Here is a 144,179-nt window from a genome sequence, read left to right as displayed (position 1 = left end):
GTTGGTGTTGTGTTTGGCCTTACAGTCGTGGGTATAGAGGGAGTAGAGCAATGGACTAAGCACACACCCCTGGGGGACCCCAGTGTTCAGAGTTAGTGTGCCGGAGGTGTGGTTTCCAAGCCTGACAGCCTGACAGCCTAGGAGACTGGGGTTCAAAACTATATATTTAACTATATATAACATTTGTTAGGAAATAGAATTTACTATCATTTCTTTCAACAAAGCAGGCAAATAATGACAAATCAGTGTGACATTTAAGTCAGGTCTAGATTTAGTCTTAGGTCTATGAATTGAGCAGAATTTCTGTAGATTGGCAGTTTAATAATTAAACGATGGTGCATAAAATTACAAGTTTTGCATTCTAATTATCATCAGGAGAGGTAACATCCTACACTTCAATATATGTATATGCAAACGGAATCTAAATTAAGTTGGATCTAAATTAAATATCAATGACATGTGTTTTCTTCTTTTTTCAGTATAGAAATAACAAGCTTAGTTTGTTCCTCCTTGCATTTTGTGTTATAGTCCTTTCCAAAAAAGCTAAAAATGTACAAGGTACTGAATTTTAACACGGATGATATTAATATGTATTGTAGTCGTGGAACTTATTTTTTCAATTTATAGGAACTAAATTCTTTCTTGAATTGAAATGAAATCATCAAATTGAACACCATGAAGCTCTTATGACACCTAGTGCTTGAAAAGGGTTTTTAAAATGAGAAAAAGAAAAGCATAAAAACCAAACTAGATATTTGTTTGAAATTGAAATGTGTAGCATTTGTAGTCTTTAAATTATTTTCCTTCATACCAGAAGCATTGGTTACACCTTCACCTCTGCACGACATCAGTTAAAGAGCCATAGGATGAGCAAAGTGTATATTTGTGAATTTGTTTCTTATACAGTAGTTTGATACATAATACTATTAAGTCTTATTAGTGCCACAGGTACAAAAATTACCTGACAATATTACATTTCTTTTATTATGCTTATTGTTTCAATCTTATAAAATTGTGATACTTCATAAATTAATAGTGTATCATTAAGACTGGGTTAAATCTAATTTATGGCCCATACACTAATTGGAAATTAAAAAGAAACAGTACTTGATGGTAGTTTTTGGCTAGATAGAAGGAAAGAAGATTTTGTAATTATAAAGCTGCAATCAAGTATTGTCAAGTATTATTTGAATATACTTGATATGCTTTTTCATTTATTAAGCTATTATGCAATATTTACATTTTAAAGGACAGACTTTAGAAAATAATGAAGACCAGATATAACTACATTTAAGCTTAACACTCAAATACTTATAAATGTGTTTGTTATGAATTAGATTGCAGTGTATGGTAAACATATTCCATGTGAACTGTATGGATTTTAGGTACTTTAGAACTTAGGATCTAAATATAATCAACATAATAATCAATGCAAATTAGAACCAACCAATTTGTTCATCTTGCTCGTTTGGCAGCTTGTAGCAAAATGATTGAAGAGATTTATCAACCGTTACTAGAATCAGCTTCATTAACATGACTAAGGAGTTTGTTCTAATGATTGTGCATTTCCTATGTTAATGTTCTATGTGTGTACTTCATATGAGCTGCATTTCATCTGCATACCAATGATGGATAAAACAGGATTGTTCTTACTACCTACAAAACAACCAACAGATATTCCTGTACAAGAGCAGCATCCAACCAATCCATCAACAGACCTCGAAAGAGTGCTACACATGACTGCCAGGGACATACAATTATACTGGAGATGGCCAAGAAGCCAGCCAAGAGCCACATGGCCTTGGGCCATAGAAGTTGGCATCTCCAGCTGTACTCCGTCTAAATACAACCAATTAGATGCATAGTACTAAGTTACTGATGGCAGCTTACTGAAACGGCTACACTCTACATAAGTGCTCAGTGCTTACAAATATGGTGATGTAAACCTCAGCCAAAGCTGATAGTTTCAAGCATGATTATTGCTTCTAAAAACACTTTAAAAATATTGAATATCCTGAAGGCTGCTTATGGAATTTCTAAGTATGGGACAATGTCTTCACACGAAATGTATACAGTACATGTCTCCAATATTGGAATAATTTAGTAAGGCATATTTGTATTAAAGTAACATTGTTAATATAGTTGGTTTACTTTGTAAACAAGTCAGGTTAGTAAGGACATAATGTAGCCTGGTAGATTACCATTGCAAGACACAGAAAAAATCCCTTAAGCTCCACAATATATGTGTTTGCTCTTCTCCACACTGATTTCAGAGAAGCAATATCGTTTCTAGAACATGATGATCGTACTTGTACACTAGATTCTAAATATTAAAGGCCTTAATAGTACATTATACGATTCAGGTGTGACTGAAGAAGGCTCCACGGCTGAAATGTTGTGTTTCCTTTCTTTTCTTTTCTTTTCTTTTCAACATGGAATAAACTTGTTACCTGTTCCTATACTAACATTCGTTTACCTTTCAATTCCTTCCTCACATTGTCTAGAATATGTAAATGATGTGTCTGCATAAAACACCTACGGTATGAGTTTTTCATAAGTAGCTTTATCTAGCTGTGTTTCTCATTTTGTATTTATATTTGTTCTTTCTTCCTGCCTGCAAAACACTACACTTCTCTACATCAAATATAATTTATTATCATCTGCCAGATTTTTTCCAGTCTTGAATTTTGTCAATATCTTCTTAAATTGAATTTGTTGTTTCTACAGTGTTTGCTAATCCTTCTATTTTAGTATCATGTGCAAACGTGAGTATATTACTAACTATACCAGAATCTAGACATTGATATAAATTAGGAAGGTCCTAATATAGATCCTTGTGGTACTCCAGTGATTACAAAACCCAGGTTGGTTATTCACCCCTTATGTCTAATTTCCGTTTTCTATTTTCTAACCAATTCTACATGCAAACACTCATATTTCCTTAAATATCACCAGGAGTTTGAGTATACAATGAATGTACTGTACACTCACATTACCTTTCCAAACTCTCTTATGCCTGCCACTCTTGCTTGTAACTGCATTGCCATTTTCTCTGTTTTATTTTTTATTTTAAATCCCTAAACAAATAACTGATACTTGCTCATTTGCTTTCAAATACAGTAAGGTAGTTCTGAAGACTTGTAAAATCTTTCAATTCAAACTGCTTTTGCAGTTTGGTGTCAATGCAATGTCCTTTGTGCAAGCTCTAATATGGAGGTGTATTGCATTTTTGAGTGATGATGTAATTAGTGTCATTATTTTGTTTACTAAAGGAAGACAACATACATTAATTGTCTTTGGTGTCTGTAATGTACTGTATGTCAATAATAAACTGTGTTTATCATCTAAGACTTCTAATTAAATTGTATTTTAATAATAAATAATACATTACATACTTTACTTGCCACTAATAAATATGATCAAAAGTATAAATAAAAAGGTCATTATTTAAGTCTAAATGGAATCACCACTACTAGAAGTAATAGTTACTACATTGAAATGTTTAAGAACAAGCTAAAGTTTACAGTATGTCCTACCTTGTATATATTTACACATATCTGCAAAATATTTGCAATAAAAAACTTCTGCAGACTACTAAAACTAATCAATTATTTTATCAGTCATGACAGGAGAAATCTAAAAAATCTGGAGCAATAGCAGATTGAATTGCATAGATTAACTGGTTCTGGTTAAAAGGCAGACCTAATTCTTTATCTAATACAAACCCATCCTTAATTATTCACATCTTGAACATTTTAAAGACAGAAGTGAAAAGACCACAAAGCCACAGTTATTTAATCTCAGGTTTACTGTCATTATCAACAATGACTACCAAACCACAATTCAGTTGGAATTTGATACTTTTATAATATGTTTTATACAGTTTATATAATACATTCCAAGATAGCATTCATGGATAGCTTCTCAGTAATAAGAACAGAGACACAGGGAACGAAAGCACTAATATGGTATTTTAGCATTTTCTGCCCTTAGCAGCTTTTTTTTTCCCTGGGAACAATGCATTTCAGGAATTGGGCATCTGTCAACTCTTGCACTTTCATCTCAAGGAAAAGCAAAAATGTAATAGCTGGCCCCACAGGCAATGGAAGCAGAGCAGACCTCCGCCATACCAATTATATCATTTCTCAGAGGAATTTATTACAGGCACTTAACCTCCTACTATTCAGCATCGTAAAGGCGGCCTATGTCAAAAGTTTAAAGCTACCAGTTGAATTCTGAGTTGGAATTTTCAAAGTTCAGACTGCGGCTGGCAAGGACCTTGTTGCTGTTGTTTTACATATTGATGAGGAAACCTCCTTTGAAGTTGTAGACTCTCTTCAGTATGCTTTGCCCCCACTGTCACAATAGTGTACATAATTTATGTGTTTCATGGAGGCTGCAGAAAGGGAAGACAAAGACACAACCTTTTCTTCTGTTAAGCAATTTTTAAAAATATTTGCACTATAGTTTGCTTTAAGGCAATATTTGAATAATGTACATGTCAGTGTTTTATGTTTACCAGTTGTTTTTCAGCAGAAAACACAAATATGAGGAGGAAGACTGTAATCCAAATTCAATGTTTTCATTTTGTGTAATTCTCTCTATTATCAGACAGGAAGAATTCAATATTAATTGCACTCTCACAATTGAAATAGTCTTAGACAAGCATTAATGTTGTTCATGGCTGAACAGATCAGTTTCCATGAACTTATACAACTTTTCTATAATTTTGTTTACCACTTTCATATAAAAGACATTTTTCTCTTTTTTAATGAGAGCTAGTATACAGTAATTGATGTTTTCTATCAATTTGCTTACAGAGCTGCAAGATGTGCCATTATAAACAACTGAGAAGTATACAATAGGAGTATGAAAGTTGCATGTACTGGAAGCCCAAGCATGATTTAATATGCATTTCTACTCATTAGCAAGCATAATCTGTGTTTATTATTCTCATTTGGGGGACGCCTGCTAAAAATGCTAAATAAAACAGAAATCCCAAAGGGAAATGCTTCCAAACTGACAATCAAAAATAAGTGGCAAAATGACACCAGGCATGATGAACATCGAATCTCATACACATGGCTAATGGATTTTATTAATAATAAATACTTATTTTGAATTTTTATTTTTATGTAAAAGTTTTATGCAAACTCTATGCCAAAATCTAAAACAGTAAAAGCAAGTGACACTGCAGTTAATTGATTGGAGCCCATAAGATTATATTTAGAAAACATTTTCAAGTATAAAAAACAAGGGAAATGATATCTCCCATGAAGGTTGTTCTATTTCAGGGTTCATTTGACAGATTTGAAGAGATCATGTACTGCCATGATACCATGGAAACAACACTTTTTTTCCATCAGATCTACCACAGCTGACGTACACCACACTAGTAATGAGAGAATCCACACAGAATCATGGTTAACAATTTTGTGCCACTGCAGTGTCCTGCTCAATTTGTTTTTTTTCAAGCTAACTTTCAAGTCTTCTTCTAATGCATCCAGAAAGATGATCTGTAAATATCTGATCAAAAATAGTTGGAATGCTATTTGTTTTATTTCCTATTCATGTCATCCTGAGTCTTTAAGAATCCTTTAATAACCAATTAAATATATTTCCCTATTTTAAACTCTGGATTTAAAAAAAAACAAGTGGGGGTAATATATTCAAGGTTGGTGTCTATAGGGTTAATTAACCTTGAGGCAAAGACAAACCTGTCGGAACCCACCCCCCTCATTTTGAGGAATGAGCCAGGGAGCTGCTGCAAGGGTGAATAGGATGGAAGAAGGGGTGTAACTGATTATGTGCAAGTGGATGCACAACAGTAGGAAAGAACAAGATCGGGTTTTGACCTTTTTAATTTTTAAATAACACATTTCAAACAATTTAAATTTTATTCCTGCACATAATAAAATCACTCTTTCTTCTAGTCCCCATACTGTGTATATATATATATCAAAAACTTCCAACTTAAGCTCTAGCGGAGGATACTTTATCGAAATATATTAATGGCTTTGCTCTGTGACAACCCAATGTTCAGTCAATCTGTCCAACAAAAATCAGTAAGAGCAAAACAGCTTATATTTGAACATTTTTAAAAAGATTTGTTTTGATTCAAATGTAACAGCAGACCTATCCAGTCTATTTAAGGAAATACCTTCTATACTGTATATATAAACCATAATAACATCTACAGATGCAGCCATTCAAAGTGCGCGTTACAGACACGTACCGCAGGTGACGTCGCTCAGTATGACGCAAGATGATGCGTGGCACCGCAGTAAGTGATTGGTTGACCGACAGGGGCACTCGTGGTCCGTTGGTCTGTCGTAGAAAGACAGTAAACGTCTTTGCTGTGCCCGTTGTAGGTATTGAATTTTACCACTGAAGGGAAATCTTAGTAGCTGAGCATAAAAAGAATAGGAGCATACTGTAACGCGTGTGAAGGCCATAAACGATATTAATTTTGGAACATAAACATACAGTGTATAGCTGGTCTTGGTACTTTAAAGAAAAAAATACACACCAGTATTCCATTTCTCCCTAAACATTTTAAGCTTCGAAGTCTTTAACTAACGCGATACCGGAGTCAACAAGCATACTTTTAGAATTTGATTAAAAGGGAATATAATATGGAATCGCGTATCTAAAGAATTTAATAACGGTATTCGTGTGCTGCGACAGGGCTGTGTAGGGCTGTTTCGCCTGCCTGTTCATGTGAGCTGTCTTGTAGACGTGACTACCAGCTGACAGGTTGTGTTTTCGAATCCAGCTGGTGCTGGACTTTTCTTTTAACAAACATTTCTTCGAAAAAATAGAATAGCGATATTATGGACAATCAATTGACTTTTATATTTCAAAATATCGCAACATGATCGATATTTGCGATATTTTGAACATATCTTCCCTTCTGACAGCGGTGCCTGCTTCTATTGTGTGTGTGTGTGCAACAGAGTAAATTTTTAATAGCGTTTTAAGCGAATAGGTAATTAGATTGCTCGTAAACCTAATCGCTTTTTCTACATAAACACAGCATGATTACTCTCTGAAAATGCTTTTCCTTTATTTTTAAAGTAGGCTCAGATTTCAACTATAGATCGTATTATTATAAACTTTCTTGGAAAAATGTATTTTATGTAAACCATGTTTGCTATTAATTCATTTAGGGCTAAAATACGTTCATTGTCTTCCAATCGAGTCGAGTTGACATTGGAAGCCTGCCACACCCGGACTGTTAAACCAACGCATTAGCACGTCAAAGCCCATTGAGGGTATTGAGCCAGTATTGGCTTTAGTATTCCCCCCCTCTCCCCTCAATTCAATTCAATTCAAGGTGTTTTATTTGCATGACAGATGGGTACAAGCAGTGTTGGGTATGTATATTGTAACGCTTACGGCAGACAGGCACTGTGTAACAGCCGGCGCACCAGAGCAGCGCACCGAGGGAGCGTCTGCATTTATAACTTGGTTTTTAAAATTAGTCAAGCAATATGAAGCATCTTCTTTTACTTTTGAGTCCCTTAAATACATTGAACACAGCTTTCTCACCACTTAAGATTGCTCTTGATACCATCCTTACACAAAGCAGAAGGGAGATTTTAGTGCCTGAGCATAAAAAGAATAGGAGCATACTGCAACGCGTGTGAAGTCCATAAACGATATTAATTTTGGAACTTAAACATTCAGCATATGGCTGGTCTCGGTACTTTAAAGAAAACATACACACCAGTATTCCATTTCTCCCTAAACATTTTAAGCATCGAAGTCTTTAACTAACGCGATACCGGAGTCAACAAGCATACTTTTAGAATTTGATTAAAAGGGAATATAATATGGAATCGCGTATCTCAAGAAATTAATATGCAATAACTGAGTCAAGGGACTCAGAGGATCCAAGGCTAGACTGAGTATAATAGGCTTCGGGCTTCTATTGTGACATCTACTGTAAATTACAGAAATGTTAAAAGTAAACAAAATAAAGTAACTAAAATGTGGTCTGAAGTCACCCCTTTAGACACCCCTTTTACTTCACTGGTGTCGGATATGAAAGGCAATAGTCTCCCGTTCTGTCTGCTGTGTGTTGCAGCAGAGGGACTCCCTGCAACTGAAAGGGGCAGAGTAACTTGCATGCCCTCTAGTACAGTTTACACATGCACGACTTTAAAAGCTAGCAAGACAGGTTTCGATTCACATTAGCTGGCTAGCCTTGTTAAAAAAACGAATGATAATGTAACATGCCACTGTTCATGAACAAAGTTATACTGAGATTTCCTAAGATACGCGATTAAAAAATAAATAAATAAAAATTTGAATCTCCTGCGGAACACATTCCATAAGAATCAGTGGTTTTACAGTATATATCGCCTTTAAAGGTGGCTTCTCAAAACGCTTTACGGGATAAAAACAACCAGAACAGCAGCAACAACAATATTGTATTTCGTTGCACTTTGAAAACCAAGTAATAACTTAACTATACAGTACGTGCAAACGTTTCGTATGTTGCTGTCGTGAATGCCTGCGTACCCATAAGTATCTTATTTGCCTTGAGTCTGTCTACAGTATCTCTGTCCCACTACCCCCATCTCTCCCTCAATTCAATTCAAGGTGTTTTATTTACATGACAGATGGGTACAATTCTTGTTGGGAATGTATACTTTGATATTTACACCCGGCGCGGCACCGAGGGAGCGTCTGCATTTATAACTTGGTTTTTAAAATTAGTCAAGCAATATGAAGCATCTTCTTTTACTTTTGAGTCCCTTAAATACATTGAACACAGCTTTCTCACCATCCTTACACAAAGCAGAAACTGTCCGATGACTCACAGTACAAGTGGAAAGATTACAGATTTTAATCGTCTTTAATTTTGTCTTTAATTTTGCCTGTGGAGTGTATCTTATTAAGCTCTAAATTGCATTTTGAGCGCGGTTTTTTACTTTTTTTTAATTGCATTTTGGGCGCGGACAGCACATACAAGGGTTAATGAACTGCGCCAAGAAATTTAAAATAGTATTCTTTAGGTGTGAGGGTAGGAGTGGACCGCAGCAGGCATAATCAGCAAACCAGGAAAACAAAGAACAGGACAGGTGAGATGTGTATCCAGAAAGCGAGTGATCAGAAAAAGGAAATGGAAAACGCAGAAAAAGAAAACGCTTTACAGGATAAAAACAGTAACAACAGTAGTGGCTGGGCAAACGATTTTTTTTTATCGAAATACAAATTGAGATACTGTACTGTATAATGATGTGCATGAACAAAGGTATACTGCAATTTTCCTTAGATACGCGATTAATGCTTCGTAGGAGGAGGCGGTCTTTTCCTCTTGTCTAACAGTCTGTCCACAAACAAAACATTCCTGTTAGACAAAAGGAATTGAAAAAAAACAATTTTGTCAATGAAAACCGGTGTGTGTGTCTCTCCCTGCTGGATGTTCCTCTCACAAACTGCTGAATGAATAAAATAATTTTATTGAAAATGCGTTTGCGATTGTCTGGTATTTAATTTGGTCCCTTTTAACTGTTTTTCGATCTACTGTATTGCTTTGAGATGCCACTTTTAAAGGCGATATGTAAAATAAAGGTTTTTTTTATTATTGTTATAGAGAAACATGATCAGATTTTCCCTGGTTCAGAAAAAAGATCTAAAGTGCTACACATAACTTTCTTAATTCGATGTATTTAAAGCAGTGAACTACTGTAGGTGTCACATAACATTCAGAAATACAATCACGTATTTGACAAATAAAAACGATTATAATCTAATCCTTCCACGTTTGATCCCAAAATCCCAAGAAATATAAATCTTGACGGGTAGAAAGCTATGCTGAAAGTTTATTAAGATGCTTAGAAGACAAAGATACTGTATCAATTTATGTTGCATTAGCCTGATTATGATTAAAAAACACATATAATTAAACACGCGTTTGCGATTTAAATCAGAACACGATTTAAATCAATATCGATTCCATATTATATTAGCAGAAAAGCTTAAAACTACCACTTTTTCACACGCTATTTCACATGCTAGTTAAATACTTCGATGCTTAAAATCGTTAGGGAGAAATGGAATACCGGTGTGTATTTTTCCTTTAAAGTGCCGAATCCTGGAATCTGACTGGCTGACACCCCTCTGAAGTGGTTCCATAAAATCTGGTATACGGAAAAGAAAGCGTTGATAAATACAAGTGTCTTTTAATACACTCTTTGCTGTGCTCTTGAGGATCCTTGTGATATTTTAAGCTCTAGTTGAATGATAAGTGTCGCATTTTAAATCATTTTCGTAGTTAGAAATTATGAAACGCCCTGTTAAAAGCAAGGAAGTTTTTATGCCCGTTGAAGTAAAACAAAATGCCTGACAAAGTATGGCTTGGACAGATTCCAAGTGCTTGTACAAATGTGCTAAAGAAATTATACTTTGAGTATACAGCTTGTCTAAAGTCATCCATTATTAATACTATTAGTAATATCTTCAGTAAAGGCTTTGATGCATAAATATTTCTGATAAAGGTAGGTTGTGTACTTTTGTCCAACTGAGCAATCTTGCTTTCATAAAATATACCAACATTTTAATGACTGATGATTAACATGCTGTAATACACAGTTCAAAATTAAAGGCTCAAATGCTGTACATGAGAGGTTAAGCTCCCCCTGGCGGTTTTACAAGGCGACGCCGGATAGTTAACCACGTGACACCACGTTAACTGCGTCATACCGCGTGATACTGTGACACGCCCACCGGGGTATGCCGCGAAATACCTCACGCATTTTGAATGGCTGCATCTGTAAGTCAAAAATGTTCTTTCCATTTTTATCTGGTAAAATAAACTGCCAAATGCCATTGATGGAATAACATCAGTAAGAGTAAGAGTGCTATTAAGAAACTTTTCTGTGTACCAGTATTGAATTATGTTATGCAAACATACAACAGGAGAACCATATATTGCATATAAAAGCACAAATGTTTCCCCTAGAATAAAATAATAATAATATGCAAAGAGTGGAATCACATCTTAAAGGCTAATAGATAAATGTCTGGTCTGGTTCTTCCGAGTATTCTCTATGTCCGTTTTAACGTCTTATCACTAAGACATCCAGAATTTTCCATTTTTTTGTTCCACCTAAGCCCTACTTTGATTAAATGATTCCTTAATTGATCTTAATTAATTAAATTTAAAAAATGTCAAATTTTTAAGAATGGCAATATACCAAATAACCCCATACAGTAAGCGTTTTGTCTATATGTAACCTCAGCCTCAATGAGGGGAGGTCCTGGACTCAGAAACTGATAAAGGAATAAATCTTCATTTAAATTTTAAATAACTAAATTCAAATTTAAAAACCTGACTGAAAAAGAAAATTGATATAGATAACCTTGTGATTACAAACATAAAAAAAACAAACAAATGACACCAATGTCCCCCTCTATAGCACTCAATGTCACTGTTCTGTTTCAATGTGTAAATTAAGAGAGTTAGGTTAGATCCCCTTTTCAGGCCATAAAGGTCTTTTAAGGTTTCTCAACCATGCAACACTGGAGGTCAGCATTACACTCCAGCCAGCCTATTACCCCCCAGAAGGATTAACCCCTGGTACTCATTTGGAAAGGAGGCTGAGTGGACCTGGGATTCATCTAGAAGGAATTAGAGCAAGCTACATCGCTTGCCCCTACCTGGGATTGAACCAGGGACTTTCCAGTCAGGAGCTAGATGCCCTTGCACGGCTCCAAATTAAGAGAGTAGTGCTGCTGAATATCAAATTGCTTAAATGTTTTTGGTGGGCTCCACAATAACCATAATTATCCAAATTTCAAATGAAGTTTCAAGGGAAGAAGCAGGGGTTGAGAATGAAGAGAAAGCTGCTTGAGAAGGAAGTGAAAGAAGTCCCCTGACTCGCTGAGAGTCGCTTTTGAGGCGGTGTCTCACAACTGGGCTAGGCCCTCAGGGAACAGTGAGCTTCACTTACCCCCCAAAGATGGACCCGCAGCCCTACACTTTGTCTCCCAACACCCATGATGACAAACAAATTGAGTGCTGATGCATAAAGAAACAAGAGAAAAGAACAGGAGAGGAAGGTGTAGAGGCTATGTGTGAGCCTGACTACACAGTGAAGAGGGAAAAAACCCCTTCGTGCCAATTCAGGGGAAAACCTCCGGTGGCCCCGGCAGAATACATGCCCCAAATCCGAGCATGCTAGCAATGGATAAATGCTATGGATAAATGGAGGAATTGATTAAAAAAAATTAAGAGGATGTCAGAGGAGACAAACGATTGGAGGTGCTCTCTTTGGATTCCACTAAGCTTGAGGCGGATTACTGGAATAGAAAGTACAGTAGGGTAGGACAGTGAATACACTGGAGACTGAGGTGGAACTGAATCCCTGAGAGGTAAGATTTTATAGCACATGGAGAGAGATGAAGAGTGTTTCTAGCATCAGCAATTAGAGCAGCAGACAACGTGCCGATTGAAGCTGGGCGGAGAGAGTCGATTCTAGTCAAACAGAAGATAGTGGGAGTCTGGAACTTGAAGAGGAGAAAGAGCTGCATTGGGCATCAGGTTGTGGCATTTGGGTGTCTGTAAGCGAGAAGATCATCGGCTGTGGCATTAGAAAGTCCAGGGATGTGCTCAGCTCTGACAAAGAACTTATGAGTGAGAGAAATCCAGCTGAGACAGCAAAGGAGGCTTGAAAGTAGGGGGGGGGGGGAGGATCTTGCTTTACTGATGATGAAAACAGTGGATTTTTTATCCCGATGAAATAAAATTGGTTTCCCATCCACTGGCGTCCCTGAAGGGCAGGAATATACTGTAGATGGGTGTATGGACTTGGAAGAGAGAGGGTAGAGAATCATTTTAGAGCAGCGAGACAGATGAGTCTAGAGTTGGCGACACCTCTAAGTGTACGAATAGGGGCACAGAAAGTACAGGAAGAATGGTTAAAATTGTTACAGATCCGTTTAGACTGAAAATTAATTGGACATAAAACAAAGAACCACCATAACCAACAGAAAGGTCATCAATATGAGATGTAGAAGTCCACTCCTGGTGCCTGAGAGGAAGGACAGAACAGACTATTTCCCTGAAAATAGAGAAAGCCAAAATAAATTATCTAAGGGTTAAATTTGAGAAAACATGGAACCCAGGATTTTAGATTAACAGCAAGATCTCCACAATCCACTGCTCGGTAATCAAATTAAGGGCTGTCCAATAGGAGAGAAACGAGATCAACATCTTTACCTTCGAGAAACTGGTTGCGCAAATGAGGAGCAAGAATATGAGGATGGACTGCAGCTGCAGCCAGGGAGCTTGAGGTGAAAATCTGACATGTGGACGAGTAGAGGGAGACCGGAGATGGGCAGGGCTGAAGCAGGAGGCGGAGCTGAAAGGAGGAAATTTTGAAGTTAAGCAGACAGAAATTAATGGCGGCTACAGAGCCAGAAAGGGGTTCGGGATTCTGAGTAACCTGCTGGGAAATTTGAAGAGAAATGTTAACTACTAGAGGTCGGTGAGGAGAAGGTAAAATCGGAGATCTGAGAAAAGGAGAAGGAGCTATCCATTTTGCAGTAGGCGGAAACTACAGTGGAGAGAGAAGGAGGAAGAATTGGTTCAGCTGAGACTGAATCACATAAAAAAGGATGGAAATGGTCAGACTGAGGTGGAATAGATCTGTCAAACAGTGAGTAGAGGAGCATGAAAGTGGCCAGTCCTTATAAAAAGACCAGTCGGCGTATCCATGGTGGCACAGCTTTTAGGGCGCGGTAATGGGAGAAGGAAAAATGTTGGCCACCGGCGAGAGAGGAGGATTAATTTGAATCGCAGGAGGTTGATGGGAAGAAACAAGAGCAAACAAACTGTGGAGGATCTTCAAGGTGCTGAAGAAGAAGGCCATTTGAGGAAGGCAGAGAATTAGGCATAACTTTAAACGTGTGTGTTAGCATGGTTAGGGTTTAAATAAGAAAGAGAAAATTGAATGATAAAGGAAGGAGCAGAGCACCCCCAGCTTATCCCCTATCGGTTTCCATGTAAAAAATATCACTTCTTTTTTGTTTGTTTTGTTTTTGTTTGTTTGTAATTCCAAAATATAGTTATAACATTAAAAAAGTGAAAAATTGAGTATTTCTAACCCTAACCCTAGCACGGGCTTAGAGTACTCTACAAAAGTAAGCATTACTGCAATAATGATTAATTAAGTATTTCTGCAATAACAATTAAAATTAAATACTAACATTCTATTAAACACTAACTGTAATACTCAACTGATGGTATTCTTTTATATACATTTTAGGCACTTTGACACAAGTCAAAGTGTACATAGTGTAAAGATGCAGTATTGAAGGAGGTAAAATTTAATGTTAGAATAAGTTAACTGCTTGACATTCAAACTAGGTAGTTTGACATGTTTTATCTACTGTATATGGCTACAATTCATAGGGATAAAATACAAGAGCTGGATTGGCAAATTTGCTTTTTTTGAAGGGATACTCTTACCTTCCACCTATTGCATGAGCCAAGATTCACTTGTTTAGCGAATTCGGGCTCTTCGGGGGTTTCTGCGCTTGCCACTCCTGCCACTGTTCGTTCCCTGCCTCAGAATCGAACCTGGGTCTCTGGCGTCGCTCAACAGGGATATTGCCGGCTAAGCTAAAGAAGACCTTCTTCAGCCTGGCCTGCTAACATCCCAGTTATGCGCAGGTAGTCCCATCACCGCGCTGAAACAGGCTCATAACAACCTGCATGTTGGCCATTCGTTACACTCTCCCCCGCTTAATTTTTGCCGTCCTCGGCAAAGGGCTATCCTGTTCCACTCCTGACACCAATGTAGCGAATTCAGGTTCTTGGGGTTTCTGTCCTTGCCGCTGCTCCCCCAGTTTGTCTCCCGCCTCAGGATCGAACCTGGGTTTCTGGCGTCGCTTAACAGGGGTATTGCCAGTTGAGCTAAAGAAGGCCTTCTTCAGCCTGGGGAGCCAACATCTTTGTTTTCTAATCCTAACCCTGAGGCTCTAACTGAGGCTTAGAGTATGGTATAAAATTAAACATGTAATAGCAATAACAATTCATTGCAAGCAGTCGACAAACTAAAACTGGTTATTTATATAAAATTTATATTTTCTCCTGTGATGTGAAGTTTGGTAGTACACTGCTATGTCTATTTTAGACTAGTTTGTGACTAAAGGTGCACAGTACATAGTGTTCTGATGTAGTAACAAAGGAGCTAATTTCTTATGTCAGCTAGGTTTAGGGATATAATAACTGTGAAATTTTGACTTAATTTATCAATATGACTGTTCTTTAAATGTCTAGATTATGATTGTCAGAATGCTATATATTGTATGGTATTTTTTCATCTTTTTAACAGGATACTCTTAGGTTTCACCTGATGCAAGACTCCACATTCTTTTTTTATTCAAAATTCTTTATAGAAAAAATACTAAATGTAATACTTTAATCAACTTTTGCTATTGTTATCGTTTCTAAGAATTGTATTGTAGTGCACACAATTACATAGCATTGCAGTCTCAGTCATGAACGTTTGACATTCATTTGGCATAATTAAAATGATAATTTAATCCTAGGTAATATTAGTTGCTTCTAGTGCTTTTTTTTACTACATTTAACAATTCATTTTGGTTAGGGTGATAAAAATACATATTTCCTAGCCTGGAGTGTCTTAAAATGTGTTGTTTAATATGGTTATTGTCATGATCGCTACTCCTCCTCTTAAGGGCACTCCAGCCCTTCCTTGTTCTGCCCCATTCTGCACCTGTTTTGTATTTCCGTTCCACCTTAAAAGCCAGACACAGACGTCACTCCTGGTTCCTCATTGAATTCCGCTTCGTGAGAGCCCAGGGTCCTGCTGCGTCTGGCTCCGTCATGGTTTTAACCTTCGGTTCCTGATTCCCCGCCCCGCCGGTCCCGACCCGGTTCATGGTTTTATTCCCTGGGTGGATCCCCTGGCCTTGGACTCTACCTTCTGTCTTGGATTACCCGTTTGGATTTTCTCATGGATTGTTCGCCCCGGATTCACTCTCCCTGGACACCTGCACCCCTTGGACACCCCCTGTCTCCATACCCTCTCCTGCATGACTTTTTCCCCAGTGTTTCTTCACAATTCCGGATCGTGTCGTCTGCATAGGGCCCGGAAAGAACTGTTTGTGACAGTTATGTGACATAAATATCTGAGATATCACTTCATTATCTTCCAACACGTCTTTTTGAATGCATGTCGAATAAAGTTTTTCCAAAACAAACAAGCAAATCTGACATACCGTTAAATAATTAAATTCAATGGAATACTTTTAAAAACAATGGAAAAATAATTTTATTTTTAAATTAGAAAAACAATGTTAACATTGAGATAAACATACCAGGGGATAACAATATATTAATGTTTATAATTAATGTTTAAACTTCATTTTTTTTACATCAAAATTTTCATTAACTTCAATAAAATTAATATGAGAATTACAACTTTTTACCATTATACCTGGAACAGCATCAATGGAGTCCAAGTCAACGGTCCATAACCAGTGTAAAAAGAGTATCATTCATTGATTTAAAAACTAAAGAATAATTAATTATTGTAGCTATGAAATCAAAGCCTCTAATGTTTATTTCTTAGATGGTAATGGAAGTTTAAAGTAAAAAATAGAACATTTAGGAAAGCATTTATACACATATAGTTTAGTTTGTTCATTGTTGTGCTTTTGGTATGAATTTATACAGTACTTTCTGATCAAAACTAAAAAATAGATATATTTATGTTTATTATTTTAGAAAACTCTAGCATCATAACCGGTACAAACATTTTAAACAAATTTTACCACACATTTGAAGCTTGTTTTGTATTTCAATGGTCTTCTAATGTAGTAATGCTAAGGAATTCTCTCAAGTCTGTTCAGTATGTACTGTATGTCAGCAGTGAAGAATGTCATATGTTTTGTCCAACAGAGAGATCTAAGTGGTATCCCACAGTGTTAATATTTTCCTATCCATCTTTATATATGTTCATAAATTAATTAATTAGAACTTGATATCAAGCAGCTGGCTACACTGAAAACTCCTTATCATTAATAACATGTCCTGATAGATGCAACATATTTAATGGTTTTCCTACTCACCAAAAGCAAACACGTTTGACAAAATGGGTTTTTGGCTTCGACTGGCTCATTTTAAAAGGAAAGTTGTACCATCATCCATATACAATACAACTAAACAAAACTGGGGAGAGAATAAAAATAGCCAATGTTTATCAAACAATATCAATACAAAACCAAGCAATTCAGGACACACATAAAATGTATAGTTGTAATGTCCTATTTGAAGTTCAAAGCAATTGTGATTCCCTCTTCACAAATAAAAATATTCTTCTGCATTATTGTGAAGAATATTTTGGTTTACTTTTTTGTGGACCCTGGCTTTAATAATTCAGTATTCTCAGGGACAAGATTGTATTCTTTCATCTTTCATGTTATGCAAAGTGAAAAAAAAATCAGTTGCTTCATTTTATTCTAGCCATACCACTGTGTTAATCTCCTTCATGCTTAAACCTTGTCTCTCTTTAAATCTTTGTGTGGACAATTTACACAGATTTAGATGCGAGAAAAATGAAGAAAAACAGATAGTCCCAGAATGCAGCAGGTAATACTAGCCTCTGAGAAGTAATTTTGTTTGTAAGAGGGGAGGGGGGAGTGTAAATCTAACAAATCTTAAAGAACAGCAAACTGTCTCAGCCCTGAGGATCAAATCCAATTCTAGCAAGATACACATTAAGCCCTGTCAATCATTGCTATGCCCTTGAAAATAAGAATACTGATGAGATTCACTATCTCCTGGGAACAAAGATGAAGTATTCAGAGGTTTCCCTCTTCAGCAGTGCAGTGTTATTTTCTGCTAATGATAAACAGAGATGAAAAAGGCAACACAAAATATTTCAGACCTCTTAAGTAGGACTAGAGCATAAACAGCTCTTCTGTAAATGAAATAGTTTGAAATGTTTTATGCACTTTGTAAAAAATACTGGTAGCTGTCAATTTATTTAAATAAAATTAGACATGCTTTTACAGGAATCTCCATTCAATAAAGGCTTCCATCTCATTGCATGGTTCTGATTTGAGACATTTGAGTAAACCCAGTGCTGTCTAATGCAAATGTAAGAAAAACTCAGAATAATGTCTCATTTTTGTGTAAAACAAAAATATGATCTACAACAGATTTTACCATAATATTTTAAGTTCAGATTTATTTGCTAATGATATCTAAAACATTTCATTGTAATATCATTTGAAAACAAAAGAAAATGATGTTTTTTTCTAATTTTTCAACATTTACATTGTGACTCCTGGAACCTAAACCATGACTGAGATAGGAGGACTATGAATTGGATGCCATCATTTGAGTTGTACCACCACACCTACCCATGAGTCTTTGGTTGGTCAAAATAACTCTGCATCTTACCTCTTGGGGCCCTGCTGATAGCTTTTCTGGCACATGCATGCAAGATGATTTTCTTCTTTTAAGTCTACAAGAATACAAAACCTGTTTAGCAGCAAGGTGCAATGCAGAGAACAGTTGCCTTTTGTGTCTCATAAACAGGTTTTCCAAAGAATGTTTTCTTTGTCTCTTTGCTTCCTCTAATATTATATTGCATTCTAACTGCTGTGCATCACACTATGTATCACATAGCAGTTTTTAATGCAGTTTTACCAATTTACTAAAACAAAAACCTTGTCAACCTGTAAACAAGCTTCTTCAAAGATTCTTCTTTCCTTTTTATTCAAGTGTGGCATTTGAAAATAATGGTTATTTGCTCAACTGATTTTTTTTTTAATTCCATAAACCATAAACAGGGTATTGAGTCATAAAACACACTCCTATATAACTTAAAGCCCAACAGTACAGAGTACAGCTGGAGCATACCCACTGTAGCCAAATAAGTTTTGATGGATAAGGTCAAATGTTCTGAGCAAATAAATGGATACGAATGTCATGTACATGATACAATTTTAAATCAACAAAGTTATATATTAAAAATTATGTATGTGTCAAATGTTCAGAACTGAAGAAAAATTTAAATACCAAACAATTAATATCTATATCCTGATTTGTATAATAGATATATGTGCATGTAACTAAAATACAAAACCAATGCAGCAATACAGTAATTACTATTTGTGTTACACAGCTACAGTATGTGCTTTTATTTAAAACTATGCAATGTAATTAATCAAGAAAGAAAGATGGAAAAAGTCACTGTACAGGACACAAAAGTGATTTAAACAATTGCCCACAATCATTATTATTATCAGTAGAAAAATCCATTTTAGTTACTTGGGAACATATTGATACAATAGTTTTACAAAAGTATTCAATATTTTATTTAAAAACTCCACAGAGGGATACCTACTTGCAAATAAAAGTAACTTTATTAAAGCACTCTGTACAATGGAAAGGTAGAATCTAACTTGCAGGAAAACTAAAGAGTGAATACATTTTAAAAGGATTTTGAGAGACTGGTTTTAAATGGTATATGCAGTGTTGAGACTGGTTCAAATGTGAGGAAATTGTGAAAAAGTGTTTTTCATTTCTTCTTCTCCTTCTTAAGATACCATTACCATAATAAAGATATGGTATTGTCTTATCTATTGTCACTACACCTATTGCTACTATTTTTTTATTTATTTTCTATTGGGTTAAGCCATTATAAAAAATCTATATTGTATTGTATTATTAAAGAATTTTGCTACATTGAACAATTTAAATTGCTTAATTTGAGAATTAGTTCTTTGAGAATATGAATTCTAAATGCCGTTTTCAGAGTATACTCACATTGGAATTTGTCTTTTGGTTTGCAGACTGTTAAAGGTCCTTTTTGATATGCATATGTAATGCAAAATGTCCCAATTTACAGACTGGACATATAGTAGCTAATTATCTCTCATTTCAAAGGCTTTCCAGAGTAAATAGTTTTCTCCATTTCCTTTGGTGAAAAATTGACTCATGGCTTTCTGAAAATATGTTTTTTTCTTTAATTGCGTACTAATGGCAGGGATTTGCGGTGGGTAGACACTACAGGCTAAGTTCATTCCATAGTTCAGTTATCTGCAATTACACTGCTGCTAGGATCTTTAAAGCAGATTACTAAAAAAACACAGTTGTTTGGGCTATTGGTTCTTTACCAAGTTGCTATACCATGAGATATGTTTTGTACAAGTATAAATATTGTAGGAATTAGTAAATATTTATTTCAAATTCTTCCAATTTTCCAGCTATTGATTTAAATCTAAAAAAGGCAAAACATTTTTTTTAAAAAGTAATAGTAAATAAGATCAAATAATCACAGACTATAAATGCAGTTTAAAATAACTGAATGTGCTATTTTCCTACTCCAAGGTAATACTGCATATAAATAAAATGTACCTAATCTTTTGAAATCCTTAAAAGAGCCCTTAACAGAACCAATTGCTCTAACAAGTACCCATGAAGCTGTTTTTTGTATTGTGTCAATTTTTTCTGTTGATTGCCATTTCTAACATTTTGAAGTATTCTAACCAGTGAATCCCAGACAGGCAGGAAGAGAATATTTGCACAGAACCCCTTCTTCTACTACATATTAAGGGAAACAATAGATTTAATAATTAATGCCAATATGTCCATCCAATAAACAATTATTGCTCAAATTCTATATTATGAAGACTAAAGGCATTAATGCTTTCAGTTTATTTTCTAGATTTTCTCTCACTTTTCTGATTGGATTTTTCATCTTTTGGATGATTGGATATTTCTGGAAAAATGTAATTTGGACATTTGCTACCATACTTAAAAAAATCATATTTACACAGTCCTCCTAAACAGCATCTAGGGAATACTGTACATTTATTTTATTCTAAATAAATCCAAACTTGGAACATTATTTGGAGCTAATAATGAAGGTGAGTGTTTTCGACAACAAGCAATTTATCAACAATAAGCAATAAATGAATGAATGATTAACACAAGAACCGTTTTAGATCAACAGCTGAAGGTCTTTTAGAGCTCCAATAATGGCAGAACAGTGCCATCTGGTGGATCTCAGCCAGACGTCTTCGGTACTCTTTTCAAGTTCTTTGAATATTTCTACACATAGCAGACAGGGAACATCTGGAGAACGAAAGCTGATTATGCAGTACCAAAGACCTTGTTCACTTCTGGGCACCTGCTATCATGCATCCATTTTATCCAAGAGATAAAAGCCAAATGAATATTGTTTCATGTTTCTCAAGCTCTTCCAGCAGTCAGAGCTCTCTTTGTTGCCTCAGAGCTCACAGCCTAATGCCAGCCCTCAAAAACTTGCCACTGAAACAGAATGTCAATAGGTTTCTGAGTGAAAACACTTGACACAGATTGACTTACCCTGAGAGGAGACTTGAGAATGTGAACTTATCTACATTGCTTTCACTTTTTTATGCTTTGCAGGTAAGTACTGTCATACTGTATTACCACTATACCGTAGCTCTGCCTACAGAGCCTGAATGCTCAACAAAGATCAAACAATGAAGGATGATCTTATGGCCTTTCATAATTGGTAATATGTACACTCAATAAATATAGATATTTAAATATGCATATAGTGGGCAGCAGTGGATAGCATTGCCTTGTGCTAGGACACAAGTTCAATTCCTGGGGTTCTATCTATGTGGAGTTTGTATGTTCCCCCTTTATTTTTATATTTATGTTTCCTCTGGGTACTCCAGTTTTCTCTGGTAGTCCAAGTCCAAGGTGCTTGGAGGGTTAATTGGCTTCTGTAAAAAAATGGCCTTGTTGTGAGTGTGTGCATGCTTGTGTCTGTGTGTCCTGTGAGGGACTGGCATCCCATCCAGGGTGTTTCCCGCCCTGTGCCCAGTTCTTCCTGGGATAGGCAGTGAGTCACCATGGCCCTGAATTGGATAAGACGTTATTGAAATTGTGATTTTCAATATATACATACATGTATATTGCACTGTATATTATATCAAAATGAACCACTCTGTGTATGTACTGCACGTTGCTTCAAAAAAAGAATACAGATTTTTTTTTTTAGGTATTCTTTTAATTAAATATCTAAAGACATTTTTCTATATTTTAGTATTTTCTGTGCCCCATAATCTAAACTTACATTATTTTTTATTTAGTTTTGAGGATTTTTTAAGGTGATAAAACCCTTCGATAGCGGCTAACTGAATGATTGATTTGAGTGTGGTTGTGCAGCTCTCTGTTATAAACTATAATGGCACTATGAACAAAAAAAGGCATTTGTATGCTCCTTTTTTGTTTTTATATTCTTTTTCCATTTTTATTTGAATATATAACTATGAATATAAAAACATTTTTACCACATGCATACCATGACCTCTGTCTTTAAGAGTTAAAACATGGTGGGAGATTTGTCTGACAGGATCAATAAGAGAATTTGTTTTCTGCAGGCTCCTAGACATTGGCTGTTCCAGGCCATTCTGAATCTTGTACAGTCTGAGCGTTGTAACATGGTGCCTTATGATCCATTTCTGTAGAGCTGTGAGACCTTAAAATGAAATTCCATATCTGTGTTTTCATGTGTGGTGATTGGCTTGTGGGAGGATCCTGTAGCAGAACATGATTATAGCTGCAATGTCTTAAATGCAGTGCATATACTAAACTGTGGACCCACCTACAGTATGTGGCCATTGATTTGTGAGTGATAACATTGGATCAGTTCAGTACAATGCACTACTAATTTGAAAAAGCTTGTCTCTACACTTTTAATAGTATACTGTAGATTTATTTTTTTATTAGTATGTCTAAATAATTAATTACAAAAATCAGTGTGCTGTGTTGTATTTGATTTGTGGAAATATGCTTGAAGCCTGCTGGGGCAGCTAGACAGGAACAAAATTGGTTCTTGTTTGTAAAAATCTTGTTAACAACAATATCTATAATATTGTAGTAGAATGTACTGACATTAATGAGGAAAGTTTTCTTTCTGAATACTTGTTAACTCTATCCTAATCCTCTACAGATTTTTTATATTTGTATTTAAGAAGCTAATCATCAATCAGAATGATGTGTTCAAATCCCTAAAAGCCTATTCTGCTAATTTGCTGCTATCATATGATTAATGCTAGGTGCTTCTATCTTTCAAAACCCTGAAAGGTATGGATATTTCCTCTTCCCTCCTGTTTTCACACTCATGTGGGATTTACCAGGTTTTACAGTCGAGCTTTTCAAATGTTTTCATTCTGTGTAAAAAATATTTTTTCTCCCAATTAAACATTTTATTTTATCAAAATATATTATGTGCACCAGCATTGTCTTTGATGAATCAGTTTTGAAAGGTTTAAGAAAGGCTAAGAGAATGATAAATAACATTTCAATTGAAGCTAAAATTTAATTTAGGAAACATTATTTTCTCTCCTACATCAGCATAAGAACACTAAACGATGAAGTGATGTGTCTCAGAGATAATAATGGAAAACATTTAGATGATGAAAGAAGAATGACTGACATATTAAATGATCCTTAGTTCTTTTACTCAGGTGTTTACTGGACACATTCTTGACAGATTCTCTAGGATACTGGACTGGGAAGCATTGGTTCAGGATTTGCTTGTGACAAGAGGGCTCAAAGGCTGGTGGGGTCTTTCTCTCACCAGTCTCTCTTAGAGGTTATTATCCAGGCTAGTTACATAACCTGCTTGACACTGTCCCCAGCATGTCTGCTGTTGTTTCAAAAGCCCACGTCTCTAGATGGCAAGTCCTTTGTAGTTCTGGAAGATGTTTGTGCTATGGGTTTAGCTGCTGCAGCAGGCAGATTGGGCACAGAGTCTCTTTCTTATCCAGGGTGCAGACTAGAGATGGGCATTAAGTCTGGGTGGGGTGGATGTGTAACATGTTGGAGTGCACCTGGACAGGAGCCGGGAGGATGCTGCTCTGATGGAACTAGGTACATCGGGGGCTGATGTGCTGCATCTCTGGATAACAGTCAGAGAGATGGAGGCGGGTTTTTCTTGGTTTTCCACTCAGGGAATGTGGAGGTTAATGGTTTTGGAATTGGTAAGATGCGGACAAGACTGGTTTCTCAAGAGGTTGGGAATGGTTGAGTAAGGAGATTTTGCTAAAATCCTCGAATTATCTGTAGAACATCCTTTGTGGTATTGTGCTGAATGCACCAATCATTCTATTTCTGTGTTTTTGGGTATTGGAATTGTATATACATTTTGATGATCTTAAGTTTGTGAGGTCTAATACATTTATTATATGTCTCTTGGGTTCTATAAATATTGATGTCCATTGATTTTGTCATGGATTGTATGTTAAATGTTATTAATAGTTTATAAACATTGCCTTATAAGAAAACGTTTTCTAATAAACTGATAATATCTGATAGTTGCATAAAGATAGTCAACTCGAATTATAAGCTATGATACTCTGAACACACACAGCAGAATGATTGTCACACTGCATAAAGTATGGGGACTCAACAAAAAATGCACCATATATGAATGTTTCTGGCATATTTACCATATTCATGAAGTTAGGCAAAGAATTATTTTAAAACAATAAGGGCATATTTCTTAGTTTGAGGCACTTGACAATGTATCATGATTCCTCTTCCATGTCATTGAGCTCCCCTTCAGCAAATGACATTTCCTTCAGAATTCAGGTAATGCTTTTATGTACAGAATAATGCATTCAGGCTCTACATTTGTCACTGGGGCTCACCTGCTGACTTTTATCAAGCAATTTCACAGGAAATGCCATTTGAAGGAAGAAGCAATTGAGAATTCAACTAATTAGGGTGCCTCAGTCAAAGTTATTTGATGAAACTGATCTGGGAGATTGATCTTCATGCTTCACTTGCTTTCCAACTGTGCCTTGTGTTTACTTCCCCTAGTAATTATCATCTGATTGAGGAAAAAAAGATAACAGTGAAAAGGTGATTATTTCATATTCAATGGCACATTACTATATGCAGATTTTTGCAAAACTTTACAATTTATTCCATGAATAATGAAATTACTTAATGTAAGTTAAAACAATGAGAGAAAAAGATTCGTTGTGCACTCATTTGACAAACCTATTAGCATAATAAATTTTATTTAATTTTAAACAGATGTCATCACTCTACATTCAATTTAACACTCTAAAAGTAGAAATTGTTAACAGTATTTGACAATGGGATTCCTAATGCTAACTATGAAACATTTTAAATTAATGTTTGCATAGAAAAATATTCTCCATGCATTATTGAAATACCTAATATGTTACACAAAAAACACAGTTAAGATGCATTAGCATCAGCTCTATATTTAATTATTATAACAGGGTGAGTGATATTGTTGTAGCCTGTTACCATATCACCTCCAGTTTGCAGAGATAGCTAAGAGGAAACTACTGGTTTCACAGACATCAGAGGTTACCTAACCTGAACATCTGGGGCATCCATCAACAGCACTGTATAAATCAGGATGTCAGTCCTACCCGAGTAACTGATTTTATCAGTAGTTCTACCTGATCTCCTGTGTATGGATTAATGCTTTGTCAAAACCTGTACAATCTTGTCAATCCAATAAAGATCATATGATTTGTTTTATTTTAATTTAAAAAAAAGTCCATCTCTATCTTACAGATGGAGAATGCCAAACATGTGACTGATGACAGAAGTTCACACTGAAGGGACTGAGAAGGTCTGGTCTCTACTACATGTTTTGAGACAGTTAATATCTAAAAAGTAATTGCACGTTATTGGTTCACCACTTTGAACACTATGGTTTTTGTGCTGCACTCACACTTTCTTTATGTTTTTATTGTTTTATTAGTCAATTCAACTTAAAGTATTAAAGATACAACCCTTTAATGTATCTCATCTTCAGCAAAAGCATGTTTCTCTGATTGTGTTTCAATAAAGAAAATGTAGAAATAATTTGTTTCATAGGAGTTTTGGCCATGAATTTACATTACAAATATAACTATTGAGAAAAGAATATCACTGGATGTACTGTAATAGAGACCAATTTCCCAGCAACACACCTAGACAACCTCATCATCAACCTCACATCATGTGTTTAGTGCTAGTCTCGAAGTAATATTCCTGCAATTGCATTAGTTCTCGCTGCCCTCTGGAGATACAGTAGCTGTGAAAAATGTTAAATTTTCTTAAGTAAACACAGGTGTTAAAAACATGGCTTAAATTCCACAGTTACAGCCTGTAGCACCACAGACAGAGCTGTCCCTAGCTAAGAAGTCCAAAGGAGTGTACTAGCAGTAGACTAGCAGTCTACGAGAAGAACAGGCCATGCAGAAAAACATTTCTTTAATGTAATAGCAATAATAATTCCTACATTATCACTCAATGAACATCTCTTATGACTGCACACTGCTGTACACAGGCATTTCAGATGAAACGTGCCTGCTTCACTAATTTTTCTTGTAATTGTTATAGTTGCTACTGCATTTGAATTAATTATTTTGTATACATACATTGTTAATTTTGTAAGTTGTCCTGGATAACTGCAAAGCAAATTAATCATAATATTCCAACCATAATGTCAGTTCTTGTTGGACAAGCAGTCATCATATTGTCTGCCTTGTTCTCCAATGTTGCCATGTTGCCTTGAAACCTCTACCTATAGTACTTTACTCATTTAAGAGCCTTTCACAGTAGCACACACTTAACCAAAGCAGAGATCGAATCATCCTTTCTGGATATGTTTCCAGTTATTGTGTATTCCCTGTTTTCTAATTTTAACAGGATATTAAGTTCAGGATAATTTAATATCCATGTAAGTTTTTAACATTGTCCATTTTCAGAAGAATTGTGCTATCATGTATAATAAGGGCCACCTATCACATCTTGTTTTCACCTCAAGCTTTTCAGTTTGTAAGATGAAGGCTTGTGGATGGAACACCTCAGATTGCCAGACCTGTTGTTTTCTTATTAGAAGGATGATTACAAATGGAAGGAGGCCATTCAACCCATATAGCACATTTGGTATTAAGTTAATTGATACAAAGCTTTTATCCAGCTGTTTTTGGAAAACATCAGGTTTTTAGCTTCAAAAACATGGCTAGGTACAGTAGTTTGTTCTGTACTCCCTAAACACTTGTGTAAACTGCCCTCAGTTTTAAATGCACTTCCACTTAGTTTTGATTTTTGTCTTTTCAATCACTGTCAATTCTGAAGAGGTCTAAGGGTTGACTTTGACAAAGCCATTGAGGATCTTTATGATTGTATCTGGTCCTTTTCATAGTCTTATCTGTTAAAGCTTAACAGAACTTAAATTTTCTTAACCTGTCTGTATAAAGCATTTAATCCCAGGAATGTATCTATGTGCTCTTTGATGGACTCATTCAACATTTGCAATATCTTTTTGTATTATGGTGACCACAAAGAACCCATTTAAAATATGGGTTGGGATGGAGTGGTGGATCTGTGGCTAAGAATCTGTGCCTGTGACTGGAAGGTTGCTGGTTCAAATCCTGTGGCTGGCAGAGGAATCCTACTCCATTAGGCCCCTGAGCAAGGCCCTTAACCCCAACTGCTCCAGGGGTGCTGTACAATGGCTGACCCTGTGCTCTGACCCCAAGCTTCTCTCTCTGTCTGTGTCTCATGGAGGAAAAAAAAGCTGGGCTATGCAAAAAGATGAATTCCTAATGCAAGAAATTATATAGGGCTAATAAAGAAACATTATTATTAAAATATTCCTGTAGCACTCTTTGGTAAAAATGAGCACATATGCTTAATGAAATAAATAGGGTACAAGATGGAGAGATACTGGCTGATAAGCAATATCCAGAAGATGTCTTCTGTTAGCATTGTTTCAGTTTAATGTACTGGTCTATGTAACATAATGAGTTATGTATTTGTGTTCTTCAATGTCATTTTCAAATAGCATGTCAGGTATTTTTTCATGAGTGCTTTATTTTGAGGGACTCCTCTCAAGTACTCAGAATGTCTGGAAGTTAAACCAAAACTGTTGTTTACAATTTGTAAGAAAATATAAACTGAAAGCACTTGCCAATCTTTTGAATCATATCTCCACTTTTGTTTTGAAAAGAAAATTTGGCTAAAATGTCAGAGAAACTGATTGAAAAAGCTATAACAGCTGTACCTGGTCAGCATGTTCAAGACCTAGGATATGGCTCTGTGGGGGTTTTTGAAGGCTTAATGTAATGAAAGGAATTTTTAAATATTGTATTATTGTAGAATACCTTTAATTATTTATCACTTTTTAATGAACATTGACAAAGGGGGGTTGTGCTCCCAGGAGTGGAGGAGATGGCTAGATAGATTACAGTTAATTAGTTAGAAACATGCAGCCATGTATGATTCAGAGAGGTTTCAGGAATATTATTTTTGTCATTTACAACAAAGTTGACTTCAACAAATGAAAAGAAAATGGTCAAACAAACCTCATATAAAACAACTGACATTCTCTGACAAAATATACATTTCTGTTTTGTCTTTTCATTTATTTCCCAGATTTATTATTTAATATTTGGGATTTTACAATTATTACACAATTGGAATTTCAATTACTTTGATCATTGCTGTGAGCACAAAAAAAAAATAAAGATTAAAAACTGCAATAGTAAAACCTTAAAAAATCAAGGTTTTAAATGTTCCTAAAGTAACAAAATAAACAAACATACACTACTCATCTGCTAGGTATATGTAAAATCTCCCACAATACTATTAATTAAAATGGTTGATACTACATTTTATTGTCAGATAAAGATTGCCATATCACATGCAAGTACTTTATCAGCAGACCATATAAGAGCATGTGTGTAGCAGGCACTTAATTTACACGTGTATTTCACGCACCCTTACAAGATGGTTTATCGCTAATTACCAAGATTGTCATTCAGTGGCAACTCTAGATAGCTACTCTATCAAACCACTGCTGATTAACCAAGCAACACTGTGTTGTTCAATAATGTCTTATACAGTACCGGAAGAAAGTCTGCAAACCCTTTCCAAAGTAACACGTTTTGTAGCTAACAGCCACATTAAATCAGAATTTATTTGAGCTTTGTAACATACATTGTATAACACAATCTCTAAGTGATAAGCAAATGCTCAAACATTCTGAAAAGTATTTACAAATGAAAAAATAAAAAAAAATGGGTTGGGTAAGTTTATGCCTTTGCCATATCAATTTGTAAATTAGCTCAGGTGTAACCATTTGCCTTCCAAATCACACAACAAGCTAATTAGCTTCTATCTGTGTTCATGTTTAATGATTCTGATGATTTCAGAATAAAACCAGCTGTTTCTTTAGGTCTCCTCTGTTCGGTTGTGCATCTCAAAATAGTGAACTATGGGCAATACAGAGCTATCAGGAGACCTTCTGGATAAAGTTAAAGGCACAGAGCAGGAGATGGATATGAAAAGATTTCAAATTCCTTAAATATGCTTTGGAACACAATCAAGCCCATCATTAAGAAGTGGAATGCATATGGCACCACCAAGACCTTGCCTTGATCAGGTCATTCCTCCAAAAGGGACGATCACACACAGAGGATACTGACGGACATACAGGATTTATTCCAAAGACTGGTCAGTGTGTACATCTCACAAAATGTCCCTAGCACTTCACAAATCTAGGCTGTGTGGGAGGCTGGCAAGAAAAAAGCCCATACTGATTCTTGTATGAAGTATGCAAAACAACATTGGGGATTCTAAAGCCATGAGGAAAAAAGATTTAGAAACATCTTGTAAAACTTTCTGGCTTGTGCATGGCCAAAACCCAATACAGCCAGACCCACAGAACACCATCCCTACTGTAAAGCATGGTGGAGGCAGCATTCTGTCGTGGAGGTGGTTGTCTACAGCAGGGACTGGAACACTCGCCAGGACTGAAGGGAAATTGGGTGAAGAAAAATAGTTTCCTGAAGAAAACCTGCTAGTCTCTGCAAGGAAGCTGAAATTGGGAAGGACGTTTATCTTTCAACATGACAACGATCTTATGCACACAGCCATAGCAACAATGGATTTGCTACAGAACAAAAGGTAAACATCCTTGAGTGGACCGTCAGAGCCCAGACCTCAATCCAACAGCAAATCTGTGGAATGACTTGAAGGTTGTGGTTTCTCAATGGTCCCCTTGTAATTTGACTGAGCTTTAACAGTTCTGTGAGGAGGAATAGGCAAACATTGCCAAATCTAGGTGAGTTGTTTGTACAAACATATCCAAGCAGAACTATGTCTCTACAACAAGGAAAAGGTGCTTCTACCAAGTACTATCTCAGAGGTTCTACACTTATCTAACCCATTTTTCTTAAGTTTTCATTTGTACTTTTCAGAATGTTTGAGCATTTGTTTTTCACTTGGAGGTTGTGTGTTACAATGTATAATTAAAGAAAGAATTTTCTAATTCAACCTCTTACTAGGGGGAATAGCTATATTGATCTTTTCACATAGGATAGTAAGGAAAACAGAGGTGAGAGAACCATTAAGGAACTAATGTGCTAAAGTACAGAATATTTATACATGTACAGGTAGGGTCTAATATACAGATTTATAAATTTGGGGAAGCAGGCTGTAGGAATGAGACTGAGTTCATGTGAAATAGAACAGGACAGACAATCAGTAGAGACAGCAACATTTTATTCTATTCTACTAGAAGAACAGATTCATCCCACAAATGAATTAAGTCAAGTCAAGAAAGTGGTGGTCCAGATGGTTTAATCAATTAAGCAAAAATATAAAGGGAAAGATTCTAGGGTATAGATGACATGGATTTAGGACAGGTATGTTTTGCTTAACTACAGTAGTTAGTTAACCAACAACAGTAATTGATATATATCAATGACATATTAGAAGACAGAAACGTTACCCACAAATAATTAAATGTAGGTAATGTGGTTGACTATACATTGCACAGTAATTTGCTTTAATTTCCCTAAAAATATCAACCTTTTAGTTTGAGACCATAACCTATCATTGATATTATGCAAGTGCACTTCAAAAATGAACATTTTGCAACAAAAATCTTAGTAACAGTCAAGGAATTAGAGAACTGTCTTCTATAAATAGAAAATTACATTTACTTCTTTAATCCTTTGTATTATCTTATTAAAACTGATGCAGTTTAAAACAAAATATTCTCATCATAATGCTGCATTTTTACACAAAATACAGATTTCATCAAATCATTTACTTGAGAAGAAAGCTGTTTTATAAAAACAAGCCACAAAAGCCTATATTATTATATACTATATATTGTCCAGAGCCTGTCACAATACTATGCATTTAAAAGGCATGCTTGAACTCCATGTCAGAAAATAGTTTAGAACCTCTTTATCACACTAAAACAGAGAGGCAGATAATTTACATTTAAAGAACCTGGAGGGACCACAGGCCTTACCGGACAAGCAGAGTAAAAAATTGATAGATACACCCTGGAGTGAAGAGCTTGTAGTTAAATTATATTTTTTTCACGAAAAGTTGCCCTTTCTATAAAAAAAACATTGTGTTCATAACCTCTTAGAAGTACTTCAAAATTTAGTCTGTGTATTGTCGGTACGACTAATTAGTGCATTTAAGTCATGATCAAATTAACAATCTAATGTAACTGCATTATTCAGTTTGTCATCCTTGGATCACATTCAGTAATCTTTATTCGTTGAAAGAGTGAAGAAAAGTTCCATTGTCCAAAACCATAAACAGATCATTTTGATGCAGGATATCCAAGTCAGTGTGAATGTGACTTAGGTGGAGTTATTACTATAACTGAAATGGCTTTGAAAATATTTTAAATTGAAGTCATTTTTTCCCCAGTTTCAATACTTGTTACATCTTTGACTTTTTAATGTAAATGTAACCAGCTGACCTGTTTTTTCTAGTTTGTTTTGAAGTTTTAGGTTTCTGTATTAGCAATACTTGTAATTATAAGCCTACTACAAACTATGAATTTTGTGATCAAAACTAGAATTATCTTTAATTGATCATAGCATTTTCAATAACTACACAGTCAAATATAGAATTGACGTGGGCCTAAACAGGCAGAGAATAGTTGCAAGGAAGGATATATCCTGGTTGGGACAACAACCCATTGCTTAACCCATTAGGTCAAAAACTGTCTAGTGCAAAAACATTAAGTCTCAATTGGACAATTTTAAAAAAACTGACAGTATTGTTCAGTAATTTGGGAATAGATGATTATATTGCAGGTAAAATAATCAATTTTTTTCACTTTGACATTATGGAATGTTGTGTCAATCAATAGGAAAAAGTGCAATCAAATACATTGTGATTCATTATTGTAAAAAGTGAAAAGTCCAAACCAGTCAGCTACTGTTCTCAGTATTCACTTTCCATATTCTTTTTTTACAATTGTACACACAATTAACTGTATTGTTTTAGAAGTAATTGCATGAAATAATGTATATTTCCACAAGAATTCACCCATTAACTTCTGTTTTGTTATACAGTTATACCAACAAGCTCAATTAAGTGTGCAGTATAATAGTGCCATCTGGGGGTTGCATTTGATATCGCCAAGCAAATCACAGAACCAGATCATTTTAATCTTTGACTCTGCTGAGATAGCTATATGCAGTAAAAGTTTTCTGCACTTAATAAAGGAAATGTTGAGAGATCAATGTCAAAAGTAAGATAAGAGCAATCACAAATAAAAAATATACAAAGGCAGAGAGCTCTCTGTAATGTTTGGATTCTAAGCTATAAAACAACACTGGAGAAGTGCACAGGGCTCTGAGACCTTCAAGACTCATAGATTAAACATTCCAGATGGGGCATAACTGTTGTGCCTTCACTCAGATTACTTCAGTAAAATGTCCAGCTGAAGTACAAAATATGGAGACAAATGTATGCAGCTTTGAATGAATGTGTCAGCCTAGTAATTATTAATGTAGAACACTTTTTTCCACCTGAACACATTATATGACTTTAGACAGTCACCTCTTCAGAATATTAAGTTTTAAGAATAAAATAGAAAAAAAGCCTTACCTAGTCTGGTACTTTTACCACTTCAAAGTAGGGATCATATTAGAAAATACACAGAACATTATACAGAAAAAAACACCAGAAATAGAAAAAAGACTGCATTAGAAGTGAATCAAATCAGTTTTTATTTTTAAAGTAAAAAAATGCAGTACTGGAAACCCTCCCATAACATCTTTACCTAATGCTTTTTTGTCCCCAGAATAAAAATATGATACTAATTCTATGTACATAACATATACCATACAAAATGTATTCCAAAGGTCTATCGCTACCCAGTTTCCTAATAAATGAACACATATCACAAATTCTACAGATCAACTGTCAAAAACCACTGGATATGAAAATCTTATTAACACAGTGATGCATACATGAAAATCCCAACATTTCACCTAAACTACCTCATAATGTGCCTACAACATTTTAACACTTCCAATTGCTCAGTTTTCATATAAAGTAATGCATATACTTTTACAATAAATAAAACCATCAGGCACACCCCAAACTCTAAAATACAGGTCCCAGTAGCGCACACACAAATAAAACAAGTTGTATAAAAAAGGAAGCAAAACAGTTTCTGAAATACTTTACAGAAAGCATATCAGTAAAAAAAATCTGGGCAGCAAACTTTTTGGTGTCATGAAAACGATGCACTTCAGGTTTCCATATCTACTAAAGCTTTCCCAGTTAAGCATGTGAATTTTACAGATATATAGATTTGTATAAATATGTACACAACAAAAAATACTAAAATTCTCATAAAAAACATTCTACTTTATATATAAAAAAACATTAATGCTAGGTGGGGAAGCTTATGTAGATAAACTTCAATAACTTAAATAGAAGATTAAAACAAGTTACTGAAATCACACTGTGTTATAGCCCTATTTCAGTCCTTAACTTATAAACTAGGGTTTTACAACATATATAGCACCAGTAAAGACCACATAATAGTGCTACTGTACAATATGTGAAGTTATAAATATTAGGAAAAGCAAGGTACTGTACCATTTAAAAAAATCTACATAATAAGTTAAAGCTTCAAGCAATATACATATTTACATTTTTAAATATATAATATCCAGAAATCAAGCAAAAGGCTTTTTGCTACAGAGTGATGGGAAATGTTACCGTTATGTATAGCAGTGAGTATCTGAATCAACTGCTCATGACAGAGCAGTTATTGAATACAATAATTGAGAAATACCAGTATATACTCTAGCACATTCGTCAAGTAAACAGCATTCAGCTCAATAAAGCAGAAGACCAAATGAGGCAGGTTTAATATTAGGTTAGCACCACTTTAATCAACATCACTAAAATCACTAACTGGTTCCCCCTGCACTCTACTCAGATGATTCATAGCTCGATCAAAGGCAGTCCTTACAGCTTTTCGAATACTTGAGGTTCGGCCCTCCATCATTTTGATCTTGTCGATGGTCTTGTCAATTCCAAGAGGGACCATTTTTGATTTAGGAAGCCATTGCCTGGTAAAATAAAATTATTAGTTAAGAACTACTATTTCAAGGTACAGTAATTTCTCACTGGGAAACACAGCAGAATGATGTTTTGACACATTTAGAAACCTGGCCAAAGCTGGCCATTTTGTTTTTTCCCCTTTTATAAAGAAATGGCTAGTTATTGGTTATGAAATGGACTTGAAAATATTTTATCAAATTTAATTGTAAATAATTAGTCCAGTAAAGACCGCTACATATAAAAAGTTTACAATCGCAAAACTTTACACTGAAAACTAAAAAATGAATTTGAAATCAACTGGAAAGCTAAAGCTAATGTGAAAAAGAACTCTGATACACTGCTATTTTGTTCGAGGGTCAGAGGAAATGTTATTCACCAATACACTTCAATCTGAGGAAAATTACTGACATAGGCCCCTTGCACACGAAGACAGTTATGACACTTTCACAAGATTATGGATGCCCTCATTTATAAAATGTTGGCCCCCAGTGTTTTTCCTAAACTATTTTACCCTCCTTGTCACTGAAGTTCCAACCACTGGCCATTTCCTTAGTAAAATCATAGATTAACATCCACTTTTGTGAGATATGGTCATGTATACATAGATGCATGAACATAAATGTGTGTTCAAACAAGACTATTATCTTTCCTGAAATAAGAATAAAAAAGTGTTCAGATAGTAAATTTTAATTTATATAAATTGTATTTTCCCAAATCATCATATGTAATCTTAACCTAACCTTAACCTTGAACACACCCTTCAATATGATATATTTTATATAAAAATGTAATACTGTATGCTTTGTAAAAATGTACTATACATGAAAAAACTACCTATTGGAAAAGTTATGTTATTCTCATTAAAAAAGGGAAACGATGCTGTTCTTGATGGAGTAAATTAGAACAGCACCCTGTGTCAATTATTTGGGTGATCTTATATGAAGCAGTTTATTCTACTGTTTCCAAAAATTCTTTTTCAAAACCAACTATCTTCCAGTTTAACAAACAGAGGAACAGTACTCATTTTACATGCTGAAAACCTATGGCTCCTGCATTTATGAAGACACATAAAACAGCACATTCAAATGTTTCTGTTTTTGCAGAATTATTTTTCAAGATGTAGAATCCTGGAATATTATTTCAAGTACACTACTTAATATGTGATTTAGTTAGAGGCTACAAATTACAAAGATAAGGTGCATAGAAATCATTTTGCACTTTTCGGTTTCCAAATTGGGGAAAACTTTGATTATGGGATGATCTTAGTAACTGTGATGTCTGGTAATCCTTCTGTCAGGTCAGTATTTAATGTTTTTTTTCAACTAAAAAATGATATTTATCTTCGATTCAGAGAATCTTTTTCTTCTCAGTTTTAAGCTTGAAACAAAATCTGAGTGCCTGGAGTCAACTTCTGTGGTACTTTAGCAGCTTAGAGCAGCTTCTGAGTTCTCTGCTAAATTAAGTAGAGCACTCAAGGATACCAAAATAAGTGAATTACTTAGTGGAGAATTACTTTAAGTAGACAAACAGTAAAAGACTTACAAATACTGCACCCGGACTCTAAGGTGGGTAAGGTAACAGTTCAAAACCAAGCTCATTAAAGTACCGTAGCCCTTGCAAAATTTGTGGGCACACACCATTATGCTGCATAATGACACAGTGAGTGCAATGTAGCAGGATCACAGACATATGTGAATATGCCATTTTCTCCACAATACAAAGCAGAGAGCAGTTTTGTTGCCATCACCACCTTGAAACAGTAACAAAAGCAACATACACTACACTTCTGCAGATGACGCTGAAGCTCAGCAATATGTATGAATGGCTAGAGAGCACTCAAAAGTGCTGACATATTGCAACAAGATCAATGCACATCTATAAAAAGTGAGGGCTACAGGGTACTGTGGAACTCAGTTTTTGAAATGCTACCCCACTTACCTTACAGTCTCAATTTCACACCACTATATATTCATCTGTTTGGCCAAATGAGAGGATCTTGAAGGTTGGAACTCTGGTGATGACAACAATGTTCAAGTGGAGGTGCAGGCTGAAGGACCAACCACTTTTTTACCAGGGAGTCCATAACCTCGTGATACGGAGGCAAAATTAGGTAGATGTATTAGGGGACTATGATGAATAATAAGTCCTCCCCACCTGCGATGCATAATTGGTGCATAATTCACAAATGTAACTCACCATTGTACACCTCCACCACTTTTTGTAAATCAAACCTTGTTTAGAGCTTGTGTGAACTTAAGGTCAGAATAAGTTTCATATCCAGATTACCTACACTGACTTTGTTAATATTTTGTAGTTTAGATAAATCAGCATCATTATTATTTGAAAGCTACATAAACTTTTTGGAAACTTGCTCACAGCTGACATTGACAAAAGAGAAAGTCAGCATTTATTTTGCAGTACAGGATGAAATTAATCTACCATCAAAACAGTTTTAAGACAACCCCATTTTGTAAAGAATGTATGTGAACTGGACAAACATTTAATTTAACGTGTATAATTATATGTGTAAGTGAATTAAAAAAATGTTCTTATGGAATATTTAGATATACATACATATTAAAATTACTACACTACATTAAGACAATGTTTCTTACCAGCTCCTTTTGTTGTCAAAAAAGAGAACAAGAAAAAGTTTCTCTCCAGACTTAAACTGCATTTGTTCGCCTATTTTAAGGACATCCATAGGCGGTATTGGTATTGATACCCCATTATGATGACAACCAACTCTTGGCATTTTGGGGTCTATTATCTACAACAGAAAGAAGAAAGATGTACACATATATCTCGGCAATATACAAGATTCTCAATTGATGCCCATTTACTACTAATAAGGTGCACCAAAAGGAGGCAATTTTGTTTCACTGTAAACCCCTACACCATGAAGTCATAGGTTTAACATCTGGGCACCACTAAAACAGCTGGATACACAGGAGATCAAAAAAGACCTAATATTAAAATACACTGATCAAAGGTTGATTATAGGCTACAGTGATTTCAGTTTAAAAAGAAAATAAACTATGTTTAAGCTTCCTTGTTAACAATTAGAGAAAAGCTCTTAAAAATACTGTATTTTACCAGGTACTGTGAGCTGTTACTGTGTGGTTACAATGGAAATAAGCTTCCACCAGTGAAGCTCCAATTATTGCCATATCAATAACTATTGTGACCACTATACAAGTTATGAGGCAACACAGAAGGCTGGTATTTGCCACTTATAAGGTTTCTCACCCTATATTACTACTTGGAATAAACAACTTCAATAAAGGCCTAAATTCTTTTGATGTTTTCCATTAAGCTAATTTTGTGACTTACTATTCCAAATGACATAAAATATGTTGTAATGTTTTAAAGTTACAAAATGCTTGTTGAAAGACATGGTAGGACAGCACTAATGCATTATGTTTGGGGGGAGAGTCCTTCATTTTAAAACGTATCCTTGTGGCATTATTCAAAACATGTGAATTTGGTAAGGCACCTTATTACAACTGTCACTGAATAGTAATAAAGGCATACCTTTCCGTGATCACAAGATTTTGATTAACACATGAACCTGACATAAATGTTGATTTAGTCGTGTCGTTCACCTTCAATCAAATTGTGACCAAAAAACAGCCCTTATTGATTCTAGTATAAATTTTCAACAATTTTCCAAAAGTTCATTTTCAAAGCATATCAGAATTAAAATATAACAGCAGATTGTTTGGTATTGGATTTCAAAAGCAAATACAATAATTAAGAAACAGTTCTCAGTATTTCCCCTTGACTACAGCCTTCAGTGCAGTACTCCTGATGATTAGCTAAAACAATTATGCTCTATTTTGTAGCCTCTTTAAAAAAAAAATAGAAATCACTGTACCCTTGTCCAAGAGGTGTCTTGAATTTACCATTTTTAAATGGCTATTAACAGCTACTACTATCATGCAGAAAAAGAACTGCTTAGAAAAAGACCAACGAATACATAAAAACATTGGGCATTTTGTCAACAATATTTTAGAATTAAAACATCTAGCTCATTGTCCTTAGTAAATGCTATGCATATATACAAATTCTTGCTATAATGCTAAAACACTAAATTATTAAATGCTGTAATTAATGGTAGTTATAGAACTACCGAGTTTCAAGTAAGATTTAGATTCACTAAAAGTAAAACAAGTGAATCTAAATTTGATACATTTTGTTTGATTTTATCCAATTAACAGTAAGTATAAAAACCTAAAGGATAAAGACCTCATTCGATATCATACAATGAGAGTTAAGTTACACAGACAAAAAAAATGAAAAACATGATTATATGGACCTTGCATATATAATAAAGCTTTAATTCATATCTACAGTAGTAGCAATAAAAGATACTCTTAACAGAAAGTAGAAAAATGCAAGTTAACTTACCAGGGCAGGATACGATGGATATCCACTACACTTTGCCCAAACTAGTTTTAATGGTTCCAGAACAACTGATGCAGCATTAGCAGGCATCCATATATTGCTGTTGCCAACTTCTATGAGAGCAGGAATAACGATAATCAAATTATGAGGAGTTCACTGAAATACAGAGCAAAGTTCTTCCAAGCTATGCTTATAAAGACAGAACAGTAATAACACTTCATTTACACAAGTAGAAACCTCAGCGATTCACAACACTTTGCTTGATGCACGGAAAATGTCAAAACTAATAACCTATAAACCAAATGACTATCAATGTAGCAACACTATTTTGTAAAAACCATCCACGTTCAACACAATCAGTGTTATTTTACAGTCCAGACTTTGTCATGGGTGAGCAAATGTTGCCTTCAAGTCATTTCAGGTCCTGCAATGTGCAGGGAAGAACTTGCAATATCAACTGGCACCTTGGTAATATAATGTAAGGAACATCTTTAATAATATCGGTGTAAGAATATTACTATGATGAATTATTAACAGCATAATGTCAACCTGAAAAAACATCCTGTACAGAATAAATTCATTTCTTCCCTAGACACTGCAAAACACTAAATTTGTTGATTTCAAATGATAAAACTCCCAGAGGAAAAAAATAGGACCAACATGAATATCTATCAAATGATACGAAAGCAAACAATACTTAAAAAAATTGTACTATCAAATTTTTAAACCAAAGTTTTTTTTGAAGATTCCTTACCAACGATGCGATCTGATCAAAGGTTTTGGGTAAAAATCTGAAAGCAAATATTTAACCTACCCGCTGCAATTCTTGCAGCTTTGGCAAAGTTTCCAGTTTCAATACAAGCGATCAGCTCATTTTTGTCTTCAATAGTATTTCTCCGCACAAGGGCAGGTTTTCCTTTGCCACACTTGGGAAGGCTGAAACTTGACATTAATAGAATTTATTTTAGTGTCTGAATTTTCCATAAAAAATAACCATTTAAGCATTCTGCATTAAAAGAAAAACTCCCACACATTCTTAAGACTTTAATTACTCAAGTAAACCTGATTATTTGTATTAACATGAAATACTGGTCTTATCATTGTTTACTAATTAAAAAAACAAATCAAACAGGATATTTTTGCAGCATTCAGATGGCATTTTTAAAACAATTATCAACCCATACACATTCTGAAGTCTGAACACATTTACTGAGAGTAGGAACGAGATGAAACACCAGTATAATAGCTGTACATGTACGCCTTTTATAGGTTACTTAAATAGATTCACCTTTTCAGGTTTTTTTAGCAGTTTCAAGAATGGTCCATTGATTGTGACAACCATTGTACATAATATTATGGCTTAAGTTACGCAACTCCAAGCTCAGCTAGAACAAACCAGGACTGCTACCCCTTAACTTCTGGGTCAAATAATTATACATGCTTGTTAAAGCCTTAATCAGAACTCATAAGATTAAAACTGTGAGTAGCAAAATCTTTTTTCCTTGAAAGGTCTTCAATGCCTGAATAGAATGTGTAACAAATTATATTAAGTTTCATACAATAAGGAGTATACTGCCACGGCAGCAGCACCACACCACAGGTTTAGGTCCTGGGGTCCTAGTGGAGAGTTGTGGATTCAAATCCTGAATAGGTATCCTTAAGATATTTCACGTGGAATAATCCTTCTGTAAATGGGTATAAGTAGGTACTCTTCAGGCAATTTGTTCTAATTAGACCTATTTAGTTAAAAATGATCCTATAAGGCCATTACTAAGGAATACCAACATATAAATTGAGAAAGAGAAAAACAAGCAACAGCACAGTATTCTAGAAGAACTTTCTAACCACAAGAGCAAATACAATACCTTGTATTGCATAACAGACTCCCACTTGAAGATATGCTGGATTCGGAAGCACATCTACGCCGAGGTTCAAGTTTTCTGGCTGGAGTGAGTTCTTTGAGTTCCTCATTCCCAAAACCATTTGAAAGCCCTAAAAAAATAGAACATTTTTTTCTTAGGTTGTGTTTAAGTATCTAAAATCTGACAACAATGACACTGGAGATGGTTTTAAGTGGGCAAAAAAACTAAAGGAAAACCACTTTTTTATTACAACAAATTCATAAGTTGTTTGAATAATCTGAGACACCAATATACTAACAACTAAGCTGTAAATGGAATCACACACCATACCCATTTAACAGTTTACATTAATTCTAAATAAATATCTCAACAAATAACTAAGATGGGATTTTCAGCTAATAAATTCTGAACATTATTTGGTGTCTAGATACTAGGTTTTTATAAGTTGCTTAGAACGCAAAAATTGAACTTTGAGTAGGTTTACCTGTATCAAAGCGCTTCACAGGTGACTCTTCTTCTTCACTTTCTCCACATGCACTTCTGGACCTCTTCCTTGGCTGGAGAAGAGTCTCCAATCTTGGAATAACCACAGACAAAAACGTTTTGGTTCCTAGCTGTGGAGAACTAGGCTGTGCGTCACTGATTTTTCCAGGTTTTTGTGGACTTACACTTTTAGATTTTCGAAAAAGTATGGATGTTCGCCTGTTGACGTCACTTGAGGATTCTGCTAATGTAGATGTTGCCACCACACTGACATCACTCTCTGCAAGCAAGTGTTCAGGAGTATGTCCATTTAATATTTCTTTTGGTGGAGAAATACCACACATTTCATTGTCAAACTTAACACGTTTATGCAATTTATTGTTCTCAGGGCTAGGCTCAATTGGTTTGAGTGTGGGTGGTTCTGAATTACTGTCGGAATTTAGAGGAGGTGGCAAAGAGTCAGATGGTTCAAGCTTTGGTGGTAATGACTTGTCTCCTGTAAAACAAAATGACAATACCTGCAAATTATGAAAAGTTGTAACATGGAATAATTACCAATGAACCGTTAAGTATTTTCTGGTACACAAGCAAACATTTAACTTGATTGGATGTATATAAATAAATTCCTTGATTCTATTGTTCAAAATCTTCAAATTTGAATCAGTTCCTAAAAAAAGGTTTGTAAATTTCTCAAGATAATATTCTGAAGAGCTACAAAGTATTACTGGGAAAACAAATGGAAATTCCCCAAACAATTGTTACATTGTTAAAGGTCATTTAAATTAAAGATTTATGCACATTTGTGTTTGAAAGCAACACACCACTTTAAGTTCAAGCAGAATTTACAGCTAAAGTTCAGTAGAACAACAGATACCAGTATTACATTCTTTTCATATTTGTTTCTCTGGAAATAAATGCAAGGTCACATATTGGCACAGTCTTAAAAAACGAAAGCGCACCAGTTGAAAAGTTACTTATAATTTGCAACCGGTCTGTTTTATGAAAAAAATATTGGTTCTAACACCAGTTACAAGGGGATCCTTAAAATGTTTTGGCAAAAGATTAAGAGAGGTTTTGAGATAAACAGACGTCATGCACCATTATAATTGTAGCTTATGATTTTTGCAATTTACATATTTTTTAAAAATTTTAGCAATACTGGAAAATGTATACATACCGTCTTCTTCTGTGTTTTGTCCTGTAGATGGAATTTCTTCAACAGATAATTTACTCAGTTCTAACTGAGCAGACTGAGTCTTCCTTAGGCTGATTTCATATCGAATGTTACCAATTTCCTTTTTTAATAACTTGGTTCGTTTGTTCCGAGATGCACTTGACTTCATAGCACATGTCAAGTCGAGTTTCTCAAGGAGTTCCTTAAGCTGTTCTTCTAGAGACATGTGCTCACGGTTTACCGGATTTAGCAGCCGATCCACTATGAAACAAAGCAAAGAAACAGTTCACCAAAGATGCTCCCCACTTTTATCACGCACGTGATTAAGCATAAATTATATCGATGCTTAAAGAAAATATATTATAACATTTTATATCAACAGCTAATTGAGCACTTACAAAATGTTATTTACATTTCAGCAGGCAGATAGTATACCAAAACTATATTGATCCCTGGGATAAAACAATGCTAAACTCAATATTGGCATTTGAGCTATGAACCCATTTAAACAACCACAGCTTAAAAATCTTTTCATCCACTGTTTTAAGAACAGTCTAACTGTTCACAACACTCAACCACGTGGTGCTGGAAAACTGAATGTGTCCTGTCTCTGAAAAGTTGCCTGGAGAATGAGATGTGTTACTTCAACAGCCAGAATAGTTCAGAGAAACATTGTAAAGGACATGACATGTTCCAGTAAGAAGAAGGCCACATCCGAGGACCACTGCATGTCTGACACATCTATGCAATTGCTTTCAGACTGCACTCAGGACAGCATAAGAAATTTCAGAAAAATTATCCCATGCATCAATAGAAAGACTGCAGTTCTGCTGTCAGGATGAAAAAGCTCTACTACTTGGAAGCTGTCGGGGGCAAAGCTAACAGCCAAAATCAACATCTTTCAAGGGGGCTGAGAGTGGTGGAGTGCTTTACTCACAGATGAATGCTGTTTTGCCCTTGACAGACCTGGTAGAATAAACTTTGTGTGGAGAGGTCATCTTGAGCATCATGCTGAGTACCACTTTGTTTGAGTCAAGTGGTAGAAGTGTTATATAGGGAGCAATTTCAAAATTTCACAGAGAAGAAAGTACATTGGCACAAATTACAGAGCACCATGTCAAGATCTTGCCGTAGCCAGCCTGTTCTCCTGACATGAGTTAAAAAGAAAATCTATGGGACCAACTCAATATCATTTTCATAATGGACCAACCTTCATAGGCTGGTTAAATGCTATGCAAAGAGTGTCAGAACTCTCATGAACTCTAAAACTCTCATTTTTCTACTTCAATTCTGCCAGGACTGTCTTAAGGACATTTTTATGATGTCAAATTTCATACTGAAAACTTATGATTGTGACATTTTTTTCCACATTATCTGTGTTTGATTAAATATTTGATCAAATCCATAAGACCCAAGTGTAGGTTTGTGTGCATCAATGTAACCATAACATTCTAGGGCAAAAACTGTATAGAACAGGCTGCAAGAAAAACTTTTCCCCTCACAAACAATCCGTTACACTACCACAGAAGTAAGGCAGGTATGAACCTGCCCATGAACCTGGATGTGAGACTTTCTAGGAAAAGCTAAGGTTGCTACTGAATAAGATGTTAGTGGGACCAGTTGTTAGTGGGACCACGGTCTGTGTGGGTCCTAATGCCCCAGTATAGCGAGTAGAAGTTGCCATCCTTCAGATGAGACAAAACTGAGGTCCTGACTCTCCTTGGTCATTAAAAATCCAAAGTTGTTTCTCAAAAAGATTAGGGGTATTAACCCTGCTGTCCTGACCCAATCCCCCTCCCTCCATCCTTTACCAAGCCTCCTAATAATCCCCATTATCAATTGGCCGTATTACTCTGTTCTCTTCCCTGCTGATAGTTGATGTGTGGTGAGTGTACAGGCACACTTTGGCTGCTGTTGTATCATCTGGGTGGGGGCTGCTCACTGATGGTGGGGGACAGGAGTTGCCCATTGCCTGTAAATCACTTTGAGTGGAGTGTCCAGAAAAGCGCTACATGAATGTAAGGAGCTATAATTATTAAAATGAGCACATATGAAAACCATAAAAAGACCAAACACCCATTAAAATTGGTAAAAAGATAAGTAAACATTACCTTCTTCCCATGAAAATGGTGGTAGTGGTTCGATCTTTGGTGGTTCAGGCAAGTGCATTCCTGTTTCATAATCAAACCCTATACAATCAGCATCACGACGGCTTTGCCTCAGAACAGCACCTCCTTGGTCTCTTAAACGTACAGCTGCTCTGTAAAATATTGTGTCCTTTGCATTGTATTTCATGCAGTTTTCAATGATAAGGTTAAAATCCTCCTCAAATTCATCAAGGTTTTTATATCCTTGAGCTTCAATTCTTTTTCTCATAGTTGAGAAGTCCATTGGGTGTTTAATATGGTCCAAGTAATCAGGCACCTAGAAGGCAACAGTAAATGAAATCAGTCAGCAAGCTACATACAAATGTATCGCAAATTAAAAATGAAAACGGAACAAATATAAAAGTGGAAACTAAGTGGAAGTGAATTTTAAAGTGAAAATAGGAGACTATTTATTAAAAGGGCTGTGGGAGCATGCAACTGGTTGCCCAGCCAGTTGATGACACTGACAGACGAGCTTTTTGGGCTAATTAGCTTCCTCCGATCTGTAACTGTTTTTATGTTTTAACTAACATACCATTTGCATCGTAAATGTATACACTGAATTTATTAATATCATTTAAACAAACCCTCCATTCATTAAGGATTCACTACTTGTAAGTAATGTAAAATGTTCATTTTCTTACTCCCACTTATCAGCTGTAAAGGTTTATGCATCTGTTTAATTTAAACCCTAAGAAAGCCTGCAAACAACAGGAGCCCATTTGGCCAATCTTAGCTGTTTGTCAGTGAAGCAAAACTAATTTTTCTAAACTAAAAAACTAAAATCACCTTATACTTGTTTGGATTGCAGTGATTTTAAATATGTTGTACATAACATTTAGTCTTTTTCTGAGCAAATCCAGTAAAAGGTCAAAGAAATAGGCAACAATTTATAAATACATTTGTAACTAATTTAATTGCAGCATCAGGGCTCCAGACTGTAACTGAAATGGCTGCAAATGTGGCAATAAATTAAAATCGTCGCCATTAGCAACAGACACCAAAACTTCGTTTTCTGTCGATGTGTGTCAAATTTCATCAGGTTATGAGGTGTTACTTAATTCCATCTTTAGAGCGCATGCCTTTTCATCCCTTCATCACAGCACACAGCAGTGACTGTTGGCTAAAAGGCAGCAAGCTAAGATGCTAGGCACTAGAACGCAGGCTACTGCAAACGTTCCACACGCTAGCTAATCTGCTAACAATGATGAAGCGTAAAATTACAGACTTTATAAAGAGTTTGATGCATCTTCCAGTGGATCTTCAACCACTGCAATGGATCCTCAAAATTCATCCAGCAAACTTAATGTGAGCATGGACGACAGTGCATCTGAACAACCGTCAAAATCTAGCATTTTAAACTAATGATGTATTGGGACTTTTGTTCTAAAGCCAGTCAGGAAGTTGCAGGGAAAACTGCAAATCATTTCAAAAGAAACGGTAAAAAACATGGAGAGTCAGAAGCATACAAATACTCGTGATTGTGTAATTGGGAAGTGTGCCCCAAGGCAGACACCTTTAGCCTGGGCTATGTCTCGCGCCTGTGAAAAAACGTCCAAGAAAGACTAAAGAACTGAAAATGAAATTTAATGCAGCCTACATGATCACACGCGAGGAATTACAGTTCACAAAATATGCCTCCCAAATCTTGCTAATAAAAAAGAACAGAATAGATGTATTGAAGACATAGGATTACGACACCGCATGTGTCGAGTTTATTGGGTGCATTGCAGACAAACTTAAAGCGCAAACACTAATTGGGGCTGCGAAGACAGTGGAGATTGCTCATCAAAGGTCAGTTTGCAGACATGTCCTACAATAGTTTGTGGGAGGTCATCTTAACAAAAGAGCCTTACTGTACAGCTTTCAATAATGTTTTGCATTTAGTTCAGATCATAGTTGTGCTAACCATATCAGCAGCACAGTGTGAACGAGGCATTTCTGCTCAAAACAGAATAAAATCAAAAGCACACAATTCACTTAATATCTCAACATTGGAGGATTTAATCAGGATAAGCTCAGAAGGCCCTTCACTTGAGCAGTTTGATCCTGAGCCCTGTGTGAAGCGCTGGCTCAGCTCAAACAAGAGGAAGAGGAGGCCTCAGTATACAGGATGGCCAAGAGACACTGGCTCAGAATCTGATGCATAGACACTCCATTTGTGACTGTATATGGTTTTAAAGTTCTAACAAAGAGTACATAGTTTGAACAAAAGGCCAATCAGCCATCAGAGGTCAGGGACAATAGAGGAGGGCAAGAATCAGGCAATAAAAGAGGAGGACAGACCTACAGGCACAGAACAGAGGACGCAGTAAGTCTTTTTTATGTTAATATGAACTATTTTCATTCTGTAATTTGGTGACTAAAAAAAAGGTAATTTGGCACCTAAATATTTCATTTTAGGAGCCAGCAGCTCCCAAGAAATGTTTTTAGTCTGGAGCCCCGAGCATGAAACCAGATAATAAAATGGTTTCATATACTTTATTAACTAAGGATTAAAAGAACATAGCCTTTAAAGTTGACCCCTTTTAAATTTAATTTTGAAAAAATTAAATTAATCCCTTATCAAAATAATTTTACGGTTTTATACTTTAAAGCATTTTTCTTATCTCAAAATATGGTAGTATGAACAAAATTCAACTGTGAAAAGAATCTCAAGTCTTGCAAAGTGATATGTAATGTGATCTGTTTATACCTACTTAAAAAACACTTTTTAATTAAGCTATGACATAAAAGTAAAATAACACACCTCTTTAAGGCTTACTGGCTGCGCAAAAATTTTAGCAGGGTCCTTTTCCTGAAGCTGGTCAAGAACTGAACGCAGGAGGACTGTAAAAGGCGTCAGTTGTAGCTCCATAGCAACCTGTTGCACTTTAACCTGTTTAACAACAAAACAGTACATGAAATCAAAAGTTAACATAAAAAATAGTAAACTACTGCAGAAGGAACTTCCCATTTTACTCCACTGTACACCACAAGAAACAAAAACTAAACTTCCCACAAAGTACAGAATTGGATCAACTGTGTTAAATATCTACTGGAGGCATTCATATTGTTCAGCAAAAGCCTTGTTAAATACTAAGTCTAGCATAACAACTATAACATTTACAGTGCCTTGCAAGTATTCAGACCCTTTCCTTCCAACAATATTCAATTTTTTTAAATCACAAAATGATGCACATTTTTTAAAATGTATTTTATTCAAAACCTAAATACGTAAACTGAAGACATCTAAGTGTAAAATAACGTACAGTAAATGTAACAATTTTTTCCTATTCTTCCTCTTGGCATGATGCTGTCACCAAGATGTTTGACTGCAGGGATGGTGTCAAGTAGGAGCTGTGTTGTGATCACTCAGGTGTTTTGTTCCAAACTCCAAGCAAGATACAAAATGGGTTTTCCACTCTGCAAAGGCCAGCTATATGGGATATTGTTGAATGGAGCACATTTTCTCCCATCTCACCCCATAGATCTTTCAAAGTCACTTGTGACTTCACAGCAACACCACTCACCAGCTTCTTCCTTGCCCAGCTACTTAGTTTGGAAGGATAGTCTGATCTGATGGTATACTGTCTGGGTGGTATGATACGCATTCCATTTCTCTATGACTGAGTAAACTGTGTTCACAGTGATATTCAAAGACTTTTTTGATTTTTTGTATCCCTCTCCCGATCTGTTTTCTGAATTACTTTTTCCCCATAGAGCTCCTTAAGCTTAATTGTTGAGTCTTGAAATGCACTACATGACCAAGGAACCTGACAGAGACAAGCATTGTTATTCTGAAATGATGGGAACCACTATTAATGCACAGACAGAGGCAACTCAACTATTTGTGTGGCTTATTAAGCTAATTTTCTGCACCTAAATTTAGGTATGCTACATCAAAGAGTTTTAATACTTATGCAATCATAAGTAACCTTCCCATTTCTTTCGTATTACTTAACTATTTACATTTTTATATTCCTAGCTCTGAATGTGTGAAGTAAGTTTTGTATATAAAAAATACTTAGGACTAACACAAAGTTTCATGATTGCAAACTTTATACAAAACAATGTGAATGTGAAAACTGCAAGGGTCACATTATTTTGCCAAGGCGCTGTAAGTGTTCTTTGCTTCTACCTTCCACCTCCCAAAAAATGCATCTTTAATTTGGTAAATGCAAAGAAATAGATGCAATAAATATTACTTATTACATAATACTTAACAATTATGTTAAGACTGTTAGAGAACAGTAAACAGATGCTCCAAATTTGCAGTTTAATTTCTGAAATACCTCTTCTCTTTTTAATTTTTCTCGCTTGCGAATCAATTCCACCAACAATCGAGCTCTCTCTAGGTCATGACGAAGCCTGTGCCAGTATTTTAATTGTTCCTTCAAAACACGGTTTTCTTCGTCATTTTCCCTCTGTGAAATAAAACAATGACAAGGAAACTTTATACTGAGAAACTAAAAAGTTTACTTTAATAAATAGCATTTTACATATCAAAATCATTATTGAACACTTTTTAAACGTACTGAACAACAAATTTTATGTGCTAACATATGCAAATATCAGTATAAAGAGACTACCAATTGTTTTATTTACCTGATTTGCTTAAACGTAAAACAATGGTGCAAAATTGGAATAAAAAAATTATCAAACATCTATACACAGCATAATATGTTTCAGTAAACATTTCTGCATGCCCAACAAACAATACAATATTTCAGAATTAAGAAAAAATGATTCTAATGATTCTATAAGTCACTTTATAAGTAAAGAATAGTTCCTACTCTTGTAACTTGAATAGTACCTTCAAGTAGTGTAATTTTATATTAAAATTAAGTAATCCAGAATAAAGACTGTTATACACGAGATCAGCAAAAACTCCCTGTAATGTTTTTAAGGTTCATCAAAATAAATTCTAACACTAATCACAGTATTTACTGCTATGCTTTTAAACTCTCCCTTAAGTACAGTCTGCATCTGAGGTCTATTATGTCACATAATTAATCAGTTCTTTATTCATAATAAATGGACAATGGACAACATTCTAAGCATAGTACTTTTTTTATACCTAAGCTTTTTATATTTTACTGAATACAATCACATAACTCATTGAGGGGTTGAAATAAAAAGTAATTTCTGAGCTTACCTGCTGAGTATGTCTCTGTGACTGCAGGTTTGATTGTAAACGTCGTAGTAGGGGAACACCATTTCTGGACTGCCTCTTCAAGGTCCAGTAATTCAATATGCGTTCAATAAAAATCTTTTTTCTCTGAACAGCAACTTGATTGAGAATTTTGTTTAACCTAAAAACAAAGCAGGATAAGTAGTTGTATATTATAAAAACGTATGCGTTACTGTTGCGAGATGTTTTGGAAGTGCTTAGAACGATCTACAGCCATGCATAGCCAAAAGCTTTCCCATTTGTATTGACAGAAGATTCACGGATATGCACGTCTTTAAAATGTTACTTTAGCACTACAAGCACAAGACCTGTTTCATTTCCTGGGAGTGACAATGCAGATGATCAAGTGCATTATTTTCTAAGTCATCAGTTTTTCTTCCTTGCTCTCCATTTTCTGAAACTGAAAAAATATAAAGGAACTGAACACAAGAGAACAGAGCTCACTTGCTGCCACTCTTCTCAGTAGCTGTTGGAAAGTACAATTATAGTGGACCACAAAGCACATGGAAGTTAAACCTGGACTACTATCAGCAAGATCATGTCTATATCATACTTCATCCAGACTTCAGATCCAACATGCTGATAAGTAGGAAATCTTATCAGTCTGAATTTTTATTTCACCGTTAGCACAACTAACCGGTTAATTTACAGGTTATACTTATAATTAATTGCATCTGCAATATCAACAAAGCGTTAACTTGTCAGAGCTTTGTTGGTACAGAATTGATTTTTTTCTTGCCAATTAACACAAATGAACCCTGCCTCCTTAAGGCATGCAATATAGAAGTCAGTTTGATTCCAACAGGGATTTAGCCTTCAGCCTTTTGATATTCAGTATTAACATACATTAAGAAATAACCAACCTTAAGTATTTTTGGAAAACAAAAGTTCCATTATAATGATGCTACATATATACAGATAAAGAAACATGGAATTTTATCACATACCTTCGTTCTCAATATTACCTGGTAATATTGTAATTATATGACATTGTAATGATATGAAAGCATTTCAACTAAACTTAGTGATTTGCACAGCTGTAAGATTTATGCAATCACTGCACTTTTTGAAATATCTTTAAATCTTTAAGAACCTATAAGAACGTCTGATAAACTTACCTTTGAGGAGGAATACTTGGCACAGATACTGCTGGAACAGCTGCCAAAGGTTCAACTAGAGCTTTTTTACTCTTTTTATTTTTTTGCCTGCCTTTCAATCTCGTCCTTCCAGTTTTCTTCTCTCCTTTCTGACAAAGTCCATTCTTTGTACTGGTTTCTTCATAGATTGTTAAAGGTCTTCTAACACAGCCTGGAGGAGTGTGGGCATCACAGTAGGCAGTTTTTTTCACTGAAAACGTTGTTCCTGTATCTGTTACTTCTTTAACAGGCTCCATTTTCATGTAAAGGCCAGCTTTTTGAGCACAACTTACATGAAATGCTGTGTAACAATTTGCTTTATGGCACTGAATGCAAGCCCCGACTCCTTTCTGCTTACAGAGGTAGCAAGTCAATTTCCACCTGGCTGGAGGAATGTTCTTTACACCATCAATGGGCTCTATGAAAACCGTGTTGGCAAAGCCAACTTCAGGAACCCAAAGAGCACAGACAACATGTCCCCATCGATCATCATCAGTCTTTTTGAAAGCACCGCCCTTGTTTGGGCATAGCACACAATCTACAGGCTGGGAAGGAGACTGTAAGCAATGACGACAAAGCCACTGCCCTTCAGGGATGTATGGCACTCCGTAACACTCCTGGTGAACAGCTAGATTGCACATGTCACAAAATAAAATGACATTACTGTTCTGGCATTCACCATCCATACATATGCAGCAAACAGCATCCTCATCAATGAGAGACTGAGGATCACCTTGGTTCTGGCTCTCAAAGAAAGATTCCTTCTCAAATCTATCCATGAGGAATTCAAACACATTCTGCGACACAACACTCAACCCCTCGTTTCTACGCTTTTCATTCACCAGCTCTAACCATGCATAGTCTTCTTCATCCATATCGTACTCTACCTCCTTATCTAGTTCCTCTGGTGATTTTTCAATAAATTTATAATATGATGGGGGTCTGCGAGGGGCTGGAGGTGGATTATACTCAACAATGCGAATTTTGGGCTCCGGGAGAGTGCTTCCTGATGCTTGTACCCCATGAGCATTTACCAGAACAGCACTCTTCTTTTTTAGATTGTTTTTAAGTCTTTTTGATCTTACCAGTATTTGTGGTCTTTCACTGTTCTCTTTATTGCTATTACATTCACTTAGCTCCTGAGCGGTGAGGTCATCTTCTGATATAATCTCCAGGGCATCAAAAATACTTATTCTGTGCACACGACCTTCAATCTCCAGTTCCACCATTCGCTGTGCTTGAGCATACGTCAGTGTTTCCCGCGTAGGAGAATGTTTGATGTTGCAGGGCGAAGTGGACCGTCTTGTTGTAGACACGCGGTGATGCCGCCCTTTCCTCCTCATTTTGAAAAGGGGAAATCTTAAAAAAAAAAACAGACACATAAATTAGATTCCATACAACAGATTTTATTACATGTTTCTTACTTTCTTTAAGACCCAAAACCCAACAAACCTCTATTACACAGAAGTCCCCCTTTATTCTGGCCACATACATAAAAATACTATTTAATACTATGTGAATTTTTTATAATGTAGTTACAATATTTACCACAAGATAAGCCAAATGTTTCATAATGTTCAAAACTATTTTTGACAATTTTACAAATACCTTCAAATAAGTAATATCTACTATTTGTTAGCAGAATTTTTAAAAGAAAATACTTAAATACGGATACATAATTTCTGCACTTTCTAAATATAAGAACTTTCTATATTAAACATGTTCCACAAAATATCAGAAAATGTATAAAAGATGCTAAATATCCTGTTGTTCTGCGCTGTACTGTTTTTTAGTATAAAAATACAAAGAGTAATTAAATTATACAAAATACAAATGTATTTTAAGCTTCACTTTATCCAAAGTTAAGAGCACTGTTTTAATAAAGAAATTAACATTGTCAATAAATCCGAAAAAAATGGAGTGTGCACCACTGATTTTCCCTTTAGAAAGACTGCTCTGTAACCACTTAAAATTACAGAAGTATAGGTCTAGATTTAGAATTGAAAATATACTACTTAACACAAGAGAACCAAGCTAAAATAATTAATGGACAAAAACTGTGACTTCAGATTAAAGAACTTGCTGCTTTTGTTATAAAAAAAAACTAAAACTCAGGACCACCACTGAAAGAGCATTTATTTAACTGTGCTGTAAAGCAAATGCATTGCAAGAGAACTTGTACTTAATACATCTACAAATATAAGACTTCAAATTTCTCTAAAACCATAAGCATGTAATATCACTGAACCATCAGCAACATCTGTGGCACATGCACAACTGCAGGAGCATAACTACCAACTATCCTGTCCTTTTCATTACATCTTCCGGTTCTTGTCATGTTTGGCAGCCAGATATGTCACTTAAAAGAAAAACCAACAAATCCTTACATGCTACAACCTGTGCATCTATGCTGTTTTTCCCCTCTGGAAAATATTTGGCAAGATACACACTGCATAGTACCTGACAGAAGAAAAAGTACTGACACTTCAAGGATTTATGCTTAAATGTATCAACTTCACTGAGTTTGCCTACATAGAATTCTCTTATTTTGAGCAGTGTACTCTTGATATGCTCTATGAATATTTTAACATACCTTTTTTTAAAACAAAATCTTAAATTGTAACTGGTATAAGATCTAACTGAAACTGGAAGAGTGGATCTCTTAAAAAAACAATTATAATCTAAACAGGAAAATATAAAAATCTTTACATCAACTAAGCTTATATTTTAACAAGCTGCATGTAAGAGGGTCTCTCAGACCCTCTTTTTAATTGCAAATATAAAATTTAATGATTGTAGAACTTAAATGGACAAAGATTATAAAGATTGTCCTATGGTTGCAACTGAGAAAAAGAATTGTTCTACATCGATTGACCTGGAAAAATGAAGAAAAAAACAACACTAAGCAATGTAAGTAAACCAATACTAGAAATTTTCACGGACCATTGCTCCAGCTTGTTACTCCAATGTACCAACCGCAAGTTACACAGTGTTTAAAATGACTTCTGTTTTCAAACCACAGTTTCACAAATTCAAATGTCACAAACTGTTCTTCTAATGATAACCCTGACTGAGTACACATCTCAGAAATGATATTAGGGTGATATCTCCCTAAGGAGATATGACTTAGTCAAAACTGTCTGGAAAACCAGTTAAAAGCAAATAGACGCAGAACACGGGTCTTGCGCCAGGAATTCTTTAAGCAGTGTACATTCCAATGGTCTGCTGATTTTATAAAATACCAGTTTCGTTATACTGAACTCATTTAATCTATCGATTAATCTAAAAACTGGACCCTTAATTATATACATCTAAACAACGTAAACTGCGGCCCAGCTGGAACATCCTCCAAGACTATGGTCTCGGTTTCAGTCTCGGTTGTTTTCTCTGATTTTTGTCGTAGAAAACAAAACTTGCACTTAACTTTATCCGTTCCCTACTTTCACTAAACCAGCGTAAACAGGATCTATTGACGGAAGGAGAACTGAATTTCGTGAAAACCCTACGTCTGCAGAAGAGGGGGGCTGTTGCAGTGGGGTTAAAGGCTTCACTTCACACAATGCTAAGTCGGCAACCTTTCAAAGGACAGACATTTCCCCTAAAAATAAAGCACAACTACATTCGTCTACGTAGAAGCTAGAGTACGTGAAACCAACCTTCGAACCATCGCATTTTACCTTCAAAACAAGACTACCATTCATTACAAATTAGTCAGGTTAAATAAATAGGACTTCAATAATCATTAAACGTTCTTTTCAAAATTGCACACACAAGACAACTGCTCTTTTCGCTATTATAAAACCACATATTTGTAACGCTCTGTTATAAAAAGCCCGGTAACGTGAAGAGTTGCCAGGAGTAATACATTAGGATTTGCACCGTTATGAGAAACATTAATCGCATTTTGACATAACACCTTTCAGACGTGCAATTACAGACCACATAAAAGACACACACACGCCATTTGTGTCGTCAAGACAACATCTTAAAAACAGAGTAAAAAAGTTTCTCAACACAACAGAAGCATACTTACAATAGGTGCAATTAGCTTACTGAACTTCCTTTGTTACCTAACTGCCAAAACCAGGAACTTGTATAAAAGAAATATTGTAGCACTGGAACACTGCCCGGGCCCGTGACGTCACTGCACCAAACACTTTCCCGGGCCTGTTTGAATCAATGGGAATTCAACACCCTGGAGTTAACTATTTTAATCCGTCTCCGCTAGGACCTCACCCGCAACGAACCACATACGCTGGCTTTGACTGGGTGTGCAGTTGGAGGCTATTGTTGAAACCAAGACGCTCCAGCGGAGCCTCCCAGCGGCCTGGGGTGCTGGGATAGTTCACAATAATAAAACTAGAAAACGCAAATATGGCGTCCAACAAAACAAGAAACCGAAGTACTCGCACGAAAAGTTCGTTTTTGGCCAGACGCAAACCGATCCTCATCCTCCCAGGGTGGATTTCACCTCCGCGAAAGACGGATTTCTACGTGTAACAATGTGAGAAGCCCATACCTCGCCGCTCTGAAGGTTTTGTTATCCAGACAGCAGCGGAGCTAAAAGCAATGGCGATGTGGCCTGCGGAGCGGCTGTGATTCCGCACAATCACATCCAACGGCCGCCGCTCGAGCACAGATTCCAGCTGTTAGTTTGAAGAATACGGACTGGTCTCCGCGACAACTGTCCGGAATTGGAACGTAGTTCTGTCCTTAGCGCGCCGTTCTTACTAAAAAGGACCATTCGTGAAGCGAAGTGTCCGCTTTCTAATATCGAACAGCAGCTGCCCCGAGCCTCTCTCCTCAACAACAATGCGGTTCCAGTGGAGGGCCCACCCGCCACGCACGACGCAGTCACGCCTCTCAAGACTGTACGTCTGTGTGGGGTCAGGAAGTTGCTTTGTGTATCTCAGATGCGAAAAGACGCTGGAGTAGTAGTGGTAGTATGAGTAATATCAGAAACACCAAGTACTAATATATCCTGCTTTCTAAAAACGAAAACGCTTGGTTAATTTAATAACGCATTTGTATCTGTCGCTGGTAGAGTCGTGCACTCTTGTTTTCAGCGTTGTATATAAAACCACAAACTAAGTGAAAGAAAATTCGGAGAAGTCTGTATTACATACTAATCAAATGTTCGTTTTTTTCCGTCTTTATGCATTCTGTAAAAAATAAATCTCACCAGAATGCAGTATTTGAAGCGTAATACCGAAGTGGACTAGAACTGACCAATGTGTTTATATGCTTTAACAATAATATCAGGCATTTCATTTTCATTTACTAACAATAGACATCCTTCTAGCTCTTTTGACCTGGTAAGTTAAACCGGTCTTTATCATCTTTACAACATCAAATTGAAATTATTCAGATGTGATATTTCACATAGTTGTAGTAAGACTCCTACATGACAAAACATTAAAACACGACAATTAAATGCAAATTCAAAGCTTTTCTTTGCCCCACCTAATGGCGCATCCCTACCCCTGGAAGTGACCCTCTAGGTCAAGAAACCCCGTGTAACAGGGCTGTGTTCTCATTTTGCCCGAGCTTTCCGCTTGTGGATCCTATATACTTGACGTCAAAGGTAACTACTAAACTACAGAAACAACCTATTCCAAACTTAACGGCACCGCTGCACAGCGGAAGACGACACGAAACGCAAATAAATGCAACTGCCGGTAGTTTTGCTCGAGAGCGATTAAAATGCCGGTCATTCTTGACCTCTGCGTTATCCTATTGGTTCACTGGCGCAGAGAGTCTCTTGCAGGAACTTCTCAGCTCTGCGCAAAATCTGCACAGATTTCTCCAGGTGGAACTAAGTGACGTTACGCAGGAGCCCTCCTAGAACGCACGTCTCTGCAGGCTGCGCAAATCTGGCCTATAAAAACATGACCTAAGTTTAGTGCCGAGTGAGACAGGAAAAACAAAACATACTCAACTGTATCAATCTTAAGTTTATATCGAATATAAATATCTATTTCACTAGACATATGGGTGATAGCAAGTGGCCATTCGGCTAAAGGGCATTAGATCATTGTGAAACAAAAACGCAAAACGTAATATCAAAGAATGGGTAATTATACAGATCAGACGCCGCGCATTCAGGAAAAGGGTTTGTTTTCCTTTTTTTACTACAACGGCGCCATTTTGGAAACCCTTCAACCCTATGACGTCATAAAAGCACGTTCCTTCCGTCCTACGCTGTAGAGCTGCTGCTGTTAACTGCAGGGGAGACAAAGCGACGAACTAATTGACTCTTCACTTCAATTAAACACTTTTTAATTTAACTATTTGGTTACCGAAACTGATTGTACTCCATCTCAGGGCATCAAGGTAGGTATGTGCGTAGCGCTTTCGGCGGCTCTGCTCTGAAAGGCTGGCTTGCAGTGGAGATGTGTGAGGGTGTTGGGCTGATCCGGTTCTCCGGCTGGTTCTTCCAGTGTTCTGCTGCCAGGATCTGGTTCTGCCTCACCAGGTTGAGTTCCTGTTTGGCCTAACATGGCCGGGCCTGTACTGGGATAGGAAAGCAAGTAACCCCATCTGGTCGTCTCGCTTAGGAAATAGAAATGTCATACAGTGAAGTTTACTAGACTTTGGATTTCTTTTTCTTTTTTTTGGATCACTGTCACAGCAAGGTAAATTTCAATGCGTGTTTTCGCCAGTGTTTTTGTTGTTGTCTGTGGTGTGACGGAGGTAGGCCTTGTGTTCTTTTGTTCGGGTAACTGGTAGCTGACAGTATTAATGCATTGGGCAGAGCAGAAAATTGATTCATGTCTTATTCAAAGGATGTTCTCTTTCGTATAAAGGTGAGCTGTGGGGAAGGTAACGACAATCGCGGATTAAAACAACCTTGATCCAAGTCGTTTTTGCTTTTGTCTTGATAGATGGAGAATAGATAGATTTTTTTTTCAAGTCAAAATGATCCAGTTTACAGCATTATGGCAAAATGATGTCACTGTGCCCCTTAAAGAACATTAAACCGGAAAAGTTGAAAATCTTGACGTTTCTCACCTGGTTGAAACTTAAACATTTCAGGTATTTTAAGAGCTTAGTAGCTACACGTGTAGAGGACTTTATGAAAAGTCCGCTGTATATGGACTTTGAGGGTTTATTCTTTGCTAACTCGGACTCTCGGGTTGTTTCGCACATTGTCCAAAGAAAAAAGAAACCTTTCTGTTGAAGTTCCGGGTGAAACCTTACAGTTCATGTTTTTTTGCGTAGGTAGGCTATTCCGCGTTTTATTAAAGATCCCAAACATTTGTATACTGTACCTGTCCGCCTTTTTATCGCGTTGTACTTTCCACTCTTATTGCACTAGAGTATGTATGCGATTTTGGTGCACTCGATCGGTATATGTAAGAGACCACGATCTAATACGATTGCTAAAGTTGTTTATGCCTTTTTGTCTTTTGACAGGCAGTATTTTTAAAGCCTAGTTTTTTCATTAAAACGGTATTATAAGTCAGACCCTAAAATACGGAGTCGTGTGTCTGTTGACAATCAACGTGGAGTTGGTCATCTGTCAATTAATTAGAGCAATACGAACGCCAATTACGCAAAATAAAATTAAATCGTAGCGTACAGTGCTGTGTAAGCTTTTAATTGCCTCGTATGTTCAGTGCAAAATGAAAAATCGTGGTGGTATAACTCTAATAAAACGTATGGCTAGAAGTGCGGTTTAGTAAATGTGCATTAGCTACCCAGTAGATGTATTTTCTTATAAATCTAGTCTGCTTTTGTTTTCGTGTTGTGTATGTGGCTTATCACAGTTAGAATATGATGTTTATATACTTGTTCAGTACTACGTTATTCAGTAAATGCCTTGGAATATGATACTGTCCAATCACATGTAAGCTGCTAAAACGAACTCGGTTGAAACTGGTGCTGTACATATAGTCCCTCCAGTGCTATACAGTGCTTATTATCATACTATACACAAGTGCAGAGCTATAAAAAGGAGAATCAATGTACAGGTCCTCTGTATTCATATCACAGTGTTTTAGAAGAGGTGCATCATGGTAGTTACGGAAGTATATATTTTGTATATATAGGAATGAGACAAAAAACACTTTATTGTGAAGTTCTGTCAAAAATAGTCTGTTTTGTGTATATTCATAAATCATGAAGATTGAGTTATGACTTGTGGTCTCTTATCCCCTGACAGTCAAACCACTGGCAGCGTATTGCATTCGTTTCAGCCAGGCTGGATCCCTTTTTGATAGATCAGTGAAAATGTGGACTGTAGAAAAAATTTACTTTTGTGTTCACATGGTGCACTGCTTCAGCAGGGATGGAAGAGGAGGTAAAGTTGAGTTATTTCTACAGAGGGAATCTGTATTCATAGCTTATTACCCATTCACCCTGTCAAATGCTGTCCCTGTTTATATTAATTACAGTTCTGTTGTGTTTCAGGATACCGTAGTGTTTGACTTTTTAATTAACAGTGTTGATTGAATGTTTGATAGTATTCAAAATTCATTTTACACTAATAACATTTTCTTAATTCAAAGAGTAAAGAAATAACTGCAGATACTTTCAGCTAAACACTTTACTGAGTAGAAGTTGAGAAAATAAGGAATTTATATATTACTTTACAAGGTAATAGCACCCTGTGGTGAATATGTCACAAAGCAGTTGAACAAGCCAATAACCTTGTTTTAATTTGTCAAAGGAACCTGGTGCTATAGAAATACATTGTGTTGGTTAAAAGAAAAAGGAATGTGCCATTCATACTGTGGTTATCATTGATACACAGCATAAGTTTGAGTGATGGGGCCATTTACAGTTGTAGTGTCATTACTTAATATTCTTGTATTGTTTACAGAATGCAAACGTTTTTATATATAATCTGACAAAACATACCAGAGAGGGCGATGTTAATGTGGTGGAATACGTCATTTCACCATAGTGATATTTGTTTCAGAATGATTTGTAACAGAATTATCACTCTAGCTGTTAAAAGCATGAGGGTTATGATAAAGCAGCAAACTGTCAGGGAAAGAGAGTGTCAGGTCTTTGAGGATATGATGTAAATAAACACAATAAACTACTCATTTAGAACCCATGGGGGCTGGTAACCTAGTGATGATCATGAGGGTTCTGAGGGAAAAATTGGGCAGATGGGTAAAATTTGCTGTGATGGTGATTGGTGAATTTGTTGTGTATTGTAAGGGAAACAATCAATAGAAATGAGCTTATTTTTTCACCGTAATTCCAAACATTGAATTATAAACATTAACCTCTGTGAGACAAGTCCTGTTTATACACTTTAACGAAAGGGGGTTACAAATATAATCAATTATTTCTTTATCTTCCTGCAATGATTATATTTAACCTTTGTCACCCGATGCTCTTTTGCCTTAAGATCAGCATTCATAAGTGATCTAAACTAGACTGACACAGCTCCTGACCCACATGGTGTTTGTAATGATCACGTTGCTGTCTTTTACGTTACATATGACCTTGCATAAGGTCATTCTTCTTGTTAAAGTGATAATAGTTGCTTTGTTATACTTTTTATGAAAAATATTTTCAAACATGATTGCAACCTGTACTGAAATTAAGAAGAAATGCTCTCACTCTATACAAAAAAATCCTAATCTGAACATTAAGAATACATTTTGTGGTTAATGAAAGCTGTGTGATGGAACATCCTACTCATGTCAAAAATGTAATAAATGCATTTTCCTGAATATAATGGTATCTGGGTTGTTAAGTGAAACCATAGTTTAGTTTGTTAAAAAAATAACTTAGTTGGGAATAGAAAATCCTTTAAGACATGTTTATTGTAATTAATTACCTCTCTAGATTCTAGCAGTGACTAGAGTAGAAAACTAGTTATCCTGATTGTAACTTTGAGTGTCAGTCAGTTTGTGAATTTACTGTAGCCTTATGGTGATACAAAAATTGAGGTGTCTAAGCCTGTTTCCCAGCTGGTTGATAACCATGGGACTGGTCAGTCTCTGTCAGTCTTGCTCTGCACTTGCCACATACTTAAAGAGCGATGAAAGCTGATCTCATCCATAACTGAAGTACATTCAGTATTCTGCACTATTTTTCTTCATTCTCCTTTTCAGTGTAGAATTAACCTCTACATATTCCTTTGCAGCTTGCATACACATGCAGCTCACCACTGCAATATTCAATATGGTCATTCACTAAATCTGAAGACTTCCAGCCTGGTAGAAGGATTATCATGTGCAGCCACTGTCGTAAGGACTGTTCTATGAGATGAATTGTGTTGGATTGGCTTCCGTCTCTGTGTGGCAGACCTTAAGGCAGGTAATGTCAGGACAACTTACAACGTGTAAAAGTTTTAACATTTAAAAATGAGTACTGACTTAACAATGTTGATAAACAGTGTATCCAGATAGACATCACTCATGAACTTCATTGATTAATGTATGGTTTTATGTTATTAAGTTGCAGTTCTCCAAAGACATGAACCCAGGGAGATTGTACAAACTCAATGGCACCCCAGGAAAGAACTCATAGTCCCAGTTCTGTGAGGCATTAATGCTAACCAAAAACATGCCAAATTTGAAAAAAGCCATAAATTGTAATTTGTTAAATTTATTAATTTTATTGACTTGCTTAAGACTTAGTTATGTGGTACAATACTAAACAGTCTTTTAGGCAAATGGCAAGAAAGTACATACAGCTGATACCATGAGAAGACACGATGAACCAGTTACAGCACATACAGCAACACATACCTAGGATATATGGGATCACAAGTTCTAATTTACTTTTCAACTTTTCTAGGATTTTAGCATTTGCAGTTGTAATACTGTACAGAGCTCTGCATTTTTCACACTACTGTTTTTGTTACAAAGATTAACATGTTACCAGTAGTGTTACAAGTTTCAATGGCCCTGTGCATATATGATGTGCAAATCCTTACTACTTTCCACCTTCAGGAACCTCACTTTTCATATGATCAGGGACTTCAATTCAGTTGTTACTGTGAGCTTTTTTTGTTTCAATGCCCTGCCAAATGTAATATTGTAACACTGGCATCTTTGAGTTACATATGCACAAAAAAGGCTAATTTGTAAGAACTACTTTTCATGCCCAGTATCTTAAGAATTGCCAAACAGATTATCACAAAAATAGGAAACAAAACCATTTTCTGTCCTATGAATGACGTGTGCCATATGCCATCCTTAACTGCTGTAGAACAGCCCAGAGAGTCTAAAAGGGTTGTCATTTTTTCTGTATTGCTGTGCTTGCTGAGTTTTGTGGTCACCTCCCAGTAGTTCCCAATGAACTATACCCCAGATGATGACCACTACACAACCCAGAGAGGAGTGTGTGGAGTGGTCTGCACAGATTGCTAAGATTGCTAAAAAATGCACTAATGGAGCACTTGCTCTCTGCCAGCTTTCTGATGGTGGATAGAATACTTATTCCAGACCAGCTTTACATTAAAAGAATATCCTGGGAAGAATTTGTGTTTAATAAGCGTTCTTGGCACTTGTATTTTTTCAATTTTCCTATGGAAATGTCTATTTACCTTTATAATTACAATATATTATAATACAAAAATATACATATCACTATGCTAATAAATTGTTCTATTTTTTAAATGATCGTAGTGTTGCCCTATGCCATGTCCATCCCACCCCCAGCATTGATATCTTTATAGTAGGTTCATTATAACCAACTGTCACAGGTATTGCTTATTTATTACTTAGTGTCTTAAAATTGTACATCTTGATTGCAAAATAATTAAAAATGGTGTTCTTCAATTACATGATGTAAACATCTGTTTTTGTTACCCCATGTAGTTTAAATATTGTATAAGAATCTAATGTTGTTTTCAAAATGTTTGCCTGTGCAAAATGTTGCTAAGAAATTGCAGTATTTGATACCCACTTACCTTCTGGCTATTCCACAGATAAGAGTGAAATAGCCGATGGCTGAGGAGTTTTGTCAGAATTTCATACTTAGGCAAGTCATTGTATGGATCACTCTTGACCATCCATCAAAATGTGATGTGTTTGGCTATTTTATTTTATGAATAAGGTTAACACAATTAAATAACTGCTTATGTGCTGTTAAAAACTTTGTATCTTGACTTGATAAGATTAAAAGAATTTGGTCACTTTAGACATTCCCCAAAAACTTTTGTGCATCTTATTCCATTCATAGACCTAAAGTAAAACACTTTAATATATACAGTATGTATTATGAGGCTTTCATGCATGAGTAATAATGATGATTTATGATGAGATGAGATCATAGTTTTGTAAGATTATTTTTGTGTTCACAACATTTAACATCAGACGTCTGTTCCAGTAGTCTCCTAGACATGTAATCTCCTGTTCTCTTCACTTTTCACTCTTTTAGTATGACTATGGCAGTGCACTCAGGTTTTCTTATGAATTCTAAACTTTTTAAAAATCTTTAAAACAGTATTTGGGGTCTTAATGCTAAGACAGCTTTGAGGAAACGCAGAGCTTTTTCACAGAGATAAAAAGCATTCACACTCCAGCAGTGTTTGATGCACATACACCGTTTAAGAGAAAAGGCATCAGTTAAAAAGACGACATATTTTATACTGGTTGTTTACATTAGGTTAAAACTGAAAATGATTTTGGTAGTAAAAGTAATTTGTCTTAAGTTGTTGAACCACTTGTTTTTTTGAAGAATACATTTTATTTGACAAATTCAGTTGTTATGTATTAGTAGAACACCTAGTTCTTAGCCTAAAAAATTACAAAGTGTTAATATTAATGTGTTACTTTTCTCAAGTGGTAATACTAATGTGAGTTAACACATTTTTCATTTAAATAATGTTTTACAGACATCTGACAACACCTGCATGATTGGCTTAGGATTTGTGGTGACTGCAAAGAATTATTTAAATGGAAAATGTGACAATTGAGTGCTGGTTTTAAATAATATAGTGCTTATTGTTATTTTTTTTATTAGATACAATGGAGATTAAACTTTCAGTTTTAATGGTGCAGAAGAAAATAAATGTTGTAAGAAGAGGCCATTAGACAGATCTGATGTCATTTAGCTTGTATTATGATTAGTAGCTATTTGATCCAAGTGTCTCAACCAGCCATTTCTGGTACAAAGCCAGAAGACTGGCTTCACAGCATGGCTGGATAGCTAATTCCAGACAATCACAGTAGTGTTTCTGAGACTGTCTTACTGGTCCAGGCTATGACATTACATGCACGATGCATCAGAATCACCTTTTAAGTTTAAAGATGAAAAGGGTGAACTTTGGAACAAAGTTTTCCTGAAAGATGAGACCAGAGTAAATCTTTAAGTACTGGAAAGTGGAGAAAATAAGAACTAAATACTGTAAAGTAGAGAAATTGAACTGCAGATGCTCCAAACAACAACACCTCAATTGTGATGCTTAGCCACCTCTGGAACTTGGCTCACTCATCTTTATTGATGATGTCACTAATGATGGTAGCAGCAGAATTCATTCTGGAGTTTATAGAAACAGTTTGTGCATCATATGCATACCAGGAGATAATAAATAATAAATATGGTACCTGGTTATGGCATTGAATCCAATATTCTGGCTTTTTTCAAGAACAGACTTGATGAGATCCTCAAAATAAATTACAGCTAGCTTCCAAACAGATTGTTCAAATTACTTACTGTTAGTTCTAACTGTTCTTTTATTCTTAAATAGATTTACATTACTTAACGGATTTCCAATCTCTTTTATAGCATGAAATGCAGTTGCGTTCGTGCATTAACACAGTTTCTTATTGCATAGTCATCACTAAATGAAAAGGTTGAGTTAATTTATGCACAATTTCTAAAGAATATATTATTTTTCATCTGAATTATTCTGAAATACCTCTTCTTTAAAAGCGTGTGCACAGGATTGTTTCTTAAAGTATTAGTGTAGTGTGTGTCTGTTACTTAGAATTAATTATTTGATTTCTCTAGCTGTATGTGTAAAAAAATACCATAAAAATTATTCTAAGGAAAGTTCTTATTTTCCAAATACAACTGTTAGTATTGTAGAAGTATGGTTAATTTACAGTTATGCCTTTCTTTTATAAATGTCAGTCTTGTATATACTCTTGCATATATGCATTTACTGTATGTATTTTTATCGTAGTTGTGTTAGGCAGATGCGTTTGTCCAGAGTGCTGTATTTAATACAAGTGATGACATTAATTTATCTAGCAGAAATGAAAGAAAATCAATATAACATGCACTTCCACAAAGTTTTGACTTGTAATGTGTTTCGGATTGCAGTGTTTATTTTTTTAAAGAAGCTCTTTTGGTAAACATTTGTCAAAGCTTTTGAGGATTTGAAAATATTTAAATCAGATTCCCTTTAGTTTTGCCTGTTCAAGACTAGAGATGTACAACACTAATAGGCTAAAAAGAACAGACTTGCTTGAAGTCTGGAAGTATATTTGCTTACTCCTGACTGACTCCTACTGCATTGTACAATTGTAACACAATATAGTTAAACTAAATATGGAAAATCCTAGTACTGGTTGATTTTGCTCTACTGATTTTAATTTGTTCTAATGATAGCTAGTCTGTAATCTAAAAATGAAAATTTCTAAAGTATTTTCATTTATTTTTCCACAGGTGATCCAGAATAACAAAAAGACAAAAGATTCCACCATCATTAATGCAAAAGGAGAGGCAAACTCACCAGGTGTTTGGTTGATCTTTGATACACATTGTGATGGACCCTTAATACACTGAATATCTTTTGAATGTTAATCAAAAGGAAGACCCCATGATTCTAAACTACAGAAAGAATTCATGACTGGCTGTTTTTAATAAGGACATTTGTTTTAAAGCAGAATTCCAAATCTGCTAAAATGGATGGTGAGGAAAACCTGCCCCAAATTAGCGACAATGAAAGCCCAAAGCAAATTGATTTAATGGAAGAAGATATAAAACCAGAAGGTGAAAAAGAAAGTGTGAAAATTAAAGAACAAGAAAATTATGGAAGTGTTTTTAATACATACAGTAGTACAGTGTATGATGCCATGGACACAAAATCTGTTTCCTGTTCTCCAGGAGCACTGGCTACTGAAGTCCCATCTCTGTCCTCCTCTCCAGAAATGCTATCAGAAGATATGACTCCTCAACTTACTTGTGAACAAGCAACAATGGATGCAGCTGCAGCAGACATTTCGTCTTCTGAAGAGATGTGTGACAAAGACGACTCTCTCAGCTCTCCAGGTGGATTAAATGAGGGCCCAAGTTTGAATGAATTCCATGTTTCAGGTTCCAGGAAAGCAGAACGTTCTATAAAGATTAAGATTAAAAGAATGAGCAAAGAACCTGCAGAAAATGATGTTAGTATCCACATTAAGGAGGAGCCAGAAAACATGGCTGATGAGAGTATTAATGATCCAAGTTCAGCCTTATTCAGTTCCTTGGGCCGATATAATTCTCGAGAAAATGATGAATACAGTAATTTGCTTACTGGGTACCATAGTACTCTATACGATGTGGCCATGGATGCGGTCACACAAAGTCTTTTGTCTTCAATGAGAAGTAACGTTAATCCCAGGAAAAAATCTCCCGCTTGGAATCATTTCTTCATATCCCCACGAGATAGTACCAAAGCAATCTGTATGTACTGTATGAAAGAGTTCAGTCGGGGAAAAAATGAAAAAGACCTTAGTACGAGTTGTCTCATGAGGCATGTGCGAAGGGCACACCCTACTGTTCTTTTACAGGAGAATGAATTCCCATCAAGTACTTTAGCTAGTTCAGTTGGCTCTTCTTTATTACCTCCCGTAACTTCACCAAATAACAATGGGGAGCTGGCAGCTGGTTCTACTTTAGTGTCACAGAAAAACACTTCAAGTACGGTGTCCTCTACAGAGAGCACAGAAGAGTTTCCATCCAAAGAAGTGTTTCCAGTTACACCAAAATTAGAGAAGTGTGCCAAAAACGACAACTGCATTACTTTATCCCCACATTCCAGTAACAGCCATAATGAAGATGCTACAGATGGTGTAACAGACCGCATTCTTGCAACTCCAAAAAATTCAAATTCTAGAAGGAGATCAGCAGTCTGGAAGCATTTTTATTTATCACCTGCAGATAGTTCTAAAGCAGTGTGTATACACTGTATGAATGAATTCAGCCGAGGTAAGAATGGGAAAGATCTGGGAACAAGTTGTCTTATTCGTCATATGTGGAGAGCTCACCGGGACATTGTTATTGAAGAAAATGGAAATGGTTCCAGCATTCCACCGCCGTATACAACACCACCCACTTTGTTACCCTCCTTCCAGCTTCAAGATGCAAGTGAGTCAAAATTCAGAAAAGAGTCTTCTTTTATCTCCTTGTCTCCAGAAAGGACATCTGACGAGGTATCGCAAAATCTCAGTGAAAGTATGGATGTCAGAGAGGAGTCGAATGATGTGTCATATCATCTGCCCTCAGGACAGTCCTCATTAGAAATGCCAGTAGGTGCAGCGTCTTTGTCAGAAGGACTGAGTGAAAAAGATCTCCCTCTGACGTCCTCTCCGGATGATCTTTCTGAAGGTCCAAGTGTAAATGAAGATCAGAGTTCAGTTTTTCAACAAAATAAAAAAATAATGAAAAGAGTGAAATCAGAAGTTTGGCACCATTTCATAGTTTCCCCGGTTGACCATCTGAAAGCTTTATGTCGGTACTGTCCATGTGTCATAAGCAGAGGAAAGCGAGGGGATTTTGGAACTAGCTGTTTAATGAGACATCTGATGAGGCGACACCCTAATGTTCTGAAGAACCAAAAAGGCACATATGACAAAGTTTCATCATCTCCTAGATCACCATATGCAACTCTGGCTGCTGCAGAAGCCTTGTCATGTAAAGTGACTGACAACTCAGTAGCTGAAGATAAGAAACCTCATGCATTGCCGGTTTTTAGCAAAAAGACTTCCAAGTTGTGGAATCACTTTTCTATTTGTTCTACGGATCCAACAAAAGTAGTGTGTTTGCACTGTAGCCGTACCATAAGTAGAGGCAAAAAGACTACAAACCTTGGCACAAGTTGTTTATTCAGACACATGCAGAGATTCCATGGACATGTTCTTGAAAACAACAGCAGCATCTCAGGTGTGGTGTTATCATCCTCGGCAAACTTGCAAGCAAAACCAGAATTAATGGATACAACATCTTATGAAGACAATAATGAAAGATATAATGAATATCATCCGGTTGCCAAAAAAATCACCAAACTTGTTGCAGAGATGCTTGCATTGGACCTCCAGCCTTCATCCCTTGTGGAGAATGTTGGTCTGAACAGATTACTGGAATACTTGCAACCACAGTACTCTCTGCCTTCAGCTACATACTTTACCAGCACTGCCATACCAGAGATGTATGAGAGAGTGAAAGAGGTGATTGTCACTCACCTAAAAGAAGCTGAAAGTGGTATTGTTCATTTTACAACAAGCATTTGGGTCAGCAACCAAACAAGAGAGTACCTTATTCTTACAGCTCACTGGGTTACATTTGAGTCCTGTGTACGGCCTCAAGGACAGGATTTTCACTGCTCTGCTCTTCTCAGTGTTTCTCAGATTGACTGTGACTACAATATAATGAACATTCAGAAGCAGCTTGAGTATTTGTGGGACACCTGGATCATTTCCTCAGGTCTGAAAATAGGCTTCACAATAACTGATAATCAGAGCATTGGAAACATGCTTGATGACAATGAACATTCAAGCTTGCAATGTTTCGGACACACGATTGACCTCATTGTTAGCGAAGCCATAAAGAGTCAGAGAATGGTTCAAAATTTGCTGAGCATTGCAAGGAAAATTTGTGAGCGTGTCCATCGTTCAGCAAAAGCAAAAGAGAAGTTGGCAGAACTGCAAAAAATCTACAACTTGCCTGAAAATCATCTGGTTCAAGATGTTCCTTCCAAGTGGAAAACCTCCTTTTACATGCTTGAACGTTTAGTTGAACAGAAGAAAGCCATTGATGAGATGTCCATCGAGTGCAATTTCAGGGAACTTATCAGCTGCGATCAATGGGAGGTGATGCAGTCAGTTTGCAATGCTTTAAAACCCTTTGAGGTTGCATGCAGGGAAATGAGTACTCGGACAGCTACACTTGGCCAAGTTATTCCACTCATTCACATTCTCAATCGGAAGATAGATATGCTTTTTGATGAGACCATGGGCATAGATAATATGCTTAAGTCCTTGAAGGAGGCAATGGTTAGCCGAATGTCCTCCACACTTCATGATCCAAGGTACACTTGGGCTACAATGTTGGATCCTCGGTACAAAACCTCCTTATTCACAGAGGAAGAAGCGGAACAGTGTAAGCAAGACCTCATCCGAGAGCTAGAAGCATTAACGTCTACCTCAGCAGAGCTTAAGCCTTTGGTTTCTAATGGATGTAGTGAAGCTCCAGCTTCATCTAACAGTACCGTCAGTAACAATGATAATCTCTGGGCACTTATGGATGATATCAGGAACAAAATAAAACAAGAAGATAGACCCAAATCCTCTGAGCTTGCTGTCCATGAGTACTTGGAGGAAGAAATTGTTGATCAAAGTTGTGATCCTCTTGATTATTGGAATCTTAAAAAATTCTTATGGCCTGATCTTGCCAAAGTTGCTGTTCGATATGTGGGCTGCCCTCCGAGCATTATTCCATCAGAGACACTGTTCAGTACTGCAAGTAAAAGCTGTACCTTGAATCACTCCAGACCAATGCTGGAGAATATAGAAAGACTTATCTTTTTAAAGGTTAACCTTCCCTTAATATATTTTCAGTACTGAATAGATAATGCCTGTACTACTGTTCCTACACCTGACAACTTGAGAAAGCCTATGTACTAGGGGAGTATCTGTGAGTGTGTATGTGGGGTGGGGTGGGGGGTGGGTATCAGGGAAGGTCGTGATTTAGCTGTAGGTTAGGTAAATAATTGTTGCTGTATTTTTATTTTTTCAGTTTTATATTTTTTTTCTCCTTGTGCCTTATACAAACTTCTTCAGGTCAAAATGATGTAAATACTTAACTGATGTTTAACCAAGTTCTAGTCCATAAATTTAAGTGTTTATGAATAGTAGGAACTAGGTGCTACATAATGTTTTTTTTAAATAATGTGGCCCAAAAATGCTGTGACTGAAAAATGTATAATACAATACCATAATGTAATTTTATTTTATTCTTTCATTGTGAAATTGTGGATAATGGTACTGTCTAAATTAGATCTAGTTTTCTTTTGGAAATTACTGCATTTCTAAACAACAATGTATATTAGTACTGTATTACAAACTTCAAGCAATCTCTGTTCAAAATATACTTTTATCTTTTAAGCACAACTGAAGTTTACTTCTGAGGGATTAAATTATGGGTCACTGTCTAGTAAATATACAATGTACATTTATAAATATTCATTTCAATACAGAATTTGATAATTGTGAAAACATTAAGACTGGAACCATAATAATTACCTGGTAAACTGTAAATAAAACCTTTTCCCTTGGATGTTTAGAATTAGGTCTCTGCGTTCTTAAAATAGTCCTGGTAGCTGAATGAATACCATATCATGTAATTTGAAACCCCAGATAGTTAAGAGCATAGTTATGTTTTACTTCACTATGATAAATGGTTTTCATCTTTAGCTTCTGTTTTACTTTCAAGCACACAACTCATTTATTTATATTTCTATGGTGTTTGTGGTTTACTGTACAGGTCACATACAAATAAAACTTCTTCAGAAATGTAGTTATCCTTTTGAACTACACTTATTAGGTTGACATTTTTAAAATTGAAGGGTATAGTTTTGCCAGTTGCTTGTCCTTGTCTTTAAAATAACTATGATAAAAGATGAATTATCATGCAGATCTGCTCAGGGGATCAACAGCCCCATCAGTTGACCACAGTATTTCTGTAGCTCCTCTGGTAAATCACAACCAAGATTTGCCACTGAGATGTTTATCACTGGAATTTGCATCTAAGTGTATGTACATCCCAAAATCAACAATCCCTTGAGAGTAGCTGTGAATTATTGCCTTCTAATTTGGCATACAAACCTAATACTTCTTTGGCTAATACAGCAGTGTGATAACTTCTAATCAGTTTAATCCCACTTTAATAGTTTTATCCAATCATCATACTGGCCTCATAGTGTTCAACCCTAGAGTTACTGGATTACAGCACATTCCAGCATATCAAGAAAGCCACAAATGAGAGGAGCATGAGTGCATTTTCAGTTGCAACAAGATCAAACTCACCAAGTATGAAATCTTGATGTCTAAATTTAATACTTAAGTTGAAAAAGATATCTTTTCTAGAGTTGTCAGAAGTGGTACAAGGGTTGAATATGTTTTTCCACAACTCCATTAATGTCTATAGAGGCTCTAAATAGGTGGTCTCTGGTCTATATGGACCTGCCTACACTCCAGAAAAGTGCTGGTTTAGTGCCTTAGAAGCCTTTAAACATTCAATTATTCTTCTATGCACATGTTCTGAACTCGCTCCTTGTGGCACCGAGTTTAGATTAGTGAGCAATATCCTGAAATTGTAAAATATATTAACTGGTTTCACATTAACAAGTAGATGCTTATTAATTGAGATGTCTCATTTTACAACTCCACCAGCCTTGCATTATCTGATGTTTTTCAGTGAGCTAACAGAATGCACACTATATTTGAATTAAAGGCTGGTCACAAACCTTTTATTATTTAAGTATTCAATACTATGCAGAAAACAAAAAGATACTGAATACATACTTGAAAGAGTCCAGTGTTTAAAGTGCTACAGCTTCACAGTGGAGTTTGGTAAGTTTTATTACAAAATAATTACCCCAAAAAAATCAGTAAGGTGCACATTGTTTTAACAGAAGTGTAGTACATAAATAGTTTTATGTTGGCATTTAGAATTAAAATATCCCAAAAAAGTAAGATCTAGAATGACTAAGAACAGAAAATGTTTTTTAAGCTACAAAGCTGCATATAGGAAATCCTGCATTCTGATGATGATAAACTGATCCCAAAAGTAAAGAAGGTCAGAGACAACCACAAGTAAAATATAGTTGGGATCATGTTTGTTCTGCTGAAAGAAGGTAATAAACACGATGCTAACTACATTTTTACTCGCGGGAAGTTAAAACATTTTATGTCATGAAAAAAATTATATTTCAAATAGTCATATTCACGTGGTATGTGAGATTTTTTCCAACAGCACCAGTTTGTTCTCAAGTTTAATATGGATTGGTGGTACCTCAAAAACATTTAATACTAGTTCCTTGAAGCATGGTATAAAGGCTAGAATTTTATGAGTTTCTTTCAAGGGAATTAGTTTGGTTGGATCTTCTTCCATTAAGATATGAGAAAATTTTTCCATTTCCGAGTCACCTGGAATAATATCCTCTCTCTTGTCATACCTGAAAGAGATGCATAAAAACAGTTCAACAATCTGTTACATGTCATCTTAAAATAACACTGTTTTTAGAACAGGAGAGCGATACGTCCAAACAGCGGAGTGTCTGTAAAGTACTAATCCTAAACAAGCATCCGATAACCACTGCTCACAGTGTCATGGTAAGAAAACAGGTAATCTGCTTCCTCATGCCACAACTTCGCTGCCTAGCGAGCCAGGTAATAATGGCTAAGTTGAATGTCTTTGAAATTTAGCATCAACCAGTGAGTGTTACATTAAATCTGCTGTAAGAAGATCTGTGAGTGCTATTCTTGAAAGATAAGATTTGACCTATGGCCCACATTGGTTGCAGAACAGATAAAACTTTTTTTCCTGGATATAAAAACTGGACACCAACAATGTAAAGAGAATGTAACTAAAAATTACTCACGTCCAATTGTCATGAAGTTCCATAAAGCGTGAAACCCCCGTTTGTGCCGAAGCTACGTCAATATGAACTGAAACATCTAAAAAAGGAGAATGGATGTTGAATTACAAGTAATCATTTATCAATTTCTAAGCTTTTTTGTGCGATGACAAAAACCATTACTATAAATGTCAAATCCCTCATCTTTTTTCTTTGGTAAGTTTTGTACATTTAAGTGCTTCAAAGATTTTGAAAACACTAAATAAAATATAAGGCATTAATTGATTCCCAGGACAATACCATTAAAAATGTAATATTTTGCTAATAAAGTAAAATTATTTACATTTCTGAAAACCATTACAGATCAAAATTTCAAAAACACACAAACCTGCTGATGGCAGTATTAACAAGTGCAGTTGTTCCATAGCTTTTCCACCAGGGTAATTAAAATGCGAGATGTATAAAGACATACCAGTGTACACCACATTAGCTGCTAAATGACCAATCACAAGTAAAGAGCCCACTTTATAGATCCACGATTTATGATAGTTATTCAAACTGAAAAAAAAGAGATGAAAAAACTTTGATATTATATAAACAAACACTGAGTACCACAAAGATGTTCTGCTTATATTGCTTTCAGTAGATGCTACACTCTCCACTAGCCTGATTTTCATGGTAGATCCTTGTTGGTCAAGCACTGTTGATGACGGAACTAATGAGCCCAGGTAACTTAGTTACAATATTTCCATACAATATCCATAAAATGAACCTGCAACACAAACTATCATTTTCCTGATAATGTTGTGAATTTGGCACAGAAGTGATTATTCATTTATTATGTTCAGTATACAATAGCAATATTTTATTGTACTGTAAAAACTTTCAGTTACAAATTTAAAAAAAATCAAAAGCCTTCACAATATGTATAACCCCAACAATCCATGAGCACATTAAAAAAATATTTTCATTTTAATATCACCAAAATCAAGATAATGACATTGCACGCATCCCACTTGTAACATCCATAATGAAAGGTATTCTCCTCGGTAATATAAGTGCATACTATTGTATTTTAAACCTGAAAGAATGGTCTACTAAATTGATATTTAATTAACAGAACCAAAACAAAAATGTAACGGTCAATTCTATACTTACACATATGAACAGCCCCGAGCTGCAATTATATTGAAGATGGGAAATGTGTATATAATAAATCGTAGCTCCTTGTGTGGTAGGAATGAATATAAAAATACAAATCCCACTGCAGGGAGGAGGAACATTCGAGTTCTTCTATCCAGCACACCAAGAGGAACAAACAGTATAGTTGAACCCAATGCACGAGGCAAGGCAGAGTAGAAATACCACAGAAATGGAGAAGTTTATAGAGAAGTCAAGGAACTGCACAAAATATCACTGACAAAAAACACAGTAGAGTGCATTTTAAAGTAAAGAATTGCATTATCTAATCATTTAAATCTGACAGCATTTAAACAAAATGTGTGCCATGCTGAAGGCTTAATGACCCATACATTTTATATCCAATATAAAAAAAATACACAGTTACTAAATTCATGTTCTGTGCCTTTCAGCACAGCGGGACAATGTTATACCTTGAATCGTAAATTAAACATGCAGTATTATTCAGATTTGCAAAATTCAAGTTGAACATCTAACTGCAATCTGCAAAATCTTAAGGATATTCCCCAGTTGGAGCTTTTATTCAGGACAGTGTTATACCACAGAACTTGTCCTTCAGGCCATAGCAGCCGCTTCCAGAAAACAGAGTCGATGCCAATTGTTAAAGCTGAAAATGAAGGAGAGAGATGTGGAGAATAAAACTATTATTGCTTCTCATTCAGGGACTCAGACCAAATGCTTTTATGACAGTAATTATGCAGAGTTCACCTAATTAAATGATTAACCTTTACAGTATGATCATTCATCACACAACAAGTATTTACCACCCATTAAGGTTACGTATAAAGAGACAGATCAGAAATAGTAGATTGATATACTCTAACTTTAAAGCAGGGATCCTCAGGACCCTAGTCCCACAGCACCCCTATCTAGCAGGTTCTACATGCAACCATTAAATCATTAATGTCAGCACTGAATAACCGTGTGATTGATTAAGCAGGTGATTTAAAGTAATATTACAGATTTAGAACACAGAACAGCTTTGAAGAATAGGTCCGGCAGGATGAGCTACAGAACTAACTGGACTGGGTCTCTCCAGGAGCAGGGTTGGGAAACCCTGATCTAAAGCAAATTGTATTAGAAGTTAATCAAAACAACATGTGACTTACCTAGACAAAATAAACCAGCTGGAATGGCAAGGTACAACAATTGTAAAATAGAAAGTCGTCTGCTCATCAAAGACATGAGCAACATAAGTCCTAGGAATATACACAATTCTGACCGGAATACAATGATTGAAAATGCAGAAAGCCAAACAAAGATGCTGTGGTTTTGTTGTAACCAAAAAGTAAAAGCCAGGAGAACTGCAAAAGGAAATGGGAAAGAGAAAAATGTGTCAATATAGTAATTTCTTACATCAGTGTTCCATTTTACAGTGCCAGCATTTCCTCTCATAAGCCTGCAGTCAGAGTGAACTACTTCAGATCAATTCATGCACATTTAAAATCTGTAATGCAAAAGACGTTACTGCTAAGAAAGACTTTTCCTTGGTAGCTTTGGTTTAAAGAATTTACTTCCTAGCTATGTTTCAGGTGAGATATGAAATGCAATAACTTCTAATCAAAAAAGCAAACATAGGATTGTAAAGAATTAAATAATTGTGGTAAAGAGTAATAACTCTACCTCTAACTTAAGAGAACGCAAAGAATTCAAAATAATATTTTGTATTTAAGGAATTATCATTTGTTCATCACTAATAAGCCTTAATTCATTTATTTGTTATTCATGGCGAGCACGTTTGAAATGTTTTTCACCAGAGAATTACATTCTGTTAAAAAACTAATGCGTATGAAATCTCAAGTAGTCATAGGATGTAGGGTTTTTAAGACAAAGATAACTGCAGTGCAGTGAACAGTCTTCACCACCCTTTAGTTAGTGACTGCTGAACTTCAAGCATCAATGACAATCACCAGCTCAGGAAAGGAAGATGGCTTATATCACATATTTGCACTTGTGAAAAGTGGAAAAGGAGTATTCATGGAGAACTAACAAAACAAGAAAGAACTGTTTCAGAAATTACAAAAAAGCATTTAAAATGTAAATGTTACATTTCAAAGGAGGCTACATTCACACTGTTTTTCCCTGCCATACAATTACAGAGCCTAATTTTTCCGCTTCTTTTGGAAGAAAAATCACACAAATTTAATGTGAAATCAAAGGCAAAATTATACAATACACTGTTTAAATTCACAAATTCTTAAAAAAAAACAGTAACAACAAACCCTACCTATGGGTAAAGCGAATGTATTGGGCAGTGTCCTGGAGCTGTAGAACGCCAGGTGAAACTGTGACGCACACATGAAGCAGAATAGAGCTGCCGCTGTCGATCCGAACTGTTTTCTGACCTCTCTCTGAAGCTTCCATAAGGCAAACGTCACACAAAGACCCAGACAACCCCTCACTGGCAAATGAATAAAACGATTAATCAGGCACGATGAAACGTCAAATATATTAAATTTAGGGAGCAAACACTCGAGAAGTCTTAGAATGTCTTTTGCTTAGGAACCAGTACGATATCATTCATTAAACAGTATTAAACGAAACCCGGAGATAATGCAAATAACCACATGATACGATAAGCACACTATAGCGTCACTATTCTGTGAACCGTAAAAGCCACAAACCTCCTTACCTATTATTTGTGAATAAAACTTTGGTGCGTCAAGTACATAAAGTAAATATACCAATGGCGAAGAAAGCGCTGAAATAAATAATGGTCCAAGAAACGTCCTGGGGACCACCCCGGGGAATTCATGATGATCATACTGGGAAAAAGAATAAATGTACAGTATGCATTCAATTAAAATTTGTTTTTAAAATCTAGAATCAGGAATACAACATTGCTTTAATGACTCAAGATTAACAAAACGTTTGTTAAAAGTACACGTTGGAACTTAATTTTAGAGATGTACAACACCTTTTTATATAAACAATTAAAAAACAACGAGCAGTTTTTTACAATTCTTGATAAGAACCTAAACGGGTATGCCCCACTAAAATTCACATGTCCCGGCAACGTTAGTAAATGAGTGGGTAATCTCACAATTATTTTAAAAAAGAATCGTTTTTGTGCAAGCGCAATTGAAACCCACAATTTAAAAAATATAGTATGTACTATTACAAAAACATTTACAGCCGTGAGAACCATGAAAGCATCCGTGCAACGATAAAAGATGGCAGGGACCGTAAAACTACCTTTTCTAAGTTGAGCCTGTGATAAAGAATGTCATGCGTCGCTTGCAAGTTAAAGCTCTCTTCAACTTTGGTAAAGGGACATATCAATAAATGAACAAAAATGGCGAAAATTATAAGAAACAGAAGAATATAGTCCTTCGAATTTCTTTTCTCAGCCATGATGGATCCCTCTGGGGGTCAAAGTTGAAAGCGATAAAGTTCAGAACTGCGGAAGCATGGATGTGCTCACCGAAGATTTTTATCATGTACCTCAGGTGGTGCTGCTGCTACTCCCGCAGATACCCATCGCCCTTTCTGCAGCACTACAAGATTTGAAAATGTTGCAACGAGCCTTTAAATATTGAATTGTGTTAAATATATGTTAAACGTGTTTACATTTAAATTGAAACTTCAGGTGGAGCGAGTTAATGTTAGTACTATTTGTATTTAAACTTTTCAGTAACCCCAATAGATAGTCCAAATGAATATATTAACCCACCATTTAATATGTATATCATCATAATTTCAGTACCGAACAAGGGAGTAATACTCTTTTACGCTGCTCCGAGTTGTATTTATGAACAAAAGTGAGAAAGAATTCTCACGCTGTGGCGTACATGATGTTGTGTTTCTAAGACAATCCGTCTTTTTTGAGTGTCTTAAGTGTCCATTTTGTGGTAACTTGCTCTCAGTCTCAGGCAATGCGGTAAAGGTACCGCTTACATACACATGTGAGTGCAGCAGTACTATAGGCAACTGGCCTTTTGTTCTACACAAAGGTACATCTGAAGGTGAAACAATTTCTATCTGTGAAAACAAATACGCTTCTTGACTAACAGTTGGGTTCGGGAACTGTGGCCTTAAATGTTAACACGTGGGTTACCATTTGTCCCGCGCGTGGCGGGGTTTCATTGGTTCTTGATTTGACTGACGAGCAAAGCTGTCGAATCAGTAGAAGCCACAATCTTAAATGAAGGCTTACGCGGAAATCTAAATGTTACTCTTTTTTTAAAAGCCGGGATGCAAATATTAGCATGAATGTGGTTTTTTTTATGTGTCCCTGTAACTTGATTCATGTCTTGTGAAGGACTACTCATTTTTTGAAACTGTCAGTGTGGTCCAAATAAAATTAAATGTTTAGCAACTTCATCCAGTAAAATGCAGTCTTTAGCGTGTGTGATGTGCATATTAGTTCTCACAATTGTTTTCTACAGTCAATGCACTGATGCCATAGACGAAAAAGATCTGTGTTCAACGTGTAGAAGAATAACCGATAACTTCGCCAAGGTAGGTTTACTTAAACTTATTGTTTCCGTTAGAGGTGCAAGTACCATGGATGTTATTTTGATGGGAATTTCTTTTGTTTGTATTTGGCATGATGTCTACAAAATGTTTTTTTTATGATTAACAACGAGTTTATACTGTTACATAATTTAGAGAAGACGTTTCGGAGGATGTTTCCAGAGTTTCATAGAAATCTATTACTTTATTTTTAAGGTATATTTATATTATACTTTCTTGCTAGCATTATACAGTTTATACAATGAGTTGCATGTATCTGTTTCTTATTAAGTAAATATTGTTTAAGTTCGATCAAATTATTATTATTAACTAGTAGTATAACATCAGCAAAAGGGCATAATTTCCATAATCGTATTATTCAAAATAAATAGTTATGGGGGGGAGTGAGTGAGTGAGTTTTCTTTAAACATAAAGGGCGCTATAATCCTAACGCTTAAAGCTTTTAAATTTCCAGAGCAAACATTGGAGTATCGCACCCAAAGAGAAGAACACATCTTCGGTCCTGAAGGTTTCAGGCGAAGTTTCTATCTTCAGCTACTGAAGAACAGGGAGAGGCTTCAGTTTATTCAGTTGCGCAAATAAATTCAGTTAAGTTCAGTTAGCATCAGGTGGAAGGAAAACTGGAAACCTTTTGTCCTCCAGGATTGGAGTTGTGTAGGCCTGTACCAGAGTAAATAACTCTCATTTTATAATCAATTACATTAGTGGCTCCCTTCCCCCCCCCCAATAGAATCCTTAATCACCAGTGCTGCTTGCTGCTTTCTTGTCTTTTGTGATCTTGGTTTCCAGTATTTCAGATGGAGTAAAAGGCAGAAGGTACAGGGATACTCCAGGACTAGGAATAAGAACTGTAGCGTTATAAAATCATTGTAGATTCATTTTGTGTGCACTCTTAAATTAATCATGCTATGATTTAAAAAAAGCTTCCCGATGTTTTCCAGTATTATTTGTCCAGTATTTAGTTTTATACTATGAAAGGAAACTAAAATATTTAGTGAAGCCAGCAATTAAACCATTTTGGAGAAAAACAGTAAATGTCAGGGTGCATTCTCGATAGGACTGTTTGCCTGTATTAGATAAGAAAGATTAAATTAACTCTCTTTAGATGTATGCGTAATTTAGAGCAGTAGTGGAACTAATGTTGGCTTGATAGGTTCTTTTTTTTTTAAATCTCTCCAGGGATTGGAGAACACGGCAAAGAAGAATTTTGGGGGAGGAAACACTGATTGGGAAGAAAGAAGACTATCAAAATATGAAACCAGGTAAAGTTATTTTCAAGAACTGAAGAGAATTATTAATCCTACATTGTATGTCCAAAGAAAAAAACACTGAACTGTGAAAAAAACCAAAAATCTCTTGTAATATTTTTATTGAAAACAGATCAATGAATGTTGAAGAGCTCAAGGCCTTTATATTGGGTTCTTTTTCTTTGTTCCAGAAAGTTTGATTTTCTTTTAATGCCATTCTTTATTTTTTTCCTGTGTAGTTTACTTACTTGGTAAAGAGGATTCACATTGTCTCTTAGCCCAAGTCTGAAAGATCAAGGGATTTGACTCAGCCAGCCATTAGGCTTCAGACAGCTGAGAATTCTGATATTAAACTATATGCGAATATTGAATGGTTGAATGGTGAAATGGAAGTGATCAGGTATGAGGTCATGACTAACTAGATTTGAGAGGGTTTTGTCCTAAAAATAAACAAAATACAGGAAGAAATGTTGTGCAGACATCCTGTACTACAAAGATCTTTCCTAGATCACAGCTTGAATGCCTAAGAAAAATGTACATTCCCCAGATCTCCATGGATTCATGATATATAGGAGATATTTATAAATGGATTGTAGTGCATCATGTTATTACTGGTTGTTCTTTCTTTTGTTCCGCATGCTTTGAACTTGCACATCTCTTGCTTGAACTGTTGTGCTGGCGTATCATCAAAATTTTCAGAAGCCCTGTGATTTTTTTTATTTTCTCTTTACAACACAACACGCATAAAACCTATTCAAACAAATAATTCCTGAGATAAAAAAGAACTAAAAAACAAACCAAAAACAATATGCAGTATGCAATATTAAAACAGGAAAAAGGAGAAGAGACACTCAGATATGTAAAATGTCCACTAGATGATTAATTAAGAAGCCCTTCAACTGTAAATATGGTTATTTCATTAAAAGAGTAATTTATTGTGAGGGACAAAATTTTCGTTCAATAGCCCCAAGTTAAAATTAATATATTACGGGCAAATGCATATTCAGAAATGGATTTTTTTTAAAATTGTAAATAGAACCTGACACTTCCAGTCAGTTCTATCTGGTTCTTCTGCTTTTTGGCATCTCCTTCTGTGCTGGGTCTTGTGGAAGTAGGACTGTGTTGCTGATTGCACACCATCAAGAATAACTGACAGATTGTTTGTATTTTTTTGTCATTGTGTCCAGTGAGATTCGCCTCGTGGAGATTCTCGAAAACCTGTGTGACAGCAGCAGCTTTGAATGCAATCAGATGGTAGAGGAACACGAAGAACATTTTGAGAACTGGTGGTTCCAAAAGTTAGTACTTTTCTTCTTTTGACTGGAGGACATTAAGGGAATGCTTCTAGGAACTTGTATGTACTGTGTGTAAGGTTACCATCTTCAAAATGGAGAAAAATGGCCTTTACTATCACTTACACTCAGCATCAAAAAGATATAATGTAACATCAGAAGACTGCAAACATTTAATTATTTCCTAGTTTACAATGTACTGTATATAAATAGGAAACACTATAACAATGCATTTTTACTTTCCTGTTTACAGATCCAGGTTGCCTTTTTCTGTCTACTCGTCTATTGAGATTACTTTTACTCTAAACCCCACATACAAATATGGAACCTTATACAGTATTTGAATTTCGATGGATATGTTAAAGCATTTTATGTACATCTGGAAGGCAGCAGTCACACAGCCAGTAATTTGTGAGTATGCATGTGTGCTGTTAGTACAGATGGCAGCAATGCATTTGTGTTAGTTTTAATTTACTGTCACTTAAAACACTGAACTGACAATATGGAAGCAGTGAGATGCATGGTTACATCCCAAGAGTTCAGGACTCCAACATCTATAAAATTGTTTTTAAATTATTTTAATGGCAAGCATACAAAAGAACTGATCAGGGTGGGAGGATTCGGGCCAATTGGCTAGCCTATCTGTGTGCAGTTATCTGAATGTGCAGATTTAATTAATTCTGGGATTGTGTTTTTAAGAGTAATCCTGGACTTAAACAACAAGCATAAATAAGAATATATATATCCTATTATGTAAGATCTTCATGGCTTCCTAAAGAGATATTTCAAAGGTATATTGTAAAGTCCATATTTAAAGAATCATAGATTTAGAAATATTATGTTTTGGAGGCACTCTATAGTTTTAATTTCACGAAAGATCAAGCACTGTTTTAGTACAGATTCTTTCTGTACTTTCTGGTATTAATTGTTTTCAGGTGGAGCTATTATTAGACCCTAAAGTATGCATTATAATGCAGGTGAATTACAACTGCCAAATATACCGATAGCTTTTAGGTCTCAGCGGCAGAAAGCTAACCCGAGTGACACAGAGATGAATGGTTAAATTTGGGTGAGGATCTGCTATGTTCATATTAGTGTGACATGATGTACTCCAAAAAGCACAATCTCTAATACTAGAAAAAAATCTCTCCTGAGCAAAACATGTTTGAGTCATAAACAGTGCAGTCCATAAGTATTTGGACAGTGACACAATTTTTGCTGTTTTGGCTCTGTACTCCAGCACATTGGATTTGAAATAAAACAATGCCTATGAGGTTAAAGTGCAGAATGTCAGCTTTAATTTGAGTGAAACATATATGAATCACAGCCTCTTTTATACATAGCCCCTCCATTTCATGGGACCAAAAGTAATTGGACAATTGGCTGCTCAGTTGTTTCCTGGCCAGCTGTGTGTTTCTGGAACCGCAAAGGAAAAAAAAGGCTAATTTTTCTTTACTGTCAAACAATTTGTATCCATAATAAATTAATATTAATGATAAGTAAAATATATATTGAACATTTTAATTTGGGTAAATCAATGCATAGTTTTGATTTTATTAGAGGAAAATCATACTTTGTGCTCAACCCAATGATTTCAAGTGAATTAGATCAATTATAAATTCAAAGATAAAATACAGTAATGTAGACTATTTAACAATACATCATTATTGCAACAGCCTGTCTCATGGTAGATGGTGAACACTTGTCGGTCTGTCATTCTAGAACATGATGAAAAACTTAGTCATCGGTTCTATTCTCAAATTAATGTAAATTATGTGTGGATTCTTAGTATGAAATCCTGAAATCTAATACATAATGGTTTGAAACAATTTTAGTGAAATATCTACTTGAAGATCTGTAGGTACCTATAGATAAACCATGTAATAATTTATTGTATTTGGTGCCTGCTATTGTTTATGTGAGATACTAGACGGGTACAGTGCAAAAGAAATGCGTATAAAGATCTGTTTACACCTTTACTGCTGTATGCAAAGATTTCAGGTCTATTAGAATTTGTATACTTTTTTGAGAGCTTTTGTTGCTTTTTTTCTGTATAGAGCATGATCCAGTTATTTAATATGGTGGCAGTTTTATTATGTGTAATAAAAAAAACATATTGCTCACAGATTTCCATATGTAAAAGAGAATGAATAGATGTACTATACTGTCTTTAAATAGTTTAAAAAGAAACATTACGCTGACCTCTATATATACAGCCTGGGCAAGCATGTGCCTGTGCTGTGGTCTCTGAGCCCTTTGTGCCCTGTTGTCAAATCTCATCCCACAAATGTTCAAAGGAGCTCGGGTATGGAGAGTAGGGCTTCCACAGTGTATTTGTCTTGTTCTCCTCTCTCAAGAAAGCCATTGAAACACCAGCTGCATGAGGGCTTGCATTGTCCTGCTGGAATGCTGCCACGTCAGGAAGGGCATAAAATGAAGTCCCAGCACTTGATCAATATAGCTCCTTGCATTTAGGCAGCCAGCAATCGCTTAAAGTGGAGTTGTGTAGCAACTAGGCACTTATGCCCAGACAATCGCATTTGTACCTCTCTATAAATGTCTGTTGTATACAACACTTGTCATAATGTACTGCATGTCTGGACCACACCCGCTGACCACCAACAAGGTCTATGGAAAACCTTCATTCATCGCTAAAGAGAATCTGGTTCCTCTTCTGGTGTGTCCACTTGAAGCAATATAGCTGAGCCCTCAACATACTGAAGGCACAAGGGCCTTGTTCTCTTGAGAAGTGTAACATATTGGCTCCTTTCAGAGTTGTTCTTCATTTTCACCAGGCTTGACATTCAGCAAGTTAAATCATCTCATCACCTATGCCTAGTCAGCTCTTTCCCTAATGAGGTAATTTAGTGCTTATGCTAAAGAGTTGATGAGTGTATCTTGGTCAGTGATGAAGTATAAGTCAGTCAAAGTGACACCAAAAACAATTAATCAATATGCAAGATCTGTACCACATCTCTAATTTTTAAAAACAAACGTAAATATTCAAGTTTCTGTTGATGTTCAGTATTATTGAGAGTAATAAAAAGCAGATTCATGCAATAATTGGTTTTTAATTTAAAAAAAAGTAATGCAGGGTTTTAATCAGAAGAGCATATTCAAGCAAGATTTTGTTGTGGTAATGAAACGGTGCTTTTTATTTTCTATTGATCTTTAAAATGAGTTTTTGATTTTTATTTCATTTATCTCTATTACTGATGCACTATATTTCCTGTCCCATGTTTTTCAGGAAAGAGAAATACCCTGATCTTTTTAAATGGTTCTGTATTGACACCATTGAAGTTTGTTGTCCTAAAGGAACATTTGGCCCTGACTGCAATGGTAAAGATTATTTTGCAGAATTAACAGTTAAAATTCTGCATTTATACATATTTTTGTTATTAGGTGTGTTTATGTGGTTTATATTTTTTTAACTTTTTTGTCACTACTGGATGTTTTTAAAGATGTTTAAAAATTACCATTAGTGCATAGCATCACATGTCGGTTTTGACAGTTCAAATAACAGTGATCAGCATGTGGGTGTTACTTTGGGGTTTCAACTATTGCTTGTTCAGTACAATTTAATGAGATTCTTTACAGTCATAGCACTACTATGTGCTTTATTGAATTAAAAGCTTAAATATTTTTGGACTATAATTTTGGATGTGTATTAAAAGCAGAAGAATGAAAAGTGATGCATAGTATAATGAGAAAGCTCACAACCCTAGTACAAATACTTTTGATTTAAACAGTTTTCATTGTATTGTTCACTAGTACCCTATTACTATTAACACATTACAAAGGTAGGGCAGTAAGTGATGTGAACTTGTGAATATTAAAGCAAAAATGCGTCTCAGGTGGGGTGTACCATTTTATTTGACAACATAGTCCTCTTACACCTCCCCCTAATTTTGCCAGACCTACAGTATGTGATGTTATGGGTTCCTAGGTCATAAAGTAGTTCCCCATCACTTGGACCTTGTTCTCATCAACAACATTCTGACCTGCAGAAGAGCCTCTCACACCTGGTGAAACAGCTGCATATACAAGCCTTTCATGTTGCAATGCAGTTTTGTCCTTATTGTGTGTGAGGGCGTATTCTCTCATCGCAGAATGATTTCCTGTGTCTCGGAGGCTGTTTTCATTTTCTGGACAGCAAGGAATCCGTGCAAGAGGCTTCACAAGCTCAGAGCGTTAGCGACGACTGTGGGGTCCATTAGGGTATGAAAATGGTTCAGGTCTGCAAGGGCATTAAGTGCTATTCTGAAAAAATGTCTTATGAAGTGTTGAGGATCCTAGAACCAGCAGAGCACAGTGTGCAAACTAGGAAATATGGGGATAGTAATTTTGCTTGATGACCTACCCTTGTAGCTGAAAAAGAAAATCGGTCAATATGTTAATAGCTTTAAAAAATGTATCCATTTCACAGTATTCTGTTCTGGCTGCAGCTTGTATTGGGGGATCGGAGCGCCCGTGTCATGGCAATGGAGCCTGTGGTGGTGATGGCACCAGGAGAGGGAGTGGTAAATGTAGCTGTCATGCTGGGTACGAAGGAGAATTCTGCTTGGACTGTGCTGCTGGGTTTTATAATCAAGAACGGAATGACACTTTCTCATTGTGCACAGGTAACGCTCTGCCATAATTTTGGGAAGTTGGTATTGTACCTGAACATCTGACTAAATAAGGCACTGATGAGGTGTTGGACTTTTTAACCTTGTATTGTGGAAAATTTGATTCTCTCTGCAGATACATTCAACATTAAGAAGATAAAACTAAATTTTTTTGCCCCTGAAATGTAGTTTTTCAGGAATTAATTTATACCTTGTGGCTAGAGTACTCTGTATATTTAAAGTAGAAATGTAAGTCTAAATGCCTCCCTTAATAAAATTGCTTAATCATTGTATATTTATGATTTTTTACCACAAAACCAATATATTATTTGCTTTCAGTTAATCATTTGATAATGACTGTATAGTCATATCATATAGTTATGACTATATAATCATATCATTATCAAATAAAATAATCAAAATCATTATATAATCATTATCAAATAAAATCAATTTTCTAATGAAGATTATAGAAGTGTTTTCAACATTTTCCATCCATCAGTCCATAAGCTCCCCTAATTTAGTCGTTCATTTAAGAATTTAAATGTTTGAAATAAACACTTGTTTAAATATAAAACTGTGATTTATGTGTTTGCAGAATGTCATAATTCCTGCAAGACATGCAAGGGCCCAACTAACACAGAGTGTGATGAATGCAAACCTGGCTGGAGTGAGGATGATGAAGGAGCATGCAACGGTAGGGCAACACCAAGTATCTCTATTTTCCATGGACATTATACAGAAATTATGTTCATATCCACAGTTTAAACAGGGATACTGTATGTTATGGTGACCCTGAAGTGCAAAGCACACAGAAAAATAATGCATATTAGAAAAAATAATGGGCACACAAGAAAAAGTAGACGCACACTAGAAAAACACCAGTAATTACAAATTTGCATCATTCTTCCTGCCACTTCTTTGCAGTCATGTCGGTCATTCTCAGTCATTTGCTTTTGGGAGGGTAAAAGCTGATGAGAGGTATACGTTATTAGTTTATTTAAAATATGTAGAGCTATGCATTCACATCATTTTCACGTGTATGTTGAACATAGCACACCGGAGCTGTATAGTTATATTTAAATGACAGGTTTAGCTACCTGTAAAAACCATCCATTTAAAACGAATAGTTAAATTAAACTGCTGTTGAATTAACACCACTAAATTAGTGTATTAAACCAAGTCGCCTTGTTTCATGAAATACCCCTATATCTAAGGGAATTCCTGTCAGCGCTTTTATACCTACAACCAGTAGCTAGCTAGTAGTACGTGCCTGAAGATCATTTATACTAACAAGTTAGTTAATAGAATAAATTATGAGACTTAAAAAGACATTCAAATAGTCCTTATATTTAACACAATTCAAACACACTTGCATAGCAGTTGAAAGGGATGACATTTCTAAAAGTTAGCTAAGTAAAGACCCTAAAAGAAATATTTAAAATATAACACCTTTCTCCAGCTATCAAACTCCTAAAAGTAAATAATTGAGAATGACTGACGAGACGATAGGCTTGAATTGGCAGGAAGAATGATGATGCAAATCTGTAATTGCTGGTGCTTTTCTAATGTGTGTTGCTTTTTTTGTGTGCATATTGATTTTGTGCACACTGTTTTTTTCTTGTGTACATTCCTTTTTCTAATGTGCTTTGCACTTCATGGTCACTGTAGTATATCTGCAAGCATGTGAAATCCCAGTTCTTTCAACAAACATTTACACTATGATACATTAAAGCATTACAAGTAGTGTTAAGTCATTAGGACAACTTTGATGGGTTATGGACTTTATGAAAATTGAAGCTTAAAGGAAAGAGCTAGGTACTGTATATCTGACTTAACCTGGGCAGAAATTACTTCAATGTTTTTTAAAGAATATCTTATAAAGAATTATCCTTGATTCACCAGATAAGCAAACATTTTCAAAATTTAAGTATGATTTCAAAATAAATATATTGTCTTGATGTATAAACTCTTCCTTTTTTTGGTTAAATCTCCAGGTATGTTGAAAGTTAGAATGTGGTGATGTGTGAATATGTAACAGATCTAGAAATAATATCTAACCATTCAACTGGATTAATAAAAGGCTTATTTATTCATTTATGTATCAGATGTGGATGAATGCTCAAATGAAACATCTCCTTGCGAGGAAAATCAGTATTGCCTAAATACAGAAGGTTCCTTTTCCTGTAAAGGTGAGTTTTAGTTTTCTATCATTTTAAGGAATCCGTTAGTTCTAATGACTTCAGGGAAAGTTCCAAGGGATTCTTAAAGGCCTTATCTTCAGTAACCCTTTTTAAGTGAATCAACATAAGAATATGGAAACAGACAGTAAAACAAAGCGAATTGACCCTTATTATAAGTTTCATATTTTAAAAAAATTAATTAAGGAAAAATATAAAACATTGTGCTTGTGGTGCACCACTTTATCATTTTTCTGAATATGTTATGCAATTACAATAACTAAGATGAGAAAAAGCATTTTAATAAGTTTCTATTGAACTTGACGAACACATCTGTGGGTAAGCAAATTGTTCGTAAGTGTGCTACATGACACTGTATTTAGGTCTTTCAGTAAGTTTAATTTTTTCATAACCATTTAGAATTTGCTCCTTTTGAAATACACTTAAGACAAAAAAATCTTTTAAGCTCATTCCTGCTCGTTATTTATATATATATATTGGTTTGCATGTTCTGTGTGAATCATGCTTTTTTTCTGACAACATGCCATATAAAACAAGACTGTATCAGGACAAAGCAGAATACATTATCAACTTTTTTTTAAATTGATGTATTGAGAACGAAATGATTTAAATTCAGAAAAAAGTGAAAAGATTATTAAATTGCCTAGATTAAAAGGTAGATTAAAATTACCTTCTTTGTGCCTTTTTAGCTTGTGACAGAGCATGTGCCAGTTGTACCAAGGAAGGTTCTGATAACTGCGTAAGCTGTGCACCTGGCTATAATTCAGAAGATGGGAAGTGTACAGGTAGGAGGATAGTCAAATAAGATTTGATATGAAAACTTCATCTTTTTTCACTAACTTTTTGTCTATAAAGTGTTTCCCTTTTTTTAAAAAAACAGCGTATGACATTTAAAAATTAAGTTTACAGTAGGTGCTCAAAATGAGCTATGCCTTATTTAAGGTCAGGTGGTTGGCATCGAAAGTGATAAACATCCCTTACCTCTGTTGCCTGGCATATTTTCCATAACAAATTTGTTAAATGCTTTCCTATTCTGTAATTTCTTGTTGGTCCCTGTCCCTCAAAGAAACTTCACATTAATCGCATCACACTTTATTCATTGCTATGTAACATCCAGCACATACCTACAGTATTGTTGCCACTGACCTTGAAAACATTTTATGGAATAGACTTGTAATCTTAAGTGCATCCAGTCTTGAATATTCATACTCTGTTTAAGTGTCAAATGAAAGCAAAGACCAGCTACACTTTGGAAAAACGCATCCAGCAAAATCTATACTGGTTACATTTAATCAGTAAGTTATTCAAATTTCAGAAACAATGAGAAAAGCAGTTGACAGTCATAGAGAATTTCAAATAGGTAGCCGCGTCGGCACGCGTAGGCTGCAAAGGAACAAGTAAAGGTTTATTCCATGCCAAAAAGATAAGACATAACATTTCAGCTGTGGAGCCTTCTTCAGGTCCCAGGGAGGAAAGTTGTCATTTTTCTTTTCAGCATTGAATAAAGCTTTACTTGTTCCTTTGCAGTCATACAGAATACACAGTTGGATGCCTGCAAGATCTGTAAAACTAGAGCAACAATAATAATGGTGTTCATAGAGTCTGAGAGTATTTTTCCCTACATGCAATGCACAATGCAATGTTGGTAAGAGAAAAGATATTCTTAGTGACTGCTATCTACAGTATGTGCTTCTTGAACGTTTGTGATGAGATGTTATCTTAGGGAAGTGAAAAGGTACACAACATGTGAGTTGACAATTGAGGACAGAGGTCTTTAGCTGCCCCTCTAAACTGTTTAAAACATTTACAAAGCACTCAACGGTTGAAGCAAGAAAGCTTGGTTCATTTGATTTAGTCATTGTGTTAATTTTAGTAATGTAAAACGGGCTCCCTCCCAGCTGCAGCATATCGGAACCACACTTGCTGATCCTAAATTGGACTGTTACTATTATGACAAAAAGTCATCTTGATCAAACTGGTACTTTTTACCATACTGTTGTGACAAAGTGGAGTAACTGGGAGTGATGAGCTCATGTCAGAACACAGGAAGCAGAAGAGAAATTTCACTGTGCAATCCGCAATCCCTGTAGTAAGCTGCTTTCTCTCCCTCTAAAACCGGAGAGCGTGTACTCCCATGGTATTAGAGTGGTAAAGCCTGGTTGAGAAACTTCCATCAATAAACTCTGTTAGTTTTAATAACAGAAAACTATTGTCATTTACGGTTATTATGTCAAATTTGTCATAAATTTAAAGGGGGAGTGAAACAGCAGAAATTAAGGTTCAAGCTCAGTGAAGGAAAGGATGAAACATCAGGTTGGTCCTACTTAAGCTTGGCCACATTACATATATTAGGCGAACTACAATTTTTACAAGCTTTACAGAGGTTTATTTGATTTTTTTTAAACTTGATTTTACAATGGTTAATTTCCAAGTTAATTCTCTACAGTTCTACAATTTTACGATTTTTGTTCCAATCATCCCTAGTGTTGGTTACACTGGCGGTTTTGTGAAATTTTAAATCTACACTTTCATATTAGTTATCTCCAATCTAGGTACAAAGACTTTTCTCATACTTAGGTTGGTTCTAATTCACTGGTGTGCTGTAACTTACCCTTAAATTCCTCGTGTGTTACGGTGTTTCTTTCATCTTCAAGGTACATTTGATCTCTTGTGCATATAATTATGCATTTCAATTTTTTCAAGAGGAGTAAACATTTTTAGATTTATTTCTTACAATATCTGCTTGTAAGTATCGAAGTTTGAGTAGCTGTCTAAGCATGTATAGGCTGCAAAGGAACAGGTAAAGGTTTATTCTATGCCAAAAGGAAAACAATAGAAACATTATGTTTCGGCTGTGGAACATTATTCAGATGTTGTGACACGCGAACCAGAAGACAAAAGTGGAATCTACATGTAAGTACATTTAAATCCGAGAACAGATACTACTGTTATTAGTAGACACTTCAAAAGGAACAAGCTACCCAGCCATGTTGTTTTATGCCAATACCCTGGTAAACAGCTGTATGAGATCCTTACATCAGTTAACAACCAACTAACGAACAGCACAGATGACCCAAATGCACTCCTCTCATCAGTGACCTTTCTTATGTTCTTTTCTTTGTGTCTCGGTATGTAATGTTATTTTTTGTGGTCTGTTATTATCAGATATTGATGAATGCAATCTGCCTGACAAAGTGTGCTTGCGGGAGAATGAGGAGTGCATTAACACCCAGGGCAGCTACAAATGCTTTTGCTCCAATGGTTTTGAAGATAAGGATGGAGTCTGTGTAAAAACAGAAGAGACAGGTAAACATTGAAAAGATATTAGAAAGTTGTCAGTATGCATTAATCAAAATATTACGGTAATAATATTTAGTTTAATATGCTATTTATAAATAATTGTTTTCTCCTGTGATAGATTTACATAATGTTAGTAGACTTGGTTCTAACATTTTATTATAGTCCCTCTTCTGAATAAATCTTTGTATGTGGGAATAAATCATAATTAAACTGTGCCTGAATACATCTGACTGGGAAATGGCATTTGGTTATAAAGTAATGAACACAAATTTTCCTGTTGGGTACAGTAATACAGATATCCATCTGTCTATGTAGGTGGTATCAAACTATGCTCTTTAATAGTGATTTTTTTAGGTTAGTCATAAACTTATTTACACAACATCAGACGACAGGTTTATAGGTACATTAGTGATTTCAAAGCAGGTAGCCCTGATGAGAGATTTAACAAATTAATATATCGTCAATGCACTGCATTCAAATATTTTCCATTTACTGTTTTCTCATTAAAATGTTTGTTTTTCAGAGAATTCGGATTCCTCGGCAGTAGACTCTTCAAAATTATCCACTGAAGGAGTGCATGAAGACTTATAGTGTTTTTTAATTCAGTTCTCCAAGACCACTTCGTTAAATTATTTGAACTGTTCCGCACTTGCATATTTAACAGCACTATTTGGACCAGCTTTTTTAACTAAAATATTGGAGGGGGGAACAATTGATGAATAAAGTTTAATTGAATTTATTCTGGTAATGGGGATGTTTTATAGTCACCCTTGTTATTTTACCTTTTTATTCAATCACTGATTCTTTCCTATTTTATTTAAGCGTTATCGAAAATAACAACGTCATCTGTCTATTTATCCATCCATCCATTTTCAAATCACTTTATCAAAGTCGCAAACTAGTATGTTTTTGGACAGTGGGAGAAAACCGGAGCACCTGGAGATAATCCACACAAACCAGGGGAGTACATGCAAACTCCACACAGATAGTACTCCAGGTCTAGAATTGAACTTTAGGCCCTAGCATTGTGAGGCAGCAATGGTAATTTCTGTGCCACCGTGCTGCCCTGTAACTACATCACTGAAACTTAATCTGCTTTATCATGTGAGGAGTATTGAATTAAATATACAGAAGTAGTGATAAGATGGTTAAAGATCTGTATTAAAAAAAGTTTTCATTGTCTGAAACAGAAAGAATAGGGAGAAAAACACTGCTGTTACTACCTGCAATGATTAAAAGCATTTTTACAGTTTGTAACAATGGCCACATGGTGCTGCTGTAACCAAATGAAATGCGTGTCTATAGCAGAGGTCTTCAGCTGGAACTGAAAGGTTGATATGAATTTAACCTAATTCAGTGTGGCTTGCTCCTTGGAATGTGTTATAAAGATCTATAGTTTAACCTTTCAAGATTACTGAAGCCAATGTGTGCAGAGGGATTTTTTTTTCTTAGTTGTTTAAGGTTATGCAAGGACATGATTTTCCATAATACAGTACAAGTTTTCTATTAGATCTTTAATAACTTTTTTTTCTGAAAGAATGCTTTAATTGAGCTTTTCTAGGCACAAAGCAGCCCCAGAGCTGGAGTTGAAATTTCTCTGTACAAGATGTGGGATTAATAGTTAAGTTTTTCATTGTGTGTGTGAAAGATCCGTTTTCAATGGCTTTATTGCTGATTTTCAAACTGCTGTGCTTAATTATGCAGCTTCTTTAATAAAATATTTAATTTGGGAATAGAGGAAAATCTAAACATACATTAATCAAACTGGGGAAGATGTGATTATATAATGGAAACAAAATAATTTTAACACCTGATATATAATACATAAACTCTGTTTCTTCATAAAATGTGGAAAGACATGTATTGTCCGGTACATTAACATTTGGTACTGTATTTCAACCTTTTGAAAGTGTTTTGTGGCCCAGGCTGCCAAGGAGATATCAAAGTTCCACAGATGATAACTCGCTGCTGATTCCTGTCCTACTTCCATGCCAGTACAGTTCATCTACATTTGTGGGTCACTGCAGGGTCCTCCACGACCCTTCACAGAGCTACAGTCTCAATCAAGGTGGGGTTTGTTAGCAGTACAACCACCTGTTTGCTGATTTGTGATCCATTGCTTGCATTACACTGGTTCTCATTCACTTAATTTTCCATCAGTACATTTGTCCAAACAAGGTGAAGTCTTTTTCGTACATGCTTACAATTCGTACAATTACTTCTGCTAAACATTGCATACCTGCATCGACTCGGTTAAATTAAGTTTGCGGCTCTAAAAGTTCCATCTTCATTTATGGCTGAGATTGTCATTTCCTCAGCCAGGCACATTCAAGCAAACATATTAAGTACACTGTCCCTTTATATTTGCCAGCTCATTTAGTCACAATTAGAATTTGACTGAACTACTGAAAAAGCTTTTATAGTGGTAATTCTTTATCTAACACTACACACAGTGTTTATCTTCTCAGTGTTAGTCATGGAGCAAAGGTACTTTAGTGATTCATTCAGTTTGTGCCCTGAATTGCCTTATAGTTTTTTCATATCAAATGTCAGTTTAACTGGAGACTTCCTAGATCTCCAGTTAAACAATTCCAAAAAAAATAATGGATTATGTCTAGTGCTTATCAAATGCAAGATCTTACCTAGATGTAGATCTTGTATGAAAGAAAGGAGTTTTTCATTAGTTACAAATTTAAAGGTAAAGCCCTGCCAAAGTCAAACTTGTTTATGTGACCATAGGATGGACTGGTGTCCCATTTAGGACAAAACCAGTTATCTCTTCTTAACTTCACCTTGTGCCTCCAGTCCCTCGTTGTTATCTGGGTTACAGAGTGGGTTCGTACTTGTATAGTACAGCCTTTTGAAGTTGATTGAACTTTGAATTGTTTGAACTTTCCTTCAATCAACATTTAATTTTGACTGGAAATAGCTACCCTCATCACTGGAGAAACAACTGTCTGATAATGGATGGATGTTCACTTTCTCACACTTTTGCTAGACTGAAGGGAGTAGATCCTGTTAGACCTAGTTTTACACAGCAGCAAGGAACACTTAGGGTGATCCTTGACCCCTAGTCTTTAAAAACCCTGAGTAATCATATTGATGGTTGTGATCAGGAAATAACAGTAATGAATAACAGGAGGAACAGGTTACTTTTACAACCCATGTTTCATGAATGAGGGACAGGATTTATATTTCTAAATGTTGAGGTGTCCAATTTGGGCAGATGGAATCTGAGTCTTCGCAAAAGCACTGTGGATGGTGTTGCTGTATATAGTTCCTATAAAGGAGCAAAACAGTACCTGTGCTACTCTCTCACTTTGAGAAAACTCTGACTGAACACTGGCACATACTGTTTTTCCATGAGGTGCTTGACATTATCTGTCCCCATGGCAACCAGCCCTGTCACTGATATGATAATATTTTTGCCAGGAAAATAACATATCTTTGTGAGTACATTTCTTCTGAATGTGTAAGAAACTTTACCTTACACTGCTGCCAAGTTTCCAATTATTATTCTCTAGGTTGGAGAATATATACACATAAGAAATGTATTATGCTTTCAGATAAAGACTCAAACATGAAAGTGTTTTCACAAGTTTTGAAATATGAGACGCATTTCAAAATAATATACTTTTGTGTTAAAAAATGTTGGTATTTTATTCTAAGGTTAATTCATTTATGTCAGTGCTGTAAGAATATGTAACATTAGAAATTTCAGCTTCAGTATTTTATTTTTGACATGTCATATGTGTATAGTACAACCTTTTGAAGTTATAATTTTCCTTGAACCAATATTTGCAAAGATTATTATACCAATGCAAACAGACAAGTGTATGTATTTGTTTTGTCAGTTTCTGTCATACCCTTGCAGTAGGGAACTGCGTCAGCATATGTAGGCTGCAAAAGAACAAGTAAAGTTTTTTTTTTTACATTTTGGCTGTGAAGAAGAAGCTGCTTCACACCTGAAGAAGTCTCCACAGCCAAAACATTGTGTCTCCTAACTTTTCCTTTTAGCATGGAATAAACATGTTACCTGTTCCTTTCTGCTATAGCTGCTCTATTTTGATAGTTATCGGAACATTGTATTTTACTATAGCCTTATATGGTGGTGTCTGCCTGTATACAAGATAGCTGTTGTGAATATACTGTACATTTTATTTATTGTACAAACAGATGGCAGTGATACTGTACAAGCAAAGCAAATTACTAAAAGTTTTTTTTTTACTAAAAGTAAAAAGGGAAATACATATATATGTTTTCTTCTCTTTGTTGTTGTAGTGGGCTGCTACTACTAATCATGGTCGAGTTTATTTTACACATGCTCTGTATTATCATCAAATGGGGTGAATGTGCCTTGGTGATAGTCACATACACCATAAGAGGGCACTATTTCTATGTAGTACTCCATTTCCTGTAAACCACTGCTTCAGTGTTGTAGATACACTAATACTATAGTATTGTTTCCAAGCTGTTATGGCAAAGCAGTGCTGAACTGTTACGAAGTACAGGTAGAGCAATTAAGTTCAACAATACTGTCTGATCATTCACCTGGAAGTGGCACTGTCAGTCAGTGTACTTCTACAGTGTACAAGTGCTATACCTGTAGAAATCTTTTGGTTTAAAATATTTTTTTCCCAGAAGTACAAAAGCTGTTTGTATGTCTATCATCTATGTCTACTACTGAATCCCACTGTGAAAAACTCTGAAATGCTTTCAAAATTATATATTTAATCTTTAAAATTACACAAACTTTTAAAATATGATTGTTATTAATATAATCTGCTTCATTTTGCTCAATGTAAATTAAATGAAAACCAAATGGCAAATCTTAATTACACTATTGGTTACTAGAATTAGGCAAGCAATCAGAAAGAAGGATATTAGTGTTACAAACATGAATTCTTATTTTGATTAATTTGTTTAGAAAACAACACTTTCCTTCTCATTGTGGGATGTTCCTGGTAGAATGTGTCCAGTTAAAACTTTGGAAGGACAAAAGTTATTCAGTTGCAAAATATTTTCCCATTGATGTGGATATACAGTATATGCCAAAACATTAACATTATTTTGATCGATAGCAATTAATATGTCATGCATTTACCTGGTATGTTTAGACCAATGTGAACCCAAGAAATACCCCATGAATTAAACATTGTACAGTACGAGGTCAAAAATAAGGACACGTCGGAACTATTTTCTAATTTCCTTGAGAAATGCCTTTTGGGATACAGATGTGCAATGTGTTTTCCTACAAGTTTTCTGTGATGTGGTTACCATTTCTTTTATACAATTTAACTTCAAAGATATAACAATAACTATGTACAAATTAAAGCAGAATGACTGGATATGCTTCTTGTGTTAATGTTAGAGGGAAGCTTTTATTAATATCAGCTTTCAAAGGAAAGCTTTTTTTTAAATTGTATAAATATGTTCCAAGTCAACTTACCAAAATACGTGCATTTTACATCTATTTACCATCACATTAATGTCCACTGCAGATTTTGAACCGTATTCTAGGGCAGATTGTATATTGTATTGTCATTAACTGCATACATACATAAAGACAAAAGTGAAATTAAACAGCATTTTTATGTGATAGTTACAGTATATGCCATTTAAATATGCATTATGGCTGCATTTTTTTCATTTTGTGTCCTACTCATCCCATTAGGAAATCATCTTTTCACATACCCCAGCTTTTCTCCATGAGACACAGACACACAGAGAAGCTTGGGGTCAGAGCACAGGGTCAGCTATTGTACCAGCTGCAAGATTTGAACCGGCAACCTTCCAGGCACAGGAGCAGAGCCTTAGCCACAGAGCTACCGCTCCGCCTATTGAGTAGCTGTTGTAGAGAATTCCAGAACAATGAAGCACATTTGTTTTATCATTATTTTAACTTAATTTCTTCATAGCTTATTAGTTTTATTGACATGCTGCTTTCATTGTACTGTACATGATGTTTAAAATCACTTTGTGTAGTAACAAAGGAATGAAAACTACTAAGTTTGGAGTTACAGTAATTGACCAGACAGTCTTTAAACACAAAAGTTCATATTTTAGAAGCTTGTGATGGCCACATGTTTTTCAATATAGCATGGTATCTTGAACAATGATGTTGTCCTAGCTTATTCCAATGAGCCAAGTGATTTCAGTTAGGAAGTTACTCTAAACATTTATGACAAATTAAATTTGGTGACCATTACCAATTAACCTGTATTAAACTACTCTTAATATTTTACATGATATATGTTTCAGATTTGTTCTTTTTTTAATTCAGAAAATATTATTTTTGAAAATTTTCAATTTCTCCCCATCAACATTTGCACTTCTGAACAACTTCCTATATTTACAGTGCATACTGTATATAGATATTGCTGCATTATTTTAAACATTTGGGCATAATAATTAAATATAGCTGTAAGCAAATATAAAGCCAGTGCCAAGCTACTATGTCCCTTTTTGTTCTAACATCTCTGCATTTGACCTTTAAGAGTGGTCAAAGTTCAGAAAAAGGACATTTTTGATGAAGCACATATTGCTTCCTTAATAGTCATGAGCCTATCTACTTCCTCTAAGGAATTATAATTTTGTATGGGTGACCTTTAGTAAAGATTGAAGGTCACAGGTACCTACAGTACTTATTAGAGCACACAACAGTGTCCTATTTGTGTTCCATAGTAGTCATGAACCTGTCTGCATATATTATCGCATTCCAAAAAGAAAATTTTCATTTCACCAGAAGGAAAGGTCTTATATGGATGCCAAATGATGTGATTAATCACCTTTATTCAGCTGTGGACTGTAATTTCTACAAGCAATTTCTACTGTAATTAGTCACAAGCCTGAAACATTCTACTATAGATACACATCACAACATCAGGAGAGATACAGTATGTATATTAGGTATACCTGAAATTTGATATGCTGATAGTGGTCATCATGTATTTTAATGAAGCAGCTTGTTTGGAAAAATCTTGAGACGGAACCTGTCCTAGTCTAATTATTCAAATTTTGGAGAGGAACAAGTAAAGGTCACTGTCTGTAAATGGGTTTCCTTTGCTTGCAATACATAATTCTGCTGTATAATGTACCTTACTAGAACTTGCATATCTTTTTGTTTGACATATGACATAACATATTTCTTAATATCTTCGTCTCTGCGGTATCAATGTGATAATAATTATAACTATAATAATTCCAAATTTTTTGGTTGCTTTATGCGTGCCATACAAAATCTCAGTGCATGATACCTAACTGAAACTGTGTTCTTGTTTGCTGATTTTCTATGTTAGTCTGACTGGCGTTATTGGGAACAGTTCTGTGATTTAAAATTCATGTTTTGCTTTCTGGTACACAGGTTGACACTGACATCCACACATGATACTTAACTGGATATTTATTTTTACTAAGATAGTAGAGACCTTAAATGGCTTAAAAATGAAATATAATAGCTTAAAATCAATCTCCAAGAAACATAAGAACTGAGAACAATTAAAGAGCTTAAATTTATCCTTTTATTCAGTAAATTAAGGTTTCAATCATGTAACAGAGCCCCATGGGAACATGAGAGTTTAAGTTGAAGAAGAAATCAAATCTTAGCCTTAGGCTGACCTTAAATGGAACCCCAGCTCAAGAATGCAGCCACTGGCACACATCACTGAAATTCATCCAAGAAACCAGAAGATACATACTGATAGAAACCCCTACCTAGTGGAATAACCAAAATTAAGAGGTTCAAACTCTGTCTCATGGTTTTAATGTAATACTATTGTTGATCATTTATACAGAAGCAACCTATAATAATTTATACTGTAAAACAAGCTTGCATTAAGATATTAATGAGTAATATCTTCTCTATTGTCTTACATTTTGGATTGCAGTTAAAACCAATTTTCACCTAGCACAAGAATTTTGTTTCAAGGGCTTCTCTAGAGACAGAAATATCATTAAAGATAGACCTCAAACACATTGATAGCTGCATTTCAAATGCTTTAAATAAAGTAGTGTGATATGTGTTTTGAATTTAACTTAAAACATTGAAGCTAGCTATATCCTCTGTCCTATTGATTATTTAAACTGTCAGTTAATTAATTAAAACACCAAACTAAATTTAAAGGTAATACAAAACCTGCACTCTAGTGGTTGTTTATTGCCTTATTAAATATTGATTAGGACTCTATGAAGAGACATACTATATACGTTATAAAAACTAAACTAAAAATTTTATATCGTTTTTTGAGATTTACCGGAGTTATAAAAATGAACTGCTACAAAAAATCATTGAGTGTTTTCCTGCCCATTTTGCTTATCGGCTTTTGTGAGTAGTGCAAAACACCATATTTGTGGTTTTCTTTGTGAAAATGAAACATTTAAACCAGGAAAGCACTATGTTTTCTGTATACATCAATCAGTGTGGTAAAATGCATTTAAAGAAACAAATCCAATGGCATCTCTGGTTACACATAGTTTTTTAAAACCCAGAATATCAAATAAGCCATGGTTCTCCAAATACGATTATTGAGTTGGCATTCCAAGAAATATACAGTCTTTCTTAGACTGTATATATTTGGTCTGAATTATGTTTCCCTCCCAAGAGAGAAATCAGATCAGACATTTGCCTTCAGGCCAAAGGCATATTTGTGACAGATTGCAGATATTAAGATCCAACCAGTGAAACCATTTAGATGAGCTCTAAATGTCTTTGCACTTTGTGTCTATCAAATGGACAAACAAAGGGAAAAAAGTTAAAACTTGTACAATATTTAACTTTTATTAAATACTTGGTAAAAGTATGTTTTTTATCAAATAGAAGATTCTTAAAAAGTGTAGCACTCAAACCAAAAAGAGGAAAATAATATGAGAAAATCACAAAATAGCAGGTTATCATATATTAAACATGAGACAGAAGCTTTGTCGAAATTAAAATTTGAATTGAATGTTTAAGCGGTAGAAATTGTGGGCAAAAAGTATAGTAACATTCTTGGTAGAATCTAGAAGAAGACTTTGATATGATGGATACAAATGTAAAATAATTACATTTTTTCAGTTAATATGTTGTCGTTTGTGAAATGTTTGGAAATCACACAAGATCTACAGTTTTCACAGTAAAGCTTATGTAGTGTGTTACCCGATAATTTTAGACTGTCACACTTTACTCCATACAAGTTATTTCTGAGGAAGCATGTTTTAAATGAATACAGTTTGGAAACATTATTATGACTTATTTTGAAATATAATTTGCTTATATATAAATGCTCAATAATATGCATATTGTGAATCTGCAAAATGTTTTCAGAGGCAAGAAAAAATATTCAGCTTGGTACAGTATATTGCAGCAAAGAAAATCTGCAATGTCTTCCTGATTTTTCTTCTCTGATCTCTAAGTCAATCTGTTTTTTTTAAGTTCAGATTTCCAGATTTAAAGGGAACATCAGTGGAGATTGGTTCAAAGACCTCTCCAAACGGAAAGACTTTTTGCCTTCTCACCTGTGATGAAACTGACCTTTTTGTCTATGTTCTTTCATGGGACTTGAAGGATTCTAAACATCCGAAAGGCACCAGAAGCTATATCCCACTTCAATCCACAACTGACAACCCACTGAAGCTAAGCAGCTATGAGCCTGGTTAGTACCTGGATTGGAGACCTCCTGGGAAAAACTAAGGTTGTTGGTCGAAATGGTGTTAGTGGGGCCAGTTGGGGGAGCTCACTCTGCAGCGACACTATACTGTAAAATGGTGCTGTCCTTTGGATGAGACATAAAACCGAATTCCTGACTTTCTGTGGTCATTAATAATCACAGGGTGTTTCTTGAAAAGAGTAGGGGTACTACCCCGGTGTCCTGGCCAAATTTCTCATTTGCCTTTACCAATCATGGCCTCCTAATAATCCCCATCTATGAATTGGCTTCATCCCTCTGTTCTCCTCCCCACTGATAGCTGATGTGTGGTGAGCGTACTGGCGCACTATGGCTGTAGTTCATCATCCAGGTGGTTGCAGCACATTGGTGGTGGTTGAGGCGAGTCTCCATTCCCTGTAAAGCACTTTGAGTGGAGTGTCCAGAAAAGTGCTATGTAAGTGTGAGGAATAATAATTATTATTATTAGAAGGGAAAATTCTCCTGAAACTTGGTTTACCCATTTCCCGAGCACTAAATGACCAACTATTTTTTTTCTAAATCTCTACATACAGATTGTTGCCTTGCACTCTGGAGCTCTTCTCCAAGATTTCCACCTTTTATGTGGATGTCTTTATGTCTTTACAGTATATAGAAGCATTCCAGAATTCCAATGTGTTTCAACAACTCAGAGAATGTAAAAAAATCACAGTGGCTGACAGCAATCTCCCACTCTTTGAATATGTTCCCCTTTGTGTTTGCTATGTTTTGGGAAATATGATTTTAAGAAACTCACAGTGATTGATAGTTTAACAACATTTTTACACAAAATGAAAATGCAAAGTCACCTTGTATAAGAACACTGATGTCTGAATAACATGCAGATTGTCCTTACTGTTTTTAGCTATTAATAACTCTCACATCTACAAGTAATACAATAAGAAGTCATGACTCAATTAGAAATATCATTTTTTATAGTTTATTAAAAAGATTTCAATTTTTGGATTTATTGGTTTATGATACCAAGGATGTGGTTTGGTTTTATGTATATAGAAATCATGAAATAAAATAGATTTAATTAACATTTCAATTAATAAATAAATCTGCAAATCATTTAAATTTACAGACAATGCTTGAACAATAAGAACTAAGAATAGATACTGTCTCATTAAATATTCTTTAACTACTGTCCATGTTGTAACACAACTAAGAAGAAGGAACAATTATTTATATTCTGCCACTGATGTGTTTAAAGTTAAAGCTAAATAAATTATACAGACCAGTGTCTTATTATTCTTTATCATTCTTATAATAATTACTATAATATGTATTATTCTTTAGATTTAATTGATGTGTATTGAGGAATAACTTCAGGTTTCAGACATAATAACAGACTAATTAATTGCACTTATTGTTCTGAAAGTTCACTAATTGGGTATTACTTGATAATATTTCTTTATTTCAGTTTATTGCTGACCTTATTTATCAAGATTTAATACTGAAAGCACAATATTTTACCAAATATATGTTTTAATGTTCTTCAAATAAAGGAGTAAATAATAAATAACTTTATAAGAAAAAAAGTTTACAACAATGTGTGATCACATAAGTCTTGAAGAATTTCAAAATAAGGTTATATTTTGTGGTCCTGCTGTCCACTTCCACAGGAATCATTAGAAATTTTTGTGGTGTTCAGATCACCTAGTGGACACCTAATTGAAAGTACTTGAAGCTTTACAAAATGATGAGTTAAGATCTAATACTGTGTTTTTTTCAGTATATAAACCCTTACAGCTTTGTATAGTGAAACCTAATTTCACAAATTATGCCTCGATTTCTCAAGATGGTTTGTAGATGTTTTAAATGCATGGAATTATTTTTAAGGCTTTGATTGCATTTTCTTACAGTACATGAACTGACCATTTTATACTTTGTTTTTTCCACCTTTTCAATAAAAGCAAGACAGAAGAAAGTATTTTATTTAAGAAACTTAACTTGTGGTTCTGCTTCCTTCCAAATCAACTTTTATTTTGTTTTTGCTTTTTCTTCTAAGAGGTAAGAGAAAATAAATATGGAGGAAAGTCTAAAGTCAAAGTCTGGCTGTGATTTACCTAAAGGCATTGATTTTAGGGAATATAAGGAAAATGTCATCAGCCATATCACTCTGCAATTCACAACCCACTCAAACTAAGCAGGTGTGAGCTTGGTCAGTACCTGGATGGAGACTTCCTGGGAAAAATTAAGGTTGCTGCTGGAAAAGGTCTTAGTGGGGCCAGTAGGCAGCGCTTACCCTGCAGGCTGTATGGGTCCTAAGGCCCCAGTATAGTGACGGGGACACTATGCTGTAAAAAAGCACGGTTCATTTGTATGAGACATAAAACCGAGGTCCTGACTTTCTGTGGGCATTAAAAATCCCAGAGCGTTTCTCGAAGAGAGTAGGGGTGTTACCCCGGAGTCCTGGCCAAATTTCCCATTGACCTTTTCCGATCATGGCCTACTAATAATCCCCATCTATGAATTGGCTTCTTCACTCAGTTCGCCTTCCCACTGATAGCTGATGTGTGGTGTGCATCCAGGTGGATGCCACACATTGGTGGTGGTGGAGGGGGGTCCCCATTACCTGTAAAGTGCTTTGAGTGGACTGTCCAGAAAAGCGCGATATTTATGTGAATGAAGTTAAGTTAAGAAAATGGTATTATTTTGCCAAATTATGGTTATTTTTTGGATCATACTGTAGCTGCTATAAATGTTGAAAGAGCTTTTAGTTTCTGCAGCAGGTGACCAAGATGCTGCCAAACATGAGAAAAGAGGGTTGTTGTACATCACAAACAAAATTAATACTTTTATATGATTGCACATAAAGCTAATTTGCTATTGTAACACTTGTTCATACTTTCATAATTCATACATCATAATTCATACATCATTCATACAGCTGGTCTCTCTGCCACACCATAGGACTAAACCTTAGCATCAAAGTGTCAAAGTCACGCAGTCTTCATCTACTGCCAGGAACATCCTTTCAATATAATCTGATTAAACTGGAACTTACTACAAAAGAGAAAAAATGTCCAAACTGAGTTTTTGTATCACAAGCATCAACTGCTCGATGCAATTTATAGCAAAATACAAATGTACAAAAAAATTGTTTCGTGTGGTCCTCCAGATAAAGGGACTGTAAAATTATGTTTTCTTATTCTTCTTTAGGTACTACATGAAAGGACTGAATAAACTTTTTCTAATTAGTAAGAGCAGTTCAATGATGCAAATATAGTTCTAGCTTTCGTATAACTTAAATGAAAAATCCATGGAAAAATAAGACAGAAAAGTATTCCAGTTTCTTAAAAGGAAGTATGCTTGAATTTGCCAATAAACACAATGAGGTTGCTAACCTTTTATATCTCAAGCATCCATTTATTATTACTGAGTCTGAGAAAGGGCAAGGAAGGAGGTTGGGAACTGAGCTGTTTTTAAAGATAGGAGGTTGTGAGACATAACTTTCCTTAGGCAATTAAAATAGCCATGAATCAACTGATAATAAATGAAATGTATGAAAAATCTCTATTTTTTATAATTTGTTTAAAAGGCATGGCCCAGTTATATAAAAAAATAAAGATTATTTTAAACAAAAAAGTAACTATGCATTAGAAACAGTAGCCATTACTGTAATGGCACATAACAAGGCATTTACAATTGAAGACAGAACTTGAAGAGGTTTAGCAAGAGAAGAAATCTTCACTGATTAACCCCATTCCTTGCAGTCTATTTTTTTTAGTTTTATCCATTTATCCAACATAACTAACCTAATAATAACTGACTATGCAATTAACATGTAAAATATTTACTTTAATAGTGCTATCCCTGAATACCTCACAAGGTTGTCTACTTCAACCTTCAAACATACTTTTGAATACAGATACTGTACTGTAGGCTGTTAAATCTAAACATTTTTAATCAGTTAATCCAAGTCTCTCATTGATTGAAACTGAATTCCACTGTTGTTTTTTTTTTGTATCCTGACATTCGTAATTTACAGTAAATAGACACTCGGGTACATAATCTAATGGTTCATCATAATGACAGAAAACATTGCGTGAACCAACTGTTGAAAGAGATCTTGACCAATTTTCTGCTAAAACTGGACTGTACACATAATTCTGAAATAGCAGACAAGAAGAAAATTAATCAAACAGCACAATTGTGATGGATGGAATTTTCCTTTAATTATAAGGGGAGGCGGTGTTTTCAAATGAGATAGTAAAATGGGTTCATTAGATAATTTATGATTTAAAGTAGAGTGTTTATACTACCCTCTGGAGCTTATAAATTGAATTGCAATATTAAAAACAAGGTGTTTAAAAAGACCCTAATTAAAGTACAAGGTTTTAAATTATACAGAAGACGCACAAGAGATAAAGGTTTGATCCTATATTCAAAAACATTCTGATGAGTCAACAGTGTAAAGGGCTGGCAAGGCCAGCTTTAAACAATGGAACAGGTTCTTTTTTGAGGGATCAGCAGTTTAGTGCATATATCAACGTTTGGAGAATGCTTATCCCAGACATTTATGTCCATTGGTCCATGGTGCTTCAATAATGTTATAGCATTATGGCTATTTTTTCCTTGTTGATAAACTATACTTTATCATTGAAACTTAAATGGACCCCTTTATAGAGCATATTTTTTATGTCTGACCAGAGAGAGAGTGGGACTGTTCCAGACCAGCTCACATTTCACTAAGGAACAGATAAAGAGAGGAAATCACTGTCTGAACCTAGTTTTAGCCATCTAAATTAACAAGAGGCCACAAAAACCCGTGTTCAATCCAGCAATTGTTTTCAGCAATGTTGTGATTTAAGTACAAGGAAGTTTTCAAGGTGAGTGGATTTTTTCCTAGTTTAATCTCCTATGACAAATACTGTCCGATATGATTAACAGGAGTCCATACATTATTACTTTACGTGAATTTACTAAAGGAAGAAAATTGTAAAAAAATTAGTAAGGCATTTCTAAAATATAATATGCAAAGAGGGAATAGGTTAATGTTAATACCATAATAACAAATAGTTAATTTCTCCTTAAGATTAGGTTCCTTTCATTAGGGAATACTTTTGGAATTAGGAACAATAGATATTATAGCAGTCGGAGCACTGCGTTATCAACTTTATTTGATATTATATAGTTATACTTCTACAACTGACAAAACAATATTAATACATGCAATTACGTTTTTCTTAATGTGGGAAACATTATTATACATCTAAGTGTGCATGAATTGATGTCTCCAAATAAGGTGATTTTTAAAGAACAATACTTAATTGTAATTTTAGTATCCAATGTACAAAATGAAATATTATGACTAATATTATTATACTACTATGTCTATTATGAGTGGTATTAATATAATGACCACTAAATAGACTGTAAAAGATAACAACATTTCCTTATCCTTTCTACCAATTAAATGGTTTGAAAGTAATTCATCTTATGATTTTTCAAGTTGAACTTCAAATCATATTTGAGTAATTACTGCTATATGTATTCAAACAAAGAGTTAAATTTGACTAAATACAGTATTAACCCAGTAAATTATATGTACACTGTTCTTGCTTTTTGTATTAGTATAAAATATCAAGTGATGATTACAATGTGTAATTTTCATTTGAATAAAATTGTAAAATTGTAAATTTAGGAAAGAGGGGACAATGTAATTTACATGATGAATATTGTGTTTTTTATTTCCTTTAGTTTTGAAAAGTCAGATTATCCAAATTGTTTGAAACTACATACATTTGTTGGGTTACCTCAAAGCAAGAATGTGCTTCATGAATACCAGAAATAACAAATATATATATATATTTCTGGGGAGTTGTTGGTTTATATGTTTAAGTAAATATGATAAAGGTTATTAGATTCAGCATATCATTGTATTTACATATACAGTATTTCAAACTAAAGATAGCAAAGTACAACTGTGAATGTGGCCTTTAATACTAGCTTTACAGGGGGTTGAGGGGGGACAAGTTGTAAGGGGGTTTGAAATTAGGTTGAATTGACCCTTCTGAGGATTATGTCACTTCTTGCTTGGATTAAATAATTTTATAAATAAATATTTATAATATATATAATTTATATTTCTCATAATAGCTTCTCTGTTCCTACTCTGTACACATCTCTAGCACATTCCACGTGTTTTGATCCACATTGTGTATGTTATAGTTCTGTAAGCCGCCCTTAATCACTAAGATAAAGCTTTGTTTCACTTATGCAGCTATGTGCAGTGAAGCTTTAGGAGCTACTAAAAGTCAGTTCCCTCCCTCATGTCAACTGTAATTAGCATGGAGATTGCCCTGGCCGTAAACACACATAAAAAGCCCTATCCTTTAACAGTCAAGCATAAAACAGCCAGACAAAAATGTAGTTTAACTTGTCAAGTGCATGCATGGCTGTCCACAACCATAACTGATGTTTGCAGGCTGCGCTGTGGGAAATAAAATCGTATATGAATGGGATAAGAAGATTACTCTGTGTGTCCAATAGCTGAGAAACACCTTGCAAAATGAATTTCCAATTCATATTCTTCAGACTTGTTTTATTAAAACATGTATTATTATTATCCAAAAGCTATGAATCTGCAGGTATGTGTCTAGAAAAAGTAATAGATGTCAGAAGTCGAGCATGAGTAACAGAACTGCAGATGTTGTGAAAGATAAAGTGTGGCATTTTAATTAGAGAGTGTGATCTTTAATCAATTACTACTCTTGAGAGTAGTATTTTTAAAAATCACATAGAATAATTTGAAACTGAAGAAACTATTTCAGACTTTATACTTGAGACATACTCAGAACTACTGTATATGGCTTTAGTACAATGTAGATTATGTTTATAATACAAAGTAGCATGCATAACAACCTTTGAAATCATTTACCTCAAATATATATATTCTTATATAGAAATAATGTAAGAGATATACCATGTTTAATCAGTAATAAAGTAATATACTGTATAGTCTTTGTGCAAGTACAGACTATGCTGAAAGAAAAAGGCAAATAAACAAGTATAGAAGTATTACCATAGCCAGGTTACATATACTGTGACGTACAGTATAACTACAGTGTCTTAAGTGCCTATCAAAACTATACTGAGGCTGACTCGTGTCAAGACAGTATCCAAATCATTCACCTTTCCCTTGCTTGATCTGTCACAGATTGTTCAATTTCTGACTAATAGCAAAAAACCAACAGACTAGTGAGATTCTCAGCAAAGTTCTACTTTTTTTTCAGTTATCAATATGTGTACTTTTCTTAATCATTTTTGGGACTACAGTGCCTTATTATTTCACATACTTTAATTAAATATAGAAAAATGAATGTGCTTCCTTTAACAGTGCACATCTTTGGTGAGTGATATTTGTTTGAACTTCCGCCTGATGAATTTATCCTCCTGCCACCTGCTTTGAAGCACTCTTGCGTTTCTGATTTTAATTGGATGAGACAGCAAGCTCTAAACAGTCTGAGATGAATCTGTTTTGATAGCTCAATGAGAACAGTTTGTCATAACTGACAAGATGTGGCATGTTTGGGACAGACACCTGCTGTGTGAAACAGCCTTAAGAACATAATGATCCTGGAAGGAATGTTAATTCTTTTTGCACAGATACGTAATTGAAGGAATGCTAATTCTGTGTACACAGAACTAATTGTAAGGAAAGAGTAAGAGCTCAAGTCCAAAAATTTCAAGCCTATGGTTTTTCCACATGCCTTTCATTTGAAGTACTGGCTTGTGAAACACATTAAACCCTTTTAAATTCCTATTTAATAACCATTGAAAGTAAAGAAATAATTTCCCTTTAATAAAACTAATCTTCCAAACATCTTCAGAGCTGATAAGCCAGGTGTACACTCCTCGCCATCTTCATTATTTTTCTCTTTTGGAAGCAGTATGAAAGTAGTGATATATTGTTTGCAGTCAGACTTCTGCCTTCTGTGTTAAAGTTTATCAGCAGTTAATAATCAAAGCCTCTCCAACCTTCTTATCTTTCTATAAAACAACTGTGGTGAACAATTTGCAGCAGTTCATCAACACTATAGTCCTTGTTTCATTTCTATTTACTTAACTACTATATGCTTCTTAAAAGTTTCACTAGTTTTGCTTGCACACTTTCATCATATTTCACATATAAGAAATCTGATCAAATAGTTTGCCCAGTCAGCATCACATATTCAGAGTATGGCCAATTCTAAAATAATATTCTCTCTACTGCAAAGATCTACGTTTCTAATAGTGGAAAAAATGCACTATGTAATTCCTTCATGATCAAATCCTGAGGCTTATTAGCAACTTTACCTTTCTTATTTTCTTAACTTTGTGTCTAGAGAGGAATACTAATGTAAACAGCAATGTAAAAGTTCCATTTTAAATATAACACCTCTCCTCTTCTGGAGTCAAGTTCACTGGGTTCTTTGCCAACTGCATCACAGTAGAGTTCAACTGGAATGTCACTGTAGGAATGTCTGTATATGTTTATCTTGGAAGAAAACATAGCATAGACAAAACATATAGAGAACATAACATTTCATTCTTATTTTCTTTTCTTGATTTTCATCCCACTTGCAATTCAACAGGTTAAATCGCCTCATTTTCTGTGTCCAACCATCCTTTATGCTAATGAGGTAACTTAGTACTTTCACTTTTGCAACAGTTAAAATTATTAGAGTGCATCAGGTCAGTCACCATTAATATACATGATGCCAAGAACATGTAAATGAATTAAAAATTCTTTATATATATTTTTCACAAAAGTGATGTTTCTTTGTATAGAGTGATAAGTTTCTTTTGATACTCAGTATAGGTCTGCCCTGATGATATATAATATTGTCTGATTTCCTGTGGAGATGTTGAAGAATTCTAGTTATTTTATGGGTAGTTCAGGTGAGTAGTTGTGTCAGCCTGCGTAGTCTGTAAAGGAAAAAGTAATAGGTTTATTTCATGCTGAAAAGACAAGAGAGACAACACAACAAACGTTTTATTTTCTCTTTCTTTTCTGCATGGACTAAACCTAATACTTGTTACTAGTTATTTTATTATTGTTATTATTACTACCTGAGTAATAAAATAAGAAAATAATAAGGATCTGAAATGAGATTCCCATTAATCAGAAGAGATTCCTATTATTTTAATAAAAAAAGTTTTATTGAAAATCCCATTGAAAAAAAAACAGCAGAATATTGTACCCCAGTTAATTGAGTGAACTAATTGCTTTCCAAAGGATCATGAACTGTTTAGAGCGAAGGAGGAGCCCCTGAGGTGCAGCATAAAAAAAGGGGTGATGAACAGAAGCCTTTCTGCACCAGCCGTCCCCCCACATGGCAGATTGGAGGAGGAAAAGAGAAACAGTCAAACTTGCAGTTAAAGAGACTATTGAGGTGCCAAGGTGGTGGTACTTCAATTTATTACCTCATCCAAAAGACAGCATAGGTCATCATAATGGGGCATGAATTTGTGAGATTCTGTTTTAGACAGAAGAGTGCCTCCTATTGGTCAGTCAACAGCACTTACAACAGAAGGCTGATCTTACTTGGAAGTCTTCCCTCTCAGTAATGACTAGGCCCAGCCTTGACTGTCTTCCGAGATCTAATAATTTCAGACTTGAGTGTGGCAATGGTGCTGTGAAGACATATGGATAAAAACACTGAACATTTTTTATTAAGGAACAAAACACAAGGATGTTGTAAAGTGTTGTTTAAAGAATTCAAGAAGCTAATTTTAGAGTCACTGTGGGCATCTATTTTTTTTCTTTTGACATTGTAAACTTTAAGATTTTTGTTTTTCTTTTTTGTAAAAGTATTGCATTAAAGTGTAGCATGAACTGAAGTTATGAAAGCAATTATTTTGAAACACCCATACAAAAATACAATTAAAAATTACAGTTGAAGTCTAAAAGTGAATTCTAGATCGCCACAAGGCTTTGGAAGTCTGTTAAGAGAAGATTAATTTGCCTGTACAAATAATTCCACATTAATATTATGTCACATAAATATTGACAAAAATAATAAATAATGACAATGTCAGTAATCCAAGCTCTACATCCATTTGACAGAATATCTACAAAATATAAAATCATAAAATATTTTTTCACAAAATATAAAATGCATCGGGCTCTTTAGATTAACAATAAGTTAATTTTTCTTATCTAATGCCTTCATAGAAGTCATTATACAGTAATTAGTTTGGCTCAGATTTTGTAAATGCATGAAATGATGGCATGCCATAAAAATCAAAATTCTTTGTGATGAAAAAATTATAATTGATATAAATTTCCACTTCCTGCCAAACTCTTGGCTCTAGATTCTTTCACTAATTAAAATACCAGTCATACCAACAGATTAACATTGCATGTCATTGGACTAGAAAACAATTTAAAGCATACTCAATACTCTCTTATATAATTGGACAGCTGTATTCATTCAGTAAATATTACATCACACAAGATACCCACTCATTTAAGAAAACAAAAGAGTAACAGTTATACTTAATATATATAAATTAAATATGCATTTTGATTTATATTACAGTTAGCAATACAGTGAAACATTACATTTCATGACTAAAAATAACTTTTTTCATAATACATGTATCAAAATACACACACTTTGGGGACAAATATTACAGAGGAGCTGAGGAATAATTAAACTAGGGAACTGGGAGGCCAGGGAGCTCATAATATCCCAATTTAGGTGAAATCAGTCATAAGCAACACTAAAAAAACCTAATAGTAATACATCTATTCTTAAATACTTAAACTTCAGTGCCAGAAGGAAAAGTAATAAAATGAAAGAACTTGAGGTTACTTCATTCTCAGGGATATTTGACATTATTGGAATAACTTGCAAGTTAGGAACAGATTAGAGTGGTGGATTTTAAATTCATGGGTACAAATTGTTTCTGCAACCTAAAGAACTGAAGCAGGAGAGTGCAGGTAGTTTAAACTCTGTATGGTTTAAACTAAAAAATTGACAGTCTAAAGACGTATCACTAGTAAATGCCACAGACTACCTAAAGCACTGTGAGTGATGAATCAGGCCTGTTCTGTAAGTTTACAACAATGAGCATTCTCTGAATACATAAACAGCCTTTATCCGATCATACCCCTTAAAGCACTCATAAAGGAGGTCAAGTGGTGTTAAGTGTTAACTCGGGGTAAAAATAACATTCTGTTAAATCATGAGATCACCCCTCTTAGAACATAAGAGCATAAGAAAACTTAAAACCAGGAGCAGGCTAGATAGGCTGTTTGGTAATTAATATTTAATTGAACAAAAGACCTCATCCAATTATTTCTTAAAAATAAGCAAATGCATTGCCTTCAGAAACATTCCTGGGCGGTGTTGGGCTGGTATGCAATATCAGTTTGTGTTTACAACACTGTTATGCTAATGTTTGGGATACAATGTTTTGGCACAAATACTGTAGGTTTTGATGGCTCACAGCAATTTTGTGGCAGTTCTTTGAAATGGAAAATATATGCCAAATGTGGGACAATCGTATCCGAATGGCACCTGCCTTTTTTGTAATATAACAGGTTGTTCCATAAATCCACAACCCTTTGGGTAAAGATGAGTCTCCTATTATCGGTTTTAAATACACTTCCATGTAGTTTCCACTTCTGGTTCTATATCTTCTGGTTCATGTTTTACAGTTCATTTTGAAGAAGAACTGGCTTTGATTATTTTGAATTCAGGTCCTCTCATAGTCTTTTTGTTCATGACTGTGTCAGTGTAATACATTCCATTGAGCCTTGGAATATATCTGATTGCTCTTGTCTGGACTGATTCTGGAGTGGTAATATATTTTCTATAATATAACTTAATTGTTTGCAATATTCCATATGAGTCCTTGCCAGTGCATTATGCAATTTTAACCTAACATACATTAATTTAAATTAAATACTTCCAACTACAGTATATACTGTATCCTATCATTTTGTTTAATTCCATGTATTTTTTAGAATATGTACTGAAACTGATTGTGTCAAAATAAACATTTTTTCACAACATTTTCCTTTTTATATTTATAATTTAACCTACCTGCTTGCAAAACTTTGTCTTTGTCTATATTAAACATCATCTGCCAGGTCTTTGCCCAGTCTTGAATTTTATCTAAATCTTTTATTTTAATTTCATTTGCTGCTTCAACAGTGTGTGAGGGCAGAAGATTCTTTGTCTGGAGATTATTACACTACACAGACCACAGAAGCATACAACACACAAGTTTCTCTATGTACAAGTTTACAGAACAATAAAAACAGAATAATGCCAAAATAAGAGATAAGGTGTCTTCTAAACTAAATGCAATACAACCTGTAGTTTAATCTCTCTCTCTACAAACCCTGATGCCTTAAAATAAATGGAAGCCTTTCTCCCTATTCTAAAAAGTGCATCACAGAGCAGGAAGGGACGATTTTAACCGAGGTATTCTTCACCTGGGAAATCCACATTCCTTAAAAACACAGAATAGGAAGCTTTCTTATTACGGTTCAAATAGCTCCAATCGGGTCTTTTCAGATTATATCAAGCAAGGACCTCTAGTCTGGCACACACTTCAAGTTCTGTCTCTTCCTGATTCCTCCATCTCTTGTGGTCTGACCTTTTTTTCCTGCTCTTCTCTTTCTTTGTCTTGATCCTATCTTATATGGTGTCTTTCTGGACAGGTGAACCAAGGTAAACTTTATGATTGCTTTGATCACAGACTCTGGACCCCTACATCTCGGCAAACATCCCCTTTGCTTCGCAGCTGGAAATGTCTACACTGCCAGGTGTTACACACTTCATCTAAACTCATAGTTACCTATAGCTGTAATAAAATGCTCTTTGATATGACTATTATTGATTGTTCAAAGAACTCTAACTAATAAGATAATATATTTTTTTAAAGTATATGCTGAATATTTCTTAACGTGTGATTTCCAGTGTAGGTGAACCTCTAATGTGGTTCCAATAATTTAATCCATAACCTTATATGTAATAGATGTTAGACCTATTGGTCTATAATTACAGTACTTGGGTAAGTTTTGTGACCCTTTTTATTCATGGGCACTACATTAGTTATTCTCCACTCCCTGGGTTCTACCCCTATTTTCAGAGACTGATGGAAGAGTTGTTAGTGCCTTCTGAATAACTTCTCTTGTTTAAAATTGGTAGGATAAGAGGGGGCCTGGGGATTTATTAATCGTGAGTGCTTCTAATACCCAGAACACTTCTGTCTCTTCTATGCTGATACTATTTAATACAGAATATTGTCCTTTCAGTGCCTGAGGCATGTTGCTGACTTATTCCTTAGGGAATATCTGAGTGAAATCCTCGTTTAGTACCTCAGCCATTTCACTTGTATTGTCTAGAAGTTTTCCATTATTGTCCAAGATATATTTTACTTCATGTTTGATGGTTCTATAGCTGTTTCAGGACTAAAGAATGTTTCTTATATATTTCTTTCACTGGGCCATATTGTTTTTAAGCCATTTTATAGAGCTAGTTTTTTCTCTTATTTTACCCGATTGATTTGATGAACCATTTGGGATAACATTTAAGCTTCTGATTTACTCACTTTGGGATTAAATTATTCTGAGATTCAAGTAGAATCTGTTAAAAATGTCGACATCCATTTTATTCATTTCATACATATCCTATTCCATTTTACTTCTCTCAAACTCTGTCTCATTTCTTCAAAGTCTGCGTTTGTAAACTTGCTTTGGAATCATTCTGCACAAATATATTTAATAGCATAATATTATCACCTGAACTAATATTATCACAGTTCCTTAATGGTTCAACTGGATGTGAAAACAACCAATACCTTTGTCTATCATTTCATTTTCTGCTCCTGACATTCCCATAGGATTTTACCTGTTTATTATGGGGAATGTTGAAATCTCCCATTAAAACTACTTGTTATCCACTGGAAATCTTAATTTGATTATGCAGTATTAAATTGAAATGAGCATATGCATTACATGTTCTATAGCAAACTCTACACTATACCATTGGAATATATTTAATATGTCTGACCTCCATAGTTTCTGAAACTCTTGATTCTTCTAGCTTTAGTTCCATGACTCTTTTTTTTACATCTCCCCCTCTTCTATTTTTGTAACAATTTGCATCCACTAATGTTATGTCCATCATTTTGAGTTACTCATGTTTAAGTTATTCCAAAAACATAATAAGGTCCACCATTAAAGATTAATTTTAAAATTAAATCCTATAGGAATCAAAGATAATGGGTACGTATGGACTGATAACTTGTTAACAAACAGGAAACAGTGTTTTTTCATGAGGGCCATAATCTATAATTGGTCTAAACACAAGCATTGGTGTGCCACCTGGATCCATTTTGGATACATTGCTCTTCTTGATCTACTGTACACCAATCATTTAATTTGTGATTTGGTTAGCAAACTAGTTAAACTAGCAAATACATGTATAGGGGCAGGGGCACACACAGAAACTGTGGCATAAAATTCCAAATGTATCTTATGACAAAATCATGGATACACCCTTGGCATTTTAAAATTGTTAAGTGTAAAGTGATACACACAGGTAGTTGGGAAGTACACAATACATCATTTTACGGGGATAATTCTGAACTGCAGGAAATTCTGCACGATATCTGGGTGCATACAATATATCGATTTCCATTTCCTCATCAAAACGATGTGGTTAAATTAAAACAGAAATGCTTAGGTACTGAGCAAACAGTGCGGATTTTAAATCAAGGGAGGTTATGCTCAGTCTTTACAGAAGACTACTGAGATCTCATTCTGAATATTTTTTTTCAAGTTATTTTAGTTCAGTTTTGGTCATCACACCACAAACATATTATAGCTTTAGAATGAGTTTAAAGAAGAGCAACAACAATGGTTCTTGGTTTCCATAGATTGTCATAAAGAGGTTAAAGGGGTAAATCTCTTCAGTTTATGAAAAAATAGATTGAGAGATTCTGAACCAAGTGTATACCATTCTGAAGGTCGGATAGTCAACCCAGGGAGCTAGATGAAACTTAGCAGTGAAACAATGCCACAAGGTTAAAACTAGAAAACTAGAAAACTGAGAGGGACAGGGAAAAGCGAACCCATAATTTTACAAAGAGCTGTGGTTATCTAGATACTTCCTTATCAAGAGACTGAGGCTCAAAAATGGTCTCCTCTGAAAAATTACTGAATAAAAATCAGATTTGCTTCTCAGCTTAACTACCAAATGAACAAGATGGTCTGAACTGCTGTTTAATTTTAGGCAGAGAAGGTGACATACTCCTCCTTTAAAACCCAGTAGCCCTTTCTTACATTTTTTGTTGATTTATAAATACCAATCATCTTTTTACATCTTTCTACTTAGGAAGTAAGTTGTTTGTCATTACGCTTTACTGCTATGGCCCTCCTACCCATACAGGTGGGATTTGAGTTGTGCATGCTTATTCTGCAATGAATACATGTCAGAAGCATAACTCAATTTGTCACATCACATGTTCTCTAGTGCCTCAAGGATAGTAAACATTGACTGGACCAGAGATGCATCTCTTACTGACAACATGGCTCACAGCTGCCTGGCAAAATGAAGAGGGTACTGCCATGCTGCAAAGTGAGGATATCCTGGACAACCAGAGCTCATCTACAGTACTTCTAGTGGTACTTTGCTGTCTTTCTGGAATTCAAATCACAGGTAATTAAAGCAATGCAGTCTTTAAACAGTTTATGTGTGGCCTAGAGAGCTCCATCTACTCTCCAAATGAGAGCAAATAGGAAAGAAGTAGTCAAGGCAAGCAGTGGGTTTGTATTCCTGGGTTCAGTATTGCTGTTTCCCAATTGAGCAAGGTACTTCACTTGGATTTCTCCAATGCCCTGCTGTAAAAATGGAAGTTGTTCAGATTAAAAGAACAGTCAAATAAAACACAGCCAAAACATTGACTTCATTCTTTCTATTTTTCAGTGTGAAATTAACCTTTACTATTTCTTTTCAGCCAATGCACACTAATGCAGCTTCCCACTCATAATAATTCCAACACAGACTATTTATTAGGTTAAGTATTTAGCTTTAAAACTGATATTCTGTAATACTGTGTTGGTTGGGGTTCTTAAATCATTTTCAATCAAATAAAACTCTGTAATACTCATCCTGAAAGTTAAAGAGCACTTTTTGTACTCTTATTACAAAACAAATAACACAAACCTAGTCAGGTGGTCTGTGTTTTATGAATGTAGCTTTTGTATCGGTCTCAATTAGTGATGTATATTATACTGAGCAGCAGAATTGTAGAAAGGCACAGATTTGGTAGAATTCACAAGGGTCATGTTTGTGGGTACACAGTAAGCAGGTGCCAAAACAGCAAAGAAAGCCATGCTGGCAGGCAGCTCTAAGACAGCACACATCAGAGTCTAACAGCAATGGAGAAATGAAAGGAAACTTGTGCCAAGATAGACAGCTGTGGCTACAAATCGTTAGTGATGAATAGAGAAAATACATGGATTTGAAAGCTTTTCAACTATAAATACCATCAAGATGAGACTCAAATAGAAGAAAAGTTCATTTCAGGGCAGTATGCATCCATCTCCATGAGAAAAATGCATTATACATTCTGACATATGATTACAGTTCTAATGAGGTGATTTTGATGGGATATTTTTAAGGAAATCAAAAATGCTTGGAGAAAAGCACTTTTGAAAATAAGCCTAAAAACGTTACATATTGCCCAACCTAAAGATAATGGGAAAAAAAACTAAATATTTAAAACTTTGTCATTTATGCTGCTGAGAACACAAGTAATCATCTTCGGTACAAAGGAAACTACTAGAGTGGTTACAAAATAGAATACTCTTGCCTAATTTTCTTTAGGAATAACTGAACATCATAGTCAATGATAATTAAATAACTGAACACCAGTCAATAATGATCTAGAATCACACTTTACTGATTTTGGGGTGTGAATATGTCTCGACATGCCTTTATGTCTCAACATGCTCTTTTGATTTCTGTAGGATCTTATTGAACTAAAGATCTCATCCAGCCAGTTCTTGAAGGATTTTCTGGGAATTTACTTCAACAACGTTAAAATGTTAACAAGGTTAAGTAAACATTAATTTTATTATTAAAGAAAATTATCATTATTATAGCATTATTTCTGTGCTAATGTAATGAAAGATAGGGAAACATGGGCAAAACTAATGAGAACAGACTCTTCAACAAAGTACAAGTTTTAAACTGAACTTCAGGTGGGGTGACAACAAACAAAGCCAAATTCTCCCAGCTATTTTACATCACAACCATTACCAGCTTTCATTATATACAGTATGTATCTCTTATGCATACCTCTCCTTGCATTGTTGTTGCATTCATTCTGCTTCCACCCTATCTCCTCCTTTGCAGCTACCCCTTGGGGTAATTTGTCTCTCGAAGTGGGGTTCAATCTTTTCATCCTGTGGCCAGGAGACAACCTCTTAACCAAGCGAGTTAAGCTAAAACATAATATTCTTACTGTATATAAATAAACATTCTCAAAGCACATGATTCCTGGATGTCATTATTCTTTGTGAAATCATATTAATGGCAGGTAGAATCTCTTTTCAACCCACTTACATAATTTTCTAAGCCAACTGAAAGTGAGAATGTAGCCCTTCCCCTGTCTCACAGATATAATCAATTATCACTTCCAAAAAGTAATTATTTCATCCCAGTCTATTCCCAGTCTATTCCACTTAATCATCACAAAATACCATTCCCCCTCAAAACACACACAATACACATTACATTCAGCAGAATGCCACCATTCCTTAGAACATGTTACATGAATTAGGCTAGCAAATCTGGTAGGGGATCCTCCTTTCCACAATGCTTTTATCTTTGTTTTGTTTTATTGTAAGTGTCTTGAAACACTGTGGCAGTCTCAATGTAAAATATACTACACAATATACAGTATAGTCTCATTTCATTTTACTATAAATTAAAGATGATGATGATTCAGACTCTCCTCTAAGGCACTGTGGTGCTCTCAAACTGTCAAATTCCAAATATCTTCAGCTTTGTGTTAGAAAGACCTCATTTTCCTATTTTTTAGCAAAAGATGTGGCAGCAGTAAACCACAATTTGAGCGAGATGCACGATTGGTTTTTCAATATTGTGTGAGTATCAAGTCAAAAATAATTAATTCCAAATTAACATATTGATTGAAGTAGTTACTGAGTCAAGCTTACTGTAACATACATACTCTCTGGTGGAGTTCCAGAAGTTCATCTACTGTAGCAGATGCAGCCAATTGCTTGGTGGTAGGGTAGCAAGCTTGCTTGCATTGCGTGCCAGAAATCTATGCTAAATTCAGTGCTAGCAGCCCACCTTGTATTGTCCTTCACCTGCTTGAACATCTGAGCTGTGTAGCTGAGTGTAGGGCAGGGCAATGTGCACACTTTTTTGGCATGTATCCATGAAGTAGCTGAATATCACCTTATCAGATGGTCTGTGCTTTCTTATGATGCACTAACAAGATGGCTTTGGGTGTATTGTTCAATCTGGGCTTCATTCTAATAATCAGTCACCTTCCATCACACTTTACAATTCCAATAAAATAAATTTATTGGAAACTCACCAATTGTGATAACACAAGAAAAAAACTCATTTGAGTTAAATGATACAATGGTATGTTTGCATTAGACTGAAAGAGCATTTTCTTTTTTTACTAGAGTACACTGTCACATCAAATATAATACAAAAGGTCATTGTTGTTCTACATTTTTTCAATACTTTAAGAAGTCAGCATACTTTGCTTCTAACTTTCAGTGGCTAGTGCTGTAAAGTTGTTTCCATTTTGTAGCAGAAAACTTCCACTGCAAGCATTTGTTTTGAAATGAAATACAACTTAAATATTATGCACACAAAAACCTCAGAAAGGCTAACTGGGAACAGATGTAGAGGACTGTGCCACGCACAGAGAAAGCCCAGTGCTACCCACTGAAACAAGCAGCTCTCTGTGGAAGCTGGCGTCACCTCAGTTTATGGCAAACAGACGGGAACTTTGTGATTAAGGTATAAATTTCCACACATTGCTCCAAACTGGCTCCCCAGGAAACAAAAAAGCAACTGATTGCTCACTGTACTTCTTCATCTGTTGCCATAGGGACCAGGTCAATAATGTTAGAAACACAGGAAGAAAAGAAACATTAGAGTTCTATGGATGTATACATTTAGCACAATACATGTTTTGTGAAGGATCTTTTGTGCATTTTTCATTGGACGCCATTCAATAAACATAACTGCCTGGGTCTGGTCATGCAAGGTAAACTTTGGACAACACAGGTGAATGTTTGTATTTTGATTCTTAGTGTATATTGGCTTCTAAAAAACAGAACCATTGTGTGTTTTTATTCTCTTTTCTTTAATTGAACATATTTACAGTCAATTATAATTTGAATTCAGGCAGATGTAGGTTAAATGTAAAACATTCTGTCCTAGAAGTGGAGGAAATTAATTGTTGTCTTTGACTTCACAGTTAATGAAAATTACATCACATCAACATACTGTACACTTGAATTTGTCTATTTTGACAGCTGGTATTACAGAATCCTGATATTTAATATTCTCATTTTTCATTACAAAATATGTTAATATTATTACTTAACTTTGCTATTAAAAACAATTAGTGAGGCCTACATATGAATGTGGAGCTGAGTATAACACATTCTAGCATAATAATGGGATGTTCTAATCATTTTTATTTGCTTTATAAATAGATGATGGCATTATGTGAACTTTACACCCAAATTAAATTATTATATATAACTTTATACCATTCCACCTACCAAAGTCTGCTCATTTTGAATATGGGTAATGAAAAATCATTCATTTGTTTTCTAACTGCTTCATCCAATTCAGTGTCACAGGGGAGCCAGAGCCTATCCCAGCCAGCAAATGGCACAAGACAGGTTACACCTTGGCTGGGACACCAGTCCATCACAGGGCTCACTCACATCTGGACCATTTTTTTCCAGAAACCAATTAACCTACCAGTATGTCTCTGGACTGTGGGAGGAAACCAGATCACTGGGAAAACCCACAGGAGTACGGGGAGAACATAGAACCTCCAGGCAGATAACACCTCAGGTCTGGAATTGAACCCAGGCAGATAGCTCTGTGAGTCAGCGATTTTAACCACTGTGCTGCTACGCCACCTGCTAACGAAAACATTAAACTTTATTAATAAAAACAAATAAAAATTCTTATTATTGCCATTTTATACTTGTTCTCAATCATGTTACAATTAACTTATGTATGATCTAATAAGTTATTCTATGAATTACATAATATTTTACATATTTATTCTGTCAACTGGGAGAACACTGATTACAAGGCCACATTTGGAAAATTACACTGAACTCATCCAGTGAAAAGGAAATATTTCCTAATACAAAGAATTGGGTATATCTAGAACAGTATTCCCAGCCAAATGGTTTATCAGCAAGTGCTGGAGGCCATCAACAAAAATCAAAATTATTATTTATTATTATTAAACCTTATACTTTTTACAGTATATTCTGAAGGCTTCAGTGAACAGTGCGGGCTACTGCAGTACCTCATGTCACCTTATGAGGGAGCTGTGTTCCCATCCATTCCATAGAGAGAAGATATTGTATTTATCACAATATTTGACACATTTTAAATAGGACAAACAAGACTTTTGTTTTTTTTAATCATTTACACATTTTCATTTGCAATCTGCTATTACAGATGTTTCAAAAATGTTTCAGATGTTCTTTATGTAATGCCAATAAAGTAGGTGTTGCTCATTTACAGTATATTTAAATTTGTAGAAATATGACAAGAACTATTGAAGTATAGAGTTTAATTTAGAAATCAAAACTATTTTTACAATGACCACAGTGCTTCATTGTACTTGACTCACTGTTCTGTAAAATATCTATATTTAAAATTGTGCAGATGGAAAAAAGAGCGACAGACTAATGCATCCCCCACACACACCTCCACTCTCCCACACAAAGAAATAAATAAATTTAACATTTTAATTACACATTGGGGTAATTAAAAAAACAACAGAAAAATAACTTATTTCAATGTCTTAATGATTTAAAAGGATGTTATTCAGCATTTGTGTCAGTGTAAAAAATCTCTCTGCCATTGAATAGATCTGCTTATGAAATATTTAGCTAAAAAAGTTGCACAAATCAACCAAATCATGGGGCATTAATGCTTTGAAGGCATGTGAAGCAATTTCTACTGGCATATTCCATGTGTGATTGTACCTTTTAAGAGTTATGACCTTTTATGAGCTTCTTTCAATCTGCCATGGCACTTTATGAAGTTGATCTTGTATATCCCGACCAGCCTGCAATCCCTTGTTGTTGACTAGGCAATTGTACAGTATTTCTATCATTACAAATTTAGTCAATTAAATAGAAAACATCAATACTTTTTATGATTAATTAGTTAAATAACCACCAAGAAATCTAGCTACATATTACATCATCTATGTTGCTGGTCACTAGGAATTTTAGATACAGTAAATTTACAGCAAGACAATGGGCCTTTGGATTGAAAAAATGGATCAGAGAAACAATTAAAAGAGAAATGTTGTGTGAAAACTGTCCAGGCTTTCTGCCTTAAAAGATGCCTTCACAGATCCTGTGCCTTTTTGGGTGGTAGAATGCAAAACTGAATGATTGTGGCCTCGGTAACCTGTTAGAAGGAGCAGAAGAAGCATTTTAAGCAGTCAGAATCAAGATTAGAAAGGCAAGGCACAGAGAAAAACACATGAGTTATTGTGTGATTTTACTGCCTTCCACACAGAGTGCAAAGCCTCAGGGAATGGCATGTGAGGAGGCCAGGATTAAAACTGGAATCTCCATTTTTTCCTTGGTTTAAGCTACAATATCAACATATGCGTACATAGAGGGGGTTAAGTACAAGAACTGCTGTAAAGGAATGAAGGAGCGTAGAAAAAAGTACAACATGCTCACTCCCAACATTTAATGAAGTAGAGATTGTAGATAATGTACTGGTCATGCAAATGTCATGGAGATTGAGCTTTTAAAAATAATATTTTAAATTATTCAAATTTATTTTATTCATGGCAATTTGGTATTGAAGAATTGAGAGGTATTCTTACCCTGTATGTCCTCTTTTTTGCAATGTCTATTCCCAACAAATGTATTTCTCAAAACTGCCACTTCTATAATTCTCTTCCTCTCTGACAGCAAGGTCAGTGTTGGTGTTGGATGCACACGGTTCCTTTGAATTATGGCTCTACCTTCCGTCAGTATGATGATAATGTTTCTTATTTTTCTTATTAGCATTACCACCACATAACCTGATCTCATTAGATATTGGAAGCTAAGAAAGGCTTAATGTAGGAACAGCAGTGGTCCTAGTTCAGATCTTTGTGGTACCCCACTAAAGAATCATTAGTAGTGTTTTTAATTTACTAAAACAATTAGAAATTGTACATTGTGAGAGTGCTTTGGCTCTTGGGAATCAATCAAACACAATAACAAGCCATCTCACACATGATTTCTAAATATTGAAGATACAATTAATTGATACAATACCAAAACATACATAGGACACCACAAAAGTAATAGGATATACTTGTAAATTGATCTGTCAATACAAAAGGATGATGATACACTCAGGGATTACAAAGATAAGAATTAATAATGTAAGAGTTAAAATGATCAACTATAACACTTTATTTTCTACCATGTAGGCTATATCAGTCTCATATAGTGTATCACATTCATATTCTTAAAGACAAATAAATATACATTCACTATTGTGAACTAAATTTTATTAGTGTTTTTGAATTATATGTAACCTCTTGAGAATTATAATGGGAATACATGAGATTTATACTCAAAGATCCATTGACCAAACATTTCTTCAAGAGACGTGAACTTCACTGCACTTCTGAAGATGGAGCTGAACTGGGTTTGTCAAAGTGGTCCAAACTCCTTTAGCTTGCTGGTTTTGTAGCAGGGGTGAAGAGAGCTTTGCTTAGCCAGCTGTTGAAGACAGCTCTCCAAGAAAGTTAAAAGCTGAACTTCAGATTTTAAAAGTCTGTGCACAGTGTCTAATTTGGTTCTGGATGGGATGGGAAAACTTTGTTTGTCCCACTTATAGATTTTTACTGAATATGATCTGATTTTCAGGATGTTGATATTTTGATGTATGTTGATGTATGAATTTTGTGGATCAGGTGTAAAAACAATTGGTTTGTGAGTCACACGTTTAACTCACTCTCTTGGGCAGTGTATTGAAAAATTTAAAGGGAACTCCTATCCCTACTGGGCCACCTTAATTACACCATGCAAATCATTCCTCAGGGCCGATTATTTATTTCCTACCTTGTCAATGTCACTTCTTTGGTGTCCTCCCTTTATCTTCATGTAGATATTTCTGCAAACTACAGAACTGAACTCCAGTTATGGCAACTGTTCTTGGCCAACTGAAATGGAATCTCCCTCTTTTAGAACAATTTCTTCTCTTCCCCTGATGATCTCCAGCTTTTTACTGATGCAGCCTACTCCATTGGTATTGGAGGCTACTACTAGAGCGAATGGTTTGTAGTGTCTTGGTCTCCTGAAATCTCTTTTGTTCCTCCTGCCAAACGTTCCTCAGCCCTATTTGAACTATTTACAATTGTCATTGCTGAATCACTTTTGGGCTGCAATTGGAAGCAAAAATCCATTATTCATTCTGATAATATCGCAGTCATCCACATAATCAATAAAGGAAGGTCACATTGCTTTATATATTATAGTATATTATGAAATTTCTCAGACAACTCAAGTAGATTTCTTTCACAAATTAATTCCTCCTTTTTGCAGCACATATCCCAAGTCAGCTCAATAGAACTTCAATTTCACAAATTCAGGAACTATGCTCCAGATGCCAACTAGAAACCGTGTAAGATACCTCCTTCTTCAGATCTTACATTCCTCTAAACCATCCTTTCTACCACTACCTCCACATAGCAAGCTGGTTGTCAAAAACTGTTCCTCACACTCCCTTTTCTTACTGACCTCCTGGAAATTATTCCAGCCCTTCCACATCTCCATGAATATAAGGGTTCCAACTTTTGACATCCTCACCATATCCGCTTTTATTTGCTATTGTAAGGAATCACTCTAGGTCTGGGTATCTTTAATTAAAATAGACCTTTCACAAATTACTATTTAGTACCACTAGTCCATTTCTCATTCACCCTCTGTTACGTCCCAGTGTGTGTTCTGTGTGTGTTTTTTCTGTTATGTCCACACTGCTGACCCTTGATTGTTTCTCCCTTCCCCATTGGCCCACCATTACACCACACTTTCAGTATGACATCATCATCAATTAGCTCTCAGCCAATCAGAACACATCTTATTCAGCATATAACATGGAGGTTTTCAGCAAGGAGAGGCCTTTCGTTTGACTTCGGTCCCGTTTGGTTTTGGTTATCGCTTCGCTTTGCTTCGCTTCTGGTTATTGCTTCGGCTTCGTTTGTTGGTTTGTTTTGCTTTGTGTGTGTGTATTTTCGTATAGCTTCGGCTTTGTTGTTTTGTTGGTTTTTTTGTTAGTTTCTTTGTACTTTCGTTTGTTTGTGTGTTCATCCTTGTTTTGCCATTACCTTGCCCCAGTGTTACATGTTCAACTTTTGTGTTCTTTTGTACCCTGCTCCTGTTGATTACTCTTGTTTTCCCTTATTTGTATTCCTGGTTCACTTGTGTTTTTGTGTGAACTTTTGTATATAAGGTTAGTTTAGGTTGTTGGGTACATTTTACACACTTAGTTGATTTTGTATTAGTACACTAGTTTAGTACGGGTGAGTGCCGTTTGTCTTGTATGGTTTTGGGTAGTCAGTGGAGGTTAGCTAGGGTGTTGAAGATGCCGAAGACCATGTGTTTCGGGTTTTCTTTTGTAGGCAGATTAGCTTTCCCTCACTGTCCTAGCCAGCTCCATTTTGTTTGTTATTTTCTTTCCTTTGGCACCTAGTCCCTCACCAAAACCCCCCTGCTTCCAAAAGAATTATCCTAAATGTTACACCCCTATACCCCTAGACACTTGGGGTTGTAACACCCTCAAATCACTCTCCTTCTAAAAAGCCTCCAATTTACCCAAAACCCTTCAATAGGCACCACTTACTCACTTACCTCAGATATCTTGATCTCTTGTATTTACATTTTCAGATCTGGCTACCCTGGGTAGACAGCATGCTCAAATCCCTATTTCTGCTTGCTTACCTCAGCTTCCTTCGATCCTTTTTCTCAACCTTGTAAATCTGACATCTTATCTTCTGGTATGTTAACCCTTCATCCCAAGAAAAGCAAAACTGATCAATTCAATTCCAGCACCTTCATATATTACCTCAAAATGCAATCCTACATAAGCCCTTGTGAGCCCATATCCAATAACATGTGACTTTGAGCCTTATCCAGAGCCTCTCCTACTGATCCTCTCTTTGTTAATGAGAAGGGCCTTATAGTGACCTGAGCCTGGTTTCTATCTCTTCTACACAAAATTCCATTAAATGCCAGATTTCCTACTGAACAATACTCTGGACATCAGTCAGCATAGGGGCTTCTTCCTTCGCCGCTGGCCAAGGCTTTCCAGACTACTTATACATGGGTATACATTCTCAGAGGCCTGTCAGACACATTAATCCCAACCCTGACATCTTTAAACAAACATTCATCCTACCTGGATGACACTTTTCACACCCGGTTTTCTGCACTATTGGTTGGGGTTCTGCTTGGTTCTTTTCTGGGTCCTAGCCTCCTGGTCCTGTGGCCAGGAGGCTGGCCCTCAACCAAATGGGTTAACCCAAAGTTTTCACTAAATTCAATAAATTATTCTGTTACACAATCTTCTGCTGCTATCATTCCTCATGAAATGCAATATGTTTTGCTACTATAATACTACATGCTCTATTTGTTGCCATTACTACTGTTTTTTCAATGAAAAACTCTAACAAGTTAGTAAACTAAGAACTGGTTTTTAAAAGGTGTTTCTTGAGAACTTCTCGAGAAGAGTACTTAATATTAGAAATAAGCTCCCTTTTCCCTTTTAAATAAATTATACCAAAATATGAAGATTCAAGAACACATTTTTTTTAATATGTTTTTTCAACAATGCACAAAAAAATACATCCATCCATTTTCTAACTGCTTTAACTAATAAAGGGTTGCAAGGGAGCCTGCCCTGGCAATCAACAGCCACACAGTAGAATATACCCTGGACAGGATGCCAGGCCACCGTAGGCCGAACACAGACACAAACACACATACTCACACCAGAGCCAATTTTCCTAGAAGCCAATTAACAAACTCCACACAGATGGCACCCCAGGAATTAGCAGTGCTAACTACTGCACCATCAGGCCACTCTAAAACGAAACATCAGGAATTTTATCATGAAGAAATACGTGTTTCTGTTAAATGTGGTACTATATTGAAGTGTTTTTTATTTTGCATAAGTTAAACAACAGTTAATGCAAACACATCTTTTTGCATTGCATAGTTTATTCCACCATGCTCAGTGTCTCTTTAAACACTTGCGCACACTTGACTATTTAAAGGGGAACTGCAGTCCCAATTCCTCAGACTTGTTATTAAACTTCATTAACAAAATAAATTCATTGACGGTATAGAAACATTTTACAAATTTCAAATTAAGCACAAAATCATGAAAGGACTTTGTGAAAATACTGTATGGTCGCCAGTATTGTCACAAACTGCTGGTCTCGCCACTAGCGAGAGAGAGTTTGCACAAATTGCAACGTGAAGCAGCCCTTCCATGCTCAATATTCACTGTAATAACTAAATAATGTAATACATGAATAAGTACAGGTGGTGCAGCAGACATTTCACTGCAGAAGTGTTCCAATGTGATTTGCATGCAGAACAAACAAGTAGCATTTGTTTGCTTGTTTACTTGTTCAAAAGCAATATTACTTTTGGATTAAAAAGTATGGAATCACAAGCCTGCTTGTTTACAATGTACAGTAATAGGGCCTTTCCACATCACCAGATGTTTTGCTGCCTTGTTCTGAATCTCAGAATATGGCGCTGTACATATATGGAAACTGAGTCTAATTTGCAATGTAAATTGGAGGTTTTACAAGTTACTTTTCACATATTACCGTTTTCATGGTTTGAAATGCACGCATCAATACTGATTGTTTCTAACCCCAATATACAAAAATAGCCTTGCAGTTCCCCTTTAAGGAGCTGTGATTTTATCCATCTAGATGTAGAAACAGATTTAAAAATTACCCTGGGGGACTGAATTGCTGAAATGGGATTATGGAGTGTTACTTCATTCAGTATCTGCTATACTCTAGGTGACCCATTTATATCATACTTTAACTGTACATGTTATGTTTCAAACATTTTGTAAATGCTATTTTTTTCTTTTGCTCATGAGAGAGGTATTTCTAGTGACAATCACTGTAATGGACTAAATTCCAGTGGTATATGTTATACATTTTTAACATTGTGTTTTAAGAAAAAAAATGCAGTAGGTAAATCTCTCAAAATTCACTCCATTCATGTAAAAATGATAATATATCCTTATTTAGATGGTTAATAATTAACCGTTTCAATGCAGTAACTACTTCTGGCAATTGTGTACGGAAATGCCTATCACATGCATATTCAATGGGAAAGTTTATGGACTGGATTAAATACTAAATACTAATATTTTGGACCACAGGGTTGTGAAGAATTACATAGAGGCTTAAACCTTGAGAAAGTCCACACGCTCACAGATGTTGTCTGCAATCACATTCTAAGAAGTTTGAAATGAAAATAAATTATCAAAATACAGAGACAAGAGAACAAGGGAGTAAAAAAATGAAGTCACACAGAGAGCCTAGTGGAACACACTTGTGATATGCAGACAGCCACTTACAATGCCTTGGCAGTATCTTGACACAATCTACAAGAGTATCACCACAGTTCTAATTTGAGCAGAGCTGGAAGTTATATCCAGTCCCCATACAGATACTGTATGTATAACAAAATCCAGTTTGCTGGATTGTTTTATCATGAGAGAAATGTTTTAAAATTACTTCCCCAAATCAACAATTTGGACAGAAGAGAAAGAAATACAATGTTTTGATAACTGATTAAACTTCAGGTCTGATTGAATGTGTAATGACACCATCATTTTTATTGTTTTTTGGGAAAAAATAGGAAGCATTTAATCCTCATGCTTGTTGAATAACTACCATTATTACTAACAGCACCATACTGAGAGAAAATGTGCAGGTGATCACAAGAGAGCAGCGACTGTATTCAATCATTCTCCCTATAAAGAGGTTCAGCAAACAGGTCTCAAGGTAACATTAACAAGTCATGATGTCAGACTAGACAAGGAAACAGTTAGATGAAGGAAAGGAAGGTTTCAGTTGCCCACATGGTGATAAATGTCATAGAAGGAACAGTCACAAATATGAGGTGTCACAAACAGATAGTGACCACTGCATGGAGACATTTATGCCACCTAGCAATTTTAAGGGTGCTGTGACCCTTCCCCCTGCAACAGTTTCTTTTTACCCACCAGAACCACTAGTGTACTTACAGAATAGCACTAGGCAGATAGATTACATAAATTGCAGTTTAATTCCTCTATAAACTACAACATATTACTATATACATCATAAGATAACATATAAAAATGTATCACCAAGGTACACACACAAGAACAACTTCATGGTCCCCGATAGCCCAAAACCGAAAGTCTCAAAAGAAAACAACAGTCCCACTCTCATAAATAAACTCTGTCTTGTATCCTGGCACACCTCCTTCCACCACACCGAAGAAACAGGAGAAACTGCATAGTCCATTGATTGTCCAGACCTTGAAAATCCTGTCAAACAATGTAGCCCCATTATGCTCCCCCTACCTTATCACTCCTTAACCAATACAGGGCTTTGGGAGGAAGGAAATGCCTGAGCCCTCCTGATTACAGCCAGACCTAATGAATGGGAGATCTGACTGTATGTAAATTGCCAGGTGGAACTTTGCCTCTTCCTCCTTTGCTCTTTGAGCTTCTTCTCTGTCTTCCTGTTCCTGGGCTGGTCCAGTCGGTTCTACCATCCCACATGTCACAACTGAACTTTGTGCTAATTAAGGGGCATCTAGGCAAAATTTATGTTAGACTATTTGCACAAGGAAAGCTTGGACACCTTGAAGCGAGGAAGTCAATGCAAAGAGAAACAAAAACAAACAGACCCTGGCAAAGCCACTGGCCATTGCATGCTTTGAACCAATATTGTCCCAAAACCTGCTGTCCAACACTTTTTTTTGTCATTCAGTGACACTACGAAGGTTACAGTTTCTCAGATGGTGAGAAGTTGGACGACTTTCACAGGTCAAAGGTGACAAGGGTAATCAGGTAAATCAGGGTTTGCATTCCCCTGAGTGTGAGTTTAGAAGGGAGAAGAACAGGGCGGATCTCCCAATTTTTAAGAATGTGTTTGCAGGGGAATCTGGTGAGGCAACAGCAGGTTATGGTTAGGAGCGAAGAGTTTTACTCCAGGGTTGGTAAGCCTCGGCTCTGGTTTCATAGTTTCCCAGAGCTATTCTAAAAGTTTCAGCACGTAGGATGCAAATACAATACATTATTTTAAAGGGGGCTAATATATGTAGGTCTTCCACATCACCTACATACACCTACACACACAATAGGAGGATCTACCACACATGCGTAGGTGTGATGATATTCCTCCATGTTCTTTTTGTTTTAGTGTCTTCATTCCTAAAACACAATTTCTGTAAGTAAAAGTAATTAATTTTAATGTAGCTTACTATTTGAAACTTATGTAAAGCATGGGAAGAAAATACTGAATGTTTCATAAAGTTAAAGTAAAACTGTTCAAAGAGTTTAACTGTATGAGTTAGTTGCAAATGCTAAAAACTTGTTCTAATATCCAACAGTGGCATACATAATTATTTTGGATAACACAAAATGTTATGCATGGTGGCAACTAAAAATTCTAACTAAAGTCCATCAATGAGCAACACAGCAAAAAAGTGAATCTTCTTTATTGTACAGTGTTTTCAGGTATTATTTTACAGGCAGTCTGTAGCCACATTATCTTCAACATACCACAAATTACACGAAGACACACTGATTGCTCAGGATAAACACTTGAGTCCAGAGGGGAAAACTTATATTTTGATTGACAGATAGACAGGGGACAACAGTTACATGACAGGTCCCTAAACAGTGAAGGCTAAGAAAGTATATTTAACAACAAATATTAACAGAAACTAAAATTTAAAAAAAAACTGTTTATATTTGACATGCAATGTGGATGATTTGCTCGTTGAATATCATTAGCAGTAATCCTTAACAATTTGCTTGTACTGTAGTAAGATGTTCACTATTCCCGATTTATGATTTCCAGCAGATGGCACTACAGTATGCACCAGTTATATATTTGGATTTGTGTTATAATGGCAGTATGTACTTACGTTTTGACTGAGGGCAGATTACCATACACCTAAAGTGAGACATTGTTTTTTTTAATTTCCTTGACCATGTGCTCTTCTGCCTTTTGGCAACCATGCTGTCTTTTCTCTATAGCCTCAATTTCTCTTTTATGCAAATCTAAATCATTATTTTTGTTTAGTTTTAAAGAAAACCATTTTATTACTGATAGATGTAAAACCATATTACACTTGATGAAATGTTATTTTAAATCAGTTGTAACCCACTATATCAATAAATTGTTCAGGAAAACATGGATTGAGTTTAATTAGTATTTAAATCTTATGTGTATAATGAAAGCTTCATTTAAATTAACACATGATGCCTTATTTACATACTTTAATATTATCATTAATATCCTTTAACATGGATTTGTTCATCCATCCATTTCCTAACTGCTTTTATTTGATACAGGATTGTGGGGGTGCCGAGCCTAGCCGAGATCTCAGCAAGCAACAGGGCAAAGGCAAGATTCGCACTGGATGGGACACCAGTCCATTGCATTGGATTTGTTCAGTTCTTTTTAATTAGTTTTAAACACACTGTGAAAGGAGAATGGTGAAGTACTCTGGTTAATCCTCTTTAAAAAGGATGCCGTAATGTATAATCAGATATGTCAATACATTTTGTTGAAAGATCATTGTCATTTTATATACAGTATAATACTAAAAAGGTACTTTGAGAGAGGTAAGTCTAGAGGTCAGGTACAGTACATTATAATTATATTTCACAATACAAAATGTTTGTTTTTAAGCCTTTGAAGTCGGTCGTTAGTGCTTACGATTATATTTACACATGGCACCATAAAAAGGTAGCTATATTGTACATTTAACAAGCCTTTAGTGGGATTATGAACTTCTTTAAAAGTACAGACTCTAAGATATAAACACTGATACATTTTCTGTGACGTAACTTTGTTTTGTGTTTTCAATTAAAGAACAAGAGTCAGGGTACTATGACTCACATAGTGAGTAGGATTCCTGACTGTAGCACTCTAATAAATGCACTCAAACACTGATAGCTTGGTGTGACTCATATTTCCCACTGCTTGAGTAACCATTGACATTTACAGTACAAGTCTGGACAAAATGATTCTGCGCAGTTGAAGATTGTACTAATAATTCAGCAAATAATGGAAACAACTTTACTCTTAGTCACTATACATACTAAGGCTTTATTTTCCTCACTGCAACATGCATTCTTACTATGTATGAAAAGTATTGATGTTGTTTGTAATACCACAATTACATTATCTTGTTCAAGTATACTGTATATTGATGCTTTTAGAGTGTTTTACCCACCAAAATAAAAGAAAAACCTTGAGACATTATTGAAAGGTTGTTAGGTACTGTATGTATAGAAAAATACTGGGCAAGAGTGGAGTTATCTCAGTGGAATAAATGTACTTCATTGACACAAGAAGAGAAAATCACTAATATAGGTATTTAAGTACAAAGTCTTTTATGGTTGTTTGTGGGGGTGCACTCACAAAAATATGCAAGTCATCGTAAACAAGTGATATTTTTCCATTAGCGTACTGTATTATTTAGACATAGTAAGTTAATTACACTTTATTTTAAATGATTCTATGAAGATCACTAGATACTGAAAAGATTCTGAGTTTGATTTATGCGATGTTGTTTTATTTGAACTAAAACATCAGTGGTTCAATATTTAAAAAACATTTGCTTAAGTATCAGCCGTGATCTTCACATTAGGATGCATTTAAAATCTGAACAACTACTTCATAAAAGTAATAACACTTTAAACAGATTTTGATACTATTCTCCCCGTGGGTTAAATAGCCACTCTAAATGAAGTGAATTAGATAGAGGAAAACAGGACCATGAAGAAAGAAAAAGACAATGACTAAATCTTAATGAAAACTATAAACATCCAAAAAGAAGTTAAATAGAGAATAATTAAATACTGTTACTGATCTGAGGAGAAAGAGAAACTTGTTTTGGCACACTAGAATTCACAATTCGTTTTTCCACATAATTTTACTTTATATTTCCAGGTAATTTGTGGTCATTTACAGTGGAATTTTGCATGTTTTTAAGTGGAAAAACAGATTATAATGAGGTGTCATACATATTATTAGCACAGAGGTTTGAGTGAAGAGCTGCGTCAGCATATGAGGTACAAAGAAATGAGTGAAGCTTTAGTTCCACACTGAGAATTAGAAATAAAGAAGAAAAACACTTTCTGGCTGTGGAGCTTTCTAAATGGGTGTGAAAGAATGGGAGAGAGTGCGGGGACATGTAGCACAGGTGATGGATAAAGAGGGAAAGGAGGACAGAATGTAGGAATGGGTACAGAAGATGGTAAGGGGTGTGTATGGAAATCTGGAGATGAATTTCAGGGGAAGTATGAAGGATTGTTAATCAGTAAATTACGGGGAAAGATGTAAATCTAATTGAGGAATAATTTTGCTTCTCATGTCTTTCAGCACAAATTCAGGAATACCTGTGAAAAGACATAGAAAGGTCACTGTAATCAGAAAAAAAGGAATAATACAAGCACTTTCCATTGTACCTTATATTTTTAGTTCCTTTCTCCCCTTTCCTGTCCACTTTTTTAATGACATTTTTATCTGATTAGGTAAAATTACAGGGTTATATAAATGACAAAAATAGTTATTACTCATAATACTAGCAGTGAGGTTCTGCATGTATGGTTCAGATTTTTTACCCTGACTTTGTCCATCCATTATCAATAAGACACTGATCCTAGTGAGGGATGTCACAAATCTAGAGCCTGTCCTGGAAACATGTGGTGTAAAGCAGTGGGTAAGCTGGATCTGACAGAGTTTTGCTGATATCACTGTTACACAATTCAGATAACTGCAGATCCTATTTCACCTTAACCTCTCACTGCATGTTGGTTATTCTCCATTTTCTTTTACAACTTATGTCTGAGGGCTCTTCACAATTTTGATTCATGAACCTCAACAAGAAAAGCACTTATACATTTCTTCATACCCTATTCATTTTCCTTTTGAATGTTTCCATTGAATTGTTTGCTCTGCTTATGCCAAAGACCTGATTTTGCACACTAAGAAGAAAACTATTAAGTTTCACATCCATGGGGAAAAAAAACTCTGCTTATAACCTTATGATGAGATTTTACTTTCATAAAAAGTGAATATTATTGTTGGAATCCATGTCAGATGACAAATTGTAATGTTATCATCTCATCCATGTCATAAAAAAAGTGATAGACAACCTCTGTTGTGGTTTAAAGCCTCATACCACAAGAACATAACACTTGTGACTGAAGGACTACTGAACAGACATCCAACCATTCATTTTCTAATTGCTTTATACAATACAGAGTTGCAGGGGAGCCACAACCCATCCCAGCAATCAAAGGGCACAAGGGAGGATACACCCTTGACAGGATGCCAGCCCATCGCAGAGAATGAGAATGCAGAATTCTTTTAGAATTGGGGTGTTTGGAGTGACTGTTCAAGGATGTAGTGGGGATGAAAGACTGAAATTATAGTGTTAAATGATCATCTGAAAGCCTGGGATCTGTATGTTATTTGTTCTTCTTGCCCTAGAAAAAAAACTAAAATTTGTTTTTAATTTTGCATTGTCAACTGGTTTCTTTCAATTTTCCTATGATTAATTTAGCTACATTTTATTTTTTAACATGAACATTTCTTAATTAATTAATATTAATGAGCAATAAAAAGATACATGCACTTCAGGCTAGTAGTTTATTTTTTTAAACAGCCCCTGCTGAATGCTTCCAGGAGCTCTTTGCTCCTTGGACACTTACTGTACATCTCCCTCTGTCCATATGGTAATGGACCCAGGCAGTGCTGACTGGGTACATTTAAGACAACTCAGCAGTTTGCCAAACATTCCAATTATTCACAAGCGTATGTTTAGGGTAAGAGATTTATTATTTTAAGGCCAACATAATATCAGTGAGAAACAATGTTCCCTAACTTTATATCCTTAAACTTTCTAATGAAGAATGAACACTTGCCCAGTACAGTATGGTAACTGGGTATAATATAATTGTTCGAGCTCATGTACTCAGACTCAATAGCACTTTTAAACACATTTTTATTAGGAAAGTGCACACATTCATGGGTTCGAGAAATATAGTTGAAACTGGAAGAATGAGTGAAGGCAGAGAAGGAGAGGTTGACTTGCACTTTAACCACAACCCTGGTGATAGGAGCCCTGCTCCTATTTATCACTCCCATCAGCAGCTGTGACTTCAAGGTAGAGATGGCTTCCCAGACACTGGAGAGACCCCCATTCACTAAAGGTTCATGGATCCACTGGGGTGTTATATGTAAATGTTATAATATATGAAATACCTAGAAATGTACAAAAGCGCATACCATAAACTACACTTGATAGAGCCAGCAAACCAAAAATAACAAAGGAGATTGAATCAATTAGTAACACAGTAAAAACTGTTTAAATCTGTAGTGTTTGTGCCCTGTGCCTTAAAGACCCTAGCAAATGTTTTCATACATTTTAGTGGGTCTGCATCATTCCTCACAACGTCTTCTAGAAACAGGTGCTCCAGGAGAATTCAACCTAAAATATTTCTGAGACAGTAAAGCATTGCCTAAAATGGTTTCTACAAATGGGTAATAATATCACTAGACATTAAGAATCTGCACAATTCCTTACAATTTTGGAAAAATAAAATTAGATTGCCATATAGTATTCAGAAACTGAATTATGTCAAGGGAACACTGTCAAAAGTAGAAAAAAAATCATGTTCACATGAGATATACCGTATTTACATATGCTTTAAAATACTGAGCATTTAGCTGCCAAGCCTCATAAAAAATACAGTAATTGAGTGGAAAATGAATGAAAGCAAGGTATAGTTATGAGACACCAGACACATTGGCCACCTGATAGTTGAATAAAAGAGATCTGTCATATTCTGAAGAACCTGCTGACATGATTAGCACATAAAATACACAGCAGGATTATCTCTCTTTAGCCTGATCTTAGCAGATCTCACACACCTAGACCTCAATGGGTCTTGGATGGGAAACATTTGAAGAAAACAAGGTTGCAGCAGCAAGTAGTGTTGGTCACCAGTAGGGAGCACGGGTGCAGACAATATGCTTTTGATGAGATGTTAAACTAAGGTCCTGCCTACACAGACGTTAAAAGATCACATAGCACTTTTCAAACGACTAGGAGTAATAACCCTGGCATCCAGACTATATTCTACTCTATGCATGAACAGTATGACCTTCCTTTAGTTCCCCCTTAATTCAACTGGTGAAGCAGTTTGTTACATCTCTACCTGATCTGTCGTGTAATGAGGCTACTGACAACAGCTGCCATATGCCACTCCGGTGGCTGCTACTTTTCAATTTTGAATGAAGTGGGCCCCTTCTATATAGGAACAAGTAATAGGTTTATTCCATGCTGAAAAGAGAAATAAGAAAACAATGTTTTGGCTGTGGAGCCTTGTTCGAACAAGGCTCCACAGCCGAAACGTTGCGTTTTCTTTCTTCTACTTTCAGCATGGAATAAACATATCACTTGTTCCTTTGCAGCCTAAGCATGCTGATGCAGCTACCCACCTGAACCCCTTCTATATATGGAAACTTCCTTGAGACCCACAAGTTGAAAAACACTATATAAATGCAAAGAAATATTTATATGAACTATGATTAGGAAACATTAGGAATTATTTATGAAACAATTAAGTCTCATTACCCTGAGAAGAGCAGCATTACAACATGAAGTAAAACTTTATTTTTGTCATATCCACATTTCTTTCATCTGAATCCTTTGCAAAATAACTGCAGGCAATGGTACATAACAAATGTAAATAAGTCATCCGTATGGAAATGATGAATCATACATGGATGCGATAGAAGGTACTTATAAATAAGCTTAAGATGGAAACATCAATTTAAGAACATAATGTTTGTAGATGAGAGCAGGATATTTGACCCATCTAGCTCACTGGGTTTTTAATAGCCAATTGCTCAAAGGATCCTATCCAGTTATTTCATGATAAAAAGCCAGGGCTTCAGCAATACAGATAGATAACATGTTAAAGTCTCTAATAGTCCTTTTTGTAAAAAAAAGGCATGTATACTTGTTTCTTAAACTTCCACTATCCACTTGTGTCTCTGGTTCATATTTCATTTTTAATCCTGAGGAAGCCCATTGACTCTGTCAATGTTTTTGAAGACTAAATACTTGAATTAAATCTTATTTCTTAAAACTGAAAATATTCCATTTTATCCTGTCAGATGAGGACTACAACAGGCCTCTCCTCAAAAGACTCATGACGGCCAAGCACATGGGAAAAAAAATGGAAAGAAAAAACTGAAATAAGAATCTCTTGGGTCAAGCCCTTCAAAATACAAAAAATACCCACACTACCAAGCCAACACAGAGGTTGCCTCATTTTGGCAGCCAATCAACGTGGAGCACACTGGAATAAGAGGAGGAGCACTGCATGAAAGTAAACATGGAGAACAAGCATGTAAACATCACACAGGCATTGTTTTCCACAAATAAACATCGTCAAAAATATAATTCTTCTTTAAAAATATAAAACACCTTTAAAACAAATATTGTAAACAAATTAGTATTGTGCTATAATATGTAATATAATGGGCATTTTATCTCACTAGTACACATCTGGCTCACTGCCCATCCCTACGACTTGCGACTCGCTACGAGAAAAATCAAATCAGTTTGATTTTACCGTAGAGAGTCATAGGGGCTGTTAAGAGCACTATGACTGAGTCGTTGGGGGTGTCACACTACACAACTGACGATAACGGGTACGCACTGTGACTCTCTACAACTCGTTGCGATTTTCTAACAGTTATGTAAATGAAGGCTACAACTGAAAATCCTAGGAAAAGTCATATCGTGTGAAACTGGCATAATATCAATACTGCTGGCCTGCAGTAAAGTAAACACAAGAACAATCTTGGGAATGTATCTGATTGTTCTACCCTGGGGTCAATCCAAACAAGTAATATTGCTTTTGGAAGATAGTGACCCACATTTTACAACTGTAACATGACATCTACTGAAAGTCTCTAGCTCAGCATATTAGAATAAAAAAAATAAATTAATTTAAATATACAAATTTATAATTTAGTAAGAGAATATTAAAACACAGTTTTGAAACTGTCTTTGTTCTAATATAAAGAAAACATATGTATGTATACATATATAGAATTCTCAAAATTAAATGTACTACATTGCACTTATGATCCATATTAATCTCCTCATCACAAAAAACAATGGCCTGATTGTAAACAAAAAATAAGTTTTAATTTTGCTGTCCCCGTGTTTTTGAAGGGAACAGCAGTCTTTCCTATGAAAGGGCTTCCAATGACCAAGAAAGTTGAAGCCTTTTCAGGCACCATGTATTCGTCCATGTGTTGCAGCTGTTCACCTGTGCGTGATGCAGGGTGTAGGATGTAGGGTTCCTGGTCCTGATCTTCAGTTTATTTTCAGGGCATTTGAAAGTATGTTGTCTATTTTAATGTATTTTGTATCAACATGGACAACAATAAATGGGTTGTCATTTGCATTTGTTAGCAGTCAGGCAAGTTCACAGATAAATGTCAGACACCTCAGTTTCAGGGAGGCATAGACTATGGTTGATTTGGGTCCTTAATTAAACCTCACTACTGATGTTCTTGAGAAGAAAGTCTCTAGCAGGCATCATGTCTTCTCTTGATTTTTGGTGGCAGTGGATTCCAAGTTCTGAGCCTGAATTTTAGATTCTGTTACAATGACTATGATTACTCCCATGGCTCAGTTGTCTATATCCAGGTATTGGAATGGAGTAAATTTGTTTGGAGACTTGATATCTGGAATTATTAGGATGGGCTACAATATTTTATTTCCTTTCTTTTTCATGGCCTCCAGTGCATTTTCTTTTCTGTCTCACTTTTGACCTTCCTACTGTCCTTTTTTACTTTTGCTTTTAACCTGCTGTGCTCATTTTCTATTTAAATAGAAAGAGTCCCATTTTTTTATTTGCTTTTCATTTTTCCTTATATTTTTCCCTAATTGATTTATTAAAATATTTGGGTCACTGGTTTCAAACCTTTCATTTATTTACAGTACTCTTGGGATTGTGGACTTCAAGCAGACTCTTTAAAACGTTGCCACCCATTCTATAATGATCTATTCTATGTCATCCTATGTCTCATTCTTATATAGTCTGCTTTACCACTTTAATGGAACTAGTAGCCTTTGTTTAGGACTCTACCCATATAAGTCTTAATAAGATGGCACAGACAGGGAAGGCTGCTGTCCTGTGAGCTCCCGTTCGTCCTTGTCTATTTCTTTATTTTTTGCTGTTTTTCCTACTGCTTGCTCAGTGATTAGATATGACCGACAAACATTTCATTGCCAGCAACTACTGCTGCACGCTATATTGTTGTGCATTTAATAAACTTTGATTTGATTTAGCTTACATTACATTATGATAAAAGTTCACCAGTGGTTCTCTCTCCTCCGATTGTCAATACTGTATTAAGTAGTAAAAAACTAATAGATTGATACAGGCCTTCCTACATGTAAGACATCTACTCTGACAAATATTTAGGATTTTTACAGATCTAGAGTATGTGAAATTCCCCTTGTATGCATAAATAAAAAAACATGTATACATTCCAGATTTCATTATATAAAACTGAATTATAACTGATAACCTTGGTTTAGTGGTATCTAGGACACATAAGTAACACTATTCCCTCTGATTTGTCATCTTTCCCCACTCTTCCTGACTCCCCCCCATCTTTTCCCATCTTCTCAGATCCCTATATACATACATACATGAAAGAACACTAGCACTCTCACCACCATAATCACAATAATCCCTTCCAATGTCACCTTAGTTTTTCCCACATTTTAAGTAAAAAAATCCTGTAAATACTCCTTTTGTTTCCCCTCTCACAGATTGTTCTCTTTCCCATTTGAAGATAAATGTTTTGTTAGGTTTCTCACATTTAATTTTTTTTCACCCACCCATAAAAGTGTTCAGTTTGACCATCCATATTTGGATTGAAAATATTAAATTGAAAATGCAAGTGCAATATTTGTAATTCAATAAAATGGTACATTAATAGGAGATGAAAACTTTTGCAAGATATTGTACATACTAAATATTAAGTGAACTTTGATTTTCAATGCCCATACCTCAGCTCAATTACTGGGCTGAGTAGCCATTTGGCTCAGTAACTGCTTTTGGCCCATACCCAAGCCAAAACGGTTTTAAGAAAGCCTTCCAAGGACTCCTCAGATGAATCTTTAATTCAGGAATGCAGACTCCTTCACAACCCTCTGAACTACATCATGCATATGTTTCTCATGATATATCTATCTAGAGTACAAGATATGCTGTAGGCCTGTGAAAGATCCCCCTTTTCAATAGCGTGGCAAGGGATCTCCACATGAACCATAACTGTATCTTCCCCAGATAGCAGTGGTAATAACCTCTCAGTTAATTCTGGTTGGCCAGGTGCGCTCATTAACCATCTTCTGACTTACCACCATCCAGACCCAGAAAACAACAGAGGCTGCTACCAGTTTTATCCTGCTATAAGTCTTCTCTGATTTGTAGTGCTTAATGAAAACTTTTCTCTTTAAATTGCCTTTTTGAATACTCACTGTCTTACTAAACCATACGAGTCCATGAACAGACCTTTAACTGCCCCCAGGAACTGTTTTTATAGGGAGCTAAAGCCTTCAGGTGCAGCCAATTGTGATTTCCCCACAAAAATCTGAAGAATGTGATTCTCCTAAATGATATGGCCCAAGCCCTGGGGAATTCACCTGCATTTCCAACCCCTGCTTTGCTACAAGGCCATACCTATTTTTTAACTTTTTTCTTTCAACAAAAATAGAGCATTTAAAGATCATACCTCTTCTTATATGTGGCAACTATATGCTTAAAATGTTCTATTTTAATCTCAGGAGTTCTCTATTTACTCATTTCAGTACATACTCTACTTACACAGTTGGTTACATTTTGCACTGATCTAGATCTAAATAACTTTTTAGTGTATTCTTTTCAAAACCTTAACTGATAGGGATAATTAATTTAATAATACAGAAAATATTGAATGGTTTTAGTTTCTCTGGTGATTTTTATTTACAGCAATCCAAAGGTCCAAAAACAAGTGTTCAGTAATAAGGCAGATGTAAAGTATAATACAATAAATTCTCAAAACAGCTACATTTAATACAACGTCTGTGTTTAGAGTGTGCAGTAAATAAGCTACAGGGTTTGACAATATTTTACATCCAAAATGGGCTCTGATGCCATCACTCAAACAACATCAAAGTGTTTGACTTCAGTAGATTTTGCAGATAGTGGGACTTCAAGCCACCTTTCCATACATATAAAAATGTTCTCCTTTGGACTGTTTTGTATGGAATGTAATGATGGTTTGATGTCACAACATATATCCTGTTAAGAGTTGAACCTGTCGTGAGCACGTCTGAATGTGAGATTGCTATGTAGAGCACAACGAGGTCTTCTGACAAATCAGATAAGAGCTAATGAAGTATGAGTTAAATTGCTAATATTCAATGTGTATCTAAGTCAGCAAGCCTGGAGCAGAATAACAATGACATTTTGGAGTTGGATATCATTATGGCAGCTTAGATAATAAAGAGGGACCAATATATTATGTATTAATGAGTGTAAATTGAAATTTTTGCATTTTAGTACTTCTTCTTAACATTTTTTCTAGACATTATTTGGCTGTGTTTTGCTTTCATTTATATATATATATCAATTTGCTGCACTCATTTTTTGTCATCTCTGTCCTTACATTTGTCTTATTCTATTGCAGTGAAATTAGAAAATAGGATAAAATAAATCCAACATTTGGTCAAATTGGGGTGAAATGTCAGCTGCACAACCCATACTTATTTGATCATGTATTACGCTGAATCTCGTCAAGAAGCATGTCGATGGAACCAACCTCAGTGTCCATGTTTATTGCCCTTTTCTTGGCTAGTTGAATATCCCTTGGAAAAGGAAAGAGTTTGACTTTCTGCTGATCTGATCTCCTTTGTTTTGTGTGTGTTGTTAAGAGATTATGTTTCTCATTTTCTTACAGGGACTAGTGAACTCTTTTTCATGAACTAATATATTTTGTATAATGTAGTAATCAATTGGTACACAATATTCAAAATAAGGTCTTACTAGTGCAGTATACAATTTAACATAGCATCTATTCACTTAAATTGCACAATACAATAAACAGAAAACAGTATTAATGTACAGTTTAGACTGTGAAGAAATACCATGATATCCCCATGGTAATAAATCAAGTCAAAATTAATGCTGACATGGAACTGTTGAATTCAAATATAGCAAAGAAATATAAGGATTTATAATACTCAAGTAAGCAAATATTTTGCTTTATAGAGTGCATTATATGATTTTAACAGAACATTCCTTGATTTGCCAGTGTATGCTCATGTCTTGTATTGTATCTAGATTTTTTTATATTTCATTTGCTTGATTAACATATTAGATGTTTCGATTTTTCAAACTCCCAGTTAATAAACCTGACTAGTTTATTAACTTAATCTGAATCTAGATAATGGATATAAATTAGAAACAGCAGTGGTTCTCGTGCAGACCACTGGTTGTAGTTCTCTAGTAAAAATCCCGGTGGTACCCCACTAATTTCTGTACATCACCCTAATTTGAGTATTCACCCATTATCTGCACTGTCCTTTCTATTTATTAACGGATTCCCAATCCAAATCCAAACACATTTTTCTGAATACGTACTGCCTATATTTTGAGAATTAATCTTTTATGGAGATATGTATCAAAAAAGGTTCTTTGTCAAGCACTTACTGCACAAACAGTTCTCGCTCAATATATGTATGTAACTAATTAACATGTTAGAGCAAATTAACTGCATCTTTTATGTTTGTTTTTCAATGTGGAATTAAGCTCTACTGGATTAACAGGTTTGATTATGACATTACAAGACATAGTTAAAATCCTGTTAAAATTCTTAAAGGTTTCATTTAAACTTTTTTTCTCTGCTTGTTACCTTCTATTTATGAAAAAATAATGTGTCCACATAACGCCTCACAAGAAATGTTGGCTTGTGAGTTTGCGAGGTGAACTGTGCAACAAATTTTGGCTGCATTACTGATCAGAGCTCTGAGCCTGGAACAGGAAAGTTCTAGGTTTACATCCCAGATCAGGCAATGTTTGTTCACTTAAAAAAAGTACTTCCCTAAGATAAATACTTATGTAGCTGAAATGAGTACTAATTAAAATCACTTTGAGGGTGGCACGGTGGCACAGTGGTTCACAATGCTGCCGTGCTGTGTGGAGTTTGAATATTCTTGTCATGTTCACATGGGTTTCCTCTGGGTGCTCTGGTTTCCTTCCACAATCCAAAGACATTATGGCAGGTTTATCAGCTTCTGAGAAAACGAGCACCCATTGTTTTCTGGGATAAGCTGCAGCTAACATGTGACCCTGTACAAGATAAAGTGGCTAGAAAATGGATGGATGAATAGATCACATAATAAATACTTATTTTTCTTTAGCTAGAAATCCTGAGATGTCTCTTGGTTTTAGATTACAGGTCCTCTGCTCCTTTTTTCAGCTTTTATAATAAGTCACATATCTGTATAAATAGGTGTTGATGTAAATACTGACTATTATCTGTAGCTATTTCATGACTACTGCACTCAAATATGCATTAGAGTATGTTGGTCTTAAAATTGGACTCACTGAAATGTCAGTGTATGTATAAATAAGTGTATCCTGTATTTCAAATACAGTGAAATATCAGCAGCTTCATAATTGGCTAACAGCTTGTAACTAGTAAATTTTAAAAGTATTTTTAACAATCTACACACTTAGTAAACAGTTTTTTTAACAGGTTGTCTTGCTGAGTTTTTGTTTGTATTCAAGATGACAATGTATTTACTCTGAAGAGTTTAATGGAACAGCACAAAGATAAGTACATTATGAAATCATCAAGTCTCCTAATGTAACACACAAACTGAACATTTTGTTTTCAGGCTTACAAAATTATTTCCCTTTGAAGTCAGTACATCATCTATTCTCAGATACTTTCCTTCTTCATATATATATAATTCACTAC

At 35.4% G+C, this 144,179-nt stretch overlaps 4 protein-coding genes across 9 annotated transcripts; 2 read left to right on the top strand and 2 right to left on the bottom strand.

Moving 5' to 3' along the window:
* Window positions 1-33,060: 33,060 nt before the first annotated feature.
* On the bottom strand, window positions 33,061-56,382 carry LOC148829625 (bromodomain-containing protein 1-like). 4 transcript variants are annotated; one of them, XR_016091462.1, is made up of 13 exons: window positions 55,334-55,649; window positions 50,797-52,173; window positions 49,643-49,799; window positions 48,780-48,911; window positions 47,255-47,383; window positions 44,470-44,782; window positions 42,362-42,619; window positions 41,186-41,680; window positions 40,705-40,831; window positions 39,654-39,781; window positions 38,843-38,995; window positions 37,048-37,202; window positions 33,061-34,440 (listed from the first exon to the last, which is right to left on the bottom strand). XR_016091462.1 is itself a non-coding variant. In XM_088923230.1 (13 exons), the coding sequence occupies exons 2-13, from the start codon at window positions 52,155-52,157 to the stop codon at window positions 34,257-34,259; spliced, it is 3,549 nt and encodes a 1,182-aa protein (XP_088779356.1). In that variant the 5' UTR covers window positions 52,158-52,173; window positions 56,278-56,382; the 3' UTR covers window positions 33,061-34,256. The 4 variants fall into 4 exon arrangements, 3 of the variants coding, with proteins under 3 accessions (XP_088779356.1, XP_088779355.1, XP_088779357.1); XM_088923230.1 differs by lacking the exon at window positions 55,334-55,649 and adding an exon at window positions 56,278-56,382 and having other exon boundaries at window positions 38,843-38,952; XM_088923229.1 differs by having other exon boundaries at window positions 38,843-38,952.
* A 664-nt stretch (window positions 56,383-57,046) lies between these two features.
* zbed4 (zinc finger, BED-type containing 4) lies at window positions 57,047-70,272 on the top strand. Of its 3 annotated transcripts, XM_088923853.1 has the most exons (3): window positions 57,047-57,147; window positions 60,923-61,095; window positions 65,401-70,272. In XM_088923853.1, the coding sequence occupies exon 3, from the start codon at window positions 65,640-65,642 to the stop codon at window positions 69,558-69,560; it is 3,921 nt and encodes a 1,306-aa protein (XP_088779979.1). In that variant the 5' UTR covers window positions 57,047-57,147; window positions 60,923-61,095; window positions 65,401-65,639; the 3' UTR covers window positions 69,561-70,272. The 3 variants fall into 3 exon arrangements, with proteins under 3 accessions (XP_088779979.1, XP_088779978.1, XP_088779980.1); XM_088923852.1 differs by lacking the exon at window positions 60,923-61,095; XM_088923854.1 differs by lacking the exons at window positions 57,047-57,147; window positions 60,923-61,095 and adding an exon at window positions 57,307-57,449.
* A 1,170-nt stretch (window positions 70,273-71,442) lies between these two features.
* Window positions 71,443-77,132, bottom strand: alg12 (ALG12 alpha-1,6-mannosyltransferase). Its single transcript, XM_088923855.1, has 9 exons — window positions 76,970-77,132; window positions 76,407-76,539; window positions 76,002-76,175; window positions 74,884-75,078; window positions 74,276-74,381; window positions 73,733-73,954; window positions 72,963-73,132; window positions 72,599-72,674; window positions 71,443-72,172 (listed from the first exon to the last, which is right to left on the bottom strand). The coding sequence occupies exons 1-9, from the start codon at window positions 77,126-77,128 to the stop codon at window positions 71,941-71,943; spliced, it is 1,467 nt and encodes a 488-aa protein (XP_088779981.1). The 5' UTR covers window positions 77,129-77,132; the 3' UTR covers window positions 71,443-71,940.
* Window positions 77,133-77,922: 790 nt separating this feature from the next.
* On the top strand, window positions 77,923-91,636 carry creld2 (CRELD disulfide isomerase 2). Its single transcript, XM_088923700.1, has 10 exons — window positions 77,923-78,235; window positions 79,430-79,512; window positions 80,685-80,795; window positions 84,037-84,128; window positions 85,235-85,411; window positions 85,995-86,093; window positions 87,505-87,588; window positions 88,287-88,382; window positions 90,763-90,903; window positions 91,421-91,636. The coding sequence occupies exons 1-10, from the start codon at window positions 78,107-78,109 to the stop codon at window positions 91,486-91,488; spliced, it is 1,080 nt and encodes a 359-aa protein (XP_088779826.1). The 5' UTR covers window positions 77,923-78,106; the 3' UTR covers window positions 91,489-91,636.
* The last annotated feature ends 52,543 nt before the right edge of the window (window positions 91,637-144,179 follow it).

The sequence above is a fragment of the Atractosteus spatula genome, chromosome 8 (assembly GCF_055471065.1).
Source record: "Atractosteus spatula isolate fAtrSpa1 chromosome 8, fAtrSpa1.hap1, whole genome shotgun sequence".
Lineage (NCBI taxonomy): Eukaryota > Metazoa > Chordata > Actinopteri > Semionotiformes > Lepisosteidae > Atractosteus > Atractosteus spatula.
The sequence above is the reverse complement of the archived record's forward strand: the minus strand, read 5'-3'. Positions and strand labels throughout refer to the sequence as shown.

Bases quoted from the DNA above. Each gene is read 5' to 3' on its own strand.
- LOC148829625 (XM_088923230.1), bottom strand. From the start codon at position 52,157: ATGAGGAGGAAAGGGCGGCATCACCGCGTGTCTACAACAAGACGGTCC. The intron at 49,800-50,796 runs GTAAGTTTATCA...CTTTGTTTTTAG, and splicing joins CCAAGTATTCCTCCTCAAAG to GTTAAACAAAATTCTCAATC. The intron at 48,912-49,642 runs GTAAGCTCAGAA...TTTATTTCACAG, and splicing joins CACAGAGACATACTCAGCAG to AGGGAAAATGACGAAGAAAA.
- alg12 (XM_088923855.1), bottom strand. From the start codon at position 77,128: ATGGCTGAGAAAAGAAATTCGAAGGACTATATTCTTCTGTTTCTTATA. The intron at 73,133-73,732 runs GTAAGTATAGAA...CTTTTTTTTCAG, and splicing joins GCTCGGGGCTGTTCATATGT to TTTGAATAACTATCATAAAT. The intron at 72,675-72,962 runs GTTTGTGTGTTT...CTCCTTTTTTAG, and splicing joins GTTAATACTGCCATCAGCAG to ATGTTTCAGTTCATATTGAC.
- zbed4 (XM_088923852.1), top strand. From the start codon at position 65,640: ATGGATGGTGAGGAAAACCTGCCCCAAATTAGCGACAATGAAAGCCCA.
- creld2 (XM_088923700.1), top strand. From the start codon at position 78,107: ATGCAGTCTTTAGCGTGTGTGATGTGCATATTAGTTCTCACAATTGTT. The intron at 86,094-87,504 runs GTAGGGCAACAC...TTTATGTATCAG, and splicing joins TGATGAAGGAGCATGCAACG to ATGTGGATGAATGCTCAAAT. The intron at 88,383-90,762 runs GTAGGAGGATAG...TGTTATTATCAG, and splicing joins AGAAGATGGGAAGTGTACAG to ATATTGATGAATGCAATCTG.